This window comes from Balaenoptera acutorostrata, chromosome 4, assembly GCF_949987535.1.
Source record: "Balaenoptera acutorostrata chromosome 4, mBalAcu1.1, whole genome shotgun sequence".
In the NCBI taxonomy this organism is placed as follows: Eukaryota; Metazoa; Chordata; class Mammalia; order Artiodactyla; family Balaenopteridae; genus Balaenoptera; species Balaenoptera acutorostrata.
In genome coordinates, this window is record NC_080067.1 from 76,742,082 (window position 1) to 76,886,260 (window position 144,179).

A 144,179-nucleotide genomic window follows, 5' to 3' on the forward strand; every position below is an offset into this window, starting at 1 on the left:
GTGCCACGTTCACTGACAGGACCATGTGGGCACGAAGCTATATGTTCAAGCATTGTTGGCAATAACAGATCTTTGTAAACAATGCAGACGTCCGTCCATAAGACAATGATTCCCTGCATCATGAAAACCCATACCAAGTAGCTAATATAAAAGAGGGGGTTCACTTCTATTTGCTGAGAAAGAAAAATGTATATGATGTTTTAAGCAGGCTAATATATATAATATGGTTGCACTTATTGGTTTTAGGAAAGCACTCTTTCCATTTGTTGATCACGATCACACAAAAAGCCAGATGGTACAAAACTTCAGTTTTCCCATCGCATGGCCCTTTCAGTGCCCACGGAGTCAGCCTGAGATGGGCACCCAGGGCTCTTGTCTCTGCCTGTCCCCCAACTTCTCACCTTCCCCAGGTGGCCCTGTTCTGCCCGCACCTGCTGCTCCCCTCCCGGTGGCCCAGCTGTCTTGGAGGCAGAGAAGGCCACACCCCTGAGCTCCAGATGAGTGGCTGTGGTTCCCAGCTCATTCCCACAGCCCCAGCTGTTCTCTGAAGGAGGAATTTTAGGTTGTTCCTCAGAGCAGTGAATCTCAAAGACAAACAGGCATCCCTTGTGCTCACGTAGACAGCCTCTCCTAACAGGACTGGGATGCGGCCGCCACCTAAGTCTCTGTCCATTTACTCCGTTTTATAAAAAACCTTTCCCAGCACAGATAAGGAGGAACAAGAGAGAAGAGCGCAGGTGAGAGAAAATTTCAAACAGCTGTACATCTGTGTGTGTGTGTGTTTACATGTACACACAAGTATATCTTTGTCTATATCTATTATATAAATGCACAGAAAAAGATCTAGAAGGATACACAGAAAACTGCTCCAGTAGTGGGGGTAGGGAGTAGTGATGAATGAGGATTTTTTAGAACTATCTGTTGCTTTATGTTTCATTAAAAAAAAAAAAAGACAAAAATGAACTTATTTCCAAAACAGAAAGAGACTCACAATCACAGAAAACAAACTTATGGTTACCAAAGGGGAAAGGGGGGTTGGGGGAGGAATAAATTAAGAGGCTGGGATTAACATACACACACTACTCTGTATAAAATAGATAACCAACAAGGACCTACTGTACAGCACAGTGAACTATTCTCAATATTTTGTAATAACCTGTAAGGGAAAAGAATCTGAAAAAGAATATATATATAACTGAATCACTGTGCTGTACACCTGAAACTTACACAATATTGTAAATCCAACTATACTTCAATTAAAAATTTTTTAAATAAATAAATAAACATACATTCCTGAATTTCATCTAATTGATCATTAGGACAACTATTTTAAGACAAAAAACAAAATTCTATTTTTTTTAGTGTTTCTTTTTATTACATTGAATCCTGGCTCCCTGGACCCTCTACAGATGGTTCTCTTCCCCACTTCAGGCCCCATCGTCCCTGCCCTCGCCCATAGGCCAGCCCCTCAGACATTTGGGATCCATGATCAGGTTCACCTCATTCCAAGCCCCTTCCTCTCCTGCTACCTTTGGACACATCATATAGTTCCTTCCCTCCACCATCCTGGTTGCTCAGCTTGGAGCCCCAGCTCAGCAAACCAAGCGTTCATTAAAGGTCAGGCCCAGCCAAGGGCCCGTATACAGAAGTGAATTTGTCTGAAGGGGACTCAAACACGTGAACAGTCATATTCAAGTGTAAGGCATGTATGAGATGGGGCCACACAAGGGAGCCGCCCGGCCTGCCTGAGCCATGGGAGGAAGGCTTCCCCAAGGAGGTGACCCTTGGTCTAAGCCTGGTAGGATGAGCAGGCATCTGGGCACACTGGGAAGAACAAATAGCATTTGCAAAAGTTAAAAGGCACCAAGGACCATGGCATGTCGAGCATGTGTCAAATAGTTCCAGATAACCAGAGGGCAGGGTGTGTGTGAGGGCTCTGCAGGAACGCCATCCAGGGGGAATGCAGGATGTACTGTCTGAAGGGTCCCACCAACTGGACTCATTCTGTAGGCAATGGAGGGCCATGGAAGGGTTCAGCCAAGGAGAGATGTGGTCAGGTTGCTGTAGGGCAGTGGTTTTCAACCAAGGGTGATTTTGCCACCCTCTCGGGGGACATTTGGTAATGACTGAAGACATTTTTGGTTGTCACAACTTGGAGAATGCAAGTAGCGTTAAGTGAGTACAGGCCAGAGATGTTGCTACATAGCTTCCAGTGCCCAGGACAGCCCTCCGCAACAAAGAGTAATCTGGGCTGAGATGTCAAGAGTGCTGAGGTTGAGAAACACTGGTGTAGAGGACGGATGGTTCTGGCAGCAGTATGGAAGATGGATTGCTTGGGAGGAGGGGGTGTGGGTACAGAGACCTAATAAAAAAAAGTATAGCAATAGCTCAGATGGGAGATGATGAAAGCCTGAGCTAAGACCAGACAGTGAGGACTGAAAGAGGAGACTGAATCAAAAGTTATGTAAGGAGTAAAACTGGTAAAACATGGTGATGGATTGATTACGGTGGTAGGTGGGGTAACACAATGGGGCTGTCACTATATGGGTTAGGTCACAACAAAGTGAGCCCCAAAAAGCAAGAGCTTAAATAAGATGAAGGTTTATTTTCCATCTAGAGCTGGAATGGTGGTATATCAGGGACTGAGATCCCATCTATCTAATTGCTCTGCCATCTCAATCCATGGTTGCTATCTCATGGCTGAAATGGCTGCTTCATCCCCTGCCTTCACATTCATATTCCAGCCAAAGGAAAGGAGGAAGGGCTCAGTCCTTCTTTTTCAAGGCATGACCTAGGAGCTATACATATCATTTCTGTTCACTTTCTATCGGTCAGAACTTAGTCGTATGGCTGCCCCTATTGCAAGGGAAATGTAGTCTTGAGCTGAACGCCATGTACAAAAGTAAAACACTTATAACTATGAAAGTAGGTGTGCACAGTCACTGGGGGGCTCTTAGCAGCCCATGCCACAGGTGATGAAAGAGAAAAAACTCATGAAGGAAAGCAACCAGGTTTTCAGCATGGTGCGTACCATTAAGAGGGGGAGAAGACACAGGGGAGGGCGTTGGGAGCAAGGTGGCAGACTCACCTGGACAGGCTGCATTTGAGCCCCATGGGACCACAATGTAGACTGTCCGGCGGAGTCTGAAATCAGGGTCTGAGCTCAGGAAAGGGTCTGGGTGTTGATGGAGGTCTAAGGAGCCATAGATGAGGACGTTGTCCAGAAATGGTGTTAACCTGGAGTCCAAGAACCTCACTGATTAAAGCAGGCTCTTCACCTAAAGGATGAGAGGGAGAGGCAGCGGGCGACTCCGTGAGATAGCGTGTCAGTGCATGTGCTGTGCATGGGCGATTTTCTAGAGAAAAAAAAAAAATATCTCATGACTGTCGTCAGAGTCTCAAGGGGTCTGGGTACAGAGTGAGGTAAGAAGAAGGTTCAGAAAGGCAGCCTGGGGCTTCCCAATATTACTGAGGCAGACAAAGGCAGAGCAGCCAACTGCAGGGACCAAAAAGAGCAGTGAGGGAGGTGTTAGGAGCAGCATGATGCAGCGTTTGAGGGGTGGGGCAGAGTTTACGACAATGTGGCGGCTGACGGAGGAGCACGTGGGCGTGGCGGTGGTGCTGAGCCCGTGAGCGTGGTGGTGGTGGGGAGCCCATCGGCGTGGCGGTGGTGGTGGTGCGGGAGCCCCTGAGCGTGGTGGTGGTGCGGGAGCCAGTGGGCGAGGCGGTGGTGGGGAGCCCGTGGGCGTGGCGGTGCTGTGGGGGCAGTAGAATGAGCAGGCGGAGGAGGCAGGGTCCCGGAGTGAGGGATGGGAGAGAAGGCTCATCCTGGAGGGGACACCGGGCTTTTGGGGTGACAAGATTCAACATGTCAGAGGTTGAGTGGAAATGTCCAGCAGAGAGGGAGGAATTGTGAAGAGATGGAGCAAATGATATTTTCTTGAAACAGGTTCCTGACACCAAATTCAGGTGTGGTCCCAGCACCAGGAGCAGAAGTGCCTGCTGTCACAGAAAGGGCTTGGGCTTCTGGGGTGCTTGCCACCTTTACCTGTCTCTGGCTGCGTCCTTCGTGAGTTCGTCACCTCTCCAAGCCTCCCTGTCCCCGTGTGTGAACTCAGTAACAACCTGCCTGACATGACTGATGAAAGGATGAGAAGAAAAATCATGTGAGAAGGGCCCAGCTCGGTCCTGATGACAGTAGATGCTCAGTGGGTGGGCGGGCCTTTCTCTCTTCCCCACCCTCCTCTTCTTATAGAAGAGGATGGCTGCTTTTTACTTCTCAGGAAAAGGGCAGTCTTTGAAAAAGTGACTTTCTAATCTTCCTACTTGTCCCAAAGTGGCACGATTTGGGCCATGTAAAGTATTGCACACCAGCCTCATGAGGGAAGAATGAAACACTTAAAATATGCAGAATAATATTAATGGAACAAACAAGCAGAAAGTCACCTTCTTTTTTCTCTTTTCCATCACAGTTTTTTACGAGATATTGAATATAGTTCCCTGTGCTATACAGTAGGTCCTTACCGTTTATTTTATGTATAGTAGTGTGTATCTGTGAATCCCAAACTCCTAACTTATCCTTCCCCACCCTTTCCCCTTTGGTAACTAACTTTGTTTTCTATGTCTGTGAGTCTGTTTCTGTTTCTATGTCTGTGAGTCTGTTTCTGTGAGTCTGTTTCTGTCTGAGCTTATTCTGTACAAATAAGCTCATTTGTATCATTTGTTAAGATTCCACATATAAATGATATCATATGATATTTGTCTTTGTCTGACTTACTTCACTTAGTATGATAATCTCTAGGTCCATCCATGTTGCTGCAAATGGCATTATTTTTCACTCTTTTTTTAATGGCTGAGTAATATTCCATTGCATATATATACACCACATCTTCTTTATCCATTCATCTGTTGATGGACATTTAGGTTGCTCCCATGTCTTGGCTCTTGTAAATAGTGCTGCTATGAACATAGGGGTGTATGTATCTTTTCAAATTAGAGTTTTGTCTGGATATATGCCCGTGGGATTGCTGGATCATATCGTAGCTCTATTTTTAGTTTTTTAAGGAACCTCCATACTGTTCTCCATAGTGGCTGCACCAATTTACGTTCCCACCAACAGTGTAGGAGGATTCTGAAAGTCACCTTCTTAAAATCCCCAGTGACAGCTCCCAGACTCATCTCCACCTATACCAGGTTATTAATGGTGTTTCTCCAAAGGCAGGTGTCATGAGATGGTTTTTCATCCTGGAGTTCTGTTCCTGATGATGATGGTGATGTGTTTTGAGTCATGAGTGTCCCAAGGAGGCTGTTTGGTCAGAGGTTGTCAAGCCTGGGAGCAGAGAGGATTTCACATGTGAAAAAGCAGTCTTCAAACAAACAACCCAATTAAAACACAGGCAAAGGACTTGAGTATACATTTCTCCAGGAAGATATACAAATGGCCAATAAGCACATGAATAGATGCTCAACATCACTAGTCATGAGAGAATTGCAAACCAAAACCATAATAAGATATTACTTCACACCCATTAGGATGGCTTCTATGCCCAAAATAGAACCTAGTAAATGCTGAAGAGGATGTGGAGAAATTGGAACACTTGTGTGTTGCTGGTGAGAATGTAAAATGGTGCAACTGTTATGGAGAACAGTATGTTGGTTCCTCAAAAGTTAAACATAGCCAGGGAACTCTATTCAATGCTCTGTAATAACCTATATGGGAAAAGAATCTGAAAAAGAATAGATATATGTATATGTATAAATGAGTCACTTTGCTGTACACCTGAAACTAACACAACATTGTAAATCAACTATACTCCAATATAAAATAAAAATTAAAAAAATTTAACATAGCATTACCATATGAACCAACAATGTCACTTCCAGGTGTATGTACGTATATGTACATATAGATAGATAGGTAGATAGATATAGATAGATAAACATACACCCATGTTAATAGCAGCATTATTCATAATAGCCAAAAGGGAGAAGCAACCCAAGTGTCCAAAAGGACAAATACTGTATGATACAACTTATATGAAGTGCCTAAAGTATTCATATTCACAGAGACAGAAAGTAGAATGGTGGCTGTCAGGGGCTGAGGGAGGGAGAAATGGGGAGCTAATGCTTGATGGTTACAGAGTTTCAGTTTGGGACAATTAAAAAGTTCTAGAGATGGATGGTGATGACGGTTACATATGAATATGCTTAATGCCACTGAACTGTACCCTTAAAAATGGTATGCTAGACAGAGTTGAAGATGATTATTTAACTGGTGAAATGTTTTTTCTATGAAATTAAAAATTAGGCCTTTCTGAAAACATTATCCGAAATAAAGAACACAGAAACCCAGTCTAAGTGAGCTGCTTCCTGGTTCACCCAGACGCGGGCAGGTCACAAAAGCCACCCCTCTGCTCTGGTCTGAACTCAGCTCCCCTCGCCCAGCAGACATGTCTGAGCCTTGGAGGAAGACTGGCCTGCCTCTGGGTGACGGGAATAAGAACCATCTTTCCCTCCCCTATAATTTTGTCTTTTATATTTTTTCCACATTTTCTGAAATTGATTTGACAATTTTTATAATGAAGAAAACATTCCTGAAATTCCCCATATTTTAAAGACCCCATCCTCCATGCCAACCCCTGTGAGTGAGGGCTCAGTGTTTCTCAGGAGGGACCTCCACTGCCCAGGACCAGCCCCCAGGTGAAATGCTGTTTTCCTAAGTGAGTCATGCAGGTAGGATCATAGGGATGGGCTAGGCTCACAGTCCAGATGAACAAATGTCCCAGCAAACCTTAGTGGCCATCAGCTGGGCTCCAGGTAGGCACTCTGCTAGGGACAAACTGTCTGCAGAGACCATCTGGAATGACCTTCAGCCCCCATCCTCAGAGCTCAGTCTCAGGGGCCTGAGACACATAAACAACCAACATAAAGCATCCCAAACTAAAAACAGGTCCTGACCTCATGCAAGCATTGTGTCCAGAAGGGACAGAGGAGGGGAACGTTCTCCAGCCGAGATAGATCAAGGAAGGCATGGCAGGGTGGATGCAGGGCTTTCGAGGATGAATGGGATTTTGAAAGAGTTTGAAGGGGGTGGGTGGACATTCCAGACAAGGGCCATGGGGTGAACAAAGGCCCAAAGGCAAGAAAGGGTACTTCTTTGAGGGTGTGAGCTTTTATAGGTAACTGGATTGTGAAGCCCTTGTATGCCAGGCTGAGAGACTTTTTTGGACTTTTTTCCATAGCTGACTGCAAACCAGGAAGGGTAGTGGTTGTTATGGTTTCATTTACTTTATCAAGAGACCAGCCCATGTAGACCAAGAGGCCTCAGAGTCTGCTTTCTTGTCCCAGCAGCCTCAAGTCACGCAGGTAGGACAGTTTGAGCCTAACCAGTAGCTATCTCTGAAATCTACAGACTGACGCCGGTAAGCTTACCAAATGTCTTTTTAAACACTGTTTTTCAAAGAGCCCAATCATCTAGTTACCTCAAAGGGATTCAGGGAGTTTGAAAATAGACAGTTAACAGATGGGGGTGGGAAGGGGACAGGGCTGGTCACAGGAAGAAGGGTAAAGTTCTCTTTGGCCTAAAGCAATTTATTCGAGTTATATTTAATTGTACATTTTCATATGAGACTTCCAAATTTTATGCCACAATGAAACAGAGCAGCCTTTGAAATGATTAAACTAACAACTTCGTGGTCCTCACGGCTAGAGCAGCTTCCAGCGCGTCACCACACCTAATTAAAGGTCAGAGATGAGCGCTGTAAGAGCTGCTGTGTTTTCCTTAATTATTACATGAATGAACAAGTCTGTTTTGAATGACCTACATGACTGAAGTTTGCGCAAAAACACAGGGGCACCTGGGCTCAATCCAAGGAGCCGCATTCTTCCCCTGCTCCCCACTCTGAGAAACCTGCCTTGCTCAGCACACTCTCTATAAATTCCTCTCAGTATACAACCCAAAAAGGAGCAAGAAAACGCAGTTAGCTAGACAAACAGGTTCAAGAAAGGCATGGACAGCTAGGAGCCCAGAACATGGACCTTAGCAAGTCACTTCCGCTTTTGGGTATCAGTTTTCCCATCCATAAAGTGGGGACATTACACGAGCTAACTATTTATGACGGTCTGTTATTCTATGGAAACATCATAACTTTTCACCCGATCTCATCTGATAAAGGAGAAGAAAGGAAGGAGGGAGGGAGGAGGAAAGTGAAGGAGGGAGGTGGGCAAATTTTGTTCACAGTTTATGTTTGCATTCGCCTTGACTAATTTCAGACCCTCTTGACTCTGCACTGCCCACCACACACATCAGTGCCCAGACCCGACAGCTTCCAGCTTTATTTATTATTATTGTTATTATTATCATTTATTACATATAAATGGTAAACGTTTTTCTGGCGTTCTCTCACCGCGCAGGTGCATAGAGTGACCCAGGCTCCTCCCCAGGCTGGGCTGGGGGGCAGCGGCTCTTGCAGGATGGGAGTCGGCTGGGCTGGGTCTGCATAAGTTGTGACCAACTCCTTCAGAGGTTTCGTTGCACTTGGAGCCTTCAGCGACTCAGTTCCATCGTAAGACCTGAAAAGAGCATTTCAGATTGGAGCCCCTTCAGACGGCTTGCCTGAGCTGAGGCCTCTGTAATTCTGCCCCCTCATTTGCTTTGAAAAACTCCAACCTGTGCTTTTAGGCCATTTATTCAATCCAGTACCTTGGAAGGTTGCAGCATCTGCAGTTCAGAAAGTGAGACATTCTCATAGCAAGGTTCATCTCAGGCCTTTGGCCCCTATTCCCTTTTTTAAGGACTTGTCCAAAAAAGAAATGTCTAGCAAAGTTTTCTAAATAAAATCGGTATCAGAAGGAATTGGGGTTTCTTCTTTTATTCAAACAGTTGCTTATACATGTGTTATTATCCAGCACCATTTTTGGCACCTAAAAGTGCCAAAATGTGTGGTTCTCACACCACTACCCACCCAAACCATGTGCTTTGGGGGAGGGGTTGGAGGAGGGCGTGGACCGGAAAGGAGCCTAGACTTCATCCAGTTTAAATCTATGCTCTTCTAGAAAAGGAAACTGAATTCTAGAGAAGTCTCAGTCAAAGGTTGGGATGAGAATCCAGCATTCTCTGTGTTACACCACACCTTTGACTATCAGTTTCTGTTCTTCAGAGGAGCAACATATTATTCCTGAAGACTGCCTTCTGGTCAGCCTTTGCATAAGAAATGAGAGCTGAAAGAGCTGCCGCTCCTCATAAATGAAGCTGTTGGTTATTGCTCTGAGGGGAAAACAAGGCTAAATGACCGTGGTGCCTGGGTTCCACTGTCAGAGCCATCACCTGAGTCCTTGGAATGACAGGCTGTCTTCTCTGGCATCGGCCATTTCCCTGCTGGCAAATTAAGGGAAATGACTAAGCTTTGCTGCTGACAGCAGAGGATTTTGAAGACAGGAATGCAGTGATAGTACTTATTACAACTGGGAACCTGGAAGGAAGGCAGGAAGTGGTTGACAGGATGGATGGAGACCCAGGTGACAAGTGACGGGGAGGAGAGAGCTGGCGTCAGGGCAGAACAAGGATGACCCCGGGCTCTCCCCTGCTAAGATCACCACCCCATCCCTGCTGGGAGGCATTTCCTCATGTCTAGGATGGAGTCATGGCCCTCAGGACTGGTGACTCTGGGTGGATCAGCTTCCCAGTCATCTCAGAGAAATGGGTTTTCATCCCTCAACCCATTCATCTTTCTGTGTATTTACTCTCATCCCTCCTGGTTCCAGAAAGGATTTGAGGTGGCTCAAATAAAATGTAACAAAATAACCTAAGTTAAAAACAAGAAGGGGGACTTCCCTGGCGGTCCAGTGGTTAGGACTCTGCACTTCCACTGCAGGAGGCATGGGTTCGATCCCTGGTCGGGGAGCTAAGATTCCCACATGCCGCTCGGGGCAGCCAAAAAGAAAAAAAATTTTTTTTTTAATTAATTAATTAATTTATTTATTTATTTTTGGCTGTGTTGGGTCTTCATTTCTGTGTGAGGGCTTTCTCTAGTTGCGGCAAGCGGGGGCCACTCTTCATCGCGGTGCGCGGGCCTCTCACTATCGTGGCCTCTCTTGTTGCGGAGCACAGGCTCCAGACGCGCAGGCTCAGTAGTTGTGGCTCACGGGCCCAGTTGCTCCGCGGCATGTGGGATCTTCCCAGACCAGGGCTCGAACCCGTGTCCCCTGCATTAGCAGCCAGATTCTCAACCACTGCACCACCAGGGAAGCCCCAGAAAAAAAAAATTTTTAATTAAAAAAAAAAAAAAGCAAGAAGGAAAGAAGGAGGAAAAACAAAAGTGAAGGACTCAAAGGTATTCAGGAATGCGACTAAAAGTGAATACTTCAAAATTCATTTTGTGATCATTCATCCAGCGGCACACATGCGATTTATGTACTTTTCTGTATGGATTTATGGATAGGAATTTTTAAAATACATTTACAGCTCTCTACACCTCTGGCTTGTCTGAGAGACATCTTTTAGGGTATCTGGGGGAGTGTATGAGCCACTTCCCATGTCTTCTCTTTCCAGCAACTCGCCCTAAATATTGCTCCTGTCACCTGAGATTCGAAACAACATCAAGTGGCCGTGAGGCTGACCCCGCTCTCTCGGCCAAGTGTTGAAGTGCAGGGCTTCCCTCCAGAAAATCCAGACCTGCCCATCTTCGAGTTGACTTCTTATAAAATCAAGCGTTTTTAAAAGGGAGAGTCTTTAGATGCCCAACAATGGGACCACCTGGTTAATCTGAGCAGAAGCAGGAATTCCTCAGGAAGAAAGGAGGATGCAGGAACTGGTTTTCCACTGGGCGTTTATGTGATGTCCCATAACTCGATCTATAAACCAAGTCCAAAGGGCTGGGCTCTGATTAAGAGGCTGGCACTGCAGGCCTGTCAGGAGGATGACGTGCCCGGGAAGCTGTACCATCCACCATGCGGGCGGGCCCCTGGGAACCAGCCTCACATCTCCCCCTGGCTCCTGCTCGGTGAGGGAGGCCTGTGGAGGATGCAGCCCAAGCAGGGATCTCCATGGCCCCACTGGCTCCCTCCTCCAACCACCGAGCTGCCCAGACCGCTCTGGTCTCCCTACTGCCTCAGCCTTGGTGACAACTCAGGAGCTGTGTGGTCCAGGAGTCCCAAGGAGGCGGAGAAGAGCCTTGAGTTCACAGAGCCTCACCGATAGGGGCGTGTGGATGTCTGGCATTGAAAGCAATCTTCTCGCTTTACAGTTGAAGGAACTGATTTTAGAGAGAAGGAGAACTTGCCAAGGGCCATGCAGTGAGGGGCACAGCCAAGATGGGGTCCACGCGTACTCTCACTCTCTCCATCTTTCTCTCTCTCTCTCTCTCTCTCTGTCTTGCTCTTGCTCTGGTTCGCACTCTTTTTCCAGGAAGCACCTGACTCAAAACGTCTAAGCCCATGTACAGTAGCACCTGCTGACCTAAGACGCCTCCCCAGATGCTACCAGGGAGAACCCAAGTCCTGGGGAGGCCCTGCCTCACTGTCCCATGGGTGCCCAGTGGACCTCCCAGATGTAGTCATTCCTCACATGGAGCTCTTCAAATCACAAAGCACTTTCTCACCCGTGTCTCACCATGATTGTTCCAAGAACGTCTATCCCCAGCCATCGGTGGCGGGGGCAAGAGCAGGGCCACGATAACCCAGGGGTTATTATCGATAACCCACGATAATCCTCTGGCCATTGCACTAGGACGAGTGAGACTCCAGGTTTGGTGCCAGAGGATGAGCTTTCTCTTTGTGGGCAGGGACTGGGCAGCAGGTAGCTGCTGCAGAACACGCGGGCTGCGTTCCTAGTTAGCGGGGAGCCTTGGACTCCGCCACAGCACGGACTGAACCTGGGGCTCAGAGGGGACCTCGCCAGGTGCCCTCCAACCAGGAGTCATGAGCACAACCAGCCAAAATGCGTTTCTACAAAGTGTGGTGCAGGCAGTAGGAACAGACATGGGCACGGGGACACCTGGACAGGCACTTAGACTGGTTCTCCACTCGTTCTGGGAAAAGGCCCTTTCTGTAGCTGCTTAAGTGTTCGGAGGGAGATGAGCCGGGTCAGCCATTCAAGGGCAGCCTGGGGTGGGCGGGGAGGAGGGGGCAGAGATGTGTCTTTGAAAGGACAGAGGTAAATGGACAAGGAAGGGAAGTGATTTTTTTCAGGTCCTAGACTCTGGGTTTCTGTGGCATCAGAGTGGGAGTGACCTCCTGGTCCAAACCCCCATTTTACAGATGCAGACACTACAGCCCAAGGAGGGAAAAGAACTCACTCACAGTCACATAGCTGGTCAGTAGCCGAGTGAGCATCTGATCCCTAGGCGGAGGGCTGGGTAGCTAGAAGAAGAGGCACAGGAAGAGGGGAGAAAAGCAGACACACACTTTGGCCAGGGACCAGCCCTCTAAGGACTGTGTGGGAACCTAGGATTGAGCTTTTCCAAAGCAATCTGGGAATATAAACCCCTGGGAGGCCCTGCTGTCCAGTGGGAGGCCTCCTCCCCGGAAAGAGCAAGCTGCAAAAAGCCTGCTGTTGGGACGGCTGGTTTTATGTTTGAGGGTGTGGACTGACTCCAGGGCATTAAGGACCCATGCTGACACAGAGCCTGCAAATTGCTCTTCCTCTCTGTGCAGATCAGCTCAACAAGGCCACGGCCAGTGTCTCCAGTGGCCGGAGTCTGGGCAGCAGGGTACACCCATATCCACCCAGTTAAACCCAGGGCAGGGTCGAGTAATCACTGGCCGTGTGAGGGAGAAGGGACCTTAAAGGACACGTAGCAGCCTCACATCTGTCTCCATCAAACACTGGAATTCCTTCCATCTCGGGGCTGCTCGGCCACAGCTTGAGCAGCTCACAGAGACAGCTCATGGTCCCACGTGATGGCCACGCCAACCCTGGGACCAAGCATCTCCTCCACCACCCACCCTGTGTTTCCTGCCAAGTGGTCCTTGTTCTGTCTCTTGAGACCCCATGGAACAAATCCCTTCCTCTTCCCCATACCAACCCTTGAACTGGCTAAACACAGTGATCAACCCCCCAAATCCTCTCCTTTCCAGGCTGAACACCCCGGCTCTCTCAACCAGTTTCCCTGTGACTGGGTTCCAGCCCTTCATCAGCTCCCCCTCCCACCCTTCGTCCCAGTCATTTTCTTCTACACTCTCTCTGCTAGGCTAAATTAATCCTGGCTCCCAGGATTGAACATAACATTCAAGGTGAAGGCCAACATCTCAAACCACCCTCCTAGAGACCTAATCCACATGCCCTTTCTCCTTCCTGTTACCTCGGGTTTAGACCCTCTGTTCCAAGCTTCAGAGACACACACACGAAGGCCACACTTGCTCAGAAAACAGTTATGGGAACCTGTGCTCATCATTAAATGTGTGGCAAATCCTGATTTTCCAAAACCTTAATAAGGAAGAACATTTAACTCTCTAAAGGCAGTGGGGTCAAAAGTGAACTCCCTTAACAGCACGGCATGGGTCGCAGCTGACCTCTGTCAGTTCTGATTCTGCGGGCCAGCGTAGATATGACATATTCATTCAGGAGAGCTAACTCTGAGCACCTACTAGACCCAGTAGCACCATGACAGAGAGGCTACTTAATATGTAGCTTTGACCCCAAGAAGCCCAGTTAAGCAGATCCATACACATAAAATTATAGTAAAATGTGCTAGATGCTGTAATTGAGGCATGGAAGTGGGAAAAGTTAGTTTCCTGTTGCTCTTATACCAAATGACCGCCAACCTAAAATGGGTCTCACTGGACTAAAATCAAGGTGTCAGCAGGGCTGGGTTCCTTCAGGAGGAACTAGGAGAGGATCCACTTCCTTGCCTTTTCCAACTTCTAAAGGCTGCCTGCATTCCTTGGCTCATGGCCCCCTTTCTCCAGCTTCAAAGCCAATAGCATCATTGTCACATCTTCAAATCTCTCTCCAGCTTCCTGCCTCCTTTCACTTATAAGAACCCTTGTGATTACATTGGGCTCACCTGGATAATCTTCCCATCTCAAGGTCCTAAACCTAATCACTTCTGCAAAGTCCCTTTTGCCGTGGAAGGTAACCTAGTCACACATTCATAGGGGACTAAAACATGGACATCTTTGGTGGCCATTATTTTGGCCATTATGCTCCACAGAGAACAACTAACTCTGCCTGTGGGAATGGCTCCTTTAAGGCTTTGTAGTTTTGCAGGAGCACCCTGGCATAAAAGGAAAAAGAGATTTACAAGAATGTGCTTGCACAAGGCATGAGGACAGGATAGCCTGGCTAGTTTTTGTGCCCTTCCCCAACTTTTTTTAGATTGCTTTTCTTTATTTTCTTTTCCAGAAAGAGCCTGATTGCCTCTAGGGTTGTGTGATACATTACCTGTCAAGGCAGCTTGTTTCTTCCTATTGACAGATCTGAACAGAGAACCCTGATGTTTTCATCATCACTGGAAATGTTAATAGATCTTACGGTGCCCAGGAGTTACTTTAATTGAACCAGAAAGGGTGCTGGGCAGTGGGAGGGTCATGGCACACAGGGGTCTGATGCAGCCAGGAGGTTCTCTGAGGTTCATCTTCAGATAGACTGTGTTCCACCTAAATGCTCCTGGGCAGGTCGCCGGGCCAATACCTTATTAGAATGATGGCATTCCCAAAGCTGGGTGGGCTGCAGAGTTTCACTGATACCATCTCCTCTACTCCTGTCCTACAAATCAACTGAAAAGAGTTTAAACTGAGGCTGACTTTGACCTTGAGCTTGAAGGGGGCAAAAACTCAGAAATAGCGACATTTTCTGTTTCTCTTTTGATGTCATTGCGGACATGAATTGCTAGGGGATTGGAGCCAGGGAAGAGGCCCAACTCTCTGCCTTCTGTCAAGCTGGGGTTCTGGCGGGCCTCAATCTGGCAGCTCCTGCTGCAGCGGTTAAGGGGAGAGCGTGGGAGCTCTGGGCTGCGGGGCCTGTGGAGGGAGGACAGGACCATGGGAAAGGCTTGTGCAGAAGACACATCCTGCATCCGTTCATCTCTTTCCATCTTCTGTTGATGTTTTGCATTCGTGGGTCTTCTTTGTGCCAAGTGGGACTGTTCTGGGTTTTGCTCCGGGATGCGGAGGCGGTAGATCAAGAACCACCCTGCCCCCACAGTGTGCCAAAAACAGGGGACCCTTCGGGACAGAGCTCCAGCTTACAGTGCACTTTTACATCCATTTGACTCCTGTACCACCCCAGGAGGATGCGGAAACTCAGTCAGTGGCATTGCTCAGACCCATATCTGAGACCAACTCTCTGTCTTTCCCACCACACAACGGTGCCTCCCGTGGGCTCTGGACGGCTCCTGCTGGGTCAAGGCCATGCTTGCAGCCACTGTCAGAATGACCTGAGCTTGGATTTCTACCTCCTTCCTCTCGTTCCCTTCCCCTCTCAACTACCTCTCTCCCACCCTTTTTCTTCCCTATTTCTCTCTTTGTTCCCTCTTCTTTTCTCCTTCTTAGCAACCAAAGCCCCTACAAATAACTCTCAGCTCTCGGAAGCCCCTAATAGGCTTAAGGGACTAGAATGCCGAGGTCGGGATGTCTACAACCACGAATGAGTGTCCTCCTGGTGCTCGCCTCCCCCAGTCAGTAGGTCCTGGGTTGAGCAGGCGACCCGTCCACACCAGGAGAAGCAGTGGGGGAGGGGGCTTGGAATAGTCTAGGCCAGAAGCCAGGAGACAGCTCTGGCTTGAGCTCACAGACAGCTCTGCCGATCATAACCTTAGGTACATTACTGCTCCACTCTGGACCTCAGTTTTCTCATCGATAAAATGGGATAATAATACCTACCTCCCAGGGCAGTTGTAAAGGTTAGGAAAATTGATTTCATGGTACCAGGCATGTATTATATATTTAATAAAGCTTGGTTGAATGCGGCATCAGCTGGAACACAGAACCATCCCAAGCGGTGGACTTGAAAATATCAATATCTGTGTTGGGGTAATAAAAGCCAGGAAGCACCTGGAAGCGTCAACAGAGAGGTGGAAGGGCATGGAGGAAGAGTGTCACTGGGAAGAAGCTGTTCATTGTTTTTCCCCCTGGGCATCTCAGGCTCCCCGGTACCGTGGATCCAGCCACTGAATTCAATTAATGCTTGTCTATTCATGATGCGATGAAATCATCTTGTAACATTCCAGATGCCTAATGAGGGTGGGCACAGCTACTACACAGTGAGTCCTGGAATCTCCCTGCCTTCGGCACGCCCTGGTAGTAATCGTGATTTTTAAAAGCTGGGAAGCCCAGAGTGACTTCTCCCAAAACAGACTTGGTCAGTCCCAATGTCAGCAGAGATTCAGAGCCCAACCTGCAGTTGTTCCAGAAAGAGAAGCCAATTACAACATGCTGGGGCAGGGTGGGGGCAGAGAGACTGGAAACTTGGAGAATAGAAATGGAAAGACTTGCAGTTAAACATGCAAATTGCTTGTCCCCAATTATCTCCTCTCCCTCCAAGGACCCCACTTAGATGGTAACAAAGGAATTGAAATGATAAACCCACTACATCACAGGGAATGGAAGAGGATTATCAATGGACTAGAGATTTCAACACATTTATGGAACAGAACAGTTGAAGGTAGCTGAGCAGAGAGATCCCATTTTCTTAACAGAGCCCCAGAGAGGTTTGAAAATTGATTACACCAGGTACAATGCAGGACAGGTGTGTGTGAGACAGGGGAGTAAAAACCAGGGCATTATTTGAAAGCTACCATATGGAACATTTGCCTTTGCTCCCACACCTAGGAAAACAAACAAGTTATTTTTTTAAATTACAATGCTCTAGAGAAAACAACCCTCCACGAACATTCTGGCTTGTAGAGGTTCCCAGTATAATACTCAGGCTGCTACCACAGAACCCAAACATGAAACTTGCCATGTGTACAGAGCTCTCTGATGGTGACTTTTATTGCCTCCCTTTTAAAATATGAGCCAACAACCATGGATTTAAGGGAAGCAAACAACAATCAACAACAAATCCCAGAGAAAATAGATATAGCTCAGAAAGGAAATGGTAACTTTAAAAACTACATGGGGCTTCCCTGGTGGCGCAGTGGTTGAGAATCTGCCTGCTAATGCAGGGGACACGGGTTCGAGCCCTGGTCTGGGAAGATCCCACATGCCACGGAGCAGCTGGGCCCGTGAGCCACAACTACTGAGCCTGCGCGTCTGGAGCCTGTGCCCCGCAACGGGAGGGGCCGCGATAGTGAGAGGCCCGCGCACCGCGATGAAGAGCGGTCCCTGCACCGTGATGAAGAGTGGCCCCCACTTGCCGTAACTAGAGAAAGCCCTCGCACGAACTGAAGACCCAACACAGCCAAAAATAAAAAAGAAATAAATAAAAATAAAAAAAAAAAAAAAAAAAAAAAAAAAAAAAAACTACAAAATTTTAAACCCTAGCATCCTAAGAGAAATCCAAAAGAGACTGCATCCATTAAACAAGAGTAAGAATCTATAAAAAGGAACAATTAAAGAACAGGCACCACAGAAATTAAAAATACAACTGCAGAAATTAAAATTTTAATTAAAGTGTTGGAAGGCAGAATTGAGAAGTCTCCAGAAAGTAGAAGAGAGAGATTTCAAAGACAAGACACAAGAGAAGATAAAAATAAATGAATAAATAAAGGATTTAAAGAGAGGCAACAAATTATCAAGGAAGTAGTGTATGATAATTTCACAAAACTTAAGGACACAAGTCTCCAGAGGACCCTGGATGTTTCCAGCTGTGTGAATGAAATAAAGAGGAATACATAGCACATCATATTGAAAGCAGAACACGAAAGACATAGAGAAGATCTTAAAGGCTCCCAAAAAGAAGGAAATGAGTCAGCTGTAAATAATGACAATGAATTCTTACCAGTAATCTTGGTGCAAAAGACAATTTGAATTTAGAATTCTATTCACAGCTAAACGAGCAACCAAGTATGTGGGGAGAATAAAGAAATTTTCAGGTAAGGACTCGGAAAAAAGGATACCTTCTGTATCCCTTCTCCTAGGAAGTTATAAGATGGGAGAGCACACTAGAAGAGGAAGACATGGAATTTAGGAGATAGTGGATGCAACCAATGAAAGCCGTGGAGAGGAGTTCCCAGAGGCAGCTGGGTAGAGGTCCAGAGCGGTTTCCACAATTTCTAGAAAGATGAAGGAAGTGCTAGAAAGGAAATGTAGTTACAATGTACTACTTGACACTATAGTAAACAATATTTCCAAAGAAACAATAACATCAACTCCTTTTTATTCATTTTCAACAACCACCAAAATGTTAATTACAGTAAAAGAACATAAAAGTCATCAACCTCGACACAGTCCTTAAGGGAAATTTACATCCCGAAAAAGAAAGAGTTAAAATTAATGGGCTAAGTATCTGACCTAAGAAGTCATGAAGAGAAAAACAACTAAATAGACTCAAAGGAAATGGAGGAAGGAAATAATAAAGCTGACAATGAATGAAATAGAAAACAATGATACAATAGAGAGGGGCAGCAAAGCCCCAAGTTTGTTCTCAGTAAAAGTAGGAAAATAGAAAAAACACTCGTGAGGTTTATCTAGAAAAAAAAGAAGTTGGATATAAACAATATTAAGGATGAATAAAAGGGGGACGACAACAACAGATACAACAGAGAAATTAAATATTATGGAAAATGTTAGGCTAACAAATTTGAAAACGTAGGGACAAAATGAACAATTTCCTTAAAAATATATAATGTAACAAAAGTGAGGAAATAGAAAATTGAACAGATTTATGACCATTGAAATTAAATCAGTAGTTAAGAGTAAACCACACAAACTTACACATCCATGGTAGCCAGGCTCCAAAATGGCCCCGGTGATCCCTGCCTCCGGGTGTTCTCACTCCAGCTGGCGCCCTCCCACATTGAAGAGGCTGACCTGCGCATAGAATACTGAGTAGAATACTGAGGAACTGATGAAATGTGACTAGCAAGGCTAAGCTATAAAAGACACTGACTTCTGTCTTGATATCTCTCTCTTGAACACTCGATCTGGGGGATGCCAGCTGCCTATCAGAATCCCAGTAGGGTTTCTCGGTGGAGCTTGACATGCTGACCTTAAAATATGCATAGAACTGCCAAGGGCCCAGAATAGATGAAACTTTTCTGAAGAAAAACAAGGTGGAGTGGCGACTCTACCGAGAATTATCAAAGCTACAATAATGAAGACAGTGAGTATAAGACTAGATAAATAGGCCAATGGTTTAGGCTACACGACCCAGAAACCAACCCATGCATATAAGGAAACTTGATGAACGACAGCTTTGCAAACCAGCGGGGAGAGAATGGACTATGTGATAAATGGTCAGGGACAATAGGATGTACATTGGCAAAAAATACAGTCGGTTCCCTACATCTCACCGTATACTAAAATAAATTCTATGTGGACTAAAGATCTAAATGTGAAAAACTTTACAACTTTTAGAAGAAATAAAGGAGAGTAATTTTATGGCTTGAGAGTAGGAAGATTTTCTTTTTTTATATATAAATTGATCTATTTTATTTATTTATTTTTGGCTGCGTTGGGTCTTCGTTGCTGCGCGGGCTTTCTCTAGCTGCAGGGAGCGGGGGCTACTCTTCCTTGAGGTGTGCGGGCTTCTCATTTCTCGTTGCGGTGGCTTCTCTTGTTGCGGAGCATGGGCTCTAGTCTTGCGGGCTTCAGTAGTTGTGGCTCGCAGGCTCTAGAGTGCAGGCCCAGTAGCTGCGGCACCCGGGCTTAGCTGCTCCTTGGCACGTGGGATCTTCCCGGACAAGGGCTCGAACCCGGGTCCCCTGCATTGGCAGCAGGATTCTTAACCACTGCGCCACCAGGGAAGCCCCAGGAAGATTTTCTTAAGACGAGGTTTTTTTTTTTTCAAAAGCCCAAACTATAAAGTTTTATTGCTAAACTTGACTAAATTAAAATTAAAGCTTCTGCTCCACAAAAGACAGTATGAATAAAGTGAAATAAGAACAGAAAAAAGATACCTGCAAAGCATATAATTTACAGAAGATTAGTGTCCGGGATATGTAAAGAGTTCCTAGAAATCAATACCAAAAAGACAAAATGCCCCATTATAAATTGGTTGACAGATATGCACAGATAATTCTAAGAAGAAATCTGAACGTTCAATAGATATTTAAAAATAAGTTCAACTTCACTAGTTATCAGGGAAATATAAGATAAAACAACAATGAAATACCATTTCCTACCTATCAGATTGACAAAGATTAAAAATTCTGACATTATCAAGAGGTGGTAAGGATGTAGAGTAATGGGCCATAAAAAGAAAAGAAAAAGCACTGGGAGTAAATGTCCATCAACAAGAGAACAGATAAATTGTGGTATATTCATTCAATAGAATATTATGTAGCTACTAAAATGAATGAACTAGAGCCAAATGCTTCATGTGGATAAATCTCAAAAATGTGTTAGCCCAGAAAAAAACAGTTGAAGAATACTATATGCAGAGTATGAGTTTTATGCTGTAGGTAGTTTCAAAATTTGTAGCAAGGTAAATAAATAAGCCAAGGAGGCACATAAACACACACACACCCCCTAGAGTGAAGGGTTAGCAGAACCAGTTGGAGTGGGAGGGTGCCTAGTGCCAGATAGTCTGAGAGAGGGGCACACAGAAGGGAACACTTTAATCTGCTAGGACAGTCAGGGAAGACTTCACCAGGAGGAGACGTGAACTTGGCCTTGAAAGAGAAGTGCACCTACAGTGCCAGGAAGCCAGCTCTTTCTACCCCACATCCAGTGGTTGTTGGAGGACCTATTTCTCTGGACCCTGAGCATAGAGCCTGACCACACAGGGCTGAGACCACCCAAAAGTGAAGACTAACTTGAATGTTATCTCCAGTTTGAGGATGTTTGCTCTCATCTTTATATACACAGAGGGGGGAAAAAAAGAAAACAGCTCAAAGCTCTTCTTTTGAAATGATGACAGCAGTAATAATTGCTTGCCCTTTAATAATAAGAGCTACCATTTTTGAGCATTTACTGTATGCAGGGCACTGGGCTGTCATCAGATGCTTTATTGCCTTTAGTTCTCACGACAACTCTAAGAGGCACGTACTATTTATACCTTTCCAGGGATGAGGAAACCAAGGCTTCGAGAATTCAGGTGCCTTGCCCACAGTCCTATGGAGTCAGTAGGTGGAGCTGGGATCTGAACCCTTCCGACTCTCCAGCCCATGTTTTAACCACTGCTTCTCACAAGCAGACACCCAATGAAAGCAACAAGAGTTTTACTGCCTTCAATTGGAATAAATGAGAACGTGATCCGAGCATAATAAACTAGAACCCAAGCTTATCATTACATTCATGAACACCTGTCACTGTCAGGTGCTCCGTAAATGCTTGTGAAATGAGGTAGCGTTTAGTTTCAGGAAATGCAAACCAACCCAGTGTCAAAATGACAGTCTTCACCCCTGTAGGAAGCAAGTAGCAACTCACAGGCCCCATGAACAAGCAGAGCAGCGCTTCACGGGCACGCATCCGTAGACAGTGGGTGCTCCCAGCCCCACACTTAGACCCCCCGAACGCCCCCGCTCCTCCCCTAACCCCCGTCCCACCTGCTCTCGTGCCCGTCCCTCCCCCGCTCCTCGGCGCTCAGCCCGGACCCTGCTGTATGGGCTCTGCGCTGGGCACCGAGCTCCCAGCGGGAAGGCTGGGTTTTCTCTCTCTCAGCCTATCACACAGCGGACCTGCTCTGAAAATATGCTTTTGTGTGGATGGAGTTCAGCGCTCTCCCCAAAACCCCACAGGTCAGACATACGTAAAGTGAGAAGAAACAGGACAGAAAAAGAAGTGGAAAAATTCTTTTTTTTTTGAAAAGTTCTTTTGTTTTAAAAAATAAATTTATTTTATTTATTTTTGGCTGTGTTGGGTCTTCGTTGCTGCGTGCGGGTTTTCTCTAGTTGCGGCGAGCGGGGGCTACTCTTTGTTGTGGTGCGCGGGGGTCTCATTGCGGTGGCTTCTCTTGTTGCGGAGCACGGGCTCTAGGCGCGCGGGCTTCAGTAGTTGTGGCTCACGGGCTCTAGAGCACAGGCTCAGTAGTTGTGGCGCTCAGGCTTAGCTGCTCCGCGGCATGTGGGATCTTCCCGGACCAGGGCTTGAACCCGTGTCCCCTGCATTGGCAGGCGGATTCTTAACCACCGCGCCACCAGGAAAGTCCAAGAACTGGAAGAATTCTGCTTTTCAAATGAAAGTAGATAAAGCGAGCACTCCATCTTCTCCGCTAGGAAAAGCCATTATCACTGGATTCCCCTGTATTCATGATATTCATTCATTTCACAAACATTTACCAGACACCTGCCAGGTGCGGGAGGCGGGCCCTGGACTGAAGCTGGCTGCCTCCTTTGCACCTTCCCTCCGTACACAGTGGAGAGAACCCTCCCTCCAGCCGGCAGGGCGGGCACAGGGAGGGGCCTTCACAGCCCGCGCCCCCAGGTGCACACGACGGAGGAGGAGACAAAGGCACAGCAGGCAGCCACAATTTCTGACTGTAAATGGTACGGGGCAGGGGCGGGAATGAGAGGTGAGATAGAAAGGGGAAGAGAGAGGGAGAGAGGGAGAGAGGGAGGGAGAGAGGGAGGGAAAGAGGGAGGGAGGGGGAGGGAGGGAGGGAGATGGGAGAAGAGGAAGTGGAAGTAGGGAGAGGAAGACAGCGGCAGCCCGTCTGGACTCTCCCCAGAGCCACGTCTGACAATACCCTGGTCACGTTTTAATTAATTCCAAGGTTTTACCATTGCCTCAAACCAGAGCTCTCTCTCTGATTAATTTCCGAAAGAGCCTGCCGAGTCGAATCATCGCAAACACAATGATCCCGGTTATTATGGCCTGAGCAGCTAAAAGCAGAAAATAGAGACCCCAGAACAGGCTCTGACTTTTGCCCTCGGCCACCGGCCGGGCCCACGCCCAGGACTCGGAGCGCTTAGGTCCCAAGGAAGCGCGGGCAGGGGCGGCGGACAGGGCGGGCTGCTGGGGGCCTCCGGAAGAGCCGAGGGCGAGGCGGCGGGAAGGCGGGCTCCCGGGGCGCAGGCAGCCGGGGTCGCCGTGGGGCAGGGCCCAGAGCGGCAGACCGGCGTGCGGCCCGGGGCCGTGACACAGCGGGGGCTCGGCTCCACCCACGAGGCCCGCGTGCCGCCGCAGCCACGCCAGGAACGGCCCCAGGCCACAGTCGCAGCGCCAGGGATTGTGCCCCAGCAGGACGTTCGCCAGCCGGGGCAGAGCCTCAAATACGTCGCCGGGCAGGGTCTCCAGCTGGTTGTGGTCAAGCTGGATCTCCTCCAGGCTGCTGAGGTTGCGGAAGAGCTCGCGGGGCAGGGTCCGCAGCCGGTTGCGGCGCAGCGACACGTGGCGCAGCCCGCCGAGGCCGCGGAGCAAGCCGGCGGGGAGGGAAGCCAGGCCGGTGGAGCGCAGGGCGAGCACCCGCAGCTCGCCGAGGCCCCGAAAGGCGTCCTCCGGGAGCGCGCTCAGCCGCGGGCTCAGCGTCACCCCCAGTACCCGCAGGCCGCTCAGGTTGCGGAAGGCGGCGGCAGGCAGGGTGCGCAGCTGGGTGGCGTTCAACCACAGCTCCCGCAGGCCACCCATCTCCCCGAAGAGCACCTCGGGGAGTTCCTCCAGCGGGTTCTCGAACAGGGTCAGGAAGGTCAAATTGTGCGAATGAAGAAAGAGGGCAGAGGGCAGAAACTCGAGGCGGTTTCTGGAAAGAGTCAAAGAGCTCAGGCTTCGCAGACGGTCGAAGGCGCCGGGTGCGACAGAACGGATGTGATTTCTGTCGAGCTGCAGCTCCATCAGGGCGCGCAGGCTATCCAACAGCCCCGAATCCAGAGACACGAGCTGGTTCGAGTGGAGCAGAAGCTTCTCAAGCTTAACCTGGACCCCAAACAATCCCTCGGGCAGGTGAGTCAAATTATTTCCCGATAAATCCAACAATTTCAGGTTCCCCAGGTGTGTAAAGAGGCTAGCAGGGAGGAAAGCGAGTTGGTTTTGGTTCAAAAAGAGCTCCTGCAGGTTAACCAGTTTCTGAAACATGTTTTGGTCAAGGCTCTTTAGTTCATTGCCGTCCAGAAACAACTGTTCCAAGAGCACCAGCTTATCCAACAGCGCGCCTGGAAGGTGAGTGATCTTGTTGTGCGATAACCTCAGGGTTTTAAGTTTTATCAGGTCGTTGAAAGTGCCGGGAGCAATGGCCGAAACTTGGCTGTCGGACAGCATTAGGCGCTGCAGGACGGTCATGCCACTGAAGCTGCTGTTCTGCAAGGCGCCGCGGCCCATTTGGAAGAGCAGGATGTGCGTGAGGTTGGTGGGCAAGCCGAGCGCCGCGATGCGCGCCACGCTGCCCTGCGAGCACTGCGCGGCGTCGCGGAAGATGCACCTGCAGGTGGGTGGGCAGGGGAAGGGCTGGGCGCGCAGGACCCCGAGCGCGGCGCACAGCAGAGCGCTCCTCAGCATGTCTGGAAAGGCGACCGCGGCAGATCTGTGGGCAACACACAAAGGACAAACGCTCGAATTTCAATCTTGTAACCCTGCATGATCCTTTCGCCAGGATTATCACTAACTTTGAATGTTACCCAGATGTAAGTTAAGTCTCCCTCTTAGGAGTGCTGATTTTCCTGGGTGGTGAAAAGACGTTCATTCTACCCTACGAGGCCTCGTTCGTTTTACTGATTTTCCACTCTTAGTTCAAATCGTTGAAATGAAAGCATTTTCAAGCTATGGAAAAGTCAATACCTTTAAATCTTTACATAGAGAGAACTAATTAAAATAATCTTTCTCACAGTCAAGCTCACAATCACAGAGCAATGTGCATTGTGAACACAGCCCTGCTCTTGACTTCATGACTTAGCCTAGGGTGGCTATAACCTACAGCCCTGAAGGGAACAGCAAAGTCTGTTAAAACAGCAGCAACCATCACCTGATTCCTTTTATCACAATCATGCTGTATCTGCAGTGCCAACTTACTCTAAAACAGGACCACCCTGTAATAGTGAACCACACTGAGAAAAGTAGGTATTAGTAGGTAATAGTACCTATCACTTTATGCCACGCATTGTTCTCAGCACTTTATTTAAATTAATTCACTTAATCCTTACAATAACCCTGTGAGTTAGGTACTAATATTATCCCCAATTAAAGGATGATGCAGCTAAGGCACAGAAAGGTTAAGTAACTTAACCAGGGTCACAGAGCTAGAATTTGAGAGTAGTATTTCTGATTGAGCCATAAATAAGGAGCTATCACTTCTAAGATGCTTAAATAAAAATTAGTACTCGTGGCACTGAATTATCTGTGAAATACAGTAATACTAATCTTCCAAAACAATGTTTCCTACATGTAATTTTAAACGAATTGCTTCTTGTACTAAATTTTATTTCTTATTCATACAGACTAACCGAGCCCTCCAGTTGCCCATACTAATTTTTAAAATATTTGGCCTTACCTGAAATGGTGCTGCACCCCAAAGCAACTGAAAGGCTTAGAGCTTTGCGTGTGATTTGGCACTTTCCAAAGGAAGAGGGAAGTATCCTTGCATCCTGAGGATAAAGGCTTTCCCAGAATAAAAGTCATGGAAAGGACCCTATCTCAGAGGGCATATTCTGGTTTTTAATGACAAATATCTTCAAACTTTGAAAAAGAGACCATATATCACCCAAGTCCTACGGCCAAAGCCGAATGATAAGAGCAGGAGGGAGAGCAGTTTCTCCCCAAAGGCACAATATGACTCTGTGATGTGTGTCCAGTAGTGACACAGCTGGACCACTGCAGCAACCACACCCCTGGTTGGGCTACACTTCCTTCGGGTGTTCCTTTTTCTGCCATTTCGCTCCAGTTCTACTCCAGTTCCCCTCTCCCTCTTTTAGGAATAAGGCTAAGGACATTCTCAAGTGCTCCACTCATTTTTTTTTTTTCGTTTTAGGAGTAGTAAAGCTAAAAACATTCTCAAATATGTTCCATAATGGCCTTGCTGGGTTGAAGGAAGGGTGTCCACATGTTCATTTGAACATAGGAATGTCAAACTGCTTTGCAAAGTAGTTGTGCCAATAGATGCTGCCACCTACTGTATATGACCGTTCCTGTACATCTCTACCCATGCCTTGGAATTGATTTAAAAATTTTTGCCATTCGTATGAAATAATTGTCTCGGTATGGTTTTAATTTTTCATTTCCCTATTGAATTATGAACTTGAGCATCTTTTCATATTTTTAAGGGCCAGTTGTGCCTCATCTTCGGAGAAATTTGGGTTCTTTTGACCATTTTTCTATATGCAAAGTACGTATGATTGTGTCTTTAAAAAACTGAATTGTAGGCATTATTTATGTATTCTGGATACTAATCCTTTGTCAGTTGTAGGTGTTACAGATATCTTCATCTACTTTGTGCTTTGCCTTTTCACCTGCTTTCTGTCTTTTGATGGACAGAAGTCTTAATATAGGCAGAGTTATTAATCTTTAAGATTTTTTATGTCTATTAAAATAATTCCTCCTCTCCTCTCAAGCCAAAAAAATATTCTCCTGTAACACCTTATGATTACATTTTAGAATTTTGTCCTTCGCATTTAGGTCTTTAATCCGTCTAGAATTGATTTTTGTGTATGATGTACATACAATTTTATTTTTTTCCATTAGGATAACCTGCCGTCCTATATATGTATATCGCTTCTTCCCTCAGAGCTACAATGTCAACACTGTCATAAATCAACATCTGATGAATGTTGTGTGGGTCTGTTTCTGGGCTATTTGATAATCCCTATACCAACACCACACTGAAATATAAAGCCTGAAAATATCCAGTGTTTTATGAAGTGTGAAGAAGTAGATATTCTCATACTACATTGGTGGGAATATAAATGGTAGCAAACTTTGGGGAGGAAAATTTAGTAGTATCAACCAAATTTTAAACATACATATTCTTTGTCCAGCAGTTCCACTGCTAAAAATATATCCTATGGAAATGCTCATTAAGACATGTACACAAAAACTTACTTGCAGGATTTTAATAGAAAAAAAAAAAAAAAGAAAATCTAAATGACCATCAATAGGGAACTAGTTTAAATTATAGTATATCCGTGCAATAGGATGCCTTGCAGACTTTGAAAAGAATGGATTTGAGCTGCAAGTACTGACATAACTTTCTTTTTTTTTAAATTAATTTATTTTTAGCTGCGTTGGGTCTCTGTTGGTGCGCGCGGGCTTTAGTTGCGGTGAGTGGGGGCTACTCTTCGTTGCGGTGTGCGGGCTTCTCATTGCGGTGACTTCTCTTGTTGTGGAGCACGGGCTCTAGGCACGCGGGTTTCAGTAGTTGTGGCTCGTGGGCTCTAGAGTGCAGGCTCAGTAGTTGTGGCATACAGGCTTAGTTGCTCCGCGGCATGTGGGATCTTCCCGGACCAGGGCTCGAACCCGGGTCCCCTGTATTGGCAGGCGGATTCTTAACCACTGTGCCACCAGGGAAGCTCCTGACATAACTTTCTAAAATACACTGAATGACATAAAACAAGGGCAGCATAGCATATAACATGGGGTTCTATGTGTGTCGGATTTTTAAAAACATATATGAGCATATATATTTTTTCTAGAACAATACAACCAAGAAACTTTAGTATTCCCCCTTTGGGGGAGAAACCAGGAAAAAGGTGACTTCCTTATATACCTTTCTGTGAGCTTTGAAATTTTATCAAACGTGCTTAATGTCACTATTAAAAATTTTTTAATGCAAATATAAAGTGATTTGGAAGGGAAAATGGCATTATTTAAGAAAAAAGGTAGGAATATAGGTATTTAAAAATACTGGGAAAAGTCAATGCTTGAATTGCAAAAGAATAAACATTAACCTCTGGAATCTTTGAGTGCAGTGGTACAGCAGAAGTGGTTCTTAAATTATTTTATCCTCGTTGGGAAAAAAGTCCCCCAAATCGACATTGGCAGGTGTTATAGAAAAGGAACTGAAATCTATTAAGCCTTTAGTGTAGCCAAATGCAGTCAAAGCCCATTAAATGCTGAAGGGACTGAAATTATCTTCTAAGCATGCAGTCCTAAAACACAGGGAAAGCCACTAAGCAGTCTGTCTTTCCGCTCAAATCAAGGGAAGCAGCTCCAGAGCCTGGAACAGCGCCCCTGGTGACCAGTGAGTCAGTCACACAGGCAGACCAAGTGAAAGGCCCCTTGCCCATCAAATGCCAGGAGCCAGCATGACAGAGGCCTGGGAAGAGGTACTGTGGGATAATCAGAATACGACTTCGAGTCAAATTCGGGTGAAGCTTCTTTAGCCTATTTCCCCAGGAAGATCTCCAGTGAGAATTACCTCCAAGTTTTATTTTGAAGAGAGGACATTATGATGGGCCAAGAAGGGAACACTGGGCACAGAAGTTGCAGACAGTGGAGGAACAGAGTTGATCCAATGAGCAAATTGATGAGGTACTGAGAAGTACTTTGAGCACTGCAGTAATGACGGCACCAGTGTTTCAAGTCCTTTGGATTTTGGATCCATGAAACAAGTCAGGAATCTGCTGTCCTAAGTGGCAGCTTCTGTATCAAAGTCACAGAACCCTGGCTTACAGGGTTTGGCCATTCAAAACCAGGTATTTACCGAATGAGATATGCTTTTCTTCCTCCGTGGGAGAGACTCCAAGGCCAGGGCACAGCAGCGATCTCTCTGTACTTGTGGAGTAACCACAACCCCAACTTGGTACAGGGACAATCTCATTCAAACTCCTAGAACTCCCTCTGTCCTTCCCTGCAGTATATACCCAGAGTAAAGCAACTGGCAGTGATGGAGGGGGAAAAGGAAGGACAGGCAGAACTGTACTGCCACCTGCAGGCTGTGGTGCAAGGGACACGATCATTTGCTACACAACCCACAGAGAATGGAAGGAACTCGGGCTCAAACTAGGTCTCACACCAGCCAACCATCCACATGGCCCACAGCAGAGGACACATGGCTCCTGCAGAACCTGTGATACAAGGAGAGCCCTCCTACCCAAGCACAAGGCCCAGCACATCCTGCCCTCTCTGGGATTCCTATGGCCAGTAGTTAGCTCCAAGTTCTCCTGCTCCATGGAGCACTCTTTTTGCATCCATGGACGCCGCTTCCCCTCAAACTTACCATGGCTTACATGGCATTAGCTTTCCGTCTGATCTTCCCAACTATTAATAAATTCTAAGTCCCTAGTCTTCTATTTCACCATTTCCCTCAGACTTCCTGATACTTAACATTTGGCTCTACACTGTATCTGACTGATGGGTTTCTATGGGCTGGTCACAGACATGACATGGTGTGTGGAAAGTTGCATTATTTTCTTGAAAAATTCAAAGTTAAAAAAAAAAAAAAGAGAGAAATGGGGGAAGTATTAAGCAGGAAAATAAATCCAGAGAGGGCAGTATTCATGCAACTAAAGAGCAAACAAACGTATATAAAGACACAGAAAAAAAGAAATGTTATATATATCATTCAAATCTTTATTTTGAACCGCTTCAATCAAAAATTTTTTGTAAGGCTATTTACAGTGCTGAATGTACAATTCTGAATGTATGCCTTTTTGACATCAGGGTACCATTCTTGAGCAGCAATACAATTTAAAAAATATAAAGATGCAGTATCATTTCTGATATAAAGTTACTTAAAAAAATCCAAAGTCTTAGGGAATTCACAAATCATAACAGGAAGTAATTATTTTATTAATTTAATGTGCACATAATTACCAAACCTTAATACATTAAAAATATGTGTAAATGCCCACAGACTGTACAAAAATTAACATTTTGTTAAAAGTTCCCAACCACCTCCCACCATAAATATACAAAAAGCCTATTTTCAGATATGTCAAAACTGCATGCATGAAATCTTAGAATGTTTTCTAAAGTTGGAATTTTGCTCTTCTCTGGACATTGGATCCATAGCCGTTTGGGGGAACAGAGTACATAAACACTGACATAATTTTCCATGCCTCTGAAACTGTGCAGTAGTTTCATAAACATGGGAAACAAAATAGTAAAAACTGCAACAGTTTTATTTAAATGCAAGTACAATTTGGAAAGCTTTCGAATGTAGGGATTATAAAACTAATATAAAAAGTTTTTATTTTGTTGTTGGCTTAGCCACTTTTATTCAAGCATTATTTGCAGCATTGCTTTACAGCAGTTGGTGCTAGAAGATACAAAACATATAGTTACCACTATTTATATTTGAGGGAGGAAAAAAAACTTTAAACAACCCTGAGGGAGACACACATTAAAAATCTTGTTATTTATTTAAAAAGTTAAAAAGTTACATATTATTTAACAATTACTTTCCTGGACATTTCTGTCCTTTAGGTATGTGCATAAATAAAATTTAAATCAGCAATATTTATTCATCTTAATACGTCAAAATAATATATGTACAGATTTTAAAATTTAGATCTGTATACACTCAAATAATTTAATGTGAAATTCAGAATCAAAATTACTATGTAATGGTGACCTACAGAGAGAGGACTCGTCTATCTATGGCACTAAGTAGGACCCACACCTGGACTCACAGGCATTCTTCAAATCACATTCTGGAAGCCATCCATTACAACCTGAACAACCCACCTTGTCTATGTTCAAATCTAGCCTCCTACAAATGTTTTGTCCACCTACCTAAAAACCTCATTCCTTTGAAAACAATATGGACAGATGTGATATAAAACCCTTATAAAATCTAAATGTTAAAAAAGGGGGGAGGTTGTAAAAATATAGCTCTTTATGATCATGCTCTTAAAGATGTTAAATACAATCTGATAGTTGGATTTTTAAGCTGCTACTTAGCAATTACTTTAATTATATGCTTCAGTATTTAAATCAAAGAATAAAATTTACAATTGTGGGAGATCACTGAAGACTATCACTCGTATGTATTGGAAGTGAACTGAATGTGGAAATTATAAAATGATAAAGAGAGTAAGTAACTATAAAAACAGTGCTAGTTCACAGCTCAAGAGGTCTAAGATGCATAGCTTCATAGAATCATTCATGGAACAACTGTTCTTATCATCTAATGTGTATTAATATAGTATCATACTTTTTTGATGGAAAACTTTGATTATATTTTTGTAAGAATCATCAGTGGCCACAGCAGTTAATAGTGATCCTGAGTGTAACATACATTTTTCTACAGTTAACCAAAAATCATCAGGTCTCTGCAGCATAAAAAATGAGAACCATTTGGTTTTATGGTTCTGGGTGACATCTGATCAAACTGGTAAATATGTATCAGGAAAATAATGATCAGCTAGAAGTAGAAAGCACAAGCATGCTACCGGTCAAGGAAGAGCACAGGATAAGATCACACAGTCTTAGTAGTTTAGTGTCCACTTTACAGCAGTATCAGTTTTCTTGTTTATCAGAACTCTGGGCTTTGCCAAACTGCTGGATCTTACCTATAAAGGCATTTTTAAATTACCTTAATTTTGTTTAGAATTTAAACATTAACCAGGCAAAACAGAAAGGTGAAAAATATCTTCTACATTTCTTTTGGCTCAATGAATGACTTTTCTTTTTAACTTTATTTCATTTTTTTTTTTTCTCCCAGAAATTTCCACAACCAAATATGCTCATTCGTAAACACCCAATCCAGAACAGGTAAACTCTGACCTCTGGCGCCACCTAATGGCATAAAACAAACTCGCCAGGTTCATACTGCTTTGAAAAAATAGCAGTCATTCAAAACCACTCATTTTTTTAAGCCTCATTATTGACAGGAGAGACATACATCAAACCTTTAAAATTTTAGGAGGTAAAATTCTAACTCAAAAAACTAAAAAACAAAAAACTATTATCCTATGTCTTTAGGTAATTAAAGACGTAGAAGAAAATAAAAAGACATTTAAAATAATATAAAGCCTGAGAGGAAAAAAACAGGTATGAAGAGATATTAAAAAGGTAGATCTACATCTACTACCAAAAGAAATCAGCTTTTTTCCTACTGAAAAGGCTTCAACAACATGCAACTAAAGCAAATTATACTACTGACACCAGACATAGCACAAGATCCATATAATAGCTTTGAGGGACATCTCAAGAAGGCAGTGAAGCACCTTGCTGATTAGAAAAAATAAAACCCAGGCAGTTTGTACAGAAAATATAAAACCATAAATGGAAATTACCTGAGTTGCAACACCATAAAACTCACTCCTAACCTTCTAGGCTACCAAAGGGAACTGGTGTTATGTATACTAAGTCTTCTTTGGGAGAAATATTGAAATCAAATAAAAACAGGCTTTGTACCTATTTTCATTGGAGGCTAATTAACACCCATTTTATTTATCAACCACAAATTTAGGGCCTGTATATAAATGATGACTTTATCTAATAAGGGGGCTGTGAAAATAAATTTAAAGGCATAAACTAAAGTCTTAGAAGCTAATATCTAAATACCTTCCAGATACCAACTTTCTTCTGTACCCTATCAAGAGTATCACTGAGGATAACAATCAAGCAAGTTCTGGAAATATATATAATATTTAGAGTCACTGAATGAAGGTATAGGACTTTGAAGACTGATTATTAATTTAACTGACAGGCCAATCTCTTTTTGTTTGTTTTGTTTAAAAAAAACCCTCAAATCAGCTACTGTATTGGAAGGGACATAAATTGAAAGGGTACCATTCTGACGCACAGGATCAGATTAAGTCCTACATTTACATCCTCCTCAATACCTGCTACTAGAATACCACTGAGACTGATTCACTGCTATGTTATGGTGATGATCTGACATGATCCATTCTCCTTTACTAAAGCTTTCGCTTCTGTTGTTGTTTGAGGTTTTGGTGGCCATTCCGGGTCAACCAAGAGCTCCTGGGCCAGATACATGTACTTGGCCTTTGGCATCTTCTTCCTACAGTTCAGGGCCCAGGACAAGCAGCATTTTCCCCACCAATCCACTGACTCCTAAGAAAATAAGGAAAAAGAGGAACACCCAGTAGATTAAGAGCTGTTGTTTTTAACAAGTTTGTTAAAGCATAGTTCATCAGCACAGAAAAATAAGAGGAAATGACTTCTGAGCACAACAAATACATGAAGGAAAAAAAAAAAAAATCCACGCTTAAAAAAAAGTCAGCTTTCCATTATTTAGGAACATTATTTTTTTAAGATTATATTTCTAAAGTATCCATGTAATTTATACTTCATTTTATTTAGTTCTACGTTCCTACTTCCTCCTGTATGCAGATACATTTAAAAAATAACTTGTATATCTGCAGTCTGTGATTCCATAACACAAAACATCTGATGTATTAAGAATAACTTCAAACTATTCAGACAGAGAAAAAATTTTTAATATTTAATATGAAAACCCTCATTCTATCCTAAACTATCTTTTGGTACTACTGCTGCTAGCAACTTAACCACCTGATCAGTTTTGAAAAAACACAGTGTAAAGATACCACTGCTACTGTTAATATCACCTTTCAAAGCATTATGTAAATATTGTTAGGTCAAAATCAGAACTTAGATCATGTTTAATGTCAATCACTTCTTTTAAAACCACATTCTCATTAACATGAAAAACAATTTTATTTTAGAATGATGGTTTCCCCTTGGTGCTCCACAACTGGAAAGAGGTACACAGAAAACTATAAAGCAAGTATTAATTCTTAGTATTATTTCATTATAAAAAGCTATGCTGTCACAGAATTCCTTCGGATCAATCCCAATGTTTTTACTGGATGTGATCTTAGATAAATAGTTCTTGAAGAACAAGAAAGCAGAGTCCCTGGTTATTGTACAAAAATGTAAATTCAACATAGGCCCTCAGAATTTGTCTTAATTGAAACCAGAAATAAATGAAATAAAACTAAGTGACTATACTGAGACCTGTAGTTATATTCACCTCTGAAGAACAGTCAATTCTTAACTATTTTGGCTGTTTCTTCTACAAAGCAAAATTTAAATCCCAGGTTGTTTTGTTTTGCCATCAACATATAACCTAGGCTACAACCAGGTCTAAGCTCAACTGAAGTAAAGATGACCCTTGAGCAACACCGGGTTTGAACTGTGCAGGTTGACTTACATGTGGATTTTTTTAGCAAATACTACAGTACTACATGATCCACAATTGGTTGAATCTGCAGATATGGAGGAACCCTGTATACAGAAGGCCTATAAATTATATAAATCATAGCAGATTCTTGGCTGTGGGGAGGGTCAGCAACCCTAACCCTGGCATTATTCAAGGGTCAGCTGTAATCTCACAAAATTCCGGAAGCATTCTAATGTTAACTCTCAAAATATCTTCATGATCAAGAAAGGCAAATTTGCTATAACACAGATCCTGAAACACAGGTTTCTAAATTGGCCAATGGAGAATAGCAAAAATACTTTAAAATGAAAACTCTTTAAAACTTCTTCATACTTTGACTTAGTAGGTCTCATCGTACTGAGACAACCACCAGGAACCTACTACTCTCTCCTTCTTCAAAACTGGGGGTGGGCATGTGGCAGAGAGCATGATACACAATACGTGCTTTTAAAGGCTTTCTAGTTTACTCTGTTGACAAAACAGTGTAAGCTGCACCATTACCAAGAATTTTAAGGCAAAAACTGTGGTTTGTCACAAGTAAGCTATATTAAATTAGGGGTGTGGTCGGTTAGTGGGGATACAGATTTGAGGATTATTCATCTAGTAGCCTCTTCATTGTCATAGCTAAAAAGAGAGTTATTACCATCACCTCAAAGGAAGTCCACAAGAAAACATTTAGCATTAGAATATAGAAGAGACTAGCTATAGGATTCTTCAGGTGATCCAAATAACAAATAATTCCTTTCCAGTATAGGCGTATACATGACAAACCTTAATATTTAATCTGAGGCGACAGTTCACTACTTGGACCTATCTTTTCCCCGAGGTGTTTAAATTCTTCAGTCTAATTGCAGGGGAAAAAATATTCACTGTTCCTAAATCAATGTGAAAGCTGTCACTTTTTATTTTACAGCAAGTAGCATTGTTAAAGGATCACAGAAAAGGGTGAATGGTGAATGCTGACTTTTTTTTAAAAAAAAAGGCAGAAACATATAGGCCTTGTCTGTCCAGATGAGCCAGCTAGGCTGAAAGCAATGCAAAACAGGCTGAGTTAAGGAAAGTCACAGCCAAGTGTATTCAAATGTAAGACATATACACACACACACACACACACACACACAAAATAATAAAATCCATCGTTTCCCCACCTGTGGAAAATGAGGCAAGCAATAAAATTAAAATGAAATCCACTGCAAACAGAATCACAATTGAATAGTATTCTTTTCACATTAATGTGCATGCTTTTTTAAAAAAAATCCTCATGTCCCTATTAAAAGCAACGTACACTTGTTATAATTTTAAAAATAAATTCAGTCACAAGGAACACTAGGGATTCCCCCCTCCACTATAATTAGACCCATATTTTGTTCTTGTACCCTCACCTCCCCCAAACAGCATACACAAAAAATACACTATAAGCAAGCATAGGCTTGTTAATTTACAAACACAAGCATACCACAGACATCCTCAAACAATATAATTCACTGGTAGAGAAACTAAACGGTGCTACAGGCATGCTAGAATAGAACTAAATCAAGGGAGAAAAGACAGTGGCAACAGGACAAAGGCAAGCACTGCACAAGGAGAGGGAAGAGCTGAAGCATCACGGGGCTTAGAATGAGCACCAAGGCCTCGCCAAACATCTAGGGCAAGTCTCTGAAGCAGAACACAGGAGCCCCAGCAACTGGATCTTGTGATTTGCTCCTGAAAGGAATGGTTAAATAACCAAGTGTATCCCCCAGAGAAGGCAAAGTGGCCCAGCAGAAAAACCACAAAGAACTTTCAAAAAGATCTACAGCTAAAATTCTCCTGCTTCTTAGACCAGTCCAAGCTGTTCATTCCAGAACCCCAATGCCAGCTAACTCCTAGCAGTGTCTTTTAGGAAATGTTTTCATAGGCAGTATGTAAGATATAAAGCCATGCTTATGGGGAAAATGTTGTAATGGTACTGTGGTTTTCATAAAAGTCTTCTTCCATACCAATCCTGAATATAAGACAAAGACAATCAGAATGAACATTCTATCTAAATAAACTCAAATAATATCCTAAGTGGCATAAAGACTACAGCTGACATCTGGATTTTTCCCCCAAAAGGAAAACATAATCAGGACACATTCTCAGGCATTATCAAAATACATGACGGTATGACTCCCGTTCCACATCTACCACTAAGCAGCCTCAGTTTACCAGACACAGGGTAGGCACAAATGCTTCTTTGAAAGAGAATACGTAGCACAGATCTTCTCAAACACGGGTAAAGCTGTACAGAAAAACACAGGTGATGGGCCCCTCCACTGAAGACTTCTCATTCAGTAGGTCAAAGGTGGAGCTCAAGGCATTTGTGATGAATATCCTTACTTGAAAATCACTGCATCTCAAGAATCTTTTTTTTTTTTTTTTGGTCAGAGAATAAGTATTAACATCTGGGGCTGCTAAAGATCACTACAGAAAAAAAATACTTAGTTACATACAAGTTTTAACTTTGATTATTTACAAATGGTTTATTTAACCTGTTTTCAATTTGATTCAATGGACATTTACTGAGGCCACTGTGCATTAATAAGAAAAAGAACCACTGTGGGAAATAAATGACTATTACATAAAAATCTTTCCTGTATCTAAATTAGGTTAGCTGTATGTATGTTCAGTGGGCCAAATAAACATAATATCTAAAATGTCTACTATTAAATAAAATGACACCTAAAGGTTTATTTCTTTTTTTTTTTTTTTAAACGTTCTTTTATTTATTTATTTATTTATTTATTATTTATTTATTTATTTATTTATGGCTGTGTTGGGTCTTCGTTTCTGTGCGAGGGCTTTCTCTAGTTGCGGCGAGCAGGGGCCACTCTTCATCACGGTGCGCGGGCCTCTCACTATCGCGGCCTCTCTTGTTGCGGAGCACAGGCTCCAGACGCGCAGGCTCAGTAATTGTGGCTCACGGGCCCAGTTGCTCAGCGGCATGTGGGATCTTCCCAGACCAGGGCTCAAACCCGTGTCCCCTGCATTGGCAGGCAGATTCTCAACCACTGCGCCACCAGGGAAGCCCCCTATTTCGTTTTTAAAGAACAGATGGAGGCTTTCTGTTATAGGAATATTATGGTCCTGGGCCCAGATAAAACTGAACCTGAATTCCAGTTCTAATACTGTTTCCTCATCTGTGAAGACAGGGATATCTTTAGTCTCTCTACCCTAACCTCTTAGGTGGTTGTAACAACTAGAGAGAATTTATACAAAATGCCTCACAGTGTCTACCATAAAAAGTAGGTTTTGAAAACAGTAGCTGTTCTTTGTCTCCATTTTGTCACTTGATTGTTATATTAGTTTGCATCTCTGTGGCCTCCTAGTGTGAGACAGTGTGGCACAGTGGAAAAAACACTCCTCTTGAAATCAGAAACCTTGGCTTCAACTCCCAGCTCCGCCACTCATAAGCTGCATAACCATGGCAAGTTGACTGAATGCTGTTTCTTTATGTATAAAATGAAGTTAGAAACACCTTAAGATTGGAAGGATTCTGGAGGTGTTACATAGCTGCCTTGCAGATCACCAGATATTTTGGACATGGTTACTAGAGATTTCTAGGTGAGGTTCTCGACTTCACAACTCAACTGCATTAAGACCTGCAGCCTAGTCCAGGCTCTTTAGCTTTGAAACTTCGAACCTTACTCAACGGTCTCTGGGTTTATATGGTAAGGAAGGAATGAAGAAACATGGCTGTTCTTCCCCCGACATTAACAGAGAAGGTTGAGAGTTGCGATCTTAGAAGACCTCACGGGACTCTTGGTAGGAAAGAGCACAGAATGGGCTCCTAGGTGTAGCAGGTCGCCCTCATCTTTACTTGCTTTTTCACCTTATGGCAGGGTTCTTCGGCCTCGGCACTGCTGACGGGTTGGCCCAGACAGCCTTTGTCTTGGGCGCTGCTGCAGGATGTTTACTCGGCAGCATCTTCAGGCTCCACCCACCACATGCTAGTAGCAGCCTCACCTCCACCCCCCGCCAATTGTGACAAACAAAAATGTCTCCAGATACTGCCACGTGTGCCCGGGAGGATGGGGGGACTACCCCTAATTGAGAACTACAGCCTTACAGTAATCTGACTAACTGATGGGCTCTCCAAGGGTCACAAATATGAACAGTGAGAGCAAACTACAAACGGGAAGTGTTGGAAGATGAAAGCATAGCATTCTGTGCTAAGAGGTTATAAGAACTCTCTTTTCTAAAGCCAATGATTTAAAAAATGCTTTCTTAAATCATGACCCTAGAAACTGAAGGCCAAACTTCTTGTCTACTCAATGGTGCTCAGAACTGGTAAACACATGGGGCCGGCGGGCGCCTCCCTGCTCAGACCACTCTCTCCCCAGAACACTTCAGAGGTACAACTTCACATGAGAGGCACAAACTCTTAAAAATAATGAGGACACATACTTATATACAGGTTTTTAGAAAAAAGATATAGCAAATGATAGAATTTTCTGCCATTTAATTTTGGTTGAAAAGTGCGGAAGGCTTTCCAATTGAAATGTTTTAAAGGAGTTTTATGATACCCACTTTTGACTTAGGGTACAGCTCCTCTTCAGAACCTGCATTTTCTGTTTAGATCAATAGTCGGAGATCTCTTTGGAAAAGCTAAAAACTCAATGGAAACGTTTTCCTTGGCCAAGGCCTTGCCAGTACAAATATTTTATATGAGGACTGATGATAGGACCCAAAGTTAACCCTCTGAAGTAATGTAGTGAGGTCACCAAGACACGGAGGAGATTTAGCTCAGGGACTTGAGCCTCTCTCTAATACAGCTCTGGTCATACTTACTAGGGACAACTGTGCCTTACACTACTTTGAGAAAAAGAAACTAAAGCAGATTCCAGACTTATCACATTATTACAAAACTATCCTTACTCATCATCAAGCATTAGAAAAGGAAATGGTGCTCTATAGGACTTCTTATAAAGTGATCCTGTGATACTACTACACCAGGCATCAAGCCTGATGAATTACCAAAGCAAAGCTCAGGACATAGCTACTCAGGTAAAAGAAAGCTAAAAATAAGTGAGTGACCCACGCCAGGGAATCCTCTTGAATTCGGAAAGCTGCTTTCTGGCTTGGGATGAGTGAAAGGTTTAGAACTCATGTGTATAAAGCATGTCGCCCACCTACAAACAGCATTGGGCACAATAATGAGGGAGTGAAACTTTATGCTGTCAAGTTCTCTATACTCAAAAAGCTGCTCAGAGCTGTGATTCAATGGTACTGATTTAAAAACCAAGAGTAACTTATATTTCCTATCAAGAATTTCAACATCCTAACACCAAAAAATGGGTTTTATTCATCTGCTTCTCTTTTCTTTTCACCACAAAAAAAGTCAAAAGTCCTTAAACCATGGTTTGTATAAAAATGAACACTATCTCTCTGAAAATGTTTCCAAATGATGAGAGACATATGCTGGGGAAAACCAAAAAGCCACCCAAAATTAAGGTACAGTAACTGACAAGAAATCAGAAATAATTCCTCAGAATTTTGACCTTTGGACTCTGATCCATGAAGAAACAATTCCCATTCCATAACTTTATTTACATGAATCTCATTTAGCTTCTAATGGGACTCATAAAAACCAGAAACATAAAATTTAAGCCAGACAGAAATGGAAAAATTTACCACTGAGAACAAGACCTTCACACACAGAGAAGATAAGGATTGGAATGGAAAAGAGACTTATGAAACTTCTGAAGTCCTAAAAAGACTGTAACAAATGTTTGCCATGAATCTTCTAGGACTCCTTACAAAAAAATGAAATGCCAGGCATAGAGGAAAAGGTTGAGCAACACACAACAGAATACCACCCTACACAATGCAGAGTACACAACTGACGTGAAGAATTGAGAGTAAGGGCTGGTTTCCAACCTGTGGTGGCTGTGTGGTGGTGAAGCGATATTCTCCTTGTTTGTCTCGATTGAACACAACTTTCCAAAGGACCATGTCAAGGAAGAAGTTCTGAGAGATAGTCCAGCGAGTTAAGAATTAAAAATGACTACATCATTCTTTATTAATACATACATTTAAAAAGGCTCACACAATGCTGAGACATTAGTGAAAAACATGATTTGGTTTTCATATAGAGAATTTCAGTTTATATTGCAAAAGGATAAAGAATAACAACAGGACTTTTGTAACAAATATAAATCATAAAATTCTTGATAAATTTTCTACAAAGTATGGCTTTTACACGAATCCTCAGGTCTTTCCCATATTCAAATAATGCTTATAATCTGAAGTATTTTTCTTAACAGTGAATTGAGTTATTTATATCTATATACAACTATATCTATATGCATATGATGAAAAATAATTCTTTTGATAGTAAGCAAGAATAAATTAAGGGAGATTAAGAAAGGATTCCCTAGAAATTGTTTTATAAAAAGATTTTATCTTAAATAACATTTGCGTGAAAAGATGAACTTATACTATAGAAAAAAGGAAAGCTTTTAAAGTACAGTATCTTGGACATGCTTTCTAATGTCCATAAAACAGCAAAAATACATTAAAATGGGCAACCTAAAAAGATCAGTACCGTAATAACCATGCTGTCCACTATGGCCCCAATTTAAATACCAAGTCATCTTTTAGAAAAATATCAAATTAAACATAATTTCCAAGTCTAGAGCCATTATCTCTAAAGTATACACGTTTCCCACAAATTACCTAATTTTAATTCAAAAGCCTACTCTATGAAACCCTTAACTTAAAAATCACAACTGTATCTCCTTCTTCATTTGACATACTGCTACTGTAAGAGTGAATAATAGTAGCTCTGAGAACAGACCAAATTTTATTAATAAGCAGCAAGTGAGAACTTACTATCTCCTTTTAGAGAAGCTGACCTAAAGGAATCCTAGTAGGAGAATAACTATACAGTATAAAATGGATCAAAGAGTACTTAAGACCTCTTCCCTCTAAGGAAAACTTAAAAGTAAATACCAAGGAAGAAGTTCCAGCAATCAATGCTGAGACTGGATAAGTTCATCATGGTCACTATTTTACAATTTCAATCAACTAATTATTAATATTTACTATACTTCATGGGGAGAGCCCCCTCCCTTTCCTCCCTTAAATGGGAGATTTTACTGTACATCACAGGACTTGGGTGGTGCTCTGATTTCATGGCCACTGGTTTACCAGTTTATGGGCCACCTGAGCACCAATCTTCTCTCCTTTCTCTCAGTCACTAATTTTTGATTTATAACTGCTTATTTTCTCCCATCTATGACTGCAGCTAAATCATCTCTCTCTCTCTCTTTTTTTTGGCCACGTCACATGGCATGCGGGATCTTAGTTCCCCAACCAGGGATCGAACCCACGCCCTCGGAAGTGAAGGCACGGAGTCCTAACCACTGGACCATCAGGGAATTCCATCCTATCTCTTAATATGACTATTATTAGCTCATGGAACAGTTGAGAAGAGAAGGCTAAATGAATTTAACTGCAATGAAACTGAAATTCTTTGTGGGCTTCCATAATGTTACCTATCCGTTTCCCCCATTACCATTAAATCACGGAGAATTGCAAAGCAGCAAGGCAGCCACTTAATTATGTAAAGTGCTTACCTCTACCACGATTGAAACAAAGGCATTGACGAGAACAATGATGAGCATAGTTACACGCCACTGATACGGTACACACACTATCTGGAAGACAAAAATTATGTTAATATAGTATGTAGTTGATATTATAGCATTATACCGTAATTTCCACATTTATTTAATTCCTATTATATACCAAACACTTTCACATACACTATCTACTCAATCCTCAGCAATGCCACAAGGTAGATACTATAACGCTTTTCAGATGATAAAATGCAAAGTGAAGTAACTCAAGGTTTAAGAGATACATTAAAGTGGTTGAACTTAGAGACAAATCCTATTCAAAATCAAAAGCCCATGCTCTACTAGATCATGAATTTCTAACAAGTCTCTATTTTAAAAATAAAGTCCTATAAACAATGAAGTAGATACTGATCTAATAATGAAGTACTACTCAAAACTCTACACTGTTTAAAGACAATTCATAAAAAGAACTGTGCAGATCCATTGAAGAAGTAAGTTTTCACTTTAAAACCTGTGATTAATTTCTAAGGCCTAAACAAAAAAAAGAAGGAAAAACATCTCATCCATGCAGTCATCTCTTTAGTCAGCAAATATTTACTGAGTTCCTAGGTACACACTAGTACCTGTGTCAAGGAGGAGTGGCATGATATAACATGTTTTAGAAAGACACTTACGGCTCAGCAAGGATTTGAGGGGTGGAGATTGCTATACTGATCCAGGCAAGAGACGATGGTAGCCTGAACTAGAGTGATGGCAGGCATAATGAGAAATAAATATATCTGGTCTCTGTCCCTGGTTCCTGACACAGGGCTCTTTACACACAATTTCCTGAGTGGTGGGGGAGATAGGAATATCTTAAACAGAGCTTCTAAATCCCCTGGTATTTCCTGGGTATCAGGAATGTTTTCGTTCTAATAAGGCTACTCTTGATGGGCTTCAGGATGGGGGCGGGTCACCAGAAAGACCAGGGAGAGGGGAGGGGCTAAAGATCGAGTTAATAATTGATCATGCCTATATGATGAAACCTCCATTTTAAAAAATCCCTAAACTACAGACTTTGGAGAGCCTCTGGGTTGGTCAACACATCCGTGTGCTGGGAGGGTGAAGCATCCCAATGGCATATGATAGAAGCTCCTGTGCTTGGGACCCTTCCAGACCTTGGCTTATGTACCTCTTCATCCGGCTGTACCTTTATTATATTCTTTATAATAAACCAATAAACGTTAAGTGTTTCACTGAGCTCTGTGAGCTGATACAGCAAATCACCACAGCTGAAAAGAGGGTTGTGGGAACCCTGACTTATAGTTGGTTGGTCAGAGGAAGTACAGGTGACAATCTGGGACTTGCATCTGGTGCCTGGAGTGGGGGCAATGTTGTGGGACCAAGCCCTTAACTCGTAGGGTCTGTGCTCGCGCCAGGTAGTTAGTGTTAAAACTGAACTGCAAGACACCCAGTTGGTGTCCAGAGAACTGGTTGGTGTGAAACAACCCCACACATCTGGGGTCAGAAGTGTTATGAGTAGGAAACAATAGTTTCCTTTTAGGTGTCAGATGGGATTGGAGTGAAGAGAGAGACAGGATACAGAATAAGAAACCTGAGAAAATCTAGGACCAGACTGGCCATGAAGAGAGAAGGAAAAGACAAGTATACACACACACTTCTGCCTTGGATAAATGGTAGTACCAAGAAACAGAGTCGAAGCAGGGTTGAGGGAGAACATGATGAGCTTAGTTTTCTAAATGTTGAATGAGAGAACTGATGGGTGAACCGTGCATATAATGTTCAGTATGTTAGTGGATATTCAGGTTAAAGCTCAGTTGTGAGACTAGGCTAAGGGTATAAAGTCAGGAGTTTTCAACACATAGATGGCAACTACAGGGGAAGCCACAATTAAGGATGAGGTCACCTGAATGGATAGAGTAAGACAAGGGATAAAAACACAAATGTGTGGAACACTAACATTTAAGACACAGGCACAGGGTTTGGAACCACAATGGAGAATGAGGAGTCACAGAAGTAGGAAAAGGTCAGAAGAAAGCAAAGCATCATAAAATTCCAGGGGGAATGTCTCAAGAATGATGGCATGGCTAACTTGTCAAATACTGCTGAGGAGACAAGACTGAGGGGAAAAAAAAAACACACACACACACACATCAGGGGTACAAATCCACTGGACTTAACAAGAAGGTTGTTAATTGCCTTGGCAAGGGCAATTTCAGTAGACTGGCAGGGGTGGTAGCCAGATTAGATTAGTTGATAAGTGTGTGAGAGGTGAGTTGCATGTAGCATTCTTTCAAAAAATAATTTGGCTGTGAAGCATAAGACGTGTGGTGAGAGAGAAATATTATATAAATGTGTTTTATTTTCTTCTTTTGCCTAAGGTGCTTATCTAAATCCCTGAATGAAGCGTGTAGGGAAAGAGATGCTCATACCCTGTTGGTAAGACTATAAACTGTCAACCTTTTCAAAGTTCAATAACACAGTATTTATAAAAATTCAAATTCTAGATACCCTTTGGCCAAGCAATTCTACTTCTGCCATTAACCTCGAAATATGCATTTGTCCTTCTTAATGAAGTGTGCAAGAATCTGCAAATACAGCACTGTTTATAATAGCAAAACAGTGGAAACAACCTAAATATCCATTAAAGGGATTAGTTAAAACATGGAAAAGTCCATGAAATGGAATGCTCATCCATAAAGTGCATATAAGTTTGATACCCAAACCTGTCAATAACATCAAGAAAAGAAAACTAAGTTTGATCTCACTCATGCAACCACAAGCAAAAATCCTAAACAAAATCATAGTCAACCAAATCCAGCAGATATAAAAAAGAATGCATCATGAACAAGTTGGATTTATTCTAGGAATGCGGTGTTGGTTCAACATTTGAATATCAGTCAACTGGGCTTCCCTGGTGGCGCAGTGGTTGAGAATCTGCCTGCTAATGCAGGGGACACGGGTTTGAGCCCTGGTCTGGGAAGATCCCACATGCCGCGGAGCAACTAGGCCCGTAAGCCACAACTACTGAGCCTGTGCGTCTGCAGCCTGTGCTCCACAACAAGAGAGGCCGCGATAGTGAAGAGGCCCACGCACCATGATGCAGAGTGGCCCCCGCTCACCGCAACTAGAGAAAGCCCTCGCACAGAAACGAAGACCCAACACAGCCAAAAATAAATATAAAAATAAATAAATAAATAAAAGGTTACTATAAAAAATATATATATCAGACAACTGTAATTCACCACATTCTCCTGGAAGAAACACTAAGTGATCATTTCAATAGCTGTAGAAAAAGCATTAGATAAAATTAAATGTCTATTTATGTTAACAACACCATAGAAATAAGCTTCCTCAACCCGATAAAGAGTATATACCAGAAACCTACAGCCCACAATACATCCAGTGATGAAATACTAGGAACGCTCCCTGTAGAGTCAGGAACAGGAAAAGTACATCGCTATCACACCAACATTCGTGTGGTTAAGACATGAAAAACACATAGAAGGCATAAGGACTGAAATGTCAGAAACAAAAAAAGTCACTATTTATAGATAACTGTCTAAAACAAAATCCTAGAGAATCTAAAAATTTTAAGAATAAAGTTTGACAAGGCTGATGGATACAAGATGAATATCTAAAATAACTGCACTGTTTCCACCAGCATAAAAGGACTATAAAATGCAATTTTAAACAGATACTTATCAGAGGAACAAAAACCATAATACTACAGGAATAAATCTAACAAAAACTTGTATAAAAACCTTTAGGGAGAAAGATATTCTGAAGAAATAGAGATATTCTCCCCCTCAATTTTTTGATAAACCCAGTGTAATTCTAATAAAAATTCCAAGAGGGCTTATCCTGATATAAACTTAAACTTAAAATGTATACAGAGGAGGAAAAGCTCAGGAACAGCCTAAAAGGTCATGATGAACAATGTGAGGTGGGGATAGGGGTCCTATCCAACCATATATCAAAATTACTTACAAAGTCATATCACACTTTACACCCACTAGACAAACATTGGCAAAGATGTGGAACAAAAGATCTCATACACTGATGGAAGTATAAATTGGTATAATCACTTTGGAAAACAACTGGAACCTCAGAAAGCTAAAGAGGACATGCTCAAACTTATACTAGAACACACCAGAAGACCGTCTTCCCTAGTGGTATGCCAAGGTAGGGCAGGTGGTAATAGAAGGAGTATTTTACCACTGACATTGTTTAGAATTCCCACGACAAGGTGATATTTCTAGCAGATGGACGTTTAGTGGGCTTTATTGCTGGTTTTAAATTCTCAACAGCATTGTACCACCCCCTTGCTGCTTGTACTTGGGATGAACTCTTTGATGTTACTCACTCCCTTACACTAAGAGATGTGTATAAGAATGTTTACATCAGGACAATTAATTCAGGAAAAGTCTATAAACAATCCAGTTATTTACCAGTGGAGAACTGAGAAGTGAATTATGGTATATTCCTATAACGGAATACTATACAGAATGAAAATGAAATGCATGCAGCATCATAGTAAGGCTTTTGGGAAAAAGCAAGTCACAGTAAAACAGCAATTACCAGATACCATTTTCATAAAGTTCAAAAGTAAGCAAAACTATCTTTTAAGACTTCATACATATATGGTAAATGTATAGTGAAAAGTAAGAAAATGAGGTAGTGGTTCCCTCTGGGTGTTTGGAGAAAGGTGCACAATAGAGCCTTACTGGTGTCGGTAATGCTACCTTTTTTTTAGGTTACATGCTGGACTCCTAGGTATTATTTTACTGCTATTATGATTAACAACTTAAAACGTGTATGCATATTCGTTTGTATAAAACAAGTATTTCATCTTTCATAAAGTTTTTAATGAGAATGAGAATAAAGAACTCAATGGACAGCATGTGATGAAGCAGCACATGCAGACTACTCGAGAAGTAGGTTGGTAAGGGACGGGTCAAATAATGGAATCAATGTTCTTTTATTTTTAAAGACCAAGGGACATTTAATTTGTTTGTGGACAAAGGGAAATGGAACTAGAAGCAAAGACTGGAGAAACAGGAAAGAAAAATAACAGGTAGAGTCAATAAAGGCTGCTGTTTTAATTATGCTCCCTTTGGGTTAATATAACTGCATCTTCGAAAATTAGGAAAGAAGAGATCCTGGAAAAAAGAAACAAAGACAGTTTAGTCTCTTCCCCAGTAACATAAGAGCAGAGGAGGGGGATAGATCTTAAGCCCTAGCAATCATCCAGAAGTCTCATTTGGCTATGTGATACTAATGTGTCATTTTCCACTACTGTCTTATTTACCACTGCTATCCCAGATCCTATTACTACTCAGACAATCAGTAATAATTGATGTGCTTAAGCCTTACCTGAAGAATCTGGTCAATAGAGGCAACTGGATGCAACATGATGAATAATATGAAAACATACAAAATAATCAGAGACACAACAAAAAAATCTGAAACAGAAAGTAAAACAATTAAATTAGGGAGTTCCTTTAAATAAAAAGGCATATAATAACAACTGGTATACTGTCGATCTTAAATTTGGTTTTGAATACTTCTATTCAGGTTGATGAAGTATATAAAATGTGTGCTCTATGATATTTCCTAGAGTATGATACATCATGAAGGCCCAAAGGATTTATTTATGTAATGTGAAAATAATCAGCATTTATAAAAAATAAGAGACAGACCTTTATGGATATTTATTTGTGTATCTCACAGATAGATAGCTACTTTATAAGACAACCAAGCCAATCTATAATTCACAAACAGGAGACTAGACTACGTACGGCAAAATTAGATTATCATTTAAAACATACATGCAAAGACAATTGTTGATTGTAAAAATGCTGATAACATTTATTCTCAGTATTGGTTATGTTATAATCCTAAACAGAGGCACTCTAAGTTGAACGTAAGTATATTTCTGTTAAGTGAATCCCACTTTTTCATTAATTTCCTCCATGAAAATATTTCCACAGAAAACGCTAGCTAAAACCCAGAAACTGAGTTGATCTGCTACTTTAAATGTGGGCTAACCCTGTGGCTTGCTGTGGTAGGTAGGGATGGTAAATTCCATCCATCAGCACTTTGTATCACTTTCCTAACTCAAAAATAAAACTCCCTGCTCAGGACCATTTTGTTAACTGTGTACATACATGCATTCACATGCACGTATACATACAAGCACACCCTTATGTAACAAGCCATGGGGGTGGAGGGGGCTCAGAAATAGTCTCAATTATATTGACAGACCCCAACTTTTCCCCCCTTTTTTCTTTGGTCTGGATATTTATTTCTAAGTTCCTATTTGAGGTTGGCTTCAAAACTCAAACTTTACTATGACCACATATAACCAAAACTTTATCATGAAGCCTTCAGATTGAGCAAAGAAGTTTAATATACTATTTACAGACTGTAAATGAAGGAAGGGGTCTCAATATTTTTAAACGTGGGAGTCATTTGTAAATATGAAATTTGTTAATCCGTCAGTTGAAAACTATAGGCCAACAGTTATTATTCTATAGAAACAATACTGTGTTTTTTTAATACATATATGTTTATTGTTTTATATATATATTTATTGTTCTAGCAGCTTAGACTGAAAGTTATACTAACATTCATGCCAAAAGTGGGGAAACTCTTTTACTATGAGCCACTGACCAACAGGATGAAAAATTTGGAACCCACTTAGATAAAAAAGGAATTTTTTTTCTAGATTTTTATCTTTTCCAACATTCTACTAAATTGCAAACAGGATGGGACTTCCCTGGCGGTCCAGTGGTTAAGACCGCGCTTCCACTGCAGGGGGCGTGGGTTTGATCCCTAGTCAGGGCACTAAGATCCTGCATGCTGCGCGGGGCGGCCAAAAAATAAAAATAAAAATTTCACCAAAAAATAAAAAATAAATTTCAAACAGGGGATACAACATTCTATTCAATAAATGCAGCAATGAAAGTAATACATGTTATATAGCCATTCAAATATCTATATAGTCAGTTAAAGAAAAAGTGTTCAGAAAGTGCTAGTTGGAAGTACATGAACACACACACACAAAGACTAAATCAGAAAAAGGACCAAAAAAAAAAAAAAAAAGTCAGAATATAAATCCCAAAGAGAGACAGAGAGACAGAAAAGGTTTTGTTTCAATAAAGTAATAGCCCATATTGAATGTTTTTCAAATCCTATTGCATTTTTATAACGATAAGCAAAAACAGACTTGCAATCTAGTCCTGACATGTTACCAGAAAAAAAAATTTTTTTTACTCAAGCTCAAAAACTTCTTACATCTACCTCAACAGTATTTCTCAACTCTTCATCTGTCCTTCTCCTATAACCACCCGCTTTGATCACACCTCTAAAAATCTGCCAAGATTTCCATTTGAAGGAAAAAATAAATAATTGAATCTTTCCTTTGTTTAGCCAGGGGAGAAAAAGAGGCACTATTCAAAGGAATCTGACAGGGGAGGTGGGTGGCTGGCAGATTTAGATAACCACCAAAATGAAAAAATCAATAAGGATTTCAACCAAGAATGGAAAAGTCAGGGATTTATTTTGGAGAGGTATGAGTTTCTAGTAGACTGTGCTCTCAACTCCGGGATTCTCCTGGCATGGTCAGTGATTCCTTAGTGATCGTACTGAAGTGCAAGGAATGCTCTTCACCAGAAGACAGCTATCAAAACAAACGCTGTGTTGGTGGTGACTGGCAGCTGAGGGAGAATGTTCCACAAGTTAAAGAATTAGCTTCTATTTCAGATGCTGCCACAAAGCTATGTGAACATCAACGAGTCATTCAGAGTCAAATTATTTTAACTATAAAATGGGGATACGGTGAGGATCCTGGAGGAAACTGTAGATTTAAGTTATTATTACATACATCCCAGCTATGGCATCACAGAATTGTTCTTCTAATGATACCAGTTCCTTTTGATGGAATATGGCATCAAAATAAGGCACCATAAAGGATTTCCTTCATATTCCCCTTAGTTAAGTGACTCAAAAATAAAAACCTACATAGAGTAAATAAATCCGCAATACTTGTCCATAGCTCTGATATATACCTCTCTTGTTCCTTCCTCGAAAATACTAACCAGGACTGCCTGATCTATAACACAGATTTCAAGTCTTTCGTACTCCTATTCCCTCCTTCCTTACTCAGTTACTTGTCTTTAAAAGGCCACCTTATTCTGCAGGGCCTCTAGGTATCTGCTCCAACCAATTCAGGCATGGCAGATGAACAGGCAAAAGATACACAGGCCTGAACAGGAAGGATACTGGCATGTCAGTAATAATGCCTTCATAAACTGAGAAAGAACCTGGATTTCACATGCAGTAAGTTATAAGGATCAAGTAAAAAAAAAAACTGTAGCAAAAATTGAAGCCAGATCTCAAGAAATCACATCTAGTTAAGAGAGAGTGTTAGAACTAAGTCCATATGATCATGGCCCCTGAAATGATAGCATAGTCAAACAGGAAAATATAACTGGGCTAAGCTAAAGTTAAAAATGGGTAACCACAGGCTGAAATAAGGTTTTACTTAGATTCAAACTGAACCACTAGAAGACAGCAAAAAAACTCTATAATGCCTTAAATGCCTAAGATTGAGATTAATTCTTAAAAATAATCACCTCAAGATAGACTGAATACATTACACTGTTTAGATATTGAGAAGAGCAACTAGCAGGTCCCAGTGAAGACCTGTTAACTGTCTACTGTGCAGGACAAAAGGAAAGGCTAATTAGTGTCAGCTCTAGGAAAGCCTTAACCTTTTCCCCACTCTTTTCCATCTATATTTACACTTTACATTGTATATCACTTTATACAGTAATACTTTATTTCTGTCATTTCTTACTTTCTTCTCTACTTTTCCTTCTTTACTACATTCCAAGATCAGGGGACTTCAATGACAGAAAGACAGACAGACAGGATGTGAAAATCAGCAAAGTATGTGTACGCTGACTTTCCTGTTCCTATTGTATTTTCCGGGAGGCATGTTTTAATGACAGCATGCGCTTCTGTATGCACTGACAGACATGCACAAGCTGCTTATAGTAAGGACAAAGGTTTTGTGGCTATATTTCTATTAAAATATAATTTTTAACACGTTTAAAAAAAAACAAAACAGTCCAGCCATCAACAATTGAGTCTATTTAAATCAATTTGAAATTAAATAGGAAATCAAAACATATGAGCCTCTAATTTTTTTGGAAGTTTTCCAAAATAATATAAAAGATGTGTTTAAAAAATAGGCAACTAATAGTCTCTCTCTTTTTCTTAACTGGAGAAGTATGGATAGGGTGGATTTACTTAGACCTCTAAATTAACTTTCCTGGTGCAGCTTGTCTTACTTATTATCAACCAGTCTGAACACCAGTTTTCTTCATGTAAAGAAAGTTTTGTTCTTTGATAGATGTTTTAGCTACCCCTGGGCATGCTCAATATTTCCTTAAAATTTAAAAATATTGAACTAAAAATAATAATTAAGGTTGATATACATGTTTTCAGTTCACCTTATAATAAGGTAACTTAAGTTACGAAGTTCTCTTAAAAGTACAGTGATAAACCTTCTATGCAAGGCTTTTTGTCCCCCATGGTTTTAATATGATTCTCAGTAATACAGCCTCCATTTATTAGATAAGAAATATCAGTTCTTTTTTAAAAAAAAGAAAAAACAGATTTCAATTATTATCAGCACTTATATTTTTAAACAGTCTTACCTGTCCAAAATATAAAGTAATAACACCTTCCCTACAAACCAGAGGGTAGAAGTAAAGACTAAATAAGAAAACATATGTGAATATGCTTTGTTAACTCTAACATGAGATAGAGATGTGAGGAGTTATCACCCCTGTATCACACCAAAACCTGTGGCCTGACATTCTGCCAACTAGAACACTGGCATTTCTTTACAGCACAAGAATAACTACTACTCATCCCAAGATACTGCAAAAGTCTACAGTTTTATGTGAAAAAAAATTTTAAGTTATTCCATATATTAATTAGTACAGCCTCAATTTTTTAAAACCAGCAATTTACATATAGTGAATAAGTTTTTTCCCCCAAAACCCTAATTGTGATCAAACAAAATGCTATCTCCTATTGCCACAGGCAGACAAGCTTACATAGGCACAAGCCTCCATCCTACTGGCCCCTTCTGAGGTGGATGCAAAGGTGACAGAAATGAAGAATTCCAGGTGAATACTGGCTGGAACAGTGTCAAAAATGAGAAAAGACAGCTGGTGCTATGCAGACCACCCAGAAGGAAAGTATAATACCCACTGTTCCAACTGAGGAACCTCTGTTCCTGCTTCTAATTCTAACTCTCTTTGCAATGGGCTGTAAAAATAAAAGTTGGAGCCAGAAGTAATAGGATGTGAAAACCAGGAATGTTTAGAACTGCTGGCTTTAATTTTAAACTTAGGGTGGCAGCTACCATGAGAATAAAACAAGACAGTAAACATCTAAATCACTAGGTTCATTCTACTTGTGAAGATCTATTTTACTTTGAAAGGACAGTTTTAACTCTACTCTTGCATTACTTTTAAAGAAGGGAAGCAGGATGGGAATCACAATAAATGCCAAACTTACAATTCTTGTAGCAAGGTTGCCTGAAGGGTTTTCCTTTTGAAAAGGCAATTGCCACTATGAGGTACTGAAAACTGGAGATAAAAAACACTGTGGTATTTTCATAATTTTCTATATTATGTCTATCAGGATTGGTTTCATTGTACAAATGTGAAGAATTCCCATATAGGCTTCCTGTTGTATTAAAAGCTTCCTGTGTACTAAAACACACACAAAAGATTTTATATTAGTAAACACAATATGTTTCCCAAAGGAAACCAGTTTTTCTTTCTAGTCACATTCCAATCAATTAAAAAATTAGAAGTAAGAAACTTCATTAATTAATAAGTCTCTCTTACTTAACCCTTTCCCCATTCTTTAAATTTGGAGAGTAATATTAGCATAGTAAAGGTAAACAGACCTTGTGTTTACCTATGTGTAATTAATTAAAATAATGCTATCATAATTTGTGAACTGGAAAACACTCTGCCCATAAACAAATAAAAGACCCACTTAATACCTTTACTTAAATTTTTTTAGGTTTTAAATGTCATTTCCCAAACTGGGGTTAGAGAAGTTAGGAACACAAACATTCTGGGTTTAGAAGAGACCCTAGTGATTAATTTCAACTTTCTTATTTTACAGATAAGGAAAGCCAGGCTCAGCTGCAAATTAAGAAACTGGTCCAATGTCTCCATCTTGGTAGTGATTATTAGGACCTGGCCTAACCACCCTCCTACAGATAAAGTCAAATACAGGCCAAATTATTTAAGTGCTTAGTCAAGCTGCATGCAATTTTTACATAAATTTTAAACTTATTTTTGCATGCGTATATATTACATACATTTTACACATACTTTTTAATGGATTGACCAACTTACTCTGAATGTGGACGCGACTCCTTATACCACGTCTGCTGCTTGACCCAAAAAAACCCCAAAGATTGAAATCCAATGCAGATGATAATCTGAGACAAGACGGAGACGAGAAGGGCCCCAGATATAAGACCTGAAGGTGGTCTTTGTGCCACAAGTTCCTTCCAGGCAGGATTTAAACTCACTACGTTGAGAAGAAAGAGAAGAAAGGTTTATATCTAAATTCATCTGTCAGATTCATTTAGGAACATTTAGGAAAAAAAAAAAACCAGTTTTTCTCTAACAAATATTTAGCATGAAAAATGTCCAAAAAACAAGCCAGATGCTATACATATCTAAATAATCTGTAAAAGTAAACAATTTAGGCTTTTTCAAAAATGGCTCAGGAGCACTTTTTACATTAGTCTATTGAAGTTCAAAGGAAACACTAGTACAAGTAAAAAGAATAGTAAATATTAGCATATATCATCACCACCCTTGTATGTTTATTTCTGAATCTTTAATTGCAAAGCTACAGTTAAAATAATACATATTTCCTCCTCTTAAGAAGATACTAACAAAGGTTTGAAGCTATATAAACATAACAGTAACATACAAAAAAAGGCTCTGATCGCTTATTAAGGTGGTCCACCAAGTTTCTCCACTGTAGCGTTTCTATTTTTCTCTTTGTAATTAATAAGTAATTTGTAGAAAGATACTAAGACTCTGTAAAAATCCTGTTCCTTATCAACTTTCATTCACTAGTTGTAGCATCCACTAAAGACTGTCAAACTCAGTGGCTCTCAACCAAGGTGATTTTGGCCCCCAGAGAACATCTGGCAATGTCTGGAGATATTTTTGGGTGTCACAAATGGGGGAGTGTTACCGGCATCCAGTGGGTAGAGGCCAGAGATACTGGTAAGCATCCTATGACATACACAGTAGTCCCCCACAGCGAAGATGTAGCCGGCCTAAGATGTCAGTAAGACAAGGGTCTTTCCATAGTATAAGCCAATCATTCCTTCTGTATTATTAGTTAGCATTTTACCATTTTACTGTAAGGAAGAGCTTTCCCTTCTCTCCCAATCACTTATTTATTTCCAGTATGGACTTATGAATTTTCATTTGATTAAATAGATCATATCTCATTACCATTATTATTTATTTTGATGTTAACATCACCAATACTGAAACAAATCAACATCTTGTCTCCTTATATGATGTACTCAGGAGGACACAGCATCACTTCTTTGGTATTCCTGCCAAGAATGCATAGCCTGAGTCTAATGAGAATACATCAGACAAACTCAGATAACTGGATTATCTTCTTTCATAAATGTCAACGTCAAGAAGCCCCCCCAAAAGGCTGACATACTATTCTGGATTAAAGATGACAAAAGAGATATGATAACTAAATGAAATTTATGAGCCTAGACTAGATCCTGGGCTAGAGGACTAGGGGGGGAAATAGGCAGAAGGGACCTTATTGGAACACATAACAAAACCTGAATATGGGTATGGATTAGGTAAAATTGTATGTGTTAAATTTCTTGATCATTATAACTGTGTTTAGCTGTGTAAGAAATTGACTTTGTTTAGGGCAATACATACTAAAACATTCAGAGGCAAAGGGTCATGATAACAAACATATTCTCAAATATTTCAGGGGATTGGAGAAGATGGCGGAAGAGTAAGACGCGGAGATCACATTCCTTCCCACAGATACAGTAGAAATACATCTACACGTGGAACTGCTCCTACAGAACACCCACTGAACGCTGGCAGAAAACGTCCGACCTCCAAAAAGGCAAGAAACTCCCCCCGTACTTGGGTAGGGCAGAAGAAAAAAGAAATAACAGAGACAAAAGAATAGGGACGGCACCTGCACCAGTGGGAGGGAGCCGTGAAGGAGGAAAGGTTTCCACGCACTAGGAGCCCCTTCGCGGGCGGAGACTGCGGGGGGCGGAGGGGGGAAGCTTCAGAGCCACGGAGGAGAGCGCAGCCACAGAGGTGCGGAGGGCAAAGCGGAGAGGTTCCCGCACAGAGGCTCGGCGCCGAGCAGCACTCACCAGCCCGAGAGGCTTGTCTGCTCCCCCGCCGGGGCGGGCGGGGCTGGGAGCTGAGGCTCGGGCTTCCGTGGGATCGCAGGGAGAGGACTGGGGCTGGCGGCGTGAACACAGCCTGAAGGGGTTAGCGCACCACAGCTAGCCCGGAGGGAGTCCGGGAAAAAGTCTGCAGCTGCCGAAGAGGCAAGAGACTTTTTCTTGCCTCTTTGTTTCGCGGCGGGCAAGGAGAGGGGATTCAGAGCGCCGCCTAAACGAACTCCAGAGAAGGGCGCGAGCCACGGCGATCAGCGCGGACCCCAGAGACGGGCGTGAGACGCTGGGGCTGCTGCTGCCGCCTCCAAAAAGCCTGTGTGTGAGCACAGGTCACTCTCCACACCTCCCCTCCCGGGAGCCTGTGCAGCCCGCCACTGCCAGGGTCCCGGGATCCGGGGACAACATCCCCGGGAGAACGCACTGCGCGCCTCGAGCTGGTGCAACGTCACGCCGGCCTCGGCCGCCGCAGGCTCGCCCCGCCTCCTCCGTACCGCTCCCTCCCCGCGGCCTGGGTGAGCCAGAGCCCCCGAAGCAGCTGCTCCTTTAACCCCGTCCTGTCTGGGCGGGGAACAGACGCCCTCAGGCGACCTACACGCAGAGGCAGGTCCAAATCCAAAGCTGAACCCCAGGAGCTGTGTGAACAGGGAAGAGAAGGGGAAATCTCTCCCAGCAGCCTCAGAAGCAGCGGATTAAAGCTCCACAAACAACTTGATGTACCTGCATCTGTCGAATACCTGAATAGACAACGAATCATCCCAAATTCAGGAGGTGGACTCTGGGAGCAGGAGATATTAATTTTTCCCCTTTTCCTTTTTTTTGTGAGTGTATATGTATATGCTTCTGGGTGAGATTTTGTCTGTATAGCTTTGCCTTACAATAGCTTTATTTTACTTCACTATATTATAGCCTCTTTCTTTCTTTCTTTCTATTTTTTCTCCCTTTTACTCTGAGCCGTGTGGATGAAAGGCTCTTGGTGCTCCAGCCAGGCATCAGGGCCGTGCCTCTGAGGTGGGAGAGCCAACTTCAGAACACTGGTCCACAAGAGACCTCCCAGCTCCACGTAATACCAAACGGCAAAAATCTCCCAGAGATCTCCATCTCAACATCAAGACCCAGCTTCACTCGACGACCAGCAAGCTACAGTGCTGGACACCCTATGCCAAACAGCTAGCTAGACAGGAACACAACCCCATCCATTAGCAGAGAGGCTGCCTAAAATCAAAATAAGGCCACAGACACCCCAAAATACACCACCAGACGTGGACGTGCCCACCAGAAAGACAAGATCTAGCCTCATCCACCAGAACTCAGGCACTAGTTCCCTCCACCAGGAAGCCTACACAACCCACTGAACCAACCTTAGCCACTGGGGACAGATACCAAAAACAACGGGAACTACGAACCTGCAGCCTGTGAAAAGGAGACCCCAAACACAGTAAGATAGGCAAAATGAGACAACAGAAAAACACACAGCAGATGAAGGAGCAGGCTCAAAACACACTGGACTTAACAAATGAAGAGGAAATAGGTAGTCTACCTGAAAAAGAATTCAGAATAATGATAGTAAGGATGATCCAAAATCTTGGAAATAGAATAGACAAAATGCAAGAAACATTTAACAAGGATGTAGAAGAACTAAAGAGGAACCAAGCAATGATGAAAAACACAATAAATGAAATTAAAAATACTCTAGATGGGATCAATAGTAGAATAACTGAGGCAGAAGAAAGGATAAGTGACCTGGAAGATAAAATGGTGGAAATAACTACTACAGAGCAGGATAAAGAAAAAAGAATGAAAAGAACTGAGGACAGTCTCAGGGACCTCTGGGACAACATTAAACGTGCCAACATTCGAATTATAGGGGTACCAGAAGAAGAAGAGAAAAAGAAAGGGACTGAGAAAATTTTTGAAGAGATTATAGTTGAAAACTTCCCTAATATGGGAAAGGAAATAGTTAATCAAGTCCTGGAAGCACAGAGAGTCCCATACAGGATAAACCCAAGGAGGAACACGCCAAGACACATATTAATCAAACTGTCAAAAATTAAATATAAGGAAAACATATTAAAGGCAGCAAGGGAAAAAAAACAAATAACACACAAGGGAATCCCCATAAGGTTAACATCTGATCTCTCAGCAGAAACTCTGCAAGCCAGAAGGGAGTGGCAGGATATACTTAAAGTCATGAAGGAGAAAAACCTACAACCAAGATTACTCTACCCAGCAAGGATCTCATTCAGATTCGATGGAGAAATTAAAACCTTTACAGACAAGCAAAAGCTGAGAGAGTACAGCACCACCAAACCAGCTTTACAACAAATGCTAAAGGAAATTCTCTAGGCAAGAAACACAAGAGAAGGAAAACACCTACAATAACAAACCCAATACATTTAAGAAAATGGGAATAGGAACATACATATCGATAATTACCTTGAATGTAAATGGATTAAATGCTCCCACCAAAAGACACAGGCTGGCTGAATGGATACAAAAACAAGACCCATACATATGCTGTCTACAAGAGACCCACTTCAGACCTAGGGACACATACAGACTGAAAGTGAGGGGATGGAAAAAGATATTCCATGCAAATGGAAATCAAAACAAAGCTGGAGTAGCAATTCTCATATCAGACAAAATAGACTTTAAAATAAAGACTATTACAAGAGACAAAGAAGGACACTATATAATGATCAAGGGATCGATCCAAGAGGAAGGTATAACAATTGTAAATATTTATGCACCCAACATAGGAGCACCTCAATACATAAGGCAAATACTAACAGCCATGAAAGGGGAAATTGACAGCAACACAATCATAGTAGGGGACTTTAACACCCCACTTTCACCAATGGACAGATCATCCAAAATGAAAATAAATAAGGAAACACAAGCTTTAAATGATACATTAAACAATATGGACTTAATTGATATTTATAGGACATTCCACCCAAAAACAACAGAATACACATTTTTCTCAAGTGCTCATGGAACATTCTCCAAGACAGATCATATCTTGGGTCACAAATCAAGCCTTGGTAAATTTAAGAAAATTGAAATCGTATCAAGTACCTTTTCCGACCACAACGCTATGAGACTAGATATCAATTACAGGAAAAGATCTGTAAAAAATACAAACACATGGAGGCTACACAATACATTACTTAATAACGAAGTGATTACTGAAGAAATCAAAGGGGAAATCAAAAAATACCTAGAAACAAATGACAATGGAGACACGACGACCCAAAACCTATGGGACACAGCAAAAGCAGTGCTAAGAGGGAAGTTTATAGCAATACAAGCCTACCTCAAGAAACAGGAAACATCTCGAATAAACAACCTAACCTTGCACCTAAAGCAATTAGAGAAAGAAGAACAAAAAAACCCCAAAGCCAGCAGAAGGAAAGAAATTATAAAGATCAGGTCAGAAATAAATGAAAAAGAAATGAAGGAAACAATAGCAAAAATCAATGAAACTAAAAGCTGGTTCTTTGAGAAGATAAACAAAATTGATAAACCATTAGCCAGACTCATCAAGAGAAAAAGGGAGAAGACTCAGATCAATAGAATTAGAAATGAAAAAGGAGAAGTAACCACTGACACTGCAGAAATACAAAAGATCATGAGAGATTACTACAAGCAACTCTATGCCAATAAAATGGACAACCTGGAAGAAATGGACAGATTCTTAGAAATGCACAAACTGCCGAGACTGAACCAGGAAGAAATAGAAAATATGAACAGACCAATCACAAGCACTGAAATTGAAACTGTGATTAAAAACCTTCCAACAAACAAAAGCCCAGGACCAGATGGCTTCACAGGCGAATTCTATCAAACATTTAGAGAAGAGCTAACACCTATCCTTCTCAAACTCTTCCAAAATATTGCAGAGGGAGGAACACTCCCAAACTCATTCTACGAGGCCACCATCACCCTGATACCAAAACCAGACAAAGATGTCACAAAGAAAGAAAACTACAGGCCAATATCACTGATGAACATAGATGCAAAAATCCTCAACAAAATACTAGCAAACAGAATCCAACAGCACATTAAAAGGATCATACACCATGATCAAGTGGGGTTTATCCCAGGATTGCAAGGATTCTTCAATATACGCAAATCAATCAATGTGATACACCATATTAACAAATTGAAGGAGAAAAACCATATGATCATCTCAATAGATGCAGAGAAAGCTTCTGACAAAATTCAACACCCATTTATGATAAAAGCCCTGCAGAAAGTAGGCATAGAGGGAACTTTCCTCAACATAATAAAGGCCATATATGACAAACCCACAGCCAACATTGTCCTCAATGGTGAAAAACTGAAACCATTTCCACTAAGATCAGGAACAAGACAAGGTTGCCCACTCTCACCACTATTATTCAACATAGTTTTGGAAGTGTTAGCCACAGCAATCAGAGAAGACAAAGAAATAAAAGGAATCCAAATCGGAAAAGAAGAAGTAAAGCTGTCACTGTTTGCAGATGACATGATACTATACATAGAGAATCCTAAAGATGCTACCAGAAAACTCCTAGAGCTAATCAATGAATTTGGTAAAGTAGCAGGATACAAAATTAATGCACAGAAATCTCTTGCATTTCTATACACTAATGACGAAAAATCTGAAAGTGAAATTAAGAAAACACTCCCATTTACCATTGCAACAAAAAGAATAAAATATCTAGGAATAAACCTACCTAAGGAGACAAAAGACCTGTATGCAGAAAATTATAAGACACTGATGAAAGAAATTAAAGATGATACAAATAGATGGAGAGATATACCATGTTCCTGGATTGGAAGAATCAACATTGTGAAAATGTCTCTACTACCCAAAGCAATCTACAGATTCAATGCAATCCCTATCAAACTACCACTGGCATTTTTCACAGAACTAGAACAAAAAATTTCACAATTTGTATGGAAACACAAAAGACCCCGAATAGCCAAAGCAATCTTGAGAACGAAAAATGGAGCTGGGGGAATCAGGCTCCCTGACTTCAGACTATATTACAAAGCTTCAGTAATCAAGACAGTTTGGTATTGGCACAAAAACAGAAATATAGATCAATGGAACAGGATAGAAAGCCCAGAGATAAACCCACACACATATGGTCAACTTATCTTTGATAAAGGAGGCAAGCATATACAGTGGAGAAAAGACAGCCTCTTCAATAAGTGGTGCTGGGAAAATTGGACAGGAACATGTAAAAGTATGAAATTAGAACACTCCCTGACACCATGCACAAAAATAAACTCAAAATGGATTAAAGACCTAAGTGTAAGGGCAGACACTATCAAACTCTTAGAGGAACACATAGGCAGAACACTCTATGACATACATCACAGCAAGATTCTTTTTGACCCAGCTCCCAGAGAAATGGAAATAAGAACACAAATAAACAAATGGGACCTAATGAAACTGAAAAGCTTTTGCACAGCAAAGGAAACCATAAACAAGACCAAAAGACAACCCGCAGAATGGGAGAAAATATTTGCAAATGAAGCAACTGACAAAGGATTAATCTCCAAGATTTACAAGCAGCTCATGCAGCTCAATAACAAAAAAACGAACAACCCAATCCAAAAATGGGCAGAAGATCTAAATAGACATTTCTCCAAAGAAGATATACAGATGGCCTACAGACACATGAAAGAATGCTCAACATCATTAATCATTAGAGAAATGCAAATCAAAACTACAATGAGATATCATCTCACACCGGTCAGAATGGCCATCATCAAAAAATCTAGAAACAATAAATGCTGGAGAGGGTGTGGAGGAAAGGGAACACTCTTGCACTGTTGGTGGGAATGTAAATTGATACAGCCACTATGGAGAACAGTATGGAGGTTCCTTAAAAAACTACAAATAGAACTACCATACGACCCAGCAATCCCACTACTGGGCATATACCCTGAGAAAACCATAGGTCAAAAAGAGTCATGTACCAAAATGTTCATTGCAGCTCTATTTACAATAGCCAGGACATGGAAGCAACCTAAATGTCCATCGACAGATGAATGGATAAAGAAGATGTGGCACATATATACAATGGAATATTACTCAGCCATAAAAAGAAATGAAATGGAGGTATTTGTAATGAGGTGGATGGAGTTAGAGTCTGTCATACAGAGTGAAGTAAGTCAGAAAGAGAAAAACAAATACAGTATGCTAACACATATATATGGAATCTAAGGGAAAAAAAAAAAAAAAAAGGCCATGAAGAACCTAGTGGCAAGACGGGAATAAAGACACAGACCTACTAGAGAATGGACTTGAGGATATGGGGAGGGGGTGGGGTGAGATGTGACAGGGTAAGAGAGTGTCATGGACATATATACACTACCAAATGTAAAATAGATAGCTAGTGGGAAGCAGCCGCATAGCACAGGGATATCAGCTCGGTGCTTTGTGACCACCTAGAGGGGTGGGATGGGGAGGGTGGGAGGGAGGGAGATGCAAGAGGGAAGAGAAATGGGAACATATTGTATATGTATAACTGATTCACTTTGTTATAAAGCAGATGCTAACACACTATTGTAAGGCAATTATACTTCAATAAAGATGTTTGGGGAAAAAAAAAAAAGTCAGAAAAAGAAATGATAATATGCATAGAGAGAGGGAATGATCAAATGAATGTGGTAAAATGTAAACTTTTGGGAAATCTAAGTAAAGAATATTGGGAGATCCTCATACTATACTTGCAACTTTTCTATAGATCTGGAATCACTTTGAAATAAAATGTTTCGGTAAAAGAAGAAAAAAAAAAATTTTTCAGAAAAAAATGGATAAAGAATAAAACAAATGGGGCAAAATATAAACAACCACTAATAAAAGAACATACTTACAGGGAAAATGGAGAGATATGCACTGTGTTACAACTGTTCATGTAAATTTACCAAAGTTTAATAAGCCACATTAGAATTTCATATGCTTTAAAAACAATAACAAAGCAAAATACTCACTTGTAAATACCACTACCAAAATGATTGCCAGATCAATGAAGAGAAACTGGAAGTCTCCTAGGTTACTTAAGATCTAGAGAAGGGATTTTTTAAAAATAGTTAGCGTTCAGGAACTATTTTTATAGCACCACTTTTATACCATTTCCCCCTGGTTTTATTAGATTTTTCCTCCCTGGTTTTAAATGACAACTTCAAAATGACACTTGGACATGCTTAAAAATTGAACAGATTTGCCTTTAAATTAGTGAAATATAACATATTTGCAAAATTCAATTTAATATATTAGTATAAAAAGTAGCTCCAAAAAAATTCATTCAATAAAAACCTTTAAAAGTTTTTTGGCGAAAAGAAAACACAAACTTCTACTCACAAAATTTGAACATTCTTGAAAATTAGTATCCTGAAGCTTCCTTAATATCTAACACCACCTCTCCTGATACTTTCCACAAATGGTAAAAGGGGATAGTTTCACAGAGACTCCTTGGGATCTCACCAATGTTCATTTAGAGGAAAATCTAAAGTGAGATCACTTCAACTACAAAATCTATGGAGTACCTAGGGATATCACTTGTTTATACAAGTCCTAAAAGTCCTAAAACTACAGCTGAAACATCTTTTCTCATTCTGGCCTTTCCTTATAAATGTATAGCAAAGTTAACTGCAATTCTAAAGTATGTCACAGCTTGACATTTTGAAGAGTTCTTAAAAAGATGTCCAATCTGCCCTAAAGGCAAAAGAAGAATACAATCATCTTTCATTCACAAGGCTGAATCCACAGTTGTTGGCCTTAAGGAAAATGCTATTCCAGATTAATGAGATTTTCAATTTGCTACTCGAAATACAGTAAACTAAAGGAATATTCACAGATGCTAGTTATTTAAGTTCCACAATTAATGGATGCATTCAAACTGAAACATATATGCTCAATATCTTAATTTAAATGTCTTAACACTAAATACCATCTCTGTTAGCAATGTCAGTACTCACAGAATACAGCAGAGTAACACTGAAGTACTGTATAATGCTGTACAAAGCCATAAATTTAAACACACAGAAGGAAGTCATTAAAGCAGCACGGCCTTCCCTGTGAAAACAATTGTTGGCATGTGAACACAAGTACTCTAAATGCCTCCTCCAAAACCACAATTATATCCTGACAGATGAACATCAACATTCAACCGTTACAACAAAGCACTTTTCTACCAAAAGAACTTAGCCAAAGCAGAACTGGAAGAAATGAGGAGTAGCAATCAATCTGTTGCTAAAGAGTTATAGATCAAATACACTAACATACCATTAAAACAAATTCAAATTACTTTCTATGACTTCTTTTTTTTTTTTCTATATTCTTAGAGCAAGCTACAAAAAGATAATGGGAAGTTTTTCAATGTTTACTACCTGATAAGGTTTGGCACACAGGAAATACTAGGAGTTTTGGAGGTAAAGGGAGATGCCACCGAAGCCTCGAGCTCTGATAAGGAAATGCCTCCATGTGCCCTCTTCAGAGCCTAATGGTTTGAAGAATAAAATTACTTGCGTTTTGTGCATGTGATTTAGGCCACAGAAAGAACTACAAATCACAAAATCTATACTTACACCACAATCATTTGCACCATCACCGCACATCCCAACAAAGTAACTAAGAAACAAAAATTATGTTAAGATTTTGATTAACTTCTAAAAACATACAGCTTTTCACTTAAGATTTCCTCCAGCACAGTATTTTGAAGAGCTGACAGACCCAGATTCCCCCAGTGGGACTAATGAATCTTTTCATTACAACGACCACAGGCATGCTGCTTTGCGAACAGCACCAGCCTGAAAGTCAAATGACCTGGGTCACTGCTCCAGTACTGTCACAAGATGGGCAACCATCAGTTTATCATTTTGGCACCTCAGTTTCCTAACCTTTAAACAGCAAAGATTGGGCCTGCCTAGTCTTTAGTACACTTACTTTTAAGGCTATCAGTAAAGATTTCTCCCTTAAAGACTTGAAACATAATTAGTTACTAAAAGTATGACATCACTTCTATCATTCAAGAGTGAATGAACTCTACCTCATGGATATCACCTAGAAAAGGGATGCTGGATATGGTACTTTACCTAAATAAATAAGCAGATGAGCCTCTTTTAAAGAGGCACTTACCTATCTTACAGGTGACAAGTTTATATACATGAAATATTAGTTACTTTTCTGGTTTTGAAAACAGAACTGTGATTCATGAAAAATTAACAAACAAAAACGGGGAACTCCCTGGCGGTCCAGTGGTTAGGACACTGTGCTTCCACTGCAGGGGGCACGGGTTCGATCCCTGGTCAGCGAACTAAGATCCCGCATGCCTCGCAGCAGGGCCCCCCCCCCAAAAAAAAACAAGAACAAAACCAAGATCCACACATACTCACTCTACATTTTGCAGCGCTTCTACTACCTGTGTCTTCTGATCGGGTGCCATACGAGCAAACACAGTGCCGTGCAGCATCAACTGGAAAAAATGTAGATTTCTTTAAAAGACTGTTCACAGCGTATTCGTGTGAGCACATACGTCGCCCGAATCACTAACCTTAGGAACAAGGTCTTGGAAATGTTCCAGTATCACCGAAAATGATCTTCCATTCATTGCAAAGTGATAACGAGTCGCCTGAAGATCCTCTACGTTATCATGGACCAATTTAATTGGAATAGCCTGCGTATAAGACGTTCGGAACACTGTTTCAGCCAAACCAAGTAACACAATCCTATCTTAAATATATTTGATCCAAAACTAAATTCTTTCATTTGATGTTTTACACAAGACAACTGAACGTTTAACATGTATTGAAAGTAAAAGAAAATTCAGTTTTAAGGTAATCTATCTATATTGTTTATTTAAAAAATAAAACTTAAGGAAGGCTAAATATCAGCTTCGGTTTGAAACGATCCACGAGCTAAATATTATGGACCACTTGCATCGTTTACCACTACTTTTAAAATAGGATAAATATTTGGGATTCTTATACTTTAAAACTGTGCTTCTCAACTTTGGCTAAATATCAAAATTTAAACACTGAGAGACCTGCATCTGCCCCAGTCCTAATGAATCAGAGTCTCTGAGGAGATGGCCCAGGCTTCTGTTTTTGTTGAGTTTTTGTTGTGTTTTTAACGCAGATTTTTTCAGAATAAATTAAAACAAGCAAGTTTTGTAAAAGAAAATTCTACTTGACATTACCTCCGAGTCAACTGCTGATGAATCACTACTCTGTGTTAGGGTGTCTGCATAATGCCAATTTATCTTGGCAACTTTCCCATCCTTTGGAGGTAATGCTTCAGCAATAATAACTTTATCCTGAGGTAGTATCATTCCACAGTCTCTGGCCACTGAGACAGCAGTCAACATGTTGTCACCTAATTTTCAAAATATTGAAAATACATTAACATTACAACAGAGACATGAATGCATTAAACAACAAGTACTTACTGAGAATCTACTACAGTCCCCATTACTGGGCTGGGCAAAATGAAGTTAATGTATGGTCCTTACTCTTGGAGTTTAAAAATAATAAAATCAGGATATATATATATATCAAAAGAAGCCTCAAATAATTCAAAAGCACATAGATACTAAATATTCAGAACATTCTCACCCACAATTTTTAAAGCCAAATACAGCCTCAATCTTTTTGAGTCATGGACTAGTGGTACCCATTCAACGCCTGGCACAGTGCTCAATAAATACTGTTGAAATGACCTGGGAGTGACTGGTAATCTGTACAAGAATATGAGAGTAGCCTCACAGAGAAAAGTGAGTTACAAAAGCAGGATTACACAAAACAAAAAGATAAGCAAAGTAACAAGAATACAATCTTTACAAGATATAAAGAGAAGCAAGACAGACAACTTCTCAGTCACAAAAGGAAGAAACTAAAGACACTGTAAAGACAAGATCAAGAGAGGAAAATGCAGATGTACAGGAGAAACAGGCAAAGGTCTGGGGAGCCCACCGCTGCCAGAACGGAAGGGCACTATTGTCTCTTCCCTCAATTCCCACACACTATTTCCAAGCGTGTCTTCCTATGACCTGACAGATCCTCTTGGGACACAACGCCATATTCTGTCGTGGCAGGAAAACAAGGGCCAGTGATACAGACAAAGTGCTCTGAAGCAGGATCACGAGAACCAAGAACTGCTGGGATGCTAATAAATTTGGTTACTTGAGCTATCTGGTAATAAGTATGGTATTAGATGGATCTCAGAGTCTAAAACATAAAAATGTACACAAGCCTTTTCCATATGTCTTACTGAACATGTAAATGCCATAAAGTGAATATCTTAAGTCTGATTATATGCTAAGAAAAAAACACTTTAAGAGCTGCCACGATTTCATACGACTAAGAAAGGAATTATCTAATATTATCCACAGTATGATAAACTGTTGATCATAACAGTATGATAAATACCAGGAGAATCATTTAGATGTAGCAGTCAAGAAAGAAACCAAAAACTGGCTCTTTTCACTGTTACACACAATGATAAATGTACTATCTTATATATAAAAATATAACAAATATCTATTAATCATTTTCCATGTATGTGGCACAGTTCTAAAAATTATAGACAATCTCAAAATAAGTAAATCATATTCTTAACCCTCAAGAATCTTATATTCTAATAGAGAAAACAAATCTACAAATAACTAACACAAGGCAGAGTAAAACAACTGCTATAAGAAATATATGATTAAAGAGAGATAACAAAAAGAGCACAGTTAAATATTTACAGTGTGCCTTTCACTAGTGTATTATACTTATTATAAACAGATTTGCTAGACCTCCAAAGTGTATTGTAAAGTTGTCCTCTATCTTGGAAAAGTATTCAGAGCTGAAATAGGGCAATGTAAGATGGAGCAACTATATAATAAATTTAATTACCTGAGTTATAGGATAATAGTGTGGTATTCGATGGAGCTATATATCAACAGTAATAAGTATGCTTTTATAACTAACTGATCATTCCTCAATATTAGACAACCTGAACTTTAAGAGTCACACCCGATTTTTTTCTGTGTCCTTTTATAAAGTCTAACCTGTGACCATGACAGTGCGAATGCTGGCTTTATGCAAATCTTCAAGTACTGCAGGGGTTTCTCGCTTTAATTTGTTCTGCATTATAATTAATCCCATAAAATCCATGTTGTTCTCAATGGCATCTCTGCAGAAAAAGAAATTTTAACATAATGATTTAGTCATGAGAACAGGTATTTGTTCATTTTATGTTGATAAGGCAATTTAAAATAGCCATAAATTATAAATTAAAACATTTTATATGCTGAATAAACCATAAATGTATAAGTTTATGAGTTCGATCTCAACGAACTTAAATCTGAAAAAACGATTCCCAAGAAATATATTTTGAAATTAAATTTTACCTTTGAAACATGGGTATATAAAGATCCTTAGGAAATGTATGTCTTTGTCTAAGACACTAAATACTTCTAGTACTAAGGAATATTCATCTTGTATCCTACCTACAAAATGAATGACCATAAAATATATCTATTTTTTACCGTCCCCCATCGAACATACTCTAATTTAAATGTTAAGAGAAAAGGAAAAACTGTACACAGGCACATTCAATAGTTATACTGGATTCATTATCAAGTCTTTGAGGAATTTTATAAAACTCTTGATCAAATTCTTGATGCTGGAAGCATGATACAAAAACTATTAGCAGGGCTTCCCTGGTGGCGCAGTGGTTGAGAATCTGCCTGCCAATGCAGGGGACACGGGTTCAAGCCCTGGTCTGGGAAGATCCCACATGCCGCGGAGCAACTACGCCCGTGAGCCACAATTACTGAGCCTGCGCGTCTGGAGCCTGTGCTCCGCAACAAGAGAGGCCGCTACAGTGAGAGGCCCGCGCACCGTGATGAAGAGTGGCCCCCACTTGCCACAACTAGAGAAAGCCCTCGCACAGAAACGAAGACCCAACACAGCCATAAATGAATGAATAAATAAATGAATAAATAAAAATTTGAAAAAAAAAAAAACTATTAGCAGTCCAACAATGAGATCTACTCAGGATCCAGAGATGGGTCTTTTAGAATATTAATATTCAATAGTTATCAAAATGCTATTCCTTCAAATAGTTGATTATCTACTGTGCACCAAGTACTACACTCATCACTGGGAGGTCAAAGATGAAAAGGCATGATCTCTACTCTCAAGACCCTTTTGTGGGGAAACAGACATGCAAGCAAAGGGATCATGCAAAAATAATATGTGCTTCACCACTACAATGGAGATGAAGTCTGTTCAGTGACAGCTGCATTCTTAAAAAAATCTAAAGCTATCAAAATTATATCACAGAAATATTCTTTTCAATGGTGAAAATGGGGTTTGAAGTTAGGGACCAAAATTTCAGACTTGCAATAACCAAGTGGTTTTTCTACACAAAATTCAAAATAAGGGTGCTTAAGTAAACAGCGACAAAATCTAAACATCTTTGAAATTATATAATTATACAGTGGGTGGTAAAGATATTAAAGAATAGTTAGAAAACTTAATACGAATTATACTGCTGGTGGTAACAGGAGAAATAAGCCTTGAAACCTGAAAATGCATTTCAAAGCACAAAGCTGTACCAATGTGAAACTACTGGGTCAAAGCTCTGTAACCGTTTTCCTGTGAGGTTCTAGTTTCTGGCTGCAGCTGGTTTCCTAACTCTCCTAGGAATGATATAGGTCATGGTAATCTTGCCCTCTAGTTAATGAATAGTACAATATTCAATTCAAGATATACAGGTTCAAGTTGTAAGAGAAATGCCAAAACCTGTTCCTACAGGTAGAATGGAAACACAGAGAAGATCTTGGTTGAAAGATGAGGAAGGGAAGTAGAGAGAGAGAAGGGCTGATAGGGAGGGTAGGGTATTCTGCGCAGACGGAACAGCCTGTCCAAGGCACAGAAGGATGCCTGAAAGACAGGCTCAAGAACCATAGGCAACTCAGTTCTCAGTCTTTAAGGTGGGGGAGGAGAGGTGGTAAAAGGCAAAGCCGTAGAGAAAGACAACCTTAATGTTCCCTTCATAGGAATTAGGGTATAATATTTTACATGTGTGGCTCCCAATCACACATATGCATCAGATCATTTGGTTGCCGCTGTTTTTTTTTTTTTTTTTTCAAATTTTTATTTATTTATTTTATTTATGGCTGTGTTGGGTCTTCGTTTCTGTGCGAGGGCTTTCTCTAGTTGTGGCAAGTGGGGGCCACTCTTCATCGCGATGCGCGGGCCTCTCACTATCGCGGCCTCTCTTGTTGCGGAGCACAGGCTTCAGACGCGCAGGCTCAGCAATTGTGGCTCACGGGACCAGTTGCTCCGTGGCATGTGGGATCCTCCCAGACCAGGACTCGAACCCGTGTGCCCTGCATTGGCAGGCAGATTCTCAACCACTGCGCCACCAGGGAAGCCCGCCGCTGTTTTTTTTTTTAACGTCCCTGCTTAGACCAAATTCCCCCAGTATTTTGTTTTAATACGTAGAATTCCTGAAGTTTTTTTTCCTTTTAGTTATTATTTGGCTATCCACTCCACTCCTTTAGTTCTCATTCAGAAAAACAGGATTGTACTATAAACACTGTCCTACCCTTTTCACATAATGCGCTTAGAATAATTAACAGAAGTATTACTACTTCAGGATTTAACCACTATCGTATCATGTTATTTATACTATTTAAATTTGAACCTTATGCTCACATAGTAATACTTCTTTAGGCTGGATTCCTAGAATTGCACTTGCTGGGTCAAATTGTATAAGCAAGTTGAGATTTTGATAGGTACTATGCATGTTCTTTACAAATTTACAATAGTGCAGTAGCAGTACGTTGTTAAAATTTTCTCAAGCCTTCTCTAACACTTGATATCATCAATTTTTTCAATTCTGTAAACCTTAAGAAAGAAGTCATGTCTTGCTGTGGTTTAATTCTGTAGTTCCCCAAGAACTGAAGTGTCTTATCACTTTCATGTGTTCAGTGGCCATTTGCATGTCTTTTTCCGATAATTATCTGTTTGAATCATTTACTTTTTTTTTTTTTAACTAAGTATGTGTTCTGTTGTTTATTTCCTGATTCATATTCTTGCTCCGCCAGTAGATGATGGGGAGTTATTTATAAGAATTCCAGGTAGAAGACTAGTATTAGATTTGAATGTTAAAGAGCTCTCTGTAGACATAGTGTGGTACAGAGATTAGATACAGGAAAGACTGGAGAAAAGAGCTGAGTCCCTGAATTAGAGACAATGGCAGCGGGGAGGGGATGTGAGAAGAAAAGTCTATGTGATAGGCAGAATTAGCAGGATAGCCAATAAATATTTCCTTCTGCTTACAAAATGCTAGGTACCCCATGAAATATTCCTAAACAAAAGTGTTATCTTCAAAAGGTCAGTCTGTATCATTTATAGTAAAAGTGACAATCCTTGAATGTGAAACCCATAGCTATAACTGGAAATAAACGTGATGCTGGTAATGGCCATCTGACCTTTGTGGGTGAGGGTGGGGGGTGTGGTTATTGTGACTCATGATACTTGGTTTCAGCTACTGGGCAAAAAGCAAGTACAGGTGACCCTTGAACAACACAAGTTTGAACTGTGTGGGTCCACTTACACACAGATTTTTTTCAATAAATACTATCGTACTACAAGTTGAATCCATGAGGCAGGTCCTGGAGCCAATCCCCTACAAATACCAAGGAATAACTGTAGATCACTGGGGAAAAATAAACTTCTGTAGAATTATGTTTACCAAAAACATAATTATGTTCCTAAAACATGCCTGACACATAGCAGGCACTCAATAAATATCTAACAAATAAACTAAAAGTAGTTCCAGAGGGACTTCCCTGGTAGCGCAGTGGTTAAGAACCCACCTGCCAATGCAGGGGACACGGGTTCGAGCCCTGGTCTGGGAAGATCCTACATGCCGCGGAGCAACTAAGCCCGTTCGCACAACTACTGAGCCTGTACTCTAGAGCCCGCGAGCCACAACTACTGAGCACGTGTGCCTAGAGCCCGTGCTCCCCAACAAGAGAAGCCACCACGATGAGAAGCCCGCACACCACAACGAAGAGTAGCCCCCCGTTCGCCACGACTAGAGAAAGCCCGCGCGCAGCAACGAAGACCCAACACAGACAATAAATAAATAAATAAATAAAATTTTTTAAAGGTAAGGTAGCTTTAAAAAAATAAAAGTAGCTCCAACAAGAGAAGCCACCACGATGAGAAGCCCGCACACCACAACGAAGAGTAGCCCCCGTTCGCCACGACTAGAGAAAGCCCGCGCACAGCAACGAAGACCCAACACAGACAATAAATAAATAAATAAATAAATAAAATTTTTTAAAGGTAAGGTAGCTTTAAAAAAATAAAAGTAGCTCCAGAGAGTTGTACTTTTATCTCAATTGCCTAAAACAAACATTGAACTGTTACATATTTGCATATATCCAATAAATATTTAATAAATAAATAGTAATTGAATATAAATTATTGTACAAGACTTTTATAAACATAAATGATGCCTTATTGGAAAAACTGTAGAAAAACCATTCATCAACCTTACCTGCTAATATTCTGCACTTTATGCCATGTCAGTTTTGACTCCAATTTTCTGTGTGCAAGAGCAATCACACGGAAGCCCTGTTTGGTGTAATTTTCTAAAACTTTTTCAAAATCAACAGGAACTTTTAAGGAGGAGAAAATAAAGGTCATCATTAGAATTGTGACTACAAGCTTACACAAATACCAGAATCTCACTCAAAGCCTAGCTGCTTCCTTACCTGTTTCGGGTTTACAAAGACCGGCAATGACCTCCGGCGCCCCTTTCACGTAGGCGTCCATCTTCCTGTCCCCTAGCACCCTCGCAACCACACTCATACGTTGCAAAGCAGAAGAAAATGGGAACTGGCGAACAATTCCTATCTCATAAATAGCCTATGTAATTTCAAAAGATGCACAAACCATTTATTAAGAATTAAAACAGACATACAAGTATATCTACTATAACTCAATTTAAAAAAAAATTTTTTTAAAGATATACTTAGGCAACAAAAACATTCTTCACTTACTGGAAGTTCAAACAGCTCCTAAAAATAAAACAATAAAGAAAAGAATAAAGTAATAGTATAAATTAAGTCCATTAACACACTCAAGCTAAAAAAATTTTAACTACACATCCACAAAACATTATTTGGAAAACAGTAAGGAATTCTGAGTATTTCAAAGTCAGGTTTTAAGATTGCTTCTTTACCACCTCCCATTTCTTAAAAAAGTATATTCTTGAGTATTTTAAAACACTCTGCTATCCTAGAAGTATTAACATATTAAGTTCTAACATAAACTAATAGGAACATATTTAAAAATTAACCTAAAAATAAAGCCTTTCACGTACTCTTTTTATTAAGTCCCAGGAATACCAATGCAATTTAAAAGGCTTAACCACCATGCATCTAAATCACAAGGCACTAAGCCACTCAGTAAATGGGAAAAAAATAGTACTGAGAATTGAATCTCAATGTTTTACACAGAAGGCCTGCAACACACCAGGTGCAGTTTCTGATAAATGCAGTAAACATATTCATATCTCTATTAGAGTTAGAAAAAGGACATGTGACTTCATCTTCCAGCAATATTTTAAAATGAGGACAAAATGTGAGCACCAACAGTATTATCTAGCTTAAAACAATTCTGCACCATTTCTTGGTTTCCTGCAGGTGTAGATTCAGGAAGCAGCTGTTTTGGAGGACGAACCACAGTGGGCATAATTCGATTATGAAGTGCTGTTTCCTCTTCAGTTGCTTCTTCCAGAATCTGAAAGGAAAATATTCAAAGTATTGATTCATGAAATTCATAAATTCAATTCACTGGTTCCATTTTAAAATGAAACATTAGGCTATCTTCAGTTAAGTTAAAAAAAAAAAAAAAAAGTAAAACAAAATATAAACAAAGCTAGTTAGTTAAAGTCCTAGCAACCCATGGGAGAGGGGAGGCAGAGGTCAGTAAAGAAATAGAGAAAAACTTCTCTAATTTTGCTCCTACAACCAGTTGGGTTTAAAGACTACTTCTGCAAGATACAGAAGGTCCTTGCAGTTCCAAAAATTGTCAGTCTATCATCCAGGGATTCCTTTCTGCTAACAGAAGAGGATTCAAAAATATGTGGCGCTCAGATACGGTTAGCAGAAGCACTGGGTCAAGAGCACTCTGAGGAACAAAGATGTGAATTTAGTTTCCCAGCTTGAATATGTCTAATTGAAGTACTACTATCCTAACTCCCTGAAATTTAATTTTAAAATATTTCTGGTGAAAAATTCAATCAAAAACTTGTATTAAATACATGCACATGACAAACAATAAACTAATTTGGCTCTATAAGTGAAGGAATCATCAATGGGAAAATGACGGGGAAAAGAGCTGTGTCCAATTAGCCAATTTTACACAGTTCTTAAGAAACATTTTAACACCTCTGAAATTGGGGTGCATCTTACATGGTATTAATCACATAAAATAATAGTAGTGCCCAGTTATGTAAAAACGTTCCATAGATACTCTGTGTTAAGATCAAGCATCAAAGCATCTCAGTCAAAAAAGCATGCTATTATACAAACTTACTTATTTAGCCCACTTTCTAAAACAGTCACATACAGAACAAAAAAACTACTGAAAATCTATTCAGTTGGAGAACAGCTTTAGAGAGTATCAGAGATGAATCAGCTGTACTTTGTTTTACTCCTTATAAATGAAGTGGGTCTCCTTTAAGGAATTAAATTTAATGAGTATTTATTGTGGGCTTTCAGAAAATGACAGAGCACTTCTTCCTTCATCTCCCTCCCTTTCAAAATACTAACAAAACACAAAAAAAGAAATAACCCTGTAAAAGTAAACAGAAAGCAAAGCAAGGAGAACCGAAACATATTGATGGATACAGCAATGAAGGAAATAGTAGCCCAGAATAAACACAAAAGGACATACAGGAGAGGTAGGAACATTTCTTATCAGTCAGAATAGCTGAGCAAAGCAAAAAGAAACCAAAAAAACCCCCAAAAAACCCAGGAGTCATGCTCTAGAGATACGAACTACCTACCTGAGAGGAGGAAGGGCTGCTAATATGAGGGGCAGCATTCCAAAGTACTGCATGTGCAAGCATTGGGGGAGTGGGCGGGGAAAGCAACCTAAAGACTACTTCTGCTCCCCTGAAACAGAAGAATGCCTGCTGAAGGGGCCCCACCCTCAGTACACAACAGGTTCCCCCAGTCAGCCTTCCCATTCAGGGAAGACACATCTCAGGAAAACAGACCAACATACATATGAACAAGGATGAAAACCTTGTTGCAGCTACCCAGAACTATCAAATCAGACCTTCATTCTTAAATATAAAAGTACCATCAAGATGTATAACGAAAACCTAAAGCATGAAGGAGATGTCAATGACACCTCAATTTTTTCTAAAAGCATAAAGGAGAAGATTAATATAGGAAGCGGGGGAAGAAAACCTGACCCAGAGAAAATTAAAAATTCAGAAGCAAGAAAGGAACTTTAAAAACAAACTATTATTACACCTATAAAAGAAGAACAGAGAAAACAAACCAGAGAACACAAGCGAGCACTCAGAAATTAAAATAATCAAGGACAAAACAAACAGAAAGAAGTGAACAGACAGAAACCTCTGCGCGTGCGTGTGTGCACGCGTGTGAGAGTAAGGACACAGGAAGTAGTATGTGGATGGGGACAAAAGAACACTGAAGACACATGCCCACTCTATACTTCTGCCCTATGGCCAACGAACTGTGTCACTGAGATCTTCTTACTGACTTAGACCTACTGCCTCAAGATATTGATACCCGCTTTCTCTTGTAAACATGAAGCAGGGCCCTGAGCAGGTCATGCTCTATTAAAGGTCGTTTGAATGAGTCAATTTAACTAAAACAGATTTTTTAGACAATTATAAATATCTCTCCAGTGATGAATCTTTAGAAATTACATAGTTTCTTTTATGGTACAAGATAGACCATTGTCAAAACAATGTGAAGAAACAATTCTTCTGCAAGTTAATTTTTACTATTTTCCTAAAGTTAATTAATCGTACTTTAAAACACTGAACTTACCCATCCGATGGCTTCAAACATCTTCAAATCAAGTGGATCACCAGAAAGCACTCCTTCAATTTTTGTAAGTGAATGACAAGTAGCCATACAAGCGACAAACTGAGACTTTACCAACATCTCATTGCAAACCTTTTCTTCTGGCAAAAGAAAACTATACAGAAAATGCACTGAATTAGATTCATAAATCCCAAGACTGAAGACAATAGTCTAACAGGCCTTTTCAGGTTTTATTATTTTGAAAAGTAGAAATAAAATGTTTGCATTTATGCACGTATTAATTTTCACTATAGATTCAAAAACATTTTCTTCCATGAAAATTATTATATATGACTAAAATACAGTATTACCTTAGATTCTGAATAACTAGACCAGACATTAACAGTATAGAAAATACTACAGACTAAACAATAATTAAAACTCCTGCCTATGGACACATGGCAAATTAGAACACATAAAAACTCTCTTGTAGAAACATAAAATGAATGTGTAACGCATTACCTTTCAAATGCAAAACTGGGCTCATAAGAAAGAAAAGGAAAATTTCAAGTGCCGGAAACAGGGAAAGGAAAACCAGAGGGGTGTGACCTTAAACAGATGCTGTGACTGTCTGGGGGAGAAGGAAGAGGGAGGAGAGCCATCTCAGTACCCTTAAGGCCCTGGGTTTTAATAACCACACGGGGAACAGGAGACAAAGTCGTGGCCACATACAAAGTGGGGAGTTGGAACTGAGAGAATCCCTCTCACCTAAGATAGCCAGTGCTCTTGAAGAACTACACTCTTGGAAAAAGAGTATACTAGAAAAAATTTACCCACAGACAAAGGCATAACTAAGAATAAGCTTACCTCTTTTCCCCCACCCAAAGTTCAAGAAAATAGTTAATATCTATATAACATATTTCCTATGCATTAGGCACTGTTCTGAGAACTTTAAATTTATTTGACTCCTCTCAGCCTTATACCACAGGAAGGTGTTTTATTATCCCCGTTTTATAGATGAGGAAACCGAAGCAGAGTGGTTAAGTGACTTGCCAAGTCACAGCATGCAAGTGGCAAAGCAAGGATTGAAACACAAGAGGTCTGGTGTCAGTACCTAAACTCTAAACCATTATGCTACTCAGGATGGCATTTGGGCTTGAATATATGTTACTGCCTGGCCTAGAAATCCCCAAGTTATGAAAGTAACATTACAGCTTGTCTGGCACCACTGACACTACTTTTGGCCAAAGTCTAAACTCTCTAGAGAGGAGCTCCCACAACATAGCCACAAAGGAGACTCACAGAAAAATCCTGCTAAGGATGAGCCCATAATTTAAAAACGAACCAGGAAACAATTCTCACGACGCAACAGACAAAACAAAGACAGAATCAGAATTCCATAAACTTGAGATAATAGAATGGCAATCTGAAAGAATGCAAAGAAGGCATTTTAAAATTACAGACTTAGAAAAAGAACAAGACACCATGGCGGGCAAAAGGGGAGAGGCAGATTTGGAAAGAACCGAATGAAATTTCTTGTCCAGGGTATGGTTAGGATTCCCAGATGGAGAGAAAACAAAGAATGGGGGAAAAGCCATAATGGAACAGACAGAGGCTGCAAATTTTCCAGAATTTAGGAAAAGCATGAATCTTTGGAATCAAGAAGCAAAATGAGTACTGCACAAACAAAAAGATCATGGTAAAATTGCAGAAATCAAGCATAAAGAAGTATTTTTTTAAACAAAGTAGAAAAAAAAATTACTAAAGAAGTATTTTTTTAAACAAAGTAGAAAAAAAAATTACTAAAGAAGACTAAGACTTCTCAATAGCAATAACAAAAGAAGTTAGGAGAAATGGAATAACACCTCCAAGGTGCTGAGGGAACACAGCTGTCAAACTAGGAATCTATACAGTTACACCATCATTCAAGAGACAGAACAACTACTAATGAATGTAGTTACGGAAGATGGCAATTTAATCCAGAGGAATGGGATACAAGAAGCAATGGTTAGCAAAGATATCCGTAAACCCAGGTAAATCCTAGCATGCAGACTGTATAAAACCAAAATCATAATCATAAAATGTTATGCAACAAATACATATAAAAAGGGAGGTGAAAGTAAAAGTAGTGTACAGTGCATGGGTTTTGGGGGGGTTTAGAAACTAATAAAGACACCCATGGACTTTAGACTCTAAATATGAATATTAATAACTTAAGGACAAGTAGTAAAAGATTAGGATGTATAAATTCTGAGAAAATGAGAGAAATATGAGAAAATGTGTTTGGGAATTGGGGTGAGGGATGGTAGAAATAATTTCAAATATATCTGAAATCACAATAAATGTGAACACGATGGCAATAAATGTAAACGTAAAGATTGAAAAGTAAAGAGATAGAAAAAAAGATATACGAGGCAAACATTAGGCAAGAGCAAGCTGGTGTATAACTATACAAATATTAGATGAAACAGAATTTAAGGCAAGATGTATCGTTAGGGATAAGTAAGGTCACAATGTGACACACTATTTACCAATAAGATGTGACAGCTCTGACATTACATGAACCAAACAATAGTCTCTCAGACTGTATAAACCAAAATCCCACAGACTTTTGAGAAAGAAAAAATAAAAAGTGGCATAAACACAACTATAGTAGTAAAACTTCTAAGCATCAAAGACAGCAAAAACAAAGTAAAAAGATGAAACAGAGACTGGTGAAATATATTTAATGCATAGTACTGAAAATGATCACCCAGAAAATACAAAGGACTTCTACCAAGTGAATAAGATAAAGACAAACAACACCATTAAAAAAATTAGGATATAAACTGACAATACAGAGAATGCTAAATGACCCTCCTTCCAAAAATGGAAATACGCTCAAACTCCAAACAAAGGAACTCTGAACAAAGCCACAATGAAATTCCATTTCCTATCTATCCATTTGGGAAAATTAGACGTCTGACAATGGCAAGTTTGGCAAAGATATGGAGCACCAGGGTCTCTTACCCACTGAGGGAGAGAGTGTAGGTTAGCACCATCACTTAGAGAGCAAGTAGACGGTACCTACTAGAGCTGTGGCCATGCATGTGCGGTATGACCCAGCAATGAAACTTTTAAGAAGCTGGTTTACTGAAACTCAACCACATGCTCACAGAAGTTGTGTGCCTAAGAATTTTAATTGCGACACTGTTTGTGAAAGTGGAAGGAAAAAGGGAGAAAAAATGAAACTGTCCCTTAGCTGAAGAACAAATATTATGGTTTAATCACATAACGGCATACTAAACAACAGTTAAGATTAATAAATTGGCTCTATACATATCAACATGGATGAATCTTGAAAACAATGTTATGAGGCAAAAAAGCAGCAAAACACATACAGTACATAACAGTTGTGTATATTTATTTATAGACAGATCTTGTTTATGGGTAGATATATATGAAGTAAAAATACAAAAACATGCAAAGATAATACAACTTCAAAATGGTGGTAGGGGTAGAAAAAGGGATAGGTTAATACTTTAGCAATATCTGTAATGTTTTAAATCTTTTAGGAGATCTGAAGCAAACATGGCAAAATGTCAACTGTATAATCTTAGTGGTGGGTACATAGCTATAATATTACTTTCTATATATTTGAATGTTTCATATATTAAAATATTTATTAAAATTAACTAAAATAAATGATCAAGTCTAGCTAATAATTACCGTGCATTTTCCACTCGTTGAATCCCCCAAAGATCTAAACCATCTTCAGTAAGAGTTCCAGTCTTTAAAAAAAAAAAGCACACATTTACAAAACCATGAAAAGGTATGCTGCATCTACATAATGGAGTGCAATACAGCTGTAAGATGGGGAGGGGGATAAGTAAGATCTCTGTCTGTGTACTAATAGAGTAACTTGCAGGACAAAAAGTGAGGAAAAGTGTGCAGAACACTCCCTATGGTATGGTTCCTCTTTGTGGGTGGGGTGGGGTAGGGGGAGATATGTGTAGAATTGTATTCTTATGTGCTTATAGTACTAAATGGTGGAACAATGCACCAATCAACCTATCAGTCAATAACGGATGCCAACACAAGAGGGGGAGATTAGAGCATAGGGAGCCAAAAAAGGGAAGAGGAACAAGTTAAATGACATCAAGAGGTGCAATCAGCCAAATTCAGGATATAAATAACCTGGTTTCCTCAATAACACGACTGGGAAAAAGGCAAGAAGAACAACGGTCACAGATTAATTATAACCAATGCAATCCTTATTTGGATTGACTGAAAACACAAATTGTAAAAATTTGAGATATTTTTGAGAAAGGCAGGGAAACCTGAATATGAATTGGATATTAGGTAATACTAAGGTTTGTTAAGTGTAGTAAGCAGTGATAATGGTACTGTGGTAAGTTCTGTTAAACCATTATCTTCTAGAGCTATATACCGAAGTATATGGATGAAATAATATAATGTCTGATGCTGCCACCTTCAAAATGAGGGGATAGTGAAATAAGATTGACAATATGTTGGTAACTGTTTAAGTTGGATAATGGGCAAATGAGGGTTTATTATACTTGCATCTTTTTCTCCACTTTTGTGTCTGCTTAAAAATTTTAAAAACATTTCCAAAAAAGATTAAGCAAAATTTTAAGTAAAAATTTCTTAACAGATTCATATAAAACACAGTCATGGGATACGACTTTTTTCTTCCTCTTGATAAAATACATCTCATATTTTTTTCTTTAATAATGAAGATGCACAAAAATCAAATTCTTATCATGTTAGTTACCCAGAAGAGAAAGATGGAAAGTTTTCTGATCAAGGTTTAATTCTCTAAACTTTTAGGAAAACTAATTTCAGGTGAGGAAAGAAGAACCCTTTGTAAGAGGCAAGGTATATTTCACACAGGTACAAAATTTGTCATTTTCACATAAAATCATATAATCAGTGTCTTTCATAATTTTGTAACACATTCAATGAAATCATAGAGCAAACACTAAATGTATACTTTACAGCAATAACATTCCAGTAACCATATCTGTATAGAGCCTATTCTGTTAAAAAGATCAAAGAGCGGATAAATTTTACTACTACTACTATAAGGCATAATTCTGGATATGAATGGTCAGTCAATTGCAGATTTGGGCAAATAAGCAATATCCAAAGTATTAAAAATTGAAAAAATAATGAGAAAAAATAATACAAAAATGATGCATGTGCCAAGTAAATTAAAAAAGAGAAAAATCAGAACATTTATTTTAAAACGTGTGCAGGGCTTCCCTGGTGGCGCAGTGGTTGAGAATCTGCCTGCTAATGCAGGGGACACGGGTTCGAGCCCTGGTCTGGGAAGATCCCACATGCCGCGGAGCAACTGGGCCCGTGAGCCACAACTACTGAGCCTACGCGTCTGGAGCCTGTGCTCCGCAACAAGAGAGGCCGCGATAGTGAAGAGGCCCGCGCACCATGATGAAGAGTGGCCCCCGCTTGCCGCAGCTAGAGAAAGCCCTCGCACAGAAACGAAGACCCAACACAGCTAAAAATAAATAAATTAATTTTTAAAAAAAGTGTGCAAATTAGTTGATAAAGAGTACAGAAACCATTAATCTAAATACTTTAGACTTACAAAGCTACAAAGTGACCTTTGAGAATGATTATGACATTGAACCAACCTTGTCAAAGCAAACAAGATTCAGTTGTCCACAGATGTTTATCCTTTGGGGACTGATACAGAAAATACCCACTTTTTTCAGTCTTCTTTGGGCATACACAACGCCAGCAGTCATTGCGGCAGGAAGTGCAGGCGGCACAGTAATTGTAATGATATCAAGAGACTCAATAATTATATCCCCAACTTCTACCTACAGTTAACATAAAAATAAATGTCAGACCCCTACTATTAAATATTTATTAACCCAATGGGGGTATTTCTTTAGTGAAAGGTCTATAAACCATTTTTAATCTTATATATAATAAGTGTGTATGTATATTCATGTATTAACTATCTATAATTTTTTTCCCTTTAGAGATTCTGCAAAATGGAAAGCTCAATGAATTGTCAGTGGACTGTGGAATGAGAGCTATTTTTAAAGCTAATTCTTACTTTAACAGCCCCATATACTTCATACACTACATACTTCAAAGTCAACAAATATTATCAGATATTGACTCTTACTACTATGCTAGTCTCTATAGGGGATAGAAAAAAGAAATTTGACAAGGTCCCTTAGAAATACCTTCAATTCAGTAATCACAAATAATTTTAATGCTGTACATAACAGAGGTTAAAAAAAGAAAAAATAAAGCTTTTGGTGAGTATACGATCACTCCTCCCTTTTTTAAAGTAACTAGACAGCAAATAAAAGATCATCTAAACCAGAGCTGATCAAAACTTTCTGCTTTCATGGTGATGTTCTAGATCTGTACCTTCTAACATAATAGCTACAAGTCTCATGGCTTTTTTTTTTTAAGTTAAATTAATTTAAATTCAATTAAAATTTTAATTTTTCAGTCTCACTAGCTACATTTCAAAGCTTCAAGAGCCACATGTGAATCAAACTAAGAATCAAACTCTATTAAGGGTCCCATGTACATACCTCGTTTAAAATGCTATTGATAATAGTGTAGATAAACCCAATGCCAGCCACCGCCACAAGACACAGTAGAAATAAGTAGGCATCTCTGTAGAGTTTAAAATCAGTTGGTTTGGGATACAATATGGAGCGGACAAGCTGTCCTTTGGAAGTACTAAATCCTTTCAAAAAAATTAAAGAAGAAAATGATTATATAGTATTTTTATAAGAAAATGAGAATTCTCTCTCAAAACAGAATCTCTTTTTAAGCATTCGATAGGCTTCAAATATGCCAAACCATGCAAGACAAGATTAAATATTTTCTACCTGTTCTAACTACTATGGCTTTGACAAGTTCTCCAGTGTAGAAACGAGTTTGAATAACAGTTGTCCCACAAAACAAAGTGTGTCGTCTATGTGTTTCTGGACTATATAATTCATCTCCCATTCCTTTTATGTCCACTGAAGGATTTGGCAAATTAGTCTTTGTCACTGGAACACTTTCTCCTTTAAAAAAAAAAATCCGTAAGTTAAAGCATAGAAATCAGTATCAAACACACAAATCTTGAGTTGTTAAATATCCTAAATGTTATCATACTGTTGACAACAGTTATTAACAGTTCTCACATGTGAATAACATAGCTTAATCAATTAGCTTTTTGTCTATCAATTTCCTTACCCAGAAATATCAAATTTTGTCTTCCACAATAATTCCTGAAAGTGATCTGTGACTCAAAGGTAATCAGTTGGAAATAACTGTGCCAAGTTTCAAATAAGAAGACGAGGTTGCTACCGTCGCCTCAGCACCTGTTCTGGTATCCCTGAGAACTAACCTGGGAAGCACTCTGCAACCCCAAGCACACACAACACGTGAAGATCCACTCCTAATCCCACCCCACTCCCCGAACACAAACACACACACACACACACACACACACACACACACACACACACACACACACACACACATGGGTAAGAAGAGAACAAGCATCCGAGCAAGGCAGAGGAGTACAGTAATTCTCTAACAGTAAGAAAGAGCCAAATTCTTTTAACATTAAAATGTAGTGCTCTGTAGCATTCACACTTCTTGTGTCAAAGGCGACAGGTGTGTGGGGATATTTATGTGTATAAGTGTGTTTTAAGACTCTTAACAGTTCAAAAATGTATTATATAGGAATCACTTTCTTGCCAGGTTGACTATGACAATTAAAAAATAGTCATGATAAAAAGATATATACACATAGCTGATTCACTTTGTTATGCAGCAACTAACACAACAATGTAAAGCAATTATACTCCAATAAAGATGTTAAAAAAAATGTTCAAAGAAAAAAAAATTTTTTTATTAAATTAAATTAAATTTTAAAAAAATAAAGATATAAAGCTCTACCTCCAGATTGTGAATTTCCAAAGGGAAGTTATTTTAAAGTCTATTTCTCCCCAATTTAATAAAAATATCAACTATTCTAGTCCCACTTTTTGCACATCAAAGTGAGAAGTAAATATGCTGTGGGCAAAGGATTTCTTTCCTCTTCCCTTACTATAAAGCATTTCCTCATGTCAAAAGAATGGACAGAAGTAGGACAAGAGATATCGTGAACAACAGCATTGTGCTTTAGTATCACAGCTGAGTATAATGCAGAATTTGGTTCCCTCATAATAAAAAAAAAGAAAATCTTTTCACAAATATCTATCACATTCATGACATTCATGAGTAGAGGATACAAACAGCACAGTTAATTGTGACATAGCTTAATCAACAACTACTTAATCCTAATATCATTATAAACAACTCATCTGGGTTTTACTCATTTAATTTAGTTTACCTGTTAACATGCTTTCATTTACAATACAAGTACCATTAATAAGTACTGCATCACAAGGCATGACTGTCCCATTTAATGGAATGACCATGACATCTCCTGGCACAAGATCTGTAGAAAAGATCTCTTCGATTTCTGAATTGAAAGAAAGAAAAGTCTGAAAAGAATATTCTTTAACTTGGAATAAAAATACAGCAAACAAAAGATCTATCCAAAGGTCACCTGATCTCAATAAGACATTAAAAATACAATGGAGTTAAATAGAAAAATCCCAATAGATGAAGAGTTTTGACAAATAAGATTATTATTCCTTAAGCTAACAAAGCATGGTGTCTAAATGTGTCAGCTAGTTTGTCCCTGGATAGGACGTCAACTGCACAGAGTTGATGCCAAGTCCCCTCTAAGCTAACAGGTAGGTGGGCTTCAACACTCATTACAACGGTAGATGCTCAATCTTAGCTATCAGCCCTATGAGTAAACAGATGATGAATCCACACAGGAGACCCCCTGCAACAGGTAAATACACTCAGATTTCTGTAATCCCCTGGAAACAGATAAAAGCATTGAAATTTTAGCACTTTCTTTTTTAACAGCATTCTTTTTCTTGTTGCTACTATTTATAATCCATAATGTCTCATTGTTTTCTCAATATTCCTAAAATAGTCCCAAAATATCTTAGATATTATTTTAAATCAATTTATAAAATAAATTAAACTTTGTCATACCTAGTTCATTATTTCCTTAGAAATGTATGTATTATATTCAAGTTAAACATTTCTTTAATGATCTTCCCAAGTAAAAGGTGGCCTTATATTTGGGCATTCTCTCTCTCTTCCTCTACCCCTAGATTTTATTAAACTAGCTTAGACGAGACTTACACTAGTTTCTAAGCAAAGATGGGTGAGGAGAAAACTACTGTTTGTGATGTTAGCCTGCAGGACAAATACTCTTCCCTTTCTAAAGAAAGGTAGAAGTAGCTTACGAAGTTATGAGGAAACAACTTTTTAAAGAATTCTAATGTTATTTTGCATGTAATAAGTATAATAATCTTCATTTCTTAATAAAGTCCCTTATTTTAAAAGCGTGACTCAATGCCTTAATGCCACTTGAAATTCTAACCCTTTTAGGTGTACCAAGAAACTAAACATCAGTGATCTGTTGGACTATACAAAGGGGATAAGGAAGCTAAACACTGAGCAGTGCATCTGTCCTAGCATCCCCAGGATCTTCGGCAGCGGCAGAGTGGGAAGAGGAGGAGCACCAATAAGCTACACATCTAAGACTGCAGCTCGGGGAGGCAGAAACTATCAGCTAGTACTCTAGCAAGTGACCAGGAAGCGCAAGGAAGAAAGCAACCTGCCAGGCCAACTTGGGTTTACACCTGGATGTAGTATACTGAGACAAGAGAATGCAGACTGATTTGGTTTTCCTGATCAATCAAAGCAGCTACTGTCTCCAAGGCCCATAATGCTGTGCTGCCTCCCCTTTATCTCCTTTACCTGTTCAATATCTCACCAAACTAATGTATCCAAAACATTACCCTTCCCTACAATCTTGCTTCTCCTCCAGTGTTTCCTATTTAATTAAATGACACCAACATCCATGCCCCAGCCTGACACCACTGTATCACCTTGCATCCAATGAATCATCAAATCTTGTTCAATGCCCACATTTAAGTATCTTTCAAACCCATCTCACCACTCTCCATCTCCACAACCCTCACCCTGATTCATTTTATGCCTTCAATATTAATCCCCTCTAAATAAGTTCGAACATGGCAGCCAGAATGATTTTTTCAAATAGGCAAATATGATCATATCACTCTCCTACTTAAAACCCTTCAATGGCTTTCCACTGCCTTTTGGGAGAGTCCAAATCCCTTAACAAGCCTTAAAAGGCTGTCCACTATCTAGTTGCTGCATCTGCCACACTGAATTTCTTTCAGTTATTACAATGACCAAACTCTCTCTAATACCCAGGCCTCTGGGCACTTAGAACCCTCCTCTATCCCTCTCTCACCCCCACCTTACCACGTTCTCCTACTTTTTATCTGTCTAATTCAATCACTTAAGAATACTTTTTCAGGGCTTCCCTGGTGGCGCAGTGGTTGAGAATCTGCCTGCCAAGGCAGGGGACACGGGTTCGAGCCGTGGTCTGGGAAGATCCCACATGCCACGGAGCAACTAAGCCCGTGCGCCACAACCACTGAGCCTGCGCGTCTGGAGCCTGTGCTCCCCAACAAGAGAGACCGCGATAGTGAGAGGCCTGCGCACTGCGATGAAGAGTGGCCCCCGCTCCCCGCAACTAGAGGAAGCCCTCGCACAGAAACGAAGACCCAACACAGCCAAAAATAAATAAATAAATAAATAAATAAAAAGAATACTTTTTCAAAGAAGGCATCCCTGACACCTACAGTAAATGAGCTCTAATATCTAACCCTGTCTTCTCCCTATCATAGCATTTATCACACTTTACTGTTTCTGTTTATCATCTGTCTTTCCAACTAGACTGAAGTTCAATGATGGCAAGGACTATGTCCATCCAAGGACTATGTATCCTAAGAGCCTAGTATAGTATCTGTCACATTATAGAAAAATACAATTTCACATAAATGAAAGAATTTGATACAGAAACATGAGTATAAATCCAAACACACATTTTTATTTCTTATGGAAATAAGTGTATATATAAAATATATTGGGCTTGCTTCACACATTAGTGCTTAGTGGAAATCTTTTTAAATTTACTTTTCCAAGAGTAAACTGAAGTACTTACTTACCTTCATTTACTCTGCAAACTGAAACTCTCACAGTACTGTGAGCTGCCACCATGTCATGCAACATAATATATTGCTGAATCAGGGAAAAAAATTTTAACTCGTTAATATAAACCAACTCTTCAAGCTATTAGAAAGCAAAGGTAATATAAAATAAGGTAAGTTAAAATAATAAATTCATATTACTCTGCCTTTGAAAAGGTCAAGACCAAAAGATTCAAAGATCATTCAATGTTTTAGCTCAAAACATTAGACAAAATAAGAAGCACTTTAATGAGACAGCCCTGAAAACAGCAGAATCAGCCCTCCAGTATTCCAGTCTTAGATAAGCAACTATAGATCCTACAGCCTCAAAGCAGTCAAGCGATACTTTGACTCTTAAAAAGCAGCTGCCTTCCCCCACCTCAAAAAAGAGGGAAAGGGAGTACATATTCACATAACTAAAAGAATAACTGTATGGAGTACTTACTTTATACCAAGTATCATTCTACACACCTTACGTGTTATTACATAATACAAACACAGTTGTGAAACCCATAATAAATTGGACTTACCTTTCTAATGGCATATAGGGAGCTTATAATTGATACTACAGACATAATCACAATGGCTATAGCATAGTAATAGTATTCATCTGTGCTCCACAGTATAACACTGAACAGCTGGAAAATGTAAAATGGGTTGAGAACCTAAAAAACAAGATTTTTAAGTCAAATTGAATGAGATATTTATAACCGTACAGATTTAAGAAATAACCAACAGGATACTTACAGGATAAGCTCTGTAGTATCCTAGGGTAACAAGTAACTACCCAAAGAGCAGGGCAAGATGTTACTTCTTTTTTTTTTTTTTTTTACCATCAAACTACTAGAGTTTGACTAAATAAGTTTAATTTATTTGAATCCATTTAGATTCATACCAAACCCAAATACAGATTCAGCTAGAAACAGCTAACGTGTGTGAATTTAGCTGTTCTTCATTCTGCTTTAGCAATAAAATACATTTACTTTCAATAATTACTGTGCTGCTAAAGGATACAAAAACTTTTAACCAACTGGAACAAACATTTACTTATGAACTCAAAGCACTAATTTACTTCTAAGTCAAAGGTTCACTGGAGTCCAAAGAGAAGACAAATATGAAATAAGTTACACTGTTTTGCTTTCTCTAAGGAAATAATTAAGTATTAAAACCTGAATAAAGAAAAAAAAGATAAGGAGTCCTGGCAATGGACTTTGTTTACCCAAATTTTATAGTATTTTACCAATTTCATTAATAACCCCCCAGTGTTTTAAAATTGATGCTTCTGTACTTTTTAAAGCACTTTCACATACATAGTCCCATTTTACTTCAAAATCAAATGAGATGGGCTTCTCTGGTGGCCCAGTGGCTAAGAATCCGCCGGCCAATGCATGGGGACACGGGTTCGAGCCCTGGTCCGGTAAGACCCTACATGCCCCGGAGCAACTAAGCCCGTGCGCCAAAACTACTCAGCCTGCACTCTAGAGCCTGCGAGCCACAACTACTGAAGCCCACGTGCCTAGAGCCCGTGCTCCGCAACAAGAGAATCCATTGCAATGAGAAACCCACACACCGCAATGAAGAGCAGCCCCCGCTCACTGCAACTAAAGAAAGCCCGCGCAGCAACGAAAACCCAAAGCAGCCATAAATAAATAAATTAAATAAATAAATAAATAAATAAATAAAAGTTCCCTTTAAAAAAAAAAATCAAATGAGATCATTAAAGGACTTCCTACAATTTTACCAATAAAGGAGCAGCAGGGAGCAAGGTCTTCTAATGACCAAAGCTAGTTACTGATGAAGTCTCATTATAAACCAGTGTTTCTAATTCCTAATCATTACACTTTGCTATGCTCTAAAGCAGCATTATATGGCCACTCTCAGGAACTGACGGAAAACAATGTGTACCTTCTACTGAAAGTATTCACCCAATACAGCTAATTCGATACTTTAGCCCCAAACCAGAAAGAAGACTGGAGAGCCTAACTCTCCTAGGCAAAACCACTTACTCCTTCCTTTACATGCCTGCAATCCCTCATTCCCACCGCTTCTACGGCTCTTACAACTGAAGGGTCACCACAGTAACTACTGACTGTGTAATGTATTCCTCCTGGGCTAAAGTGCAAGCTCCTCATTGTTACTCATCATGTCATGTTTTTAATTCCAAACTTCTGGCACAATGCCTAGTTCCTAAGAGTGTACCACATGAAGAAAACATGATTAATTGTTTTTAAAATTAGGGGGAGGGACTTCCCTGGTCGTCCAGTGGTTAAGACTCCATGCTTCCACTGCAGAGGACACAGGTTCGATCCCTGGTCAGGGAACTAAGATCCCACATGCCATGCAGTGCAGCCAAAAAAATTAACAGGAAAAAAGAAAAGACAGGTGTATACATCTGTAAAATAGGGCAAGGTTTAGATGTGCAACTTCCTGAGAGTTAAAAAAAAAAAAAAAATCTACAGACAAGAAAAGAAAAAACTTAGACAAAATAAAAAAGTAATCACGCTCCCAAATTACTGATCTATCAGAGGAATATCTTTCTGCCCTTCCAAGTAAAAAAATAAGCAAAGAGAAGTTAGGAAACAAAAAACCAAGGATATCTTCTTATTACTTAAATCCTGGCTCTTTTCAATTGACAAACCTATTGATCACAAATGTTGAGACAAGTACAGTTGTCTTACCTCCTTAATTAGAAGCTTAAAAACTGAAGGCACTTTCACAGCAATTTCATTTACTCCATAAAGCAATTTTCTATAAGAGGAAAATACAATAATAATAATATTACATTATATTATATCATAATAGTACAATTTAGGGAAGGCATTGCATCAGATAAGGCTCAAATCACCGACTGCTCCTTAAATCCAGAACTTAAACATTCATGTTTCTAAACAGTTGTCTTCTACAATTTAAATTCTCTATCTACAGTATTTAAATCAATGTAGTCCATACTGGATAACTATACTATTATCTCTTTATCTTTTTGTGTGACAAGTACCTTTCCCACTAGTCTATAACAACCATATCAGCAAAAGACTTTCTTTTCCATCCATGAACACATCTCAACAATTTTGAATTGCAATCAATTTTTGCAAGAGACTACATAAGTAAATTTGAGGGGTCCTGTACTATTTTTCTAATAAGAATACTGTACTAAAAATGTTCATTTCAAAACATTATACATTTGGCTTTTTTTAATGCTTAAGTTGCTTAAAACCTTCCACTTAAATTCCTTATAATAGTACTTTCTATATGATACATTAATTCTTGCCTTTTATGAAGTAGAAGCCTGAATGAATGAATTTATATTCCAACCCTTTGAAAGAACATGCTATAGGAGTACAAGAAAATTTCTAATCTAGTTTGAAAAAGGCATTTATCTCTACGATATGTAATACACTGGTATACTTTTATACTTTAGCAAAGAATAACACTATAAAAAGGATTATGTCTCCCAATTTACAAATTTTCATTGTGGTAAATTTGAGCTCATGCTTACAATTCCCAACATTTCAGTAAATCTAAGATTTGAATTGTAAGACATTCCATGATTTTATGTACTATCAAGAAAGATAAAAATGCTGTCAAGTAAAGGATGACACTCCACCCACTGTAATGACACACCCTCCTTATAGAGATGTTAAAATGCAGGGAAGTGTGCACCTTAGAACTGATGAAATACAGTATATTATCAGGGATATTCACTTCAAAATCAGCTTCAACATTTTTATAATTCTTAAACTGAGAGACAATGTTACCCAAATAAAATATCAATAAGTTGTCAACTACTATAATACTTAAATACCTGTTAATATTACAACTATATGGTAAAAGGGTAGACTATATACACTACTTTATTTAGGAATTTTGACAATAGATCTAACTTTAGTTGGATAAAAATTACCTGTAGGCATGCATCCCCTTTGTCAGTCCTGCACTATGCTTTTCATAAATTGACGTACAAGAAACACCTTCATCCAGTCCCCTAAATAAATCCAAAGTTTTTACTTTAAACAAAGTTTAAAATATCCAAATTTCTCAATGCCTCATTTTTCTATATTCCTGGTTTTAAAGTGTGACTTCCTTACAAATAGAAACCCCTAACAAAAACTGAGATATGGATGAGAATTTTTAAATCTCCAATTCCTAAGATAAAACAATAATGAAAGGTGTAAGTCTCAAATGTGGCAACTTTCTAAATAATCCAACGTATCACATAATAAGATGGCTCTCAATACTCAAGCTTATGTAACAATATTGTTATCCTTTAAGTCTGTGCCAAAGTTGTAAGAGCTAATAATTAATAAAATTAAAGTATGACTAACTCAAGAATTCCAAACTAAAGATTAAAAAGTTTTTACTTTTTATCTAGTTTCCCCTCTTCAATTTTTAAGCTTCACTCTAAGAAGTCCTACTCATTTTTCTTTCTACAAAAGCATCAATCTAAATCCTTCCCTCATCTAATACATACTGAGAAGAGAAGTGCTGAATCTGTATGAGTCACAGGCAATGTCTAAAATCTGTAACAATTAAAACTGGGATTCAACTAGCATATCTACTTTCCGCCACAAATGTCTTAATTATGCTTATTTTAACTGAGATGCTATTCAGAAAAACTCTAAAGAGAATCTAACACATCATTTAACTCCAATCCTTTTCTACTTTTTTCGGATAGAAAAACCAAGCTCCATGATTAGCTGCTATCACTGGGATAAGTTTAAATTCTACAAGTTGGTATGGTTGGCAAAGGCTACACAGCAAATATGTTTGACTCTGTTTTCCCACTGAGGTTGATTACTTCTCCAAAGGTAGCAGGGATCAGCTCCAAGTCAAAATTTTTTTAAAAAACAAAATGACAGTTTATAGGCAGTGTTCTATAAAGAAAGCAATGGTTCTTAACTACAAATGGTCTTCAGAGGTAGGCGTGTGGAATTGCCCTGCTCCATTCCAGAATATACCAATTCTTTAGTGTCTGAGGAACAAAATCCAGGCATGAACATTTTAAATGTTCACAAGGTGATTCTTTTTTTATTGCTAATATTAAGAATTCCTTTGCCACTCTCAAGCAACGATACTTAACGAGTGTTTATAATAATCACTTTAACAGCAATAAAAATAGAATCCTAGTTAATTTAGTACTTATATAATTTGAAGCCTCCACAAAAAATAAATTTTAAAGGATTATTCCAATCTGTCCTACCCAAGGCTTAACTTGTTTGATGATGTCCCATCTTTATCCACATATTAAAGTGAAATTTATGTTTGTCTATCACTCCATCCCTCAAATACGAGTGGATGGAACTGTCAGGAAATTGAGAGGTGATAATTCAGATACTCTGACAGGCTAAAAGGTACATTCAAAATTCACTTTGAGGTGAACCCTCAAAAAGAAAAAGAATTGACAGACTAAACGGTATACTCAAAATTCACTTTGAGATGAATCCTCAAAAAGAAAAGGACTCAGACTGGATTTTGGGAGCATACTGCTTCTAACTTTTATGTAAATTTTGCCAAGGTACAAGTTGCAGATAGGATTTATTCTAAAATGGTTATTAAGTATTCAAATAACACCAAGGAGTTATTAATGAACAAGTGAATGAAAGGTAACAAAAACCTCTTCAATTTTATGTAACACTAAAATGAATTATTTTCTAGCTAAAACATTATCAAGATACTCATAATCCAAACAAAAGAAAAGTACGTACTTTAAGAAAACAAAATTGTGAAGGGTATCATTCCAGAAGTATTTTACACTATGGTGGGTGAAACAACGAATCTGCAGAACATACATAAAGGTTACACCAAAGAGCATTATTATCACTTGTTAACAATTAAGTTTACTAACACAACTTCAGCATATAGTATAATAACTATTAAAATTAAAGCAATCACATGTGACATGTAATCTATTTCTTCTAGCAAATAACTAAACTGTGTTATATACAATGATAAATAGGCATTTTATATGCATATAATTTTATCTCAAACAAAAAAAACTGCAAGTACAAAATTATAGACTATCCATAATAGTACAAAGTGTAACAATTCTGGTTCTTAAAGGAACTTTGAGACTAAGATCACCATATATATCCGTAACAGTATAAAATGTTAACAGTTCTATCCATAATAGTATAAAATGTAACAATGTGTAATAGTATAAAATGTAACAATACTGGTTCTTAAAGGAACTTTGAGACTAAGATCACAATACCTGTTGTGATTGAGGCTGTGAATATTTATTCATCTCAAGCCTATTCTCTTCAGCCAGATTTTCAGTTAAGTGAACTGCATGGCCATTCGAAACCTTATTAGCCATAGATTTTGGGCTTGAAAATGGGGGAGTTTCCAGAGAAAGAAAGCGAATTTTTGCACAAAACCACATTCTGAATTCATCCTTAGAAGAGAAAGGAATAAGGATAAAGAGTCAATTATGCATATTACATAACCATATATATTTGGTTTCCATTCTTTACACGATATATTATTTACTTATCTCTAATTGAGAAAGTCTCACTTTCTACTCATTAAATGTTAAACCATTTCACGAAGATGCATAAATTCAAACATGAAGTGCTTTCAACTGCTCACCATTTTATGTCATACTTCACTGAGAGGATATCATAAAAGATCATAATTTCTTAATTTATCCAACTATATACTGAGACTAGATACTAAAGCCTCTTATAAAATGCTTCCAATTAGGATTTTAAAACAAATCCTAGGGCTTCCCTGGTGGCACAGTGGTTGAGAATCTGCCTGCTAATGCAGGGGACACGGGTTCGAGCCCTGGTCTGGGAAGATCCCACATGCCGCGGAGCAACTGGGCCCGTGAGCCACAACTGCTGAGCCTGCGCGTCTGGAGCCTGTGCTCCGCAACAAGAGAGGCCGCGACAGTAAGAGGCCCGCGCACCGCGATGAAGAGTGGCCCCCGCTTGCCACAACTAGAGAAAGCCCTCGCACGAAACGAAGACCCAACACAGCTATAAATAAATAAATAAATAAATAAATAAATAAATAAATAAATAAATAAATAAATAAATAAAGTAGCTATTAATTTAAAAAAAAAAAACAAATCCTAGGGTGCAACAGCATCGCAGAGTAGAAGAGATCTGGGATACAGTCCTGTCAAGTGACCTTGATACACCAACCATTGATCCAATCTCTCAGTGCCTCAAAAACTATAAAAAAAGGGTAGACGTGATCATTTTTAAGATTCCTTTAAAGTCTAATCACTGGGATAATAGTCACTTCAAACACAGATGCTTTAGAAATACTAGGATTAGTATTCCTCATTGTATCCTAGCAGTGATGTTCTCTTCGTATTTTATTTTGAATACACACAAAGACATTATTTTACTCCTCAAATAATCAGCTACAAGTAAACACGTGGACTTACAGTAGTCCTCAGCAGCACCACTTCACAGTCCTTAACTGCAGCTCTAATACAGGTTGCCTTTACCCGCCACTCGGGCATCCAATAGAGGAGCAGGAGAAGAAAGCCGCCAGTACACACCACTCCGAGAGAAACTATGGCAAGCTTCCAGCGACACAAATTATAGCCATAAATCTCCTGCATGGACACAGTGATTACACATCAAGTGACATGAGAGGTAAATTTCAAAGTGACAACCCTATCTTTCCCCCCACATACCACCAACAAAGACTTGAGTTTTATTAAGCTGACTTTAAACATTTTTTATAAATGGAAAATTAGAAATTTTGCATTTGGGATATATTTAAGCATTAGCTAATGTAACTTCTTAAATTATCAAATGAAAAAACATATCTCTTTCCTTTAAGTTTTAACAGTTCACAAGTGAAACAGGAACTATACTGGAACCAGAGGTGTTACATAATCCCAACTCAAAAACACAGTCAGAAGGAAGACAGCACACTGATTTAGCTGTTGTTTTATTGTACTTTAGTTTAGCAGTTTTTTTTAAATATACTTTTCTACTTCCCTAGAAATATAAATTCTTCACACTTTGTAAGTATATTATAAAAGCTGGTTACCATTTCATCTTCTTGACCCTGGTTGATAGTCTTTCTTTCTTCTTTGTCCATATCTACAGTGTTTGGAAAGGTCTTGTGCTTCAGAACAATTGAAGATAACTGAGGGAAAGAGGAACAAATATTAGAACATTATTTTGTATCTTGGTAGACTATATCTGATAGTAACTTCATACTACCAGATTTCTTGTTTTGATACAAGTTTAACTGATATTTAAGTAGTCACTAAAGTGCTGATTCTCATGACATTTTCAATGGTGTGCCAGTTCTTGAAAGTGCCTGGCTTACTACTATCACAAAACTCGGCATATTTCATTAATTAATTTATACTAGCACTAGCCTTGCTACAAAGCCATTTAAATTCTGAGAGAAACTATTACTACAGACTCTTGCTTTTTCATTCCCCAGACTCATCTACTGAACACCTACCACATGTATGGCAATTGCTGGGTTAATCTCTAAGGCAGGTGTACCTCTATTGGAGACCACTCAACTGACTATCTCATTCTGATTCCAAGTCCACTGAGCAATCTTATTGTCCCTGACTACCCATAATGCTTGTGTAGGAAAAAATTCATTGACCCCACTGACAAAAATTTTTTTCCTGTATTAAAAAACAGATTAACTTCAAATATTAGACATTCAGCCACACATTGAAGAGAGTTGCAAAATGTAAAACAATGCCAGTTTTCTCATTTTTTTTTTTTTTGTGCTTCTGGAAACTATATATATTTTTGGAAAATATGTTACTTAACATGTAGTATCTATTACTGTTCTATTAAATTAATATTCTTAAAGATCTATAAAAACTAATGTGGTGATAACAGGTATAACACACATAAACAAAAGCTCCTTAGGGTTCACAATAGTTTTCAAGACTGTAAAAGGGTCTGAGCCCTGAGTCCAAAGAGTTTGAGAGCCACTGCTTTAGACTAGGCTGATCTCTGCAGAACACAGTGGGAATATTACCTCCCTCATTCCATATGCCATACCTCCACTCATCTATATGGTGTATAGCACAAGCCTGACACATGGTAGGCACTCAAAAAATACTTGCTGAATGAATGACCTGATAAAGAATTTGTGCTAAGACAGCAATAGCCACATGTAATGTTTACATGATATGAATTAATAGCAAAGTAAAACCAACTGCAGGATTTCAAGTTAATCCCCCCCCCCATAAGACTACTGAAATCTCCTGATTTATGTTATCAACAAAATGACCAATAAAAAATATTGATGCCTCCTGAATGGGCACTCAAAGTTTCTCTACCTTCTGGTAGCTCTGAAGACGGGGTTAGGGATAGGTAGAGTCAGGGCTTTCCACATAAATAAAATGCAAGAGTTTGATTACAAACACACACACACAATATATTGGACTCAGTGCCATCTTGGAAAAGAAGCCTCAGAGGTATCTTGTTTCTCAGAGGAAAACAAGACACATTATCATACAAAACCTTTTAGGCAATTTAGTAACAATTTCTTCTCAGTCTAGGGTACTGTTACAGCCCTGAAAAGTATAGTACTAGAGTCATCCCACCATTGTAAGACTGTTTCATCAAACCAATACAACTTGAGGCAGCAGTTATTCTCAAGGGCTATACACCTGCTGCTATAGACTTTGGGGAGAATTAGCAAGTCCAACCTCTTTCCCTGTAGAAAAGATCAGCTGTTGTTGCCTGAACCTGTAAGGTTTAGTCCAATCCTGCAAGGTTTCAAATGTGTACATGCCTACCTTCAAAGGGTAATAAGGCAAAGGAACTCTGCCCTGACACTGTCCCCACTAAAGAATCCAGTCTGCGGTTCTTAACCTTTAATCCGTGGTTCTTCCGTAAGTTCTGGACCGTGTCTCAGGATCATCACTCACGATTCACCAGAGTCATTTTTAACAACCAAAACATATAATTCTGATTCCCATTTCCCACCACCACCTAAAATATGTTTCTCGAGGGGAGGAACCTCTTCAAATTCTTAAAGGGAGAGACTTCTGCTTCCAACCAAGACTAGCCCTCCTAACTAAAACAACAAAATGAATAAAATATATAAAACTATATAGTCTTCAAGGAACTGGATGTCAATGAAAGAAACTGATACAAAAATGGGTGAGCTCTATGATTGTCCCAGTTTACAAACTGAATAATTTACAGGATGCAAAAAAAAAAAAAGTGTAGGACAGGAAACCCAGGGGGAGCCCAGAAATCTTCCTGAGTTGAAGAGATGAAGCTGAGAGTCTGGGGAGGCACCAAAGTGACTGGGTTTGCAGGGCAGATTACCAGAGAAGAGATATGTACAGAGAAGGAACACTGAAAATCTGCAAAGTGGTCCCTTCTCGAGTCTTCAGCTGAATACTGATCAGCACTTGTGTGTGAGGAAACTACCAAGACCAGGCAAAAATCCACCCAAAAGGTTTAAGGGGAAAAATGCATCAGGGCTCACACAGGGCTGGGAAGAGTACCTGTTGCCACCAATCACAGTGTAAAACCTCATTAGCTGCATGAAATCAGGAGGAGTACTCAGAGGGTTTTGCTTCAGTAGTGGGTTCAAATTAACCCAAAACTAAAAGCTACTCTGATCCTGCCTAACAAAACTTTTAAGACTTGAAAGAATAAAATTGTTTCCAAGTAACTTAACTGCTTCACAGAACACAGTCCAAGGAGTTTTATAGGAATACAAAATATCCAGTTACAATGTCTGATATCCAATTAAAACTTAACAGGCTTGCAAAGAAGCAAGAAAATACGACCCACAATGAGAAAAATCAATGGACAGAAGAGGACCTAGAACTGACAGAGATAATAGAACTGGTAGACAAGGACATTAAAATAACTGCTGCAACTATATTTCATATGTTCAAAAAGCAAGAGGAAAGATTGATCATGTGAAGCAGAGACATGAAAAATATAAAAAAGAACCAAATCGAACATAAAATAAAAAGTACAATGTCTGACTATATATGATGCAAACTATCATATATAGAATGGATAAACAAGGTCCTACTGTATAGCACAGGGAACTATATTCAATATCCTGTGGTAAACCATAATGGAAAAAATATAAAAAGGAATGTATATATATATACACACACACACACACACACAATTGAATCACTTTGTTATACAGCAGAAATTAACCCAACACTGTAAATCAACTATACTTGAATTTAAAAAAAAAATTCACCCATCTGAAGTGAAAATAAAAGAAAATTTTCAGAGAAGAGTCATTCCTGGCACCAAGGGATATGAATCTTGAGGACTCTGCCTCTGAGTCCCAAATCTACTGACTCAACCTATTATGTTCAGGTATTACCCATAAACTCTTACCCCTGGGTTTTGAATCTAACTCGTCTTCACTCTTGTCTTTCATCCACTGTCTAGAAATATAGATGTACTTCCCCACTTCTGTAAATTCTAAGTGTTCAATGTAGAATATATTTGCAGATAAATAAGCATGCTTTTTATAATTTTAGAAAAAGAACTACCATTAAAATTCAATGTTTTCCTTAATTCCATATGCTCACAACTATTTAAAATCTTTTCCCAAATATCTCTTGACAGAGTTCAAATTAGTCCAAGATAACTATATTTTCATCTCATCTTCTACAGGTAAAAACTGACCACAGCAAAAAAAATACTCAAATTATTTTTAAATGAGCCATTACACGTGGTGCACTGCCTACAACAATCTATGTTCATACTTTTCTAAATACAATTCTTGACCGTATTATCTCATTACTCTTTTTATAAGTGTTATTTCTCTGAAATTTAACTTACTTTTTAAGGCAAAGTTCTTAAGTCTTACCAAATTTTACCAAAGATGAAATATTAAAAATAATTTAAGTAATTCAAATTAAAAGTTGCTCTAAAAGTCACCAATTATTATTCTCTATAAACATATTATACTTCATAGGAAATTACTAAGAATTCACTCTTCACATAAACTTTTAGTAAAACCCAGTGAGACAACTGCAACAGCTTACATTTAAAACATACACATACCATAAATGTATAAATTTTAAAAACATGTACATATATAGAAAGCCCTTAACATTTTTATCACATCATGAAGATAAAAATCTATATAACATATTTCAAAATATATTACTTACCAAGATGAAAATACATATTAAATACTATTCTACCATTTACCCGATTAGATATTTAAAACATTAATATCAAACTTCTAAAATCCATTTAACTTACAGAAGTACAACTTCCGGTGGTTTGCTTGAGTGCATGTGCTTTTTAATCAAGTCAATTTCTAGATCATAAAAAACAAAGAAATTTTTCTTACCAATAGCACTGTATCATCATTCCTTCCAACTGTTGATATTAGCAGAGCTTTCAAAAGCCGGCTCTTAATAACAAAAATAAAATGAAACTAAGCATAAAAATCCATTCAAATGACACTTTTCTGCCACATACTTGTTTGGGTTCTTTTTGAACTGTTTTCAAAATGACTAAGACATTAAAATTTAGGATTTTTTAATGCTCCAATTTTAAATGGGTTTTCAGAAGATATACCTTCTGCCATCTGACTGCCACTGCAGAGCTCCTATTACTTGAATAAATCATATCTAGCTAGCATACTGAAGTCCCAATTCCACGGTGCATGACTGAGCCTTGATGTTATCTAAATAGCAAGCAGCTTATAGGCTATTGTGCTTAACCAAACCCTTCCTTGCATTTACAATGAACCTGATTTTTTTGTGTGAGTAAAAACAGCAGCACAGGACAAAGTGAAGCTATCAGGAATAAATCACACAAAATCTAATGCTAATTTCTGTGAAAGTTAACTCATTTTTTCACATTATGTAATTACTAAGAACCATTTAAGGTATAGTCTTAAATCTAGGGTTAAGAGTCAGATCTCATTTCCTAAAACAAGATGAGCTGGCCTTAACAAGCATAGAATCCCCACACCTAAGGCATCTTTGCTTCAAACCTGAGTTTCGCATTAGCTGTAACAATATTATAATATTATATGTGGAGGGTTTTCTTTGAGGATACTCAATGTATGTGCTTAGATTTCCAAAGTAGGTAATTTTATGAGGTGAATTAGGGAATGATCTGCCAGTCAAGTAAAACCTCAAGCAAAGTAAATTCTGAATAAATATTTTTAATTTAATCTTTTACTTCTGTTGGTATTTGCCAACTTCAGGGAGATTGAAGCTAAAAAACTAAAATTAAAAATGTACTATTCGATATTTGCAAAACTAAATAAGTATTAAAAATTCTCAAATGATATTTTTTATAAGTTTGGAACATGTACTTCTTAAGTTTTAAAAATTAAAACTGCAATAAAACTTTTGGGCCACCTTGTATTGTTGAAAAACAAAATGAATCATCCCACTTTATTTTGTAGTTCTAGGTTTTTTCCTGAGAATTAAACATACCTATACATGTTAAATAAAGATTTGATAAACACACCTTTCAGGACCACAAAGCAAAGGGTGTTTTAAAGATTCTGAAGTATAAATAGCAATGCCAGCATTCTGTATTATTTCATCAATATTTCAATCAATATTATTTCATTGTCAAATTTGTAGCATCCACAGCAATTAAGATGACCTTCCGCAATTCAAAAGCAGTTCTACCTTTACAACTGAAATAAAATGCGCCCTAGTAATATAAAATCCTAACTCTACTCACTGTCCAACCTTAATTTTAATATCTATACAAATACTTGTGTAAAAAGAATGAAAAAATCTCAATCTCCCAACAACAGTAACCGAATTGTGACAACTTTATGAGGGCAAAACTTAACACTTCAAGTCAGCTCCTAACAATAAGAATGACATAATATAATTTAATGAATACATGGAAATTTTACGAGGATACCAGCTAAATCTTAACAAAGCTCTACTCAATACCCATTTTATCACTTCCCATCTTGAACTTTCTCTTATAATACATGCTTTTGTTTCTGTGTTTAGGCTTAAGGAAGACCATTGTATCCAATATACACCAAACTAAAACTGTATTTACATTTGTAAAATGCAGTCTTTGTATAATTATTTTTTTTTAAGTTACAAAACAATGTGATAGCTGTAACAAAATAAGTTATAATTAGGAAAGATAATGCAATTTTCTGTCTTAGGGTCAATTCAAGAACATTAAGAGTCATAACCTAACCTGCACTATAACATACGTGCATACATTTTTATCACTTTTATTATATACGCTATTTAAACAAAGAAATCAACCCATTTATTCAGAGAAACCCCATGTGGTAAGACTATCATTACACAAAATAATGGCTTTGAGTATTACAGTCAATTGTATGGTATTTAATCAGTAAAAACTGGGAGAAGGCACCTTTGGACTCACAAATGGTATCTATGCTTTATTCTCATTATAAAAAAAGGAAATGAGTAAAACATATAATTTATATACAGCATAATTAAGTTTGCATAATTAATTAAGTTTGTCTACTTAATATGAATGAGAGATTTTTTTCATTTATTCAAGTTACTTTGATCTTAAAACTTTTATACTTCCCCTAAACCTTCCTCATGTATGTGACTTTCTAAAACTCCATACTCAAGGACTGAGAGTTATGAAAGTATTATAATTGCTAGATTGATTTCAAAATCTTACCATCTATTATGAAAAATGCTATAGCAGACAACTGAAAGTAGTAGAAAGGCTCACTGTGATAAGACCAGTCCTAAAGAGTGAATATTTAAAACTGGCAGAACCAAAAAGGCCTCAAAAGAAAACTGGCACCCACCCCTAAGACAACCAAAGGCTGAATATATCTGTAAATTGGTGACATAACTATCAGGGGTAACAGTGTGTCAGGATGGGAATGAGGGAGACTTTCGTGTTCTTTGAATGCTTTCAGCATCTATGTGCAATAATATTTTTAAATAGTTAAAGAAAGAAAGGAAGGAAAGAAGACTGAGCGTATGTACAGAATTCTAATTCTACCACACATGGCCAACTGTGGGCCTGAACTTGTAGGAATCTCCAGATGGTCTCTATCAGACCATTCCACTCTCTTTGCCTGGATCACACTCTTATTGTTATTTTACCCCAGACAACGTAAAGTAGCCATTTTGAAGGCTCCTTTAACAAGCATATTTCAAGAAAGCTACAGTTAGCTATTTTTTTTTTTGTCTCCTCCATATTTTGGCTCCACTGAGGAAAAGTACTAGCCAGTGATACAGCATAAGCAACAGCAAATTCTAAATTATTTTATCAAACTAATTCATCTATAAGTATTAAGTGAGCATATATGCCATGTTCACTACTATATTAGGAACAGTAGGAGATATACAACTTTATCCCAAAATACAAACAAAAAACAAAAACAAATGAAAAGAGTACACAGCTCAAGAATCAGCTTCAACTTGTTCTTAAATGTCAATTAATTCAACATGAACTGTTTTGCAAGTTCCTTCACCCATCTTGGTTTCAACTTCTCCACTAAAATGAGACGGTTGTAATATTGGGTTGGCCAAGAAGTTTGTTCGGGTTTTTCTGTAACATTTTACAGCAGACCCGAACGAATTTTTTGGCCAATCCAATAACTCATGATTTATTCCAACCATGAAAGTTTCTGAGCTACACAAGTATCGCCTGTGTATATAGCCTTCTCTTGCACTCTTTCACCACTAGGTGACGTTCCAACATTGGTAAGAAAAGAGGCTGACAGTTTTCACAAGCCTTAGCAAGGCAATCACTGATCAAGAATGATTAAAGGTAAGAAATTTTATATAGTTTTTTTTTAGTACCAATGGAAATACTAATAAGAGAAAGTAGGAGTTGCCTATAATAGAACTTCTGTTTCATGTGTCTCAATGGAAAAATAAGACATGGCAATAAACATAAAACATATGATAATGGGAGGGAAAGGCAGGCAGGTATATTATTCCCTTTGTAAAGATTACTGCCAAATTCACACTCATCTGAAACTAGAATTTAGGGATCTTACAATGCTGTAGAACCAGGGAGGGGGAAAACAGTAACAATTAAAGAGCACACGATCCTATTAGAAAACAAGGTGAGGTAAAGTATGAAATTACGTGATAAAACATTATTTGCCTATTAAATTGGCACACACACACAAAAAGAGCACCTTTATACACTGCATCTGTACTAGCTTTTTGGAAAGCCAACTGACAGTATACAAATATTTAAACCTCCTACATACTTTGATCCAACAATCCCAATTAGAAATCCATGTCACATGTACCTATACATGTATGTTACCACTAACAGTTTCTTCAAATTCCTCTCTGCACTGTTAGACTTATGAAATAGACTATAAAAGTTTTGTGCTTTTTTTTTTCTTTAGGGGTGAAAGTGGGTACTTACAAACAAACAAGCCTAGCTGAAACAAATGAGAGTATTTTAAAACACGCACAAAAGAAATTGTGTGCCATGGGCATTTAATACAATAGGAATTGACAAATCAAGAGTTCTAATAACAGGGTCCAGCAGTTAAGAATCCACCTTCCAATGCAAGGAACATGGGTTCAGTCCCTGGTCAACCCTGCTCAGGGAACTAAGATCCCACATGCCGCAGGGCAACTAGGCCCGCGAACCACAACTACTGAGCCCGTGTGCTCTGGAGCCCACGCGCCACAACGAAAAGCCCGAGCACCGCAACGAAGATCCCGCATGCCGCAACTAAGACCCAACGCAGCCAAATTAATTAATTAATCAATTAATTAATTTTAAAAAAGAGTTCTAATAACAACTGCATAAATAAACCAAATTGTTTGTTTGTGCCTAAGTCCCCAAACTAAAAGTTACACTTTTAGGGGTAAGGGATTAAGAGGTACATATTATTACGTATAAAGTAAGTTACAAGGGTATATTGTATAACATGGGGAATATAGCCAATATTTTATAATAACTATAAATGAAGTATACTCACTATACTGAATCACCATATTGTACATCTGTAACATATAATATTGTACATCAACTATACTTCAACTAAAAAAGTTACACTTTTCAGAGGTAAGGTAAGGGTTTTTGTTAAGCAATATATACATGAATGTTTCTTCCATTTTAATGCAAATTAGTGACTATTTCTTCTAAAATGTAATGCTATTAATCCAATCCCTAATAACTTGTTTGACATTTCAATCAGCAATTTAAAAGATGGTCTTTGAAATCTAAAGATTCATTAATTCTAAGACTCGTATTTTCCACATTTTAGCATAGTTAAAATTGGGATGTAACATAGAAGAAACCTTACTGCTTCAGTTGACAGGTAACCGTGGTGATGCAGTGATCAATGCATGCACACACTCAAAGTCGGTGTCAACTGTTTATGGCATTGTCATTACAGTTGAGTAAAGTGCATTATTGGCAGTACAATGCTGAGCTTAAATTGATTATTAAAAATATTCAAAAAGATTATACTGTAGTTGCATATTGAAACAAAAAGTAATCATTTGCACAGAAAAGTATCAAAATAGAGCAGCAGAGTGGAAAGGAAGAACTAGGATCAGAAGGGGTGGGGGAATAGGGAAGAGTAGAGAAGGAAAAAAAAAGAGGGAAGAACAAAAGAACTTTCCGGAGAATTATACTTCTAAATCTTCAGTATGTTAAGGAGTCACACATAGACTACAGATATGTTCATTTTTCTTATAACAACAAACTCCAAAATAATTTTTCTTCACTAACTCAGCGTATATCACTTCAGGATTATTGTATTATGCTTACAAGAAAACAAAATTAGTTTTACTCATGATCTATACTACAGTATGGTTCACATTTCATTTTTCCAAACATTATAAAGGCTCAACCTCAAAGAAGCACAAAATCACCAGGAAACCATTCTGTACAAAAAGTACAATCCTGCAAATTTCCAATTACAACTGATCGGCACTTGGATCAGCTTTTTTCAATTACATGAATTTTTTTCCACTTTACTCCTTTTTCCCCAATTTGAAACTTACTCATGCTGATTCAGCATAGAACGGAAGTATAAAGGCCTTAACATCTTCATTCAGCAAATATTTCAATAATACAGAACTTTAATTTGCTACTGAAGAGGATAACGGCCTTACTCATGGTACAACCATCACAGAAATCTAAACTTCCTCATTTCCTATGGTCATTCTATAAACCACTATTCAGGATTAAAAAAAAAAAAAAATTAATGTATTTGGGTCCTATGTCAACCATAATAATAGTGACTGACATTTGTAAAGGGATTTTTAGTTTACAAAATATTATCTATTTACCAGTTTTCAATCAATACTGTCTTTTAAAAACAGGAAAAAAAATAATCTTCACTTAACTAAGATTAGCATTTTTCACTTTCCCTAGAAAGTCAAGCATGGGGTGACTTTATACCGAAAAGCCTTACCAACAAATTCATGTAGACAGCACCATCCATTTTCCAAAAATTCATTTGAAAGCAGCATGTACTTGAAATACACGCTTTCATACGGAAAACAGCGTAGGTTCCTAAGACAGCCCACAAATGACCTTTTTACCTCTCACAATGCTGCTGAATTCTACTTCATATTACACTAGCCTGGGTGTTGAGGGAAGTAGCCAGGTTACCAAGCCTCTACTTCCTCTGTCCACTTCTTAATTATTAATATTCCCCAAGCCTCTACTTCCTCTGCCTACTTCTTAACTATGAATTCCTCTATGCTTCTCTCTCTGTAACAATATCACGGGCAAAGGGTGGCACCACTGGCCCATCTACAGTGGCAACCACCAATCAGTACTGTCAGCACTGCTCTCTCAGGAGCTCCAGACCCACGGATTCAAACATCTACGGTCCACGTTTGCAGACAGCTAAATTCAAATGGCTTGTTTCATCTTTCTTCCAAAAACCTGCCCTCCCACCTGCTGCTGCCACTACCAATTCCCTCTACTCCTTTAACGAACAGGACTTGCCTAAAAAGCCATGCCAGGAATTTGGAAGTCATCCTCGACTCCTTCCTATCCCACACCTTCTACATCCATCTGGGCACTAAGTCTTATCATTCCTACCTTTCTCAAACCCACCTCACCCCACCCTATCTGCACTGGCATGCCTCACCTTGGGTCCTGATCCCCTCTCCCGTCTCCCTCATTCTAATCAATATACGAACCTGATGTGATCGTTTCTCTCTGCTTAAAATTTCAAGAGCTTCCTATTGTCTGCAGCAGCATTTCCCAACTGGTAAAAGTCCTTCCAAAATAAAAAAATTTTAAAGGCATTGCCTGCTCATATAAATTGAAGAAAAGTACTGCATTAAACAAAGTTAAGTAGCCCTCTTACCAGCAAGACTTTGGAAAGTCTTACAACACACAATACTATTATGTGTTTGCCTACCATGGGAAACTGGGGCAAAAGAGAGACCCAACTGGGCTCCAAGGACAAAGTCACAGCTAATTGGGAGACACATAAAATCCTTCAGAACCTGGCCCTGCCTAGTTGTCAACACCATCTTCCATTCATTAATGGTTATTATTCACCTCCTACAAACCTTACGTCCCATCTATACAGAACACAACTTGCAGTTCCTCAAAAAGCCCTACTGATTCCTGATTCCATTCTTTCATATACATCGTTCCTTCTGCTAAGAACACCGTTCCCTAACTTAGGCTGGCTGAAGCTCCTGCTGGTCCTTCCAGCCCCTGGTCAATTATCTTCTCTACTAACCTTTGATTGTCCCTTCCACCCCGCAGCAGACTTGTCCCACCTCTGTCCCTCCTCTACACGTGTCAGAGCAGTCAGCACTTGTCTCACAATATTGGGCTTACAGACTAAAAACAGACTTAAAGTTGGGAAGCAGGCCAGCACCCAACAACATAGCTGACTGAGTCAGACAGGGCAAGACAGGAGGTGAGTGTGAAGAAGGGGTAAAATCTTTCCTTTTTCTGGGCAAAATTTCACAACAAAGTAAATTTTGTTTTTGCCCTGCTCCCACACCTCATCCCTATGCCCCTTTCCCTTTCCTGACTCTCCCAATACCCTCTCCCCAGGTCCTTAGTGACCTCACCTAACCCTATACAACCGCCGCCACAAGACTATGCTCATCAGTATCAACTACTTCCTCGTCCAGTTCATCAAGAGTTATTCTGTTCAGAAGTTAATACATAAATGGGTTACAGCTTCTCAAAGCTGGCAAATCTAAGATGACTCTCTAGGCAACAATTTTTTTTTTTTTTGGGCTGCACCATGAGGCATGCAGGATCTTAGTTCCCTGACCAGGGGTTGAACCCGTGCCCCCCTGCAGTGGAAGCGTGGAGTCCTAACCACTGGACAGCCAGGGAAGTCCCCAAAATATTTTTTCTTTAAGCATGAAGGAGATACAGGGAGTAGGCATTACAGTTCTACCACTCAGAGAGGTTGGCCCATAAAAGTCTGGGAGTCCTCCTGACTGAGTCTCCCTGCTGCCCAGGAGCAGCAGTGGGCACTACTGGCAGAGACAGATGGAGCTGGTGCTATGGCAATCCTACGGATCACCCATTCTTTTTGGATTGAAAAGTTTTGTTTGTTTTAGAGACCAGTGATGGTCAATTTTTCATTATTATGGACAGAAAGTCTCACCAACATGGTCACGGATGAACTTAAAACAGTGCCTCTATCCTAACCAAGTAATATCTTAAAATCCAACCCTAGACCATTGTTTGATTTAGGAAAATGCAAATTAATTGAGAAAACCAACATGTTGCCCAAGTACCCTTAATATTTCAAAATAAATCTGTAAATATCAAATTAGCATTCTAGAAAGAATCAGTATGGTTTATCACTACTTCCTATTTCATAAAAAATCATTTGATAGAATGTCATTGTCTACACGTGCCAAGTACGTGCTAAATGTTGGCGATTACAAAGATTAAATTTCTAACCTCAAGAAGCCAAACCTAGGCTAGACAAGTAAGCAAACATATCAAAGCGGTTGCACACTGAAGTAAAGTGAGTATCATGCAAGCACTGGGAGCAGGGAGAGGCACGGGGAGGGAGGAAGAGGCAGGCAAGGGACAGAAAAGTCTTCAGAGAAGAACTCTCCCTTGATCTAAGACCTCACGGGTGTGAAGTTCATCAAGCAAACAAGCAGTAAAAAGAGGAGAAATAAGAGAGAGATGGAATCCAAGTAGAGGAATTACCATATGCAGAAGTGCTAAGGTGAGAAATCCCAGAAAATGTCAGGAATACAAGTTACTTGAACTAGCTGGAGCACAGGATGGCCTCTGGGGAATGGCTGGAAATGGAGCTAAAAAAGATGGAACAGAATCAGATTATGATGAAAGACCTTGTTTGATAAAGATATGGATTAACTTGTACGTGATGGAGATTCTGAACTTTTCTCAACTGAGAGACCCAAGGCCATGCCAAGGGGCCTCATTCCCAAAGAATACAATGTGAATGGTGTACAAAGCAGCAGTTCTGTGTTCCTTTGTTAGACCGTTTACCTCCAAGAAGGCAGAACTCACTCATCAACATATACCCAGCATCTAGCCCTGTGCTTGGCACAGACAGGAACTAAAAAAGTATCCGATAGTTAGATGTGCCAACACAATCTTAGGGCTCAACTAAGAGGCCCTAACCCAGCCTCATTCCTTACTGCCTATAAAACTCACAACTCTTATGCACTACAACAATTGGTAATTGCCACAACTTTTAAAGTAACATGGGGAAAGGTATGGGCTGCACCAGAGATTAGAAAGGATTTTGGGAAAACACACACTAAGATGTTTTTGAACCTAACAAAATTAAGCAGTTTTTCTACTCTTCTCACCAAAAACTGAACAGAAAACAACTGTGGGTTAGCTCAAAATTATTCACCAACTAACTCTAAGACAGTGGTGATAACTATAAAAAGTATATTTTTATATAGGACCCATGGAATAAAAATCTATTTTAACTAACAATTTGCTAGACTAGTCTTTCAGGCAATTAAGTGCTACTCAGGCTACTTGCCTGCAGTACTTTACATTTCACTTCGTAAACTGAATTATATTATGATAATTAGCATGTACGTAAGAACTCCATCTCAGCTGCTTGGGAAAACAATAAGGAAAAAATATTTGGTCTACGAAGAACCAGTGACTACATTTAAAGAAATCAATCCAAAGGCCAGAGAAGTAAAACAAAATTTCAAGACTTCTTTTTAAAGAAAAGATGTAGACACATTTTACTAACCAGAGTTTCTAAATGAAAATAAGGGAACATAAAATCCTATTAAATAAACATAATTAAACATATTTTTAAATTTTATGATGCAGCCAGGGAGAGAGACAACAGGTAACATTCACACAGAGGATGGGGGAAAAAGAGACTGCAAACACACCCAGAGACATCAAGATAAAAATATACGTCAAATGTACATTAGAGGCCCATGAAATTAACATCTTGAGCTCTATAGGATGTCGCTACCAAAGATGCAAAATCATGGTATTTTTGCTATAAAAGCCTGAATTAAACAGTATGTCATTATTGCCTGCTGTTCCAGTTGAGAAAAAGCAATCCTCAATCACAACCCACACACACACTCTCTCATGACACACAGATACACACAGGAGTGTGACTTGTTTTGAATATGTTAAATGTTATTAAACTAACAAATAACAGTAATTTACCAATTACTGAGCCTCTTACCCTCACAATTCTGTTTTATTATCTCCATTCAGCAAATGAAGAAACTAAGTAGGGTTAAGGGACTACAGAGCTAGTAAGTGATGAGGCTGGAATTCAAAATCACTTGTATATGGCTCTGAGGCCACATTTTAACCAATACACATGCCCTCTCCCAGGGCATATGACTGTTAAATCTTTAGTCACCATAACATTTCTTTAACGACTGGTGTTTTCTTACTGTGCTTTCCCCAGAGTGATATTTAAGTTCAAATACTTTAAATTTCATGGAAAACATTAACAACTTACACAGTTGTTTTTAAATAAGGCAAATCTTGCTAGCAGTAAGGAGACATTAACTCTTAAAAACACTGATAGGGCTTCCCTGGTGGCACAGTGGTTAAGAATCCACCTGCCAATGCAGGGGACACGGGTTCGAGCCCTGGTCCAGGAAGATCCCACATGTCACGAAGCAACTAAGCCCGTGTGCCACAACTACTGAGCCTGCGCTCTAGAGCCCCCGAGCCACAATTACTGAGCCCACGTGCCACAACTACTGAAGCCCCCGCGCCTAGAGCCCGTGCTCCACAACGAGAGAAGCCACCGCAATGAGAAGCCCGCACACCGCAACGAAGAGTAGCCCCCACTCGCCGCAACTAGAGAAAGCCGGGAGCAGCAACAAAGACACAACACAGCCAAAACAACAAAAACAAAACAAACAAAAAAACAAACAAAAACAAAAAACACTGATAGTAGCTGAATATCCACCTAGAATTATAAAAAGTACCAACAGTGCCCCAATAATCCCAACTTTATTACCTAGCCCTTTAATTATGCTAGGTTTTTTGTGTGGTATAAAACACCCAGTATAACCCTAGGGAAATAGCAGATTTTCCTAAACACCTAATTTCTTTCTCCATTATTCACACTGTGGAATCACATCACATATGGATTTAATTACAATTCAACTATCTGTGCTGCAAGAAAAAAGAAAAACAAGAGGGAAAAATACTCTAAATAATGGCAGCAGGACGCTTGCCCTCACATCCTTGTCCCAGAGTGAGCATGCAACGGAGACTAAATCTAGTGTTCCTTCGTCAATCCAAAGCACATAACCGATTATGATTCCAGAAAAAAGTAACCTATATTAATAGCTGAAGAAAAAACTAGCTGTGAGAATTGAAAAACCATGTCAGTTAACCAGTTTTCAAACTGGTGCCTTCCTAAATGACTTTTTCATGGGTAATTTTGACTACACAGGATTTTTACCTTAAATGAGAATGCAGGCCCAAAGCCCCTACATAAAAGGGGATTTCATTTTACTCAGCTGTTTAGATCAGAAAGAATTAGGAACCAAAATACTTGTCTTTTATATATCAAAGTAAGTTACTAACATATTTTTCATCCTATTTTACAAATGGGAAAAATAAAGCAATAGGGATGCTGTAAAGAAGCCATGCTAGACACATATGTGGGAGCTGTTCCATGACTTATTTTAAAATAAACTAAAAATGTAATAGAAGTCTGTCAAGTGATCAAAATCAATCCTTTAAAGTTGGTTCTCAATAAGGAAAAAAAAAACAAACCACAAAACATACATTGAGTTTTGAGATGTGCTATTACTTCAGAGTACAAACTAAAGACAAGGGTGAAAAGAACACCCAACTAATAGAAAGCTTCTCCTTTACCAACATGCTGTCACTTACCTCTCCAGACATCAGTTTCCTTTTCTATAAAAAGAAGGGGCTAGTCTAAATAACCTACAACCACTCAGCATTATTATTTTCCAATCTCATACCTCCTTATTTCAATGTCCAACTCATAAAATCCTTTGTGAAAAAAATAAAAAAACAACAAAAAAAATAGGAGTCAATTAATCTAGCTTGCTATCACTGAGGCAGACCTGTCTTTCACCTCATCACCCAACAACAGATATAAATAACTTTTATTAATAATTTCTGAGAAAGATTATATAGATATCAGCGTGTTCCACATCATGTAATCAAGAAATTCTACTTTACAGTTAACTCACTTTTCCTGGAAATTATGCTTCTAATCTAACTAGTATCTGAGTGTCATTGGATATATATTTTTTTTATTTTGGCCACACTGTGCTGCTTGTGGGATCTTAGTTCCCAGACCAGGGATCGAACCCGGGCCCCGGGCAGTGTAAGCTCAGAGTCCTAACCACTGGACCTCCAGGGAATTCCCTCAACGGGTTATTTAAAAGCAATATCCACAGCGAGTAAGTGAAAGAGTCAACAAGAGAGAAATTTTGATTAAGAGATTAATTACAAAAAAAAAAAGAGGTTAATTACAACTCACTTCATTCATCCCATCTTACATACAAAAAAACAGACTTCAAACACAGGTTACTACTTTCTTCTTGCATTCTCAGCTCATACTAGCGTTAGTGGCCTTTGGTGATAGGTAAGGTAAAAGATGCATTTTCACCTGTAACTTCAAAGATACGTGCCTCTGGGAAGCTCCATTTTCATAAATCTATGTGGACTCTTCCCGTGGGGAGACACATACATAAGGTACATAAGTCCTTTTTTAATTTGGACAGTCTCAAAGTTTGCTATTTGAGTTAATATTTTACCATCTCAGACCTAGCAAAGGCCCCAATACAAGCCTGTGGGTTGAAGATATTACAAGGTCTGGTGTTGGGATAGCTCTCTGGAGAGGTGGTCTATGGAAACTCTTCAGCAATCCTCATCCTCAACTTTCCTCTGTCTCAGATATTTGATTATTTGGACAGCTCTCCCTTTCCTTCATTCCACTTTTCTCCCTTCTTACTGAGGACCAAAAACTCATTTTCAACTCACCATTATAACAGTGATCGTTTCTTCCAGTTACCATTTATTCATAACATTTCACATTACCTCTATTTTTAATCTTACTAATACACATGTTTTTAACTCAATTTTTATAATTACTAGTTACCATTAACTTCAGGACATTCTACCTTGTAACTGATACATACTTTTCTCCAGATTAAACAAGCCTAGAACTTTTTACTTTTTAACCTAAATCTTAAAATATGTAGCCCAATCCTGATCCTCTCTCATTTCTCTACTCTCAAAATACGAAGATCAACAACATTAAAGTAAGACTGTAATGATCATTTCCTTGCTTCTTGCTTGTTACCTGGACTAGTTAAGTGGGTTAATTAGAATACGGTTTTGATGACTACAGATTTACTCTCTCCAACAGGCCAGTTGGCTTCATTTCACACTGAAAAACTATGTTCTAAAACCAAAGACTAAATTCCATCAGCTAACTCTTAGATCCAGATTTAACCGGATGAGCTATAGAGCACATTCAGAACACATTCCATCACTGGAACAGACCTTCTGGTTATGTATCAGGTAGATGTCAGACACTAGATTATCTTCCTTTAGCATACCACTGTGAGTTGTTTTAAGAATGTTGTCTTCAGTTAGTGATAAGCTGCTAACTCCTATTCAACTTAGGGTCCGTTCACAAGGCCCCCTGCTTAGGTTACCCAGTATACCAGTGAACAAAAGCCAGCTTTAGATGAACCAAGTAATCAATATCATTTTGAAATTCTACTTCTGTCTTCTAAGATTTTAGAAACTACAACCACCACCTCATTGTCATTCACAAGCATGAAGTTCCTATTTCCACCATCACCTAGACCAGTGGGAAAAAACACAAAATACTAAAGACAAAACTCCACAGCATACCCCATTATCATGCATCACTGCCCATTTCCTAGGACTGTTATCCATTTTAGCAATAAAGTATATTCACATTTAAAACCTTATATTCACAGTGGTTACAAAACCACCATGCTAAACAAGCACAGCCCTGATTCAGTATATGGAATGGAAGGGGGAAAGGAATATTTACTATGTGCCAGGAAGAGTGCTCCTTTCTTTACATATGCTCTCAGCTAATCCTCAAAACTCTCTGATGTAAGTACTAGTATTCTCCTTTGTTAATTTAAAAAAAAAAAAAAAAAGAAGAAAGAAAAAGCAGAACAGGGAAGTTAAGCAACAGTATAAGGGACTTTCAACACAGCCAGAATCCTAGCTCTCTGTTACTGTATGTGCCATAGAGGTTTCTATTTCTAGGTTTACCGGATTAGCTGCATGTGACTTTGAGCAACTTAACATCTCTGAACCTCCGTTTCCCCATCTGTAAAATGGGGTTTAAATGAGACAATTCACATCATGTTTAATTCAAAGCATAGCATACAGTAAGCTTACTCAATAACTATCAGCATTGGTCAAAGTCAATATCTAGTTAACAAAGTCAGATCAAACTCAGGTCTGATTCCCAAGTTCATGCTTCTTCTACTACAATATTCTGTAGCTGCAAACACACATTATTATCCACATAAGAATCCATACTCGAAATGTAACAGATAGGAAACTGATGTTACCTAAATGAAATAACTATTTAGGGCTAACTAAACCAACAGAAGGATTTTAGCTCTAATAACTAATAAGCAGAACCAAGTAGAAAACTCATCAGAAAACACTGTTTAGATATTCAGGTTATAGAGTTTTAACTACCATGAAACTATTTTCCTATCTATATAGGAATTTATCCTATTTATCTCAAATCAGTTGTAAATTAAAACTTTAACAACCAAAGCTACCCCAAATAAAGCTTCCTGGTCAGCCTGGATGAAGAACTCAGCCCTCTTACTACATAATTTGAACACGGAGTCAAAGTAAAGCCTGTCAATTTTATTTTCAAACTAAATTGCTACTTAATATTTTTATTTTTTTATAATTGTACTACTTAGGAAGTAACACAACCAACCAATGTCAACATTCTTCCTATCTAATCCCCTGACCAAAAACAGGCTTTGCTGTTCTAATAATGTTCAAAAATCTCACTTAGCCGTCTCACCCTCATCTGATCTAATGGTGGATAATGCAAAAACAAGGATAGCCCCAAAAGTAAACTTTCATAACAATTATTAATAATAGGCTTACTATTTCAAGCAACTTCCAGGAACCGACTTGCCTTTCAAAAGGGTCGCTAAGGGCTTCCCTGGTGGCGCAGTGGTTGAGAATCTGCCTGCCAATGCAGGGCACACGGGTTCGAGCCCTGGTCTGGGAAGATCCCACATGCCGCGGAGCAACTAGGCCCGTGAGCCACAGCTACTGAGCCTGCGCGTCTGGAGCCTGTGCTCCGCAACAAGAGAGACCGCGACAGTGAGAGGCCCGCGCACCGCGATGAACAGTGGCCCCCTCTCGCCGCAACTAGAGAAAGCCCTTGCACGGAAACGAAGACGCAACACAGTCAAAAATAAATAAATAAATAAAGGGTCGCTAAACCAGAATGAGATGCCCACATACATTTATTTTGGCAACTGTAGCCTATTCAGCAAAGCAACAATCCTCCTAAGAAAAGAATACCACATATATTCCAGTGAAACAAAATTAATAAATGTGCCTTGGTACTAAAAGGTTGAATTCTAAGCAAAGGTAGAGCATTTTTAACTAAGTAATCGCCCTTCAAAAGACAATCAAATCAGAACACCTTCACTTTAGCAACGAAGTCTTTAGAAAAGTGTTCATTTTGCAATAATCTTAAACGTCCCTGCATTTCTTAGATTTTTAAAAAATTCTAACTTCCCGATTCATAGATCTAAAATAGTCATTACATACATAAACGTTCTACTCATTTCATTTGGAATCGTGTAGGAAACACAGGTTTCTGTTTCTAGGTTTACAAGTCCATACCCATTCATTTTGCACTAATGTAACCACTAAATATAGCTCTAAAACACTGATGAAAAAGTAGTTAATTATCTGAGTGATTCATACCTCCTATGTCCAGACACCAAGATCCAAGGATGTTTCTGTCAGATCTGTGGGAAGAGGAAATGATAAACACCTGTCACAAAAGCTTTCCAAATTGGGAAGCTCTGAATTACTACTGTCAATCCCCAGTCAAGATTCCCTCCGCTCCCCCTCCCCCCGCCCCCCGCAAAAAAAAGAGGTCATATATCCACCAGAACCTAACTTTGCGAATGATGTGGGGAGAAGGAAAGGCTCTAAAGAGAGCGGCCATGGAGGTACTGGAGAAAGGGCCCTGGGTTTTTCTAGAGTCAAAGTGAGAGGCCTTAAGCAAGTCATAACTCACTTTTCCTCTCTGGGCCTCACTTAGCTTAATGCGGTGACTGGCCAGGAGCTCCACTACTCCGTGGCTAAGGACGAAATGAAGATTCCTCAGTCAGTACCCGCACAAACCCATCAAGCGCCCTGCCAATACCCCTACCTTCGATCTCACCATCTCCCGGACTTTCTGAAAGGGCTGGACCACCATCTCACTCCCAAACCCAACACACTCGCCTTCGCCCCAAGCGGCGTGTCCCAACCAGGCCTTCACACCCACAACGTGGTGCCCTCCTCCGCGCCTCACCTGTCCCAGACAGACATTCCGCAGTCTTAAGGCTCCTCTCCCCACCCCACACACACCTTCCCCGAGAAGTGATGCCCAATTCCGGCTCGAGGAGGCCGAACACGAGTTCACCTGGTACCCGCCACCCCCGACAATACCATTCACCTCCTCCAACCTCCCACCGGCTCACCCAGCCCTCCGCCCACCGGCTCCACGCCCTGCTCACCCAGCCCTCCGACGCCTCGGGGAAGCTGGGGCTACTCACCCGGCACCGCCGCGCCGTCTCCTCGGCGGCCTCCCGGCCGGAGCAGCCGAGGGGCCGCGCAGGGCCGGGGCCCACCGCTGTCGCCTCCGCCGCCGCCGCCTCGCCTCAGCCCAGCCCCATCGCCCTCGGCCGGCGCTGGCGGCTGCGGGTCGCTCGAGCTCGAGGCGCCGCCGCCGCCGCACGCTGCGGCTCGGGGTGAGGGGAGGGAGGCGCCGCGGCGGGGCCCGGGCCGAGCCGGGCGCAGGGGCGTCCGCGCTCTCCTCCTCGGCGCCCGCGGCTGCGGCGTGTAGCCGGAGCAGGGCGAGAACAAGGGCGGGCAGCAGGGGGAGGTTGGCAGGGGAGGGGGGCGTTTTGCACTCCGAAACGGCCTCCCGCCGCCAGCGACGTAGCGAACCCCCCCTCCCCTCCGCGGTGGCGCCTGGATCACGCTGCGGGGAGAGCCGGCGGGCTGTGGGGGAGCGCGCGCGGCGAGCTCGGGACTCCCGAGCCGGATGTGAGGTCACGTGATTGCCTCATCCAGCTCCGAAGGCGGAGGGGCGCAGAGGGGAAGTCGGGAGGGGAGGGCCCGGGTGGGCGGGGCGAGGGGCCGGCCCCGCCCACCTCCTCCCGTTTGGTCCCGTCCCCCCAGGCAGGAGGAGAAAAGAAAGGGTGAGGGAGGGCACTACAGAGGAGCCGGCTGTTGGGGAGGGGGTGTTCCTAAAGGAGGACGGCATTTTTTTGGCGGGAGAAGGTGGAATTTGCCATCCTGGCCGTGCAGACCAGATCATAGTCCAAATCCCCATTTTATGAACAGGGAAACTGAGTCGCAGTGAAGGGCCTAGCTTAACTTGCGCAGTCAAGGTCACAGAGGTAGCTTGTACTAGAATGATGGAGAGGAGGTCAGATCCTGGCTCGCAATCCAGGTACCTTTCATTCCTTAACAGCAGACTCCCCCCCCTCCAAAAACAAACCAAAAACTATAAATCGCATTTAACAACCTGCTTGGCTCTCCCGGCCTTGGGCTGAGGACTGGAAGACGTACCCAAGAGAAAGCTCCCACGCACTCACTATACCGCCTCCAGCGGTAAGGAGTTTCTTCCGACAGCGCTGGATGCAAATTAAATACTTCCCTCCGCAGAAGATTTATCTCGGAGAAGGGCCCCGGCCGGATGAACAAATCGCGAGTTTGGTTTTCGCGACGTCCCTTCGGTGACTCGCGCCAGGAGCGCGCTCAGCCACCTGCCTCCTCGGGCTCCCGCCATCTGTCGGCCGTGAGACTACCTTGCCCGCGCCCTTGAGGCCCGGCTATCACTGTTGCTGTCATTCACCTTACCGCTAACAGAACTCCCAGCTGCTGGAGCGTAAGAAAGGAGGAGACTCAACGACCTCTGGTGCACCGCACTTGGGCATACTTTGCCGAGGGCAGGGAGCGTTCATGCTCCGGTTCATAGCACATGATAACACTAGTCGGGGAGCTGCCACCCTTGGTCCGCGACACGTATTGACACCTCATCTGGGGGCAGCACACATCCCCAAGTCCGCTGCACCGACGTCACCTCACTGGGAGCCAGGAACGCGCTGCTCCTGGCCCGTAGGTTGTGTGGAGCTGGACGGTTTCCGCGCACTTCCTGGTACCACGTGGCGTGGACTGAGCACTGGACCGAGATGGATCTACAGCTCTCTCCCCGATTCCTGGGCTCAGTCTCACCGTTTGTTTCCCCCCTCAAATGATTAAACGAGATAAGGAGCGTGGAAGCGTTGGGCAAACTCTAAGAAGCTGTCTTGGCGGCGTGGAGCCCTTAAAGCCTCCTTCCTCACCTCTCCGGGCTCCTTGGCTTCTCGCTGTTTTCCCTCAGCCTTTAAACAAGCTTAAGTTCTAAAAACAAAACTATCGTGCCCACCCTCCTCTCCAAGGGCCCTCTCCAGTTAGCTTCCAAGCGCTTCTCTTCCTCTCATGCAGACCTCTTAAACGGTGGTCTCTCCTGCTGACTCCACTTCCTCACTTCTCAGCACTAGGCACTCAAGCTTCCCCTCTTCTCCCCCCACCTACACCCTTCCTCACCCTGTTAGTGCAAGAGTAACCCATGACCTTCATTTTCCCAAATCTAGCAGGCATCCTGCAGACCCTTATCTTTCTGGATCTCTCTGCTACATTTAACAGCTCAGATGACTCCCACCTTCTGGAATCTCAATACTGTCTTTGTTTCCAGAAGATGTGAGAACTCTTCCAGTTCTCACATCGCAGTAAATAAAGCCTCTGCCTACTTGGGTGGCGCCTTAAGTGCCACTGTTGCCCGTGAATTTAAGGTTCTTTCTTCGTTGTGAAAGAATTCGGAGATGAAGTGATAGGTAAAAATCAGATTTATTTAGAGAGAAACGCACTCCACAGACAGAGTGTGGGCCATCTCGGAAGGCAAGAAGCAAGAGGCCTTGAAATATGGTGTGGATAATTTCATAAGCTAATGAGTGGGAGGATTATTCCAACTGCTTTGGGGAAAGGGTGGGGATTTCCAGGAATTCCACTTTTTGACCTTTTATGGTTGGCCTCAAAACTGTCATGGGCCTGTGGATGTGTCATTTAGCATGCTAATGTATTACAATGAGCGTATAATGAGGCTCAAGGTCGACTGGAAGTCGAATCTTCCACCATCTTGGACCTAGTTGGTTCTCACTAGTTTTTGTCATGTACTATGGCTATGTCATTTTTTTTAAAGTTGTGCCCTGCCCCCTTCCATCCTGTTTTACCACCAGTTGTGAGTCTGCATCTTACATGGGAGACTCCACTGCAAGCCCACAGCTCGTCTCATTCCACTCTTAGGAAATCACCTCCATCCTCACAGTTTCGATTACCAAATCAGTGATGACCAGCCCAGACCTCTTCCACAAAAGTTAGACCCAAATATCCAACTGCCTACCAGGCAGCTCTATCTAGATATCACAGGGGCGCCCTGAACTCAGCTTGTCCAAAACTGAACTCATCCTCTGCCTTCATAGCTTCTCCTCCCTCAGCTGTTGGCACCACCATCCACAGCCATGGGAATTAGAAAGTTGGGAATGAGTGTGAGTCATTCTAGATTCAGCCTCTTGTGTTATCCAATCATCCAGTCATTTCTATTTCACCTCAGTAACGCTCAAATCTCTACCTCCATTCCCACTGGCAAAAGTTCCAGCCATCCTCTCCAGCCTGAACTATTACAGCAGCCTCCTAACAGTCTCCTTCAGACAAATTCATCCTCCACGCAGCCTCCAGAGTGAACTGTCTAAAACACATACCTATCTAAAATCCTGCAGGGGTTCCCCCGGCTTCTGGCTGTTGCTTGTATCTCCAAGGAACCCAGCATGAACTTATCAATGCACTCAGGCTTTTAAAAGACTACGCAGAGCTCCAGACTTCAAAAAGCAGCCAACATCCCCAAAATAAGGCAACACACAACCAAGCAAGGGAAAACTATAGGAAGAACAAGAGCAATTGAAGACTTCAAAAAGTTTCCTGTTACAGATGTTTTGGGTATGGAAAGAAGACAATTTGGACACTGATGAGAGGAGTTGCTGAGTCACTGGGTAAGGCTTGAGCATGTTTATAGGCTGAGGAGAAAGACAAGCCAGAAAAAGAGAAGCCCAGGATGAAGAGAAAGGGAGTGGAGCAAGCCTTGAGAAGTTCTGGAAGCCTGGCTGGCTCTTGGCCCACGATGATTCTGTGCCCAGACTTCTGTTTGTACTGAGGCCAGCCCTGCCCTCCTCTGATCCTACTCACTCTTTAAGACCCAACCCCTGATCACAACCCCAAATAGGTAACAGTCCTCTCAGTAAGCTCTAACTTCACTTTCCACCCTTGTTCTCAATTGTCTTCCTCTCTCACGGTCACCTTACCTTCTAGTTCACTGAAAAAAACGCAGGCCATCAAGAGGGAACACCTGCAAATCTACACATCAACCCACCTCTGCATCCAGTATCTCTCCCTCACTCCAGTTTTTGCAGAGGAGCAGGCAATGCCTCTTTCCGAGAGCTCTAACCCTTCATAAGTACAGTCCTGGGCCTCCCGAAAGTCACTGCTGTTGCCAACCTCAGTGGACACTTCTCAGTCTTTATCTCTCAGGCCTCTCAGCAACACTTATCTCCCATTCTTGAAAGACTTTTCTCTTAGTTTCAATAAGTCTCTTTTGGAATTGCACCTCCCTCTTTGTCTACGTCATCTCAGACTCTTGTGGATACTTCCTCTGTCTCACCTCTAAATGGGGCTGCTTCCCAGGGCTCAATCCAGGGCCTGTTTTTCTGTATATACAAGTCTTATTGCTTGGGTCTTTTTTTTTTTTTTTCATTTGTCATCTATGGACCTTACAGGAGTTGTGGATGGGCTTCAGGGGGTCTATAAATTCCTTAAACTTGAATGAAAATACTTTAAAGGAGGCAGTATAGCGTCTATCAGCTTTTCAAAGGCATCTGGAACCTCAAAAAAGGATGAGAGCCTTGATCCATATTCGCTCCCCCGATGACCTCAAATACCATGGCTGTAGCTATTGTCTGCATGTACATTAATAACTCCCAACTGTATATATATACCTGCAGCCCAGGTCTCACTTCAGAGTCTCTGGGCCATATGTCCATATCATCTTCACATAATGTCTCACCGGTACCTCATAAATTCACTTATCTGAAACTCAGCTCTTGCCCTTCTTCTCCAAACCAGCTACATTCTCAGACTTTCTCGTCCTTAGCAAAAGACACTGTCACCCACCCAGCTGCTCAAGCCAGAAATCTGGGTGTCATTCTTTCCATTCCAATATCAAATCCACTTCAAATCCTTCCACCTCTCTCCATCTCTACTTCCACTAGAATAATCCAAGCCACCTCTCAAGTTTCTCTCTCACCTGGAACTACTACCTTAGCCCCCAACTGATTTCCCCACTTTCACACTTACCACCCTCCAGTCCATTCTTACACAGCAGCCAGAGTGTATTACTGTGTGTGACTCTGAGCATAGCTTCTGATAAAAGTTTTCAATTGCTTCCCATTTCACTGAGAATAAAATGTGAACTTCTTTGACCTACAAAGTCCAGGGTTAGACGCAGCCTGCCCATCACTCCCCCTTCACTGGCATTCCTGCACCCTCACCTTCCTCCCACCCTAGATCCTTCCCTACCTCACCTCATTCCAACCACAGTAAGCCTTCTTTCGGTTCTTCAAACATGCCACACTCTTTCCTGCCCCAGGGCCTTTGCACAACCTTTTCTTTCTCTCTTTCCCTTGTTTCCTTGCCTGGCTAACTCATACAAGTTCAGCTCGTGCCTTAAATACGTGTACCTCAGTTCCTGAAAAAGGCCTTCCCTAGCTATTTATTCTTTCCTTTATTTTCTGATGACTTCCATTTATTTTCTTTATAACCATTACCACAATTTTAATTACCTGTGAGTTTATGTACGTATTTAACACCTGTCTCTCCCACCAGATTTCAATTCTGTGAAGATGAGGACTGATTACAACTCAAGAATTTTTCTAGAAGGGGCTTAAAAGTGGTAGTCTTTTTGGACGAAGAAATGAGGGTTTGTCTTGAGGCTATGCTTGCATGGCAGTTTATGTAAGACTGAAAAAGGATCAGTTGTCCATGTTTGTAAATGGGGAAAGGATTTTTGGAATTAAGGGGAAGGGACACAGGAAGCACTTCCCCTGCCCTCCCCAGAAGCCATCTTTTGGTGCAGCTACTGGCAAAGACTGAATCGGTTTGGTTTATCACTATATATCAAGCACTAGATGAAGCCTGGCATATGGTAGACTCCCAAATGTTTGTTGTCAAATGAATGAATGAATGAATGAATTTACATTCCCAAACATCATCTCTGTTAAATGCCTTTCCTGACTCTCAGGCTAAGCATCCCTATTCTGTGCATCTTTTTACTGCATTTGCAACCTTGAACAAGTACCTGTTTAATGTCTGTGCCTTCCATTAGTCTATGTTGTATTTGTGTTTTTGTTTCTACAGTTCTAGGTACTTTCGTGTGTTATTTGATCATTACAACAATGCCAATACTAAAAGCAGCAGTAGTTACTATTATCTGTATTTTTAAAGAGGTTTTTATCTGTATTATCTGTATTTTTTTTTTAATTTTTATTTATTTATTTATTTATTTATTTATTTATTTATGGCTGTGTTGGGTCTTCGTCTCTGCGCGAGGGCTTCCCCCAGCTGCGGCAAGCGGGGGCCACTCTTCACCGCCGTGTGCAGGCCTCTCACTATCGCGGCCTCTCCTGTTGCGGAGCACAGGCTCCAGATGCGCAGGCTCAGCAATTGTGGCTCATGGGCCCAGTTGCTCCGCGGCATGTGGGATCTTCCCAGACCAGGGCTCGAACCCGTGTCCCCTGCATTGGCAGGCAGATTCTCAACCACTGCGCCACCTGGGAAGCCCCTGTATTTTTTAATAGATTTTATTATCTGTATTTTTTAAACTGAGGAAGCTTTACATGTATTATCTCACTTAATCTTTGGAATAATCCAGGAAGTAGGTACTATTATCATCTCAATGTTTAAAGATGAAACTGAGGAGAGCTTAAAATTCCCTTTTACAGAATAGGAAAAGATACTAAATAACTCACTCAAAGTCCCAGAGCTAATAAACAACACACAGCCAGGATTCAACACAGGCAACTTGGCTCCAGGGTCAAACTCTTCATCAGTACAACCAAATGAAGCCACAGGGATCGAGCCTCTGGGATCCAAACTCTTTGGATTATCTGTTTAAACACCCAGATTCTGACTTTCTCATGAGCAGGGACCCAACTCACCCATCTCTGGATCCTTACCACTTAGTGGAGGACCTGCTAATGACGGTACTCAGTAATAAGTTTGTCGACTAAATGAATAACAAACTGTCATTGATTTTCACAACCACCATATCAAACTAACAATGGAATGATTAAGCTTCCCATTTTATAGAGAAGAAAAATGAGGTTCACAACTTCATAAGAGGAAGTGATTTGTCTTAACTGTCCTTCTGACTGACTCCAGCCCTCTTTTGTATTTCTTCCGCTGCTCCCACAGGTTAGAGGACAGTGTTCAGGAAGACTTCACCTTAGAAAAGACAGAAAAAGGGGCTTCCCTGGTGGCGCAGTGGTTAAGAATCTGCCTGCCAATGCAGGGGACACGGGTTCGAGCCCTGGTCTGGGAAGATCCCACATGCCGCGGAGCTACTGAGCCTGGGCTCTAGAGCCCGCAAACCACAACTACCGAGCCCACGTGCTGCAACTACTGAAGCCTGCGCGCCTAGAGCCTGTGCTCCGCAGCAAGAGAAGCCACCACAATGAGACACCTGCGCACCGCAATGAAGAGCAGCCCCCGCTCGCCGCAACTAGAAGAAAGCCCGTGCACAGCAACAAAAACCCAACACAGCCAAAAGAAAAAAAGGTAAAAAAAAAATTTAGAAGACTAAAAAAAAATGCCACAGCACTCACTGCCTTTCCTATAAAAAGTGACCATTAAAAGTACTTTATGATGTTTGCCTAACAAGCTCTCTCTTTCCTTTAGCCCCTCCTAAGTTGTTTTGTCCCTATTTAGCTTGAACCACACAGGACTCTGTGTGTGTGTGTGTGTGTGTGTGTGTGTGTGCATGCACACAAGTGTGTTGGAACAGGAACAGGAGGAGAGCTGTGAATCAGGTGTATAGAAATCAGAGTCCAGGGGCCACCACTGACTCGTTTCTGTTGCTAAGCAAAGCATGTAATCTTTTCTCTCTCTGCCACGAGACAGAAAGCCAGGGATGCGCATTCTTCTCAGGCCATGGTACACTAGGATATGGTGGGTCACATGCCGCTGAATATTGTTTACCAACTCGCTTAGATCATAGGACCCCTGCTTGGAGGAGTGCTCACGGCTGGCATGTAGCCAGTTATGTGCTAGTGATCCAGGCCTCCTGGAGGAAAAAAGCCCTGATTCGGAGCACCTGCCAGTTTCATGGTGTAAATACTCCCACCACGGCCATTTTCAAGCTACCAACAGTTTATGCAGCTCACAGAATTCCTGAAAATTTAGCAGTCTGCTCTAATGAGCCAACACAAATCAGCTCCAGCACACTACTGCTTATAGGGCCTCCTCGTGTGGACAGGGAGAGGAGAAATACAAGCAGCTCTTTAAATGATGGTTTTAGGGGCAAGGCCTGCCCCCTTAGGCTGTTCCCAGGATTTCTCTGTGTTTAGAGGTAATGATTTCACCTCTGATGAGAAAAGAACAATTGTACTGGAGATGGGAAAACTAGGTTCCAGTCTTAGCCTTCTTAGAAGTAACATATTTATTTCTTCAAATTTCAGTTTTAATAGGAATAATATTACCTACTTCACAGGATGGTTGATTATCTAACAAACACTTGTATAACACTATCTGCTAGGCACTGTTTAAGTACTTTACACATTTACTTATTTAATCTTTATAACAACACTGTGGGGTAAGTACTGTTATCAATTTAGAGATGTGAAAAGAGCAAAGCACAGAGAGGTTAATTAAGTTCTTTAAGGTCACACAGCTAGCAAGTAATAGTGCCAGGATTTGAACCTGACTCCAAAGTCTGTGCTTTTACCCTTTAGGGCCCCAAGTCAAAGCCAGCTGCCTGATTTTAAAAATAGAGTTTTATTGGAACACAGCCATACTCATTCATTTACGTATTGTCTATGGCTGCTTTTGTGTTACAACAGCAGAGTTGAGTAGTTGTGACAGAGACCATATGACCCACAAAGCCCCAGATATTTATAATGTCTGGCCCTTTACAGAAAAAGTTGGCTGATCCCTGCTCTATGGTATCCTGCCTCTTTATTCGGGGAGAGGCAATGGTTATTATTGAGCCTAGTAGTTCCCAGGGTCAAGCTGGTTCTGAAATTGTGTTCTTGGCCAGTAAGACAAGTGAAAAGTAATGTCAAGATTGTAACTGTACCCTGACATTTGTACTATAACAATTTTCTCAGTGAAACAGCATTAAGGTATAAACTTCAGTAACAAATGATCCATGAAAACAAGTATTAGTAGAGACGTATACCTGATGTCATGGGATCCCAACATCTCAGGGCTGGAATTAATTCAGAGATTGTTCATCGCAACTCTGACTCTCCACTTAGGGCTATTGTGTTGGGTTTCTGCAGTTAATGCCATAAATCCTTCATGATCATCCTTTGAGTCCTGAAAGATGATTTCCCTATACTGTATATAGTCATAGGCTTTTTGTACAACAGAGCAAAGGCACCTCCTTTATGGGGCTCAGGCACCAGGCTCACATCTCCACACCTGTCAGTCTGTCTCCGAGGCAGCTCCTCCACGTGGCTGTTTCAGATGCCAAGCAGAGAAACTCCTGTAGGCCTGTCATTCACTGGCCTCTTAGATAATCATTAAAAACCTCCCCTGACCTTTGCAGCTACTTCCTGTGAGCCTCTCAGGGACTGCTAGTCACTTGTGACCTATTTTCAGTGCTGGCAGTTCTGGCTTCTAGAGCAAACAAGGAACAAGCCCAGCTATAGGTGATTGTTTCCTTTAGGCTCCTGGCAACAAAAAAGAATTGCTCAGTAATGGTGAAAGGATTGCAGGTCAGTAGGTGGGTATGATTGTCTCATTCAAGTCGACAGATGTTCATCCCACTATAAACTATGGGTCTATATCTCAAGATCACCAGAAGGCTGTTTGTTATTGTCTGTTTGCTGAAGGCTGTTGCTTCTTTATAGTAATAAAGAAAAAGAACCCATTTGCTCTTCTTGTTTTGTTTTTGTCAAAGGAAGAAATGCCTCACCAAAATTGGCAAATTAAGGCAATACTGATTGAGCTACTGTATGGAAGTCCCATTACCAAAGAATTTCTTCCAGAAACATTTCAAAAGTAAGTTGATCCAAAATACACCTCCACCATGAGGTTACCTGTAATCTAATCCAGTCTAGAAAGCAGAGTCCAAACAGCTCAAGGTTCTGCAAATTCCACAACAGCTGCAGGCACAGAATGAAATAGAACCAGGTGTTAAAGTGGAGAACAACAGAAACATCTCACTATTTGCACATTGTTCTTTGTCACTGGACTCTTTAAATATACTTAAATAGTTCATATTGCTCACAAAGAAAGCCAAAGTGAAACCTCTTGGGGCTTTACTAAAAATTCCCTTTATAATTTTTTTAAGCTTATGTGATTTTTTTAGGGTACATCTAAATACATTTATGAACTTAGTTTCATTTTTAAAATATAATTTTATTTGTTAAAGAAGTCTCAGGACCCTAAAGATCTCAAATATCCCTTCAAGAGGTACCTCATAGCTCCTCTGAAATACATGATTTTATCTCTTCGTTAGAAATTACGTGTTCCTACAATTAAAAGTCATGCTCAGTTCCACCCTCCTTCATACCAATTCAAACATTCACGGACTAATTACAAGGTCCAAGAGAGAAGGTATAGTTCACCTTTTTATCCTCCACATGTGGATGCTGTAGCAGGCGGTCAATATTGTTATGGTTGCTATGTAACCTCCACGAAGACAGGAATTTTCTCTATTTTATTCATTCCTATAGTCCCAGCAACTAGAACAATAAACATTAGGTAGTAACCACTCAATAAATTTTGAATAAATTAACCTACAGCCTTAATAAATGTAAGATAAGGAGGTTTAGAATTTTAAAATTTTTTTCATTAAATTTGGTCCTCCTTGTAAGAGTGATCAATCAGAGAAGCAGGATCAGCAGGAGATATCTATTAAGAGGTTTACTGCAAAGAACTGGCCTACACGATTGTGGAGATTGACTAGGCAAGGCTGAAATCCATAGGGCAGACCATCAGGAAATGTCAGCTGGAACACTCAGGTGGATTTCTTCTTCTCCAGGAAAGAGTCAGCCCTGCTCTTAAGACCTGTCAACTGATTGAACCAATTGATTGTCCAGGATAATCTCCCTTACTTAAAGTCAACTGATTAAGGACTTTAATCATATCTACAAAATACCCCCACAGCAACATCTAGATCCGTGTTTGACTGAATGACTGGTCTAGCCAAGTTGACACATAGAAAAGACCATCACATCCCTCAGATACCTATCTTGGAACTTTGGAAGTGACTCCTTCCATATCTATATTTATTTCCTTTTCTTATTTCATATAAGAAGGAACAATAAGAAAGTATTCCTTTATGTATCAAGTTTTTTAAGAAATGTTCACATCCTCTGCCAAAGATATCTCAATCATAGAAACCTAATAACATTACCTAGGTGCCAAGAAAGGATTAACATCCTAAAGAGATGTTAATCTCTAAAGAAACCTAAACTTGAGTAACTTGTTCAATGTCAAATAGCTGGGTAAATTAAAGGACTAGCGTGTCCCTCCAAAGCCATTTCTCCTCTATTAACGTATATAAGTATTTGAAACAGGGAAAATGCTTAAACAGAGATGGTCACTCAGATATCATTTATAATGGGGGAAAAGGGAGGAAGAGAAAACCTAAAGCCCAAAGATGGTCAGCAAAATGAGAATGTAGTTTATAACACATTATGCAAACATTTAATAGTATATTTACCAAGGAGAAAATAATAAAGATTAGAGTGACAATAAATTGAAAAGAGAATAAGAAAGCATTACAGAAAACTGATGTCCCAAAACTTGATTCTTGGAAAATTTTGACAACATTGACAAATCTTTATCCAGATAATCAAGAATAAAAGAGGGAAGACTCAAATTACCAAAATCAAGAATAAAAGAGAGGACACCATTACTTACATTACAGAAATTAAAAGATTTATAAAGGAATACTATGAATAATTGTATGCCAACACATTAGATACCTAGACAAAATGGATACATTTCCAGAAAGATGCAAAGTATCAAAACTGACTCAAGCAGAAATAGAAATCTAAATAGACCTATAGCAAGTAAAGAGATTGAGTTAGTAATTTTTAAAAGTTCCCACAAAGAAAAGCCTAGGACCAGACAGATGACTTCACCGATGAACTCTACAAACATTTAAAGGAGAGTACCAATTCTTCACAAATTCTTCCAAAAAATAAAATAGGAGGGAATATTTTCCAACTCAATCTATGAGGCCAGTATGAACCTGATAATCAAAACTAGACAAAGACAATGCAAAAAAACTACAGACCAATATCCCTTTTAACTATAGACACAAGTATCCTTAACAAACTAGAAAACCAAGTCCAGTAACATGTAAAAAGTATTTTATAGCATAACCAAGTGGGATTTATCCCAGGAATGTAAAAGTTGATGTCACATATGAAAATCAATAAATGCAATACACTATGTTAAAAGAATAAAGAACAAAAACCACATGATCTTCTCAATAGATGCAGAAGAAGTATTGGACAAAATTCAATATATCTTTTCAGGATAAAAAAACATTCATGCCAAAGTTCATAGCAGCATTATTTATAATAACCAAAAAGTGAGTAAGTATATCCATATAATGGAATATTAATTGGCAATACAAAGAATGAAATATCAACACATGTGACAACATGGATGAACCTTGAAAACATTATGCTAAGTAAAAGAAGGCAGTCACAGAAGGCCACATCTTGTATGATTCCATTTATGTGAAATGTCCAGAATAAGCAAATCCACAGAGACAGAAAGTAGACTAGTGTTTTCCAGGGATGGGGAAGGAGGTTCAGGGGAATGAAGAGGGAGTAACTGCTAATGAGTACAGTGTTTCCTTTTGGGGTAATGAAAATATTCTGAAATTAGACAGTAGTGATGGTTGTACAACTCTGTGAAAATGCCATAAGGCACTGACTTCTATGCTTTAAAAGGGTGATTTTTATGGTACGTGAATAATATCTCAATAAAGTTATTTTTTAAAATAGTATATTTACAAAGTGTTTTTAAAAACATAATAAGGGCTCCAGGCCATGGTTCAGTTGTGCCTTTACTTAAACCTTATATTCCTCCAGGTACCACAATTCAATTCTTTAATCAAATTAGACCATCAGAAGGCTCCAAATGGAATCATATTAATCCAGTGCCTCACAGAATCACCCTAAAGACATTTCATCTGAATATTTTCCCTATAGCTTCTAAGTCGCTATAATAAATAGTCATATGGAACTTACTTCTGCAGTTTTTGCATGAATACTGAGACCATTGCCCATCCCATCATCAGGTCACTCATTGCTCCCTGTATTATAAAACACTTTTTGAAAATTACATTTTATAATTTATTTTAGGAAAACCAATGTCCTTTAGGAGTTACCCTTTTTAATAATCAAAATTATACAACTGATTGTGATTTCTTTTTAGTCTTGGAGGAAGCTCAGTTGAACTGTAGCAATTACGTTAACTGCAATGATTAACATATTTGCATCTCCATTTTTTTCTTTCTGTTTTTCTTCTTCTATTCATAATTTGCTATTTTATGGCATGGAATTTCAAATTCCCAATACTTATTGGAAGGATTGGTCTAGGATTTTGGACTAAGGTTCAATATTTAATTGTGCCTTAGATGAAATCAAGTTTTCTCTATATTGGCACTATTGACATTTTGAGCAGGATAATTCTTTGGCTGAGGGGTGAGGGGGACAGTCCTGTGCATTGTAGGATATTTAGCAGCATCTTGGCCTCCACCCACTAGACACCAGTAACTGCTCCCCAGTTAAACAACCAAAAGTGTATTCAGACATTGCCAAATATCCCCTGTAGGGCAAAATTTCCCCTGATTAAGAACCACTGTCTTAAATCATCATTGAAAAACTGACCCCCACCACACTTTCTAGTCACTCTTGAGAAATATCAAAAATTCATTACTCTAGATGGATAGGTGGGTAGGTAGGTAGGTAGGTAGATAGATGATGATAGATAGATAGAGATAGATAGATAGATAGAGATAGATAGATAGATAGATAATAGATAGATGATAGATTGATTGATTCATACTTTGCTCACTTACTTGAGATGAATCAAGGATGTCTGTGAACTGGATGTCAGTCCCTGAAGCAGAGCTGCTTCCATGTAGATCTTCTCATTTCACAAAAAAAGACTTTTCTGATCTTTCATTTGAAACCAACAATCCATTAAAAAGAAACTTATTCTAAATATTAGATGAGGAAACTGAGAAAGGGATATGATCAACTTCAGGGCTAAACTCCAAATTCAGTGCTCTTCCTCTTACTGCCAGGGAAATCTTCCTCTCTCTCTCCCTCTCTGTCCGTATATAACCATGCATCCCTCCCTAGGTGGGTAAAGGATAGGAATGGAGTCTTATAAGGCTGAAGATGATCTTCTAAAGTACCAACAACTTAAAATGGTGTTTAATATTTATTTATTTTTGGCTGCATTGGATCTTAGTTGTGGCTCGAGGGCTTAGTTGACCCGCAGCATGTGGGCTCTTAGTTCCCCCACCAGGGACCGAACCCACATCCCCTTCATTGGAAGGCGGACTCTTTACCACTGGACTACAAGGGAAGTCCCCCAAATGGTGTTTAATCCAGTCAATACCTAGAAAATGAATCACCACTTCCCAGATTACACTGTACTTTAATCTAATTAAAACTCACAACTTTCCATTAGATCTAACTTCCAGTTTACAGGGAATGCAGGGGATAGAGGAATGGGTTAGACACTAGTAGGAAACAATCAACCAAATCCAAAAGTGGGAGCATTCTGTAAGACAACTGGTCTGAACTCTTCCAAAATGTCAATGTCTTGAAAATAAACAATCAGAAAACAAAACCATGGATAAACTACTTTAGAAAAAAACAGACCAGCACATCATAACAATCAAATACAATGTATGAACATTGATTGGAATCCTGGTAGTATGTAAAAGAGTTCTTAGAAAGAAGGGAATTTTGAATTTAGATTTCATCAGTTTTAGTTTTCTGAGATGTGATATAATAGGAGATTGTTTTTAAGGATAAAGTGCCATGATGTCTGCAACTTTCAAGTGGGTTGACAACAACAAAACAACAAAGATAAATATATAGATAGATAGATAGATAAAATAAATATAGTAAAATATTAACATTTTTAAAAGTTTAGAGGGCGGAGTCAAGATGGCAGTGTGGGAAGATGCGGCATTCATGTCTCCCCACAACTAGGGCACCTGCCAGATGCTGGTGGGGACCCTTGATGCCCAAGGAGATGGAAGGAACCCCCAAGCAAACTGCCTACAAACTCCAGCATTGGAAGCCTCAGGCCAAACAACCAGTAAGACAGGAACACAATCCCACTCACCAAAAAATAAATAATAATAATGAAACAGCAAAAAAATATGTCACAGAAGAAGGAGCAAGGTAAAACCCTACAAGACCAAACAAATGAAGAGGGAACAGGCAAGCTACCTGAAAAAGAATTCAGAGTAATGATAATAAAGATGACCCAGAATCTCGGAAATAGAATGGAGGCACGGACTGAGAAAATACAAGAAATGTTTAACAAAGATCTAGAAGAACTGAAGAACAAACAAACAGAGATGAACAACACAATAACTGAAATGAGAAATACACTAGAAGGAATCAATAACAGAATAACTGAGGCAGAAGGACGAATAAGTGAGCTGGAAGACAAAATGGTGGAAATAACTGCTGAGGAGCAGAATAATGATAAAAGAATGAAAAGAATTGAAGACAATCTCAGAGACCTCTGGGACAACACTAAATGTACCAACATTTGAATTATAGGGGTCCCAGAAGGAGAAGAGAAAAAGAAAGGGGCTGAGAAAATATTTGAAGAGATTATAGTGGAAAACTTCCCTAACACGGGAAAGGAAATAGTCAATCAAGTCCAGGAAGCACAGAGAGTCCCATACAGGATAAACCCTAGGAGAAACACACCAAGACACACGTTAATCAAACTAACAAAAATTAAATTCAAAGAAAAAATATTAAAAGCAGCAAGGGAAAAACAAAAAATAAAATACAAAGGAATCCCCATAAGGTTATCAGCTGATTTTTCAGCAGAAACTCTGCAGACCAGAAGGGAGTAGCAGGATATACTTGAAGTGATGAAAGAGAAAAACCTACAACCAAGATTACTCTACCCAGCAAGGATCTCATTCAGATTCAACAGAGAAATCAAAAGCTTTTCAGACAAGCAAAAGCTAAGAGAATTTAGCACCACCACACCAGCTTTACAACAAATGCTGAAGAAACTTCTCTAGGTGGGAAACACAAGAGAAGAAAAAGACTCACAAAAACAAGCCCAAAACAATTAAGAAAATGGTAATAGGAACATACATATCGATAATAACCTTGAATGTAAATTCAAGGTTAAATGCCCCAACCAAAAGACACAGACTGGCTGAATGGATACAAAAACAGGACCCATATATATGCTGTCTACAACAGACCCACTTCAGACTAGGGACACATACAGACTGAAAGTGAAGAGGTGGAAAAAGATATTCCATGCAAATGGAAATCAAAAGAAAGCTGGAGTAGCAATACTCATATCAGATAAAATAAACTTTAAAATAAAGACTGTTACAAGAGCTAAGGAAGGACACTACATAACGATCAAGGGATCAATCCAAGAAGAAGATATAACAATTATAAATGTTTATGCACCCAACATAGGAGCACTTCAATACATAAGGCAAATGCTAACAACCATGAAAGGGGAAATCGACAGTAACACAATAATAGTAGGAGACTTTAACACCCCACTTACACCAATGGACAGATCATCCAAACAGAAAATAAATAAGGAAACACAAGCTTTAAATGACACAATAGACCAGATAGATTTAATTGGTATTTATAGAACATTCCACCCAAAAGTGGCAGAATACACTTTCTTCTCAAGTGCACACAGAACATTCTCCAGGAGAGATCACATCGTGGGTCACAAATCAAGCCTCAGAAAATTTAACAAAATTGAAATCATATCAAGCATCTTTTCTGACCACAATGCTATGAGATTGGAAATTAATTGCAGGAAAAACAACTGTAAAAAACACAAATACATGGAGGCTAAACAGTGCGCTACTAAATAACCAAGAGATCACTGAAGAAATCAAAGAAGAAATAAAAAAATACATAGAAACAAATGACAATGAAAACATGACCCAAAACCTGTGGGACACAGCAAAAGCAGTTCTAAGAGGGAAGTTTACAGCAATTCAATCTCACCTCAAGAAACAAGAAAAATCTCAAATAAACAATCTAACCCTACACCTAAAGCAACTAGAGAAAGAAGAACAAAGAAAACCCAAAGTCAGTAGAAGGAAAGAAATCATAAAGATCAAGCAGAAATGAATGAAATAGAAACGAAGAAAACAGTAGCAAAGGTCAATAAAACTGAAAGCTGGTTCTTTGAGAAGATAAACAAAATTGATAAACCCTTAGCCAGACTCATCAAGAAAAAAAGGGAGAAGACTCAAATCAATAGAATTAGAAATGAAAAAGGAGAAGTAACAACTGACACTGCAGAAATACAAAGGATCATGAGAGATTACTACAAGAAACTATATGCCAATAAAATGGACAACCTGGAAGAAATGGACAAATTCTTAGAAAAGCACAACCTTCCGAGACTGAACCAGGAAGAAGTAGAAAACATAAACAGACCAATCGCAAGCACTGAAATAGAACTGTGATTAAAAATCTTCCAACATGGGCTTCCCTGGTGGTTCAGCGGTTAAGAATCTGCCTGCCAATGCAGGGGACATGGGTTCAAGCCCTGGTTGGGGAAGATCCCACATGCAGAGCAACTAAGCCCATGTGCCACAACTAGGACTTAATTTCAGCTTAAAGGGAACCACAAAGAAGCAAATAAGTAAGAAAGGTGAAGGAGGGAGGTTATACTGGATGTTTTTGTTATTTGAAAGGTGGGATTTGATGAAATATATGAATGGGCATATAACCAGCAGCCCTGTCCTGATTTGCACAATGTCAGTTAGCACTGTTCCATACATGGAACAGATTAGCAACATCTTTTCCTGCCTGAGGGCTTACATGTTGCAATTCTCTTGTAATAAGTTCCTAAATATTTAATGCTTGAATGACTTCCTAATAGGGTGTTGATTTACTACATCACAGGCATAATTAAGAAGCATCGATTCAGGTCTGACAGGATTAAGTTTAAAGCCCGAAAGCTTAGCTTTCAGAGCCAAGCAAATAAGAAAGCAGCACGGGCACGACAGAGAGAAACATTTACACACATGCTAACACTGGCAGCTGTGTTTTTCTAAGATCCCACCTTTGCTTCGGGCCCACTGAGTTTTCTCCTGCTTTGAGTGTGTGAGTGAAGCTAAAATGAACCCAGAGTGCTGAGCTCACAGTGGGGCTCTATGGTGAGTGCCACAAATAGTCACTCTGCTGTTTTTAAGCTTCGGAAGGAAACCTTGACCTAGTATTTATGAGACAGGTCCACTCCCATCTACAAGTGTGGATGTGGATATTCATTACTAAATTTCACCAGAAACTGAGTCTAAACTTCAGAGAGCAAAAAGTGTTAGCTGTGGCAACTAGACACTCCATGGGTTTTGCTAGTAACTTTTCATTGTAAACACTCCTGTGTTATCTTACCATGACGTCAAGTTTTAGATGAACAAATTGACTGACTGGTAAGGGATTTTGAAGAAATCTGACAAAATATAGTCAGGTTTTCTTTCTCCACCCTCAGCATGTCGCACACCTGGGCCTTTCAGAAAGTTTTCCCAAATCATAAAACCCTTCTCTGCTCTGTGGACCTATTTTATCCCTTTTTTTGATGCAAGGTTACTTGAATCATTACTGGACTCCATTCATAGTGAAAACCGTTATCTCTGCTCACATATTTCCGGATTGCCAGACATAAGAAAAAAAGGTTTAATGAGAGTTTCCTTAACAACAACAACAACAAACTTTCATTTTTGTGGTTGTTATTGCCATCATTCATTGAAGAGTTATTTAGTGAATGACTAAATGTTTAGTGTTTAATACGATATGCCAAGCACCAGAGAAACCATAGTACAAAAACACTGCTCCAGTTCCAAGGAGTATATAGTCTTGACTAGTAAAACAGTGGAATAAGAAATCAGAAAATTGAAATACAGAAGGAGAGATGCAACAAAGGAGGTAAGTACAGATTGACTTTCAATAGGAAATACCAGGGGTACAAATTTCCAAAATAGGAAGCAAGAACTAAGGCAAACATCCATAACGCTGCTACCCCGATGAGGCACTAGGAACATTTTGCATAATTCCTTTGATTTGCCTTTGATTCATTTTAATATAGTTGTGCCCTTCCTGAAGGTAGAATCTGTTATCCTACCTTTTTTTCACTTAATATAAGAACATAAGCATTTCTCCCACATTATTAAAAATTGGTTGTAAGCATTGTTTTAGTCATATGAATATGCTATAATTTGCGTATCCTGTTCCTCATTGTTCATCATTTACATTGCATATTGTTTTCATTCAGGGTAATTAATTCATTCTGCATTTATTGAACCCTTGGCATTCAGGAGTCAAGCACTGGGCTTGGTTTGAAGATATAAAAGTGAGTTAAGTCTAGACTTCCAGGAACTCAAAATGTGGAAGAAAAATGACTGGGAAGCAGACATATACAATTAAAATAAGGTGACAAGAGGAGGCATGAGGAGTTCCATTAACCCAAAGAGGAAAGGACCTACAAGTACCACAGACTGGGTGGCTTAAACAATAGAAATGTATTTTCTCACAGTTCTGGAGGCTAAAAATCCAAGATGACGGTGTCAGTAGGTTTGGTTTCTTCTGCGGCCTCTCTCCTTACCTTGCATTTGGTGGCCTTCCCACTGTGTCCTCATGTGACCTTTCCTCTGTGTGTGTGCACCCCTGGTGTCTGTGCCTCCAAATTTCCTCTTCTTATAAGGACACCGGTCAGATTGGGTCATCATACCCTAAAGGTCTCGTTTTAACGGAATCACCTCTTTAAAGGCCCTATCTCCAAACACAGTCACAGTCTGAGGCTTTGGGTGGGGTCAGGGCCTTAACACAGGAATTTTAAGGAGACACAATTTAGCCCCCAAAATTTAGCGACAAGAAAGTGCTGGAAGGAGGTGACACTTAGCTCATTCTAGAAGGATGGTAAAGAATAAAAAGTGAAAGGAGATAGAAATATTTTATATATATAAAATAGGGATGTGAAAAAAGATGCAGCATGTTCAGAGGAACTACAAGTATTTCAGTATGACTGGCGCAAGTTGTGGAGAGAGAAATAAGGAGAACAGAGGCAATTATAAATAATTCTGGAGTGTATAAAGCTTTGTCCATATTTCACTGAGACTAGTTAACAGTGATTATTTCACTGAGATTGATGCCCAACAAATGCCCAATAAATATTTGCTGACATGAGTAACAGTGACGACTCTGTGTGAACTGAAAAGAGCCTACTTAATGTCAAAGTTCCCTCTAATCATTAAGTCTGAGAGCCAATTAAGGTTTTTTAAATGACTCCCAATCACTATATGTAAGAATTAATTTTAATTCCTAAGTTTAATTCCTAAATATTGTCCAATCTGAGGAAAATGGTCTAAGCACAGTTTTCAGCTTTAAAAAAGGAGAAGTCACCTCCTGTGTGTAGTTTTATGCCACTATGTTGTGGAAGTAGTACTTTATTTGAAAAAACATTTTTCTCCCGGTGTTTGTTTCTGTCTAAGTTGATTGGCATGCATTCAACATGTTCATTATTCAGCCTAGGTTTTGCCATTCTATTTTACTTTATGTGAAACTCCATTTCAAAATGCAGCTCTTCTCAGAAAAACGCCTGCCCATTCTCCCACAGCCCTTCTCAGGCCCGCTGCATGCACCAGCCTAGGGTCAGTTCCAGGTGCACCTGGGCAGGTGATGCTCCACCCCCTCAGGTGTGCCACCTGGGTAAACACAAGCTCTCCTGGGCTGCTGCCACCACCAAGGGTTCCAGTTTCACTGTCGCTGTGTTTCTGATGCCAGTGCTAAGGACAGTGAACTTTTAAAAACAACCTCTCCTTTCTTCTCTAATCTGGTAGAAAAACAAAGCCTAAGTCAGGAACCAGTCAAGTGGAAGACAGTGCATCTAAATCAAACCCTGACCTTGACTTTCTCCAACACTGCTCCCCAGAATCTCTTGAGAGGTGCAGGGATCTCTGGGACAGGCTGTTTTGTAGAGCCTGTCCCAGAGATCCCTGGGATCTCAAGAGAGGGGGCCTTTGCAGGACCTGAGGTGCAATATTTAAGGGGGCATGAAGAAAAATAAAGGGGCACCACCTCACACCTGTCAGACTGGATGGCTATTATCAGAAAGACAACAAATATGTGGAGAAAAGGGACCCCTCATACACTGCTGGTAAGATTGTAAATTGGTGCAGCCACTATGGAAAATGGTTTGAAGTTTCTTCAAAAAAATTAGAAATAGAACTACCATATGATCCAACAATTCCACCTCTGCGTATTTTTCCAAAGAAACCAAAAACACTAATTCGAAAAGATATTCACTGCAGCATTATTTACAATTGCCAAGATATGGAAGCAACCTAAGTGCCCACTGATAGATGAATGGATAAAGAAGAGGTGATATATATATATATATATATGGAATATTACTCAGCCATAAAAAAGAATGAAATCTTGCCATTTGCAATGACATAGATGGATGTAGAGGTATTATGCTCAGTAAAGTGACTAGACAGAGAAAGACAAATACTGTTTGATTTCACTTATATGTGGAATTTAAAAAACAAAACAAATGAAAAAACAAAACAAAACAGAAGCAGACTCATAGATACAGAGAACAAAAATGTGGTTGCCAGACGGGAGAAGTAAAATAAGTGATGGGGATTAAGAGGTACAAACTTCCAGTTACAAAATAAATGAGTCACAGGGATGAAATGTACAGCATAGAGAATATAGTCAATAATATTGTCATAACTTTGTACGGTGACAGATGGTAACTAGACTTATCGTGGTGATCATTTCGTAATATATAGAAATATCAAATCGTTATGTCGTACACCTGAAACTAATATAGTGTTATATGTCAATTATAATTCAATTTGAAAAAAAGAAGGAGGGGAGTCCCCTTCTTCTGTTATTGCCTTCCTCCTGTCACCTACCCTTGAACTTCAAAAAGCCTGAGCCAGGCCATCAGCATCAGTCTCCCTTTAGGGCACTCCCAGGTGAAATAGGAAAATATCTGAGTTGGGAGAGAATTTTGAGGTCTCAAGTGTAAAAACTTCATTTTGCTGATGGGAAAACCCAGAGGAGGAAGGAGGCTTTTGCCAAGCTGGTGGCAGAGCTAGCGATAGAACCCAGAGTCCTCTTGACATGCCCCCCCATGCCTTCCCTAAGTGTGGTCTTGGCCCCCGAGAACTACCTCCTCTCCCAGTGTTCCTGTTGCTATTAGAAACCCTTTTCCTCCCAGTTAATGACACCAGGAATCATTATTAACTATTCTTCTTTATCCCACATTTCCAGTTAATGAAACTCATTGAATCTTACTTTAAAATATCTTACTCTTTATTCCAGTTGCCATCACCCTAGGCAGTGTTGCTTCAGTCCTTGCCTCCTGCTGGCCCCCTGCCTCTGATCTCTCTCCAGTCCATCTAGCAAATAGCTAACATATTGATAGTAGCTAACAGTTGTCATACATGTATGTGCCATCACTGTTTCTAAGTGCTCTACACTTATTATCTCATTTACTCCTCATAAGACCCTAAAAGCGGGATGCTTTTATTACCCCCATTTTATAGATGAGGAAACTGAGGCACAGAGCAGTTAAATAATACATCTAAATGGCACAGCTAGCAAGTGGCAGAACTGGGATTTTTAAAAAACAGGTAATTTGGTGCCAAAGTCCCAACTCCTAAGCATTGCACCATACTGCTTTTTTCCTGAAGCACCCATATTACTGCCCATATTACTGCTTCAGCAGCTCTCCTCTGCCACTGTGGGAGTTCAAAGTCCTAGTTTGGCACTCAAATCACTGCATGGTTTGGCTTTCACTAGACTTCAGGTAAGTTAATTAACATCTCTGTGTCTCAATTTCCTGATCTATTAGTTGAGGATGATTATAACAGTGACCACCTCATTGGGCTGTTGTGAGGATTAAAGGAGGTCACCCATGTAAAGCACTTAGCTGAGTGCCCAGCACAAAGTGACTCTTGATCAATGTTAGCTATTGTTGTGTTACCTTTACATACAACTTCCTTATAGGACTCCTCGGACCAGAATGTTGCTGCAAATAAATAGTGCTTGTTGCTGAACTGAATGCTGGTGCAGTTTTTCCCTTCTAGTTGTTTTCCCCATGGCTACTGTCATTTCCATATTCCAAAGTAGCCAAATCCTCCCTTCCTCCAGTCTCCCTTCCTCAGTGGCCCCTCACCCTACACTAATCTGAATTCCTAGAACACTTTTTCCCATCATACTTTTTTTCACATCATCATTTGTCTAATCATTTGCTAAACATTTGTCAAGTGCTAACTCTAATAATAATAACTGTATTCGACAGTATACTTTAAAGGGCTTCAAGTGACAACTATGTCTCTGTAATCCTTACAAAAGTGGTGGACAGTGGTTCCCATTTTAGAGCTGCTCTGGTTCCCCCAGCTGTTGTGTGTCAGTCCCAGGGACCACGGGGAGCAGGGTGGTGATGAAACCAAGTCCCCCTAAAACTGAGTTCCCCTGTTAAGTTGATAATTAACCTCTCTATCCAAAACAGTATTCCTTATCTTGTCCTGCCCCCGTTCCCCCTCAGGATTGAGGAGTCTTAAAGAAAAAGAGAGCCTCTGGGGTACAAAAGCTCCTCCGTGTCCCCTGCTTCTTGTTTGGCCTTCCCCAAGTTTCCAAAGAACAAACTCAAGCAGTTTATGATTAGAATGATAGAGTCACAAAACTCCTAGCTCTTCCTGAAGGGATGCAGATTAAAATCTGATGCATAATTTTGTATTGTTCTGCAGAAACTAAGACCTCCCCCACCTCCCCAGTGTCACCACCACTAGGATGGTGACTACATGCTGACTGCAAGCATATAGACCCCAGACTGATTGGAACCAGAAGGTTGATGATTAAGATCCCGAAATACCACCCTGTTCCCTCACCACCAACCAATCAGAAGAATGTCCACAAGCTGATCACACACCCCTGTGACCCTCACCCCTAAAGGTTACCTTTAAAGACACTTCCCTGAAAGCCATCGGGGATTTCGGGTCTTTTGAGCATGAGCTGCCCATTCTCCTTGCTTGGTGCCTTGCAATAAAAGCTGCACTTTCCTTCACCACCACCTGGTGTCAGGAGACTGGCTTTGCTGCACATCAGACCAGCAAACCCGAGTTCGTTTTGCTAACAGTGAGGCAGATGGGACTCTCAGCCTCGCAGGCAAAGCAAGGTCTCTCCACATGTGGTGACAATCCAGGGCAGATGGTGGCAAAATCTGGCAGAGTGGATGAGAGGTGGTGTCATGACTTTTCAGGCACAAGCATGGCTTCTGGCTGGGCATATCTACACTTCCCCAGACAGTGCCTGCAGCAGAGGTCAGCACACCCTGCTGAGGGGAGTCCCTCTGGACCACAGGGTCTGACTGATGATATGGCAATAGCAAGGAAGATACATTCATTCTGCAGGATGCAGGAACAGGCTTCCTAGGAGCTGCCCCTACTGGGAAGTTTAGTCTTCCGTTCTTTTCTTCATTTATCCATGTATTCACCACACAAGTATCAAATGTCTGCTATGTGTGTGCTTGAGTACACCACAACATCACAAGGCCTTAAAACACAGGCCCAAAGCAACCATGTAGCGTAGAAGAAACAGTGATTTTGAAGTTAGAGTCAGCTCCAGTCCTGGTTCAGCCACTTTCTAGCTGTGTGACCATGACGAGTCCTAGCTCAGAACCCAGTTTCCTCAGGAAAACGGTGCTAACACTCACCACCATTTTGTTGTTATCAGAATTAGAGATAACAGCTGGAGAAGGTCGGGCAGCGTTCCTGGCACACATTAGCTACTTCATTCATTACTGAAGAGCAGGGTGAGTGCACTTGGCCATTTCTCTTTTTGGAATAGCTGGTACACAGAGTCCAGGTCATAAGTCCAGGGTAGAGGGACCCTGGAATTCTCTCTTCCTGTGCTAAAAGGGAAAAAACAAAACAAAACTTCACCTGAACATCCTTCCCATTCTGTAGGGCTTTCAAATTTACCTCCAGGCAGAATTAGTACCACCTCCTTTCTCCACAGCATTTCCACAAGTCTATTTTAACACATCACTGATTCCTTTTTATTTATTTATTTATTTATTTTTTTAAAAAATTTATTTATTTTTGGCTGTGTTGGATCTTCGTTTCTGTGTGAGGGCTTTCTCTAGTTGCGGCAAGCGGGGGCCACTCTTCATCGTGGTGTGCAGCCCTCTCACCGTCGCGGCCTCTCTTGTTGCGGAGCACAGGCTCCAGACGCACAGGCTCAGCAATTGTGGCTCACGGGCCCAGTTGCCCCGCGGCATGTGGGATCCTCCCAGACCAGGGTTCGAACCTGTGTCCCCTGCATTGGCAGGCAGATTCTCAACCACTGCACCACCAGGGAAGCCCCTGATTCCTTTTATTAGTGTGTTTTTTTAAATACACATCTGTTTCTTCCCCCCCGGGCTATAAACTTCCCTAGAAGGCAAGAGTCTTCACAGTCTTTCTTTTCCCTCCTAGGTGCTGAGCATAGCCTCTGGCACATTGCAGGGCCCTCGAAAACGGCTTACTCCTTTGAAAACAAGTCCAGCAAGGGCCAATTATAAGGGGGGGTGGAGGGGGGAATGAGGAGGGCTGACGTTTCTCCTCCACTTTAAGCTCTCTACCATATTGTATACACAAATGGAGACTGAATCCCTTAAATTTATACAGGTATAGCATTTTATAGTGTATATATACAAAGCTTTTTAGTTGTTATTATTAATCTTACCATTTAAACCTTTCAAGAATCCAATAAAATTCCTCATTGGAGTGCATTTCATACCTTCTCTCCCTTTTCCTTAATACTGTAGAGGTAATAGAATTTTGTCTCAATTCTCTGTGGCCTTCGGACAGCACTTGTCTCCTGGACACAGAGGGACAGGGATTCTTAACCTGGAGGCTACAAGTTTCAGCTGTCAGTGAACCCCTCAGATTGCAGGCAAAATTTTACACATGTGTGCATGTGTGTGTGTGTGTGTGTACATAGTGCATTTTTGGGTGGGGTGATGCTCCGTGGTTTTTGTTTTTTGTTTTGTTTTGTTTTAAAGACAGTGAAATAGAGAGAAAGTCTTTTTTATTTATTTATTTATTTATGGCTGTGTTGGGTCTCTGTTTCTGTGTGAGGGCTTTCTCTAGTTGCGGCAAGTGGGGGCCACTCTTCATGGCGGTGCGCGGACCTCTCACCATCGCGGCCTCTCTTGTTGCAGAGCACAGGCTCCAGACGCGCAGGCTCAGTAATTGTGGCTCACGGGCCCAGTTGCTCCGCGGCATGTGGGATCTTCCCAGACCAGGGCTCGAACCCGTGTCCCCTGCATTGGCAGGCAGATTCTCAACCACTGCGCCACCAGGGAAGCCCTGCTCTGTGGTTTTTAAGCTGGTTCTCATACGGGTCCCTGACCTTACAATGGAGAGTAAAATAATGAAAAATGCTAAGTGTTCACTGAAAACTCTCTATTTTTAAAAGATGGCCCAGGCCGTATTCACTTCTGTTCAGCAAATAAGAGGAAGGTGTGATATTATGATATAATAAGTTCATTTATATTTGGTCTTCATCTCTGGTTCCTTGGTACAAGAGCTTCTAAAACCCTTGAAATTTCTTGAGTGATAGAAGTGAGTGTCTTTTGTTATTCATAATAAGCCTCTTTCAACCTTACCTGAGTTTATGCTAATGAGGTGGCTGGTGGGCCCCTAGGTAACTTCTTGGGGGCTGGTTGCAATGGGAACCAACCCTGTGATTTGAGGTTTGGAATTTTCATAACTCCCAACTCTGGGGAGGGGAGAGGTGCTGAAGATTGAGTTAATCACTGCTGGCCAGTGATTTACTCAATCACACATGTGTAGTAAAACTTCCATAAAAACCTAGGGCTGGAAGAGCTTCCATGTTGGCAAACACAGCTCTGTTCTGGGAAGGTGGCACAACTTAACTCGGCAGGGACAGAAGCTCCTGTGCTCAGGACCCTTCTGGACCTCACCCTATATACCTCTTCATCTGGCTGTTCATTTGTATCCTTTATAATAAACCAATGGTAGAAAGTAAAGTGTTTTCCTTAATTCTGTGAGCCATTCTAGCAAATGATGGAACCTGAAGTTGGTGGGGGGAGTTTGGGAACTCTGACTCTGCAGCCAAATTGGACAAAAGCATGGGTACCTGGGGGACCCAATACTTTCAACTGGCATCTGAAGTGGGACGGTCTTGTGGGACTGAACCCTTAAAACTGTGGAGTCTGTGCTAACTCACGGTAGTTAGTGTCAGAATAGAATTGAATTGTAGGACACCCAGTTGGTGTCTGGAGAGTTGGAGAAGCAGTTGTTGGCATGGGAAAACCCACAGAAGTGTTGTGAGTAAAAACATCCCAAGAGAAGAAAACATCCTTTTAAATAATTTTAATGTATTTTATTACTGTATCAAGAATGCTTCAATAATGAACCTCCTGTGGAAAAAGGAGACCCAGCAGACAGGAGAGTGAGCATGAAACATAGTGATAGACGCCAGTGAAGAAACTTGAGTACATACTCCTAAAAGACATCATACTATGCCATTGACTCGGCTTCTAGAACTTTAAATACATCCATCTTCAAGGTTCTGAAGGCAGATTACCATGAGAAGAGAATGTATGTCATGGTAAGGAAGAAAATAACTTTCCTGCAAAAAGGCATAAATAACGAGGCACAGTCTTCCTTCTGGTTTCTCGTTTCCTCTTTATTTTGGCCAACCTTGTACAGAACTTTGACATAAGTGCTAACCCCCTAAGTTGTCTCCCTGACTTGGTTATCTCTTTTGTTCCAGATTAATCATCAAACAAGATCACCTTATTCAAGTTGCTCAACACTGAAAAAGACAGAATGGCCCTTCTTTGTCCACAAAGATTTAAATTCAAATTCCTTAGCCTTGCATGTAGGACCCTTCCTAATTTGACCTTATGCACCTTTTCTAATGTTCTCTCATATTCCCTGCACACACCCACCCTTTGGCCCGGCAGGCTTACTCAGTCTCTTCCAAATATGTTGGATATTTTCCATTTGTTTCTTCTTGGAATGTCCTATACAGAAGGCTACCTCCCTATCACCTTCCAAAGGCACCCACCCTTCAAGACTCCATTCCGTCCCCTGATGCCTCAGTATCCCACCTCCCCAGCCAATTGTCTTTCCCTCCCATAAATCCCAACATTTCACATTTATTCCTTGTTATATGTGGCTCTTTATCTTTGATTGGCTCCCTTATATTTGCTCATGTCTTACCTTCTTAGCTAGTCTGTGAGCTTCTTAAAGGCAGTCCACATCATTGCATCTCCCTTGGCCCCCAAGACAGGGCCTGCCTAGAGTAGATATTGGATCATTTCTTTTTCATTGATTGATTTTGGAGTCACCATGAGTTTTGAATTCCTTAATGCAACCTACAGCCTCTACATGAGTTGGCCTCTGCCACCCTCTTTGGCCTCGCTAATGGCTCTTCTCCCTTAACACTTCATAACTAGCCAT

At 40.1% G+C, this 144,179-nt stretch overlaps 2 protein-coding genes across 8 annotated transcripts; both read right to left on the bottom strand.

Moving 5' to 3' along the window:
- Positions 1 to 22,767: 22,767 nt before the first annotated feature.
- Positions 22,768 to 24,471, bottom strand: GP5 (glycoprotein V platelet). Its single transcript, XM_057544924.1, has one exon. It carries the CDS (start codon positions 24,469 to 24,471, stop codon positions 22,768 to 22,770), a length of 1,704 nt encoding a protein of 567 aa, XP_057400907.1.
- Positions 24,472 to 29,449: 4,978 nt separating this feature from the next.
- Positions 29,450 to 116,134, bottom strand: ATP13A3 (ATPase 13A3). 7 transcript variants are annotated; one of them, XM_057545158.1, is made up of 35 exons: positions 115,639 to 116,134; positions 114,797 to 114,840; positions 98,645 to 98,702; positions 94,449 to 94,547; positions 93,832 to 94,005; positions 92,647 to 92,829; positions 92,141 to 92,211; positions 90,340 to 90,420; positions 89,117 to 89,186; positions 86,969 to 87,103; positions 86,418 to 86,490; positions 83,642 to 83,773; positions 82,143 to 82,322; positions 81,840 to 81,997; positions 80,916 to 81,104; positions 78,970 to 79,031; positions 75,286 to 75,436; positions 72,878 to 72,994; positions 72,253 to 72,270; positions 71,965 to 72,118; positions 71,748 to 71,868; positions 67,234 to 67,358; positions 65,380 to 65,555; positions 64,735 to 64,857; positions 64,577 to 64,656; positions 63,770 to 63,812; positions 63,572 to 63,681; positions 63,161 to 63,257; positions 62,174 to 62,246; positions 53,112 to 53,289; positions 52,255 to 52,451; positions 47,032 to 47,120; positions 41,653 to 41,733; positions 39,953 to 40,042; positions 29,450 to 32,925 (listed from the first exon to the last, which is right to left on the bottom strand). In XM_057545158.1, the coding sequence occupies exons 4-35, from the start codon at positions 94,497 to 94,499 to the stop codon at positions 32,728 to 32,730; spliced, it is 3,780 nt and encodes a 1,259-aa protein (XP_057401141.1). In that variant the 5' UTR covers positions 94,500 to 94,547; positions 98,645 to 98,702; positions 114,797 to 114,840; positions 115,639 to 116,134; the 3' UTR covers positions 29,450 to 32,727. The 7 variants fall into 7 exon arrangements, 5 of the variants coding, with proteins under 5 accessions (XP_057401141.1, XP_057401140.1, XP_057401139.1 ...); XM_057545157.1 differs by lacking the exon at positions 98,645 to 98,702 and adding an exon at positions 98,736 to 98,798; XM_057545156.1 differs by lacking the exon at positions 98,645 to 98,702.
- Positions 116,135 to 144,179: the final 28,045 nt, after the last annotated feature.

Bases quoted from the DNA above. Each gene is read 5' to 3' on its own strand.
- GP5 (XM_057544924.1), bottom strand. From the start codon at position 24,471: ATGCTGAGGAGCGCTCTGCTGTGCGCCGCGCTCGGGGTCCTGCGCGCC.
- ATP13A3 (XM_057545156.1), bottom strand. From the start codon at position 94,499: ATGGACAAAGAAGAAAGAAAGACTATCAACCAGGGTCAAGAAGATGAA. The intron at 64,858-65,379 runs GTAATGTCAAGT...TCTTATACGCAG, and splicing joins CATCAGCAGTTGACTCGGAG to GCTATTCCAATTAAATTGGT. The intron at 53,290-62,173 runs GTGAGTATTTTG...TTCTCAACGTAG, and splicing joins TTTGGTAGTGGTATTTACAA to TGAGTTTAAATCCTGCCTGG.